The 113,355-nt window shown below is 34.7% G+C and overlaps 7 protein-coding genes and 1 long non-coding RNA gene across 12 annotated transcripts; 4 read left to right on the top strand and 4 right to left on the bottom strand.

Annotated features, from left to right (window-relative positions):
- Positions 1-41,626: 41,626 nt before the first annotated feature.
- LOC116175438 (influenza virus NS1A-binding protein homolog A-like) lies at positions 41,627-65,371 on the top strand. Of its 2 annotated transcripts, XM_031493568.1 has the most exons (10): positions 41,627-41,768; positions 59,378-59,413; positions 61,563-61,711; positions 62,375-62,578; positions 62,780-62,956; positions 63,007-63,515; positions 63,565-63,722; positions 63,787-63,984; positions 64,035-64,553; positions 64,603-65,371. In XM_031493568.1, the coding sequence occupies exons 2-10, from the start codon at positions 59,392-59,394 to the stop codon at positions 64,818-64,820; spliced, it is 2,154 nt and encodes a 717-aa protein (XP_031349428.1). In that variant the 5' UTR covers positions 41,627-41,768; positions 59,378-59,391; the 3' UTR covers positions 64,821-65,371. The 2 variants fall into 2 exon arrangements, with proteins under 2 accessions (XP_031349428.1, XP_031349434.1); XM_031493574.1 differs by lacking the exons at positions 41,627-41,768; positions 59,378-59,413 and adding an exon at positions 61,850-61,899 and having other exon boundaries at positions 61,580-61,711.
- Positions 65,372-67,660: 2,289 nt separating this feature from the next.
- On the bottom strand, positions 67,661-68,878 carry LOC116159853. 2 transcript variants are annotated; one of them, XM_031472936.1, is made up of 4 exons: positions 68,766-68,878; positions 68,374-68,601; positions 68,136-68,328; positions 67,661-67,940 (listed from the first exon to the last, which is right to left on the bottom strand). In XM_031472936.1, the coding sequence occupies exons 2-4, from the start codon at positions 68,578-68,580 to the stop codon at positions 67,804-67,806; spliced, it is 537 nt and encodes a 178-aa protein (XP_031328796.1). In that variant the 5' UTR covers positions 68,581-68,601; positions 68,766-68,878; the 3' UTR covers positions 67,661-67,803. The 2 variants fall into 2 exon arrangements, with proteins under 2 accessions (XP_031328796.1, XP_031328797.1); XM_031472937.1 differs by having other exon boundaries at positions 68,374-68,598.
- A 976-nt stretch (positions 68,879-69,854) lies between these two features.
- On the top strand, positions 69,855-71,281 carry LOC116160576 (nuclear inhibitor of protein phosphatase 1). Its single transcript, XM_031473803.1, has 4 exons — positions 69,855-69,987; positions 70,094-70,308; positions 70,354-70,571; positions 70,623-71,281. Exons 1-4 carry the CDS (start codon positions 69,959-69,961, stop codon positions 71,163-71,165), a joined length of 1,005 nt encoding a protein of 334 aa, XP_031329663.1. The 5' UTR covers positions 69,855-69,958; the 3' UTR covers positions 71,166-71,281.
- Positions 71,282-71,927: 646 nt separating this feature from the next.
- LOC116160577 (PSME3-interacting protein) lies at positions 71,928-73,103 on the bottom strand. The gene is made up of 4 exons (XM_031473804.1): positions 72,905-73,103; positions 72,757-72,855; positions 72,164-72,704; positions 71,928-72,085 (listed from the first exon to the last, which is right to left on the bottom strand). The coding sequence occupies exons 1-4, from the start codon at positions 72,999-73,001 to the stop codon at positions 72,046-72,048; spliced, it is 777 nt and encodes a 258-aa protein (XP_031329664.1). The 5' UTR covers positions 73,002-73,103; the 3' UTR covers positions 71,928-72,045.
- A 1,202-nt stretch (positions 73,104-74,305) lies between these two features.
- On the top strand, positions 74,306-77,287 carry LOC116160575 (vesicular inhibitory amino acid transporter). The gene is made up of 3 exons (XM_031473801.1): positions 74,306-75,070; positions 75,117-75,483; positions 75,533-77,287. The coding sequence occupies exons 1-3, from the start codon at positions 74,687-74,689 to the stop codon at positions 76,348-76,350; spliced, it is 1,569 nt and encodes a 522-aa protein (XP_031329661.1). The 5' UTR covers positions 74,306-74,686; the 3' UTR covers positions 76,351-77,287.
- Positions 77,288-79,674: 2,387 nt separating this feature from the next.
- Positions 79,675-84,074, bottom strand: LOC116160574 (O-acyltransferase like protein-like). 3 transcript variants are annotated; one of them, XM_031473798.1, is made up of 13 exons: positions 83,377-84,074; positions 83,191-83,329; positions 82,989-83,140; positions 82,676-82,914; positions 82,258-82,364; positions 81,966-82,159; positions 81,754-81,920; positions 81,538-81,706; positions 80,876-81,069; positions 80,685-80,829; positions 80,444-80,633; positions 80,143-80,285; positions 79,675-80,088 (listed from the first exon to the last, which is right to left on the bottom strand). In XM_031473798.1, exons 2-13 carry the CDS (start codon positions 83,246-83,248, stop codon positions 79,957-79,959), a joined length of 1,890 nt encoding a protein of 629 aa, XP_031329658.1. In that variant the 5' UTR covers positions 83,249-83,329; positions 83,377-84,074; the 3' UTR covers positions 79,675-79,956. The 3 variants fall into 3 exon arrangements, with proteins under 3 accessions (XP_031329658.1, XP_031329659.1, XP_031329660.1); XM_031473799.1 differs by having other exon boundaries at positions 83,210-83,329; XM_031473800.1 differs by having other exon boundaries at positions 83,281-83,329.
- A 317-nt stretch (positions 84,075-84,391) lies between these two features.
- On the top strand, positions 84,392-85,329 carry LOC116160578. Its single transcript, XR_004143253.1, has 2 exons — positions 84,392-84,638; positions 85,083-85,329. It is a non-coding gene; the product is annotated as an uncharacterized LOC116160578 (long non-coding RNA).
- A 708-nt stretch (positions 85,330-86,037) lies between these two features.
- On the bottom strand, positions 86,038-95,767 carry LOC116160572 (O-acyltransferase like protein-like). The gene is made up of 12 exons (XM_031473797.1): positions 95,619-95,767; positions 95,413-95,564; positions 95,074-95,312; positions 94,333-94,439; positions 94,027-94,220; positions 93,815-93,981; positions 93,599-93,767; positions 92,353-92,546; positions 86,935-87,079; positions 86,699-86,882; positions 86,403-86,545; positions 86,038-86,353 (listed from the first exon to the last, which is right to left on the bottom strand). Exons 1-12 carry the CDS (start codon positions 95,683-95,685, stop codon positions 86,222-86,224), a joined length of 1,893 nt encoding a protein of 630 aa, XP_031329657.1. The 5' UTR covers positions 95,686-95,767; the 3' UTR covers positions 86,038-86,221.
- Between the last annotated feature and the right edge of the window lie 17,588 nt (positions 95,768-113,355).

Below are 113,355 nucleotides of genomic sequence, written 5' to 3'. Positions count from 1 at the left end.
TCGGAAGATTTTTTATTATGCAAACCTTATTAACAAACCTGAAAACTCATTACTCCTTTGGAATACCTACTTTGCAAAAATCTAGGCGACTATATTGGAGTTTATGAAACATGGATAGGAATAAAGTGCCTATAACTGCCATAGTGTAAGAATAGAATCTTGTTTACTTATTTCAATCTTTTTCATACCGTTATTCCCATCCATCCAATGTTTCAATTTCTACATTTACTTATATTTCAGGTTAAATTTTAATGCAAGTGTTCGAACTTAAACTTGCTTACCAAACTGCTCTTGATATTTGATTTTTTTTGAGTTTTTTGTTGTGTTTCTTTTTTTTTCTTATTACACTAAATAATTGCGCGTTAACTATTATGTGTTGTCCTGTAATTGGAATGTCTGTTCTGTTGGGCAATAAATCTCTCTATTATTATTATTATTATTATTATTATTATTATTTCCATTGTACGTTAAGGCCCCAACATATATTAATCGAGAATGGTTTGCCACATTTTCATATTTGGTGAAGATATAGTTTCTCGACATTCTTAATAATACATTCTGTATCAGTTCCCAAAGATTATCTAAGGAGAATGCTGCTGACAAGTTTTGAAATGTGTATGTGTATCATGTGCCCCGTCGGTACCCTCTTCAGCTATATCCCCACACTTACAAATGTTGATAAAAACAAAAATAATGATCCTTCAGTGATTCTTCAAGGACTTTAACATCATATGTTTTAACAAATTCTTAATACATTCCCGACAATTTTTTTATATCGTTTGTAGACTATTCCGTTATGTTTTGAAGCGTCTCTATTAAGTTTCTCCGGGTAAGCTTCGGACGTTAAAGAAATACAAGGACAAGATTTAGATGTTTATAAAATGCATATGTAGAATCCTTCAGACAGTGAATTTTTTCCAGAGCCATTGCAGCGAGGGTTTTCAGAGGTTTCTGAGACTCTTCGAAAACCCTTCAGAAGTTCTTCCAAATTTCTTTAGACGGCTTTAAGCATTTCTTTAAAGATAATCAAGGTCTTCAGAAAATTATTTGGATATTTTTTATAAGAATTTTAGACAATTCGATTAGGATCCTTCAGGTTTCTGAATGGAATATTTTAAAGAATCTCTAATCATTCTCTAAGGGTTCTTTATAGATTCTTCTGATATTTCTTGTTAGATTGTTCAAATAACATATTTTAAGGTTTCCTCGGTGTTTTTTAGCGATTATTTTTGCGGATGTCTATATTCACAGATCTCTCAATATTTTTTTTAGAAAATTGAGGAATTCTACAGAGAAGTGTTTCAAAAATTGTTGAGATAATTTATGAAAGATTTATACAAATTATGGTGTAATTTTTTAGGGCCTATCAGAGAATTTTCATAGATCATCAATGATTCCACAGGATTCCCAAACAATCAGCATGAGAATAAACTTTTAACTCATTAGACCAAGTTCACCGATAAACCAAACTGCATTTTTTCTTAAGACAATCACTTATCGCGATCACTAAAAATCTTCCAGAGAACAACTCACAAAGATTAGTCCAGTGTGGTTTTTGGTATTTGCTTCAGCACCTGAAAAACTTTAAAGGGGATCTGTAAGAATCTCGGGAGGGTGTGTGGAAAAGTATCAGTAAGTAATCTCTGCAGGATTGCTCTAAAACACCTCTGACGAATCTGTGAAAAACCTCAGATCCAAAATGAAAGTTTTGTGAAAAAATATGTTTGACCATGGTTTGACCGAGATTTGGAAAAGCATTCGAAAATTCTCTGGGAAACTTAAACATTGATATCCGTCAAAGCTCCTCACTAACCTACAAAAAATCTAAGAATCTCAAAGGAGTCTTTCCTTGAATACTCTCTGAACTATTTTATTATTTACAAAAACCTTCATCAAAATCCGATCGCCACTAGAAAGCTATACGAAAAAAATCGAAATATCAATAATGCGAAACACCCCAAAACTGAAGATGATTTGGGAATCGTCTCTCTTTTGCGATGGCAGGCAGGCTGCACAATTAATTAAAGCAGTTTTAATTTTTATCCGAATACAATGGACTGGTTAGGAAACTCTCCATCGCATGCCCGAATTTTATGAAAGGTAAAGGGGATCTTTTTGGCGTTTTAACCAAATCGTAAGATCTTTTGACTTTGGTGTTTTGCTAGTTACAGTTGTACGTACCGTAATAATTTGGATAACTTTGGAGACTACATTAAGTGCACCTCGCCGTATTTACTTAGCTTTTGCTTTTTCTTGCACAGTTATTTCAACCGTTCAATTATTTATAAGGGAAAATCTGTTTCGCTTTCCTGCTTTTAGTTTCCCGTAGACACCAGTAATAAATTTGTTTTGTTGCTTTCATTCCCGCTAAGGAACTTGCCGTATGGGCCTTGCGCCATAATTTTGTTTTAGTTGACTGAGTTTACTCCGAGACCGTTCCGCAAACCGCTGCGGACCAGAGGCAAGGCCGTACACCCTCGGTGACGCTCGAATCCGTCAGTCCGTTCCACCGACATCACATCCAGGATGCCGCCTACAGCCGCTAATTTTGTCCGCTCACGTAATTTATTTACAATTTATACTGCTTTCATGGTATCTTCACGAATGATTCATGCGTACTTCGTAGTTTCTCCACGCATTCTTTCTCCTCATTTATTCCCATCATATCTTCCTTCACATTTGTTCCATTCACTCCTACTACACACTTTCTTTATGCATATTTCCTCTATTTAGCTTTTCAAAGCCTGTCTATGTCTTCTTCACTTTCTGTTTGTTCTCGCTTCTTTTCTTTACTGTTCCCTCACGGCTTCACAGTCCTCACCTCTCACCAATGTTCTACTACCCCGTCCTCCTCACCTTTTCCTGCATGTCTGTTCGTTTAAGACTCCTTTAAATCTCCTTCGTGTTTTCAATATACCTTCTTGACGCCTCTTTCTTACCTTCGTTTCGCTTTCACGTCTCTATATAAATCTATCACGCTTTTTGCCAGATTCATTTACACCTTTACACCTCCCTCGTCAACACACCTTATTTCATCTTTTCTATGCACCCACATCGTTCAATCCTGCTTCTTTCAAACGTTCCTTTACGCCTCCACCATGTCTCTTACATGCTTACTTCACTTTTCTGTTCATTTACCCTTTCTTCGCGACTTACTCGCGCATTCTTCTCAGTTTCTTCTGATCTTATCTACGTCTTACATCTCTCACGCCTTGCTTGCTTGATTTTGGCCCTCACCACCTTATGTCTCTTTTTTAACTCTTTCATTAGCCTTCCTATTATCCGTTCTTTACGACTCTTTCGCGTTTTGTTCTCCTTTTTTCACCTCTTCTCCAAGTTTAGTCACACATGATCTTGTCACGTCTTTTCCATGACAACTATCGTCTTCAAGCCTCCTATACGTTTTGAATCCGCTTTTTATACGCCTCCTTCATGACTCCTCGTCGACTCATTGAGCACGGGCTGTCTGACTGCGTGAACTGCCTTCTTAGCTTACGCGTCCTTTTTCGCACTTCGGTCACTTTCCTCTGTGATTACAAATTTTTCCGATACGGCACCTTTAATTCACGATTTGTTTACAACGTAGTAGATGGGGCTTGGTCCCATATGACCACCCCCTGGTAATTAAACATTTTATAAGAATATCTAAATTCCAGGAGGAATATTAAGAATAACTGAAAAGTCATTGCAGAATGAGTTTTTCTTTTGCGATTTGGCCCAGGTTGCTCTACTAAACTTCTTCTATCTAAACAATTGAGTAACTTAAAAAACACAACAGTCCAAAATCTGTGTCATAAAGACAAAAAACCCAAATCTGCGAAGTTCAATGATGGATAAAGTTTATGCATTAAATTGGAGTCTCATTATAAAAAACCTAATAACAGTAGCAACTTAAAAATCAAAAAAGGCCAAATTTGTACCAATCTGGCACAATTAAAAGAATTTGTTCCAATGTTCAGTTATTAAAACTGTGGCGAATAAGAAAAAGCAAATATAAATACATAAATAATAATTTCCCTATTTTTATTTCATTAATAGTTGTCTAATTAATTTCCCTCTTTTGCATCATAAAATGATATAATAATTACATCTAATGATTTATTCATAATGGACCATACTAATTAAAAAATGTAGTATATTTCCTGTTGATTTTGAAGCAATTATGATTGCCCTAAATTCTATACCGCAAGCATGTGGATGAGAATACCGCAATTTCAATCTTTTTATACGTTTCTTTTGATTAACTTACAGTAAGTTTACATTACAATCACATGCAAATAATTTTTGGCCGTGTTTTTAGCAATCTCACATGATTTACGGTCTGTGGCGTCAAACATATGTCCTATATACGTCAAGTACCATGCCATTATTTATGCGAACTGTTATTTTTTCAGTCCACTTAAATCTTTTTGTGGCAGAATAAGAATGTAACAAAGAACAAACATTCACTAATTTGAATTACAAGCACGCCAGACAAAAACAACAATGACCAAATGACATCACCAACTTTTACATATACAGTAAATGCATCTGTGGGAGATGCAGTGAATGCCGTTAAGTTAAAATAAACAATCGCAACCATATCAGAGAGGAAATCCAGAAATTTCAAAGTTGAAAATTACGTAATCCTTGGCATTGAATTAAACAATTTTTTTGATCGGCACACGCTATAGTAGGTATCGATTCATAAATATGTGGAACTAATAACAAAGTTTTAGGTCATAAATCTAAATTTAGTACAGGTATTCCATTTGGATTCACTTCACTTGCAATTTCGGAATTATGAAGACGAGTTATGCTACCAAACGCAAATATTTTCTTAAGAATTCGAAACGATTTCAGTCTCGCTTGATGGATATATGTTAAATAAATAAACTAGAAATCATTCCGAAAAAAACAATGCACATGGCATTCAAACTTCAAAAGTGTAGTTACATAAATCTCTGGTACAGCATCATAGTAGTTAATTACATAATTAATTTAAATGAGTGTAACAGTCATAGGTGGCCATAGGAAGGTCGAAGTCAATCCAAATTGGTGTTATAAAACGCAGTAAATATATTTGAAATTAATTTTAATAAGCAAAAAATAACCATTGTCCGTAAATAAGACTTTATTGCCCCGTTTAAAACCACCTTAAATTTATTAGCACTGTCAATGATTTAACTAAGTACGCTGTAAAAGCGATGGAAATTAGGTATGATGTGTTTGGGTGATTTCAATAGTTACTAATTGAGTCTGTGTTTACCACCCACAGTAACTCAAAAAGGCAACATGCAGGTCGTTAATGCAAATTAAGAGACCCATATATTGTTAAGTATGTTTTATATGTATCTCATTCTTTTGAATAGGATGCTGTTTACATTTAACCCACCCTAGCTTGGTATTTACATTGTAAAATTTATGTACTTAGTAAGATAATTTTAGGCATCCGCGAAATATTTTTAGGCGCACTCGCGAACGAGAATTTTGAAAGCAATCAAGATCGTGCATAAAACGTAACGGGTCGGATGTAATTACAAATAGTGGTTTTATTAGATTGCTCTAATGAAATAATTAAAAGATAAATTTAGTATCAGAGGCCGCCTATGAACTAGAAGCTAACAATGAAATGAAGCGATAAAACGACAGGACATGCCATAAGAATTTAAGTAATTACAAAGATTTCGATAGTGATAGGAGAGCAAAAGTTGTAAGCACATTGTGGCATGTGATTTTTATAGTAATACCATTTACACTGTAGACTAATATAACAATGGAATAATATTCTATTCTTATAACGGATGTTCAATAACTGTTCTGGACAGATCGCTTGTATTCGACAATTGTTACAAAAAACGTATGGCGTCGCAAAAATTATTACACGACAGCTGTCAATCTCCTACTTTTTACCTTGCTGCACACTGATAGAATTTCTCTGCTTTTTACAAATTAAAATCAGTTGACTTAGTGTTTGTGTTTGTTCGTATCTGCGTGTTTTTGTTTGTTTTTGGCATTGGCAGTTGACCTCAAACCATACGAATTGATCAACGGCCATACTTAAACCAAATACTACCGGACGCACGCAGTTTTATAACTAGGTACACACTGCTATAAGGAAGAAGCAACGGATTGTCTAAGTTATAGTGGTTTGTCATTGCAGAGATGGTTAGATACTTAATTAAAAATTCGATTTCCTCACTATCACAAGGAATTCTAATATATCATCGAGACAAAATGAGCACAAATGGGGTCCCACCCCTATCAATAACAGTTGTCAAGATTGAACGTGTGATATAAATCGAATATCCCCAATTTAACTGAAATAATTTATTGTAACTTGTAGCAGTATAGGGTTAGCTTGCTCTAAGGACTGGCGGATGTGGTTAAGGTTAAAGGAAGAGTGTGAGCTGTAAATATTCTCAGTTTTTCAATTGCATAACATGTTTTCCATGTCCACAAATCAGATAGCTTATTTTTATGTTAAATGTCACTATTCATCTTCTTAATTGAACTCGAAGTGACACTCATTGTAAATTTTATGCATTTTCTGACAGAACGCACCGGAAAATGCCTCAAATCCCTTACGATTGGCTGGAACATAGAATCACTGGCAGAACAATTCTATTCATGCTCGCCGACTGGGAAAGTAGGTTCCGAAACATTCGCAGTTCACCGACCATTAAAAGAGGAAAACTCTGGGATCACGATATAAGTTTTCAGAGCACAATACAGCTTCATGGGTAGGTGGTACTTTGAAATACCCCAGAAAATAAATTGTATACACGCTAAAAATCTAAATGAAACCTTCGAGTTCCCTAGAAATCTCTTAGACAGCTTTCCTGATAATTCCAGGTAATACTTCCTAGAGTTTCTTGTGAGAAGAGCCTCACATGCGTGCAACTTGCTCTTCAGAGAAAGCGAATAACGGTCAAAAACGCTAAAGAGCACCTAAAAGGTAGCAAGTTTAGCAGTGAAGCGGACCCTCACCTGCCCCCCTCACCTCACAAGCTACCGCTGGAGAACTTTAAGGAAGTTGTGAATAAGAACCACTTGAAAATAACTTGAAAATTGAGGAGAACTTGAGTCACACTCAAGAAAGAGATCTTGACGGGAGCGTGAAGAACATTTTAGTAGAATTTGAGAAAAAAATTAGGGGGAATTTAAGAAGCTTGAGATTAATAGGGCTTAAAAATGAGTTATTAAATTTAAACGCTTCCCTAATTTTAATAGCATAATGCTGCCATATGACTTTATCATATCTTTGGCAATATACTGTGGGAATTTTATTACTATCAATGCTATATATAATTTGAACAATTATTGCTATTGCAAAATCTGCATCAGACATATACAGGGTACCATCCCTTAACATTTTTATGTGTTTTCAAATTTATTGTCACTATAGTTCCTTGGAAGTTGTTTTTGCAAAACCCGAATTCGTGGTTTCTCCAAAAAAAAACCATCGAGTGTAATCTCCGTCTTATCATTAATGGAAAACAACTTCACGTGTTGATTGTTGAACTTACAATGTCGGTTCACTCTAATTAAAATTTTATGTGTTTTTCAAATTTGTTTGGGGTCATATGCATTTTGTAATACTATTGTAATCTTAAGCGGATTAGACGAGCGAATAGCGCACTTCTTTGAGTATATAACCTTGCAATGAAAGATATAAATCAAAAATTAAATTTAGGTTTAATTAATTATGTATTTCAATAACACTAAAAACTCTTGTCGGCAATTAGATGAAAAGCAACGCAGTTAAATGTAGAATAGTTACAATCAATTTGAATGCAGAAATTACATAACATAATTGTCAGAAATAAAAACTGGCCACGTTCTGCAAAAATTTAATTGCTAATTTGGCAATATATATGGCCTTGTTAACCTATTAAGTAGTGACATTTTGATAAATTCGACTGCATCAAAGTCAATTGAAAAAATTGGATCGCACGAAATATGCAAATAATTAATGATTCAATTGATTTATAAATGATTGCGCTTATTTGTAAGTTTAAGAGAAATTGGTTACATTGAAGTGTGACGGGAACACTGATGGATAAGTATAAATATTTTTTATATCCTGCCCACCAGGAGTTTATTTCTGCACTTGGTTTACAGGTAGTTCAGATTATGAATTTCGAAAATATAAAGGAGGTTATATTGGCTAAACAAATTGAATGGAACGTTTACTGTTAGTTACAGGAAAACATTTCAAACGAACGCGAGCAGTTATAAACCAGCTATTTTCTTCCTTATAACATGTTTTCCCAGTCCCACGTACGTAAAAATTGGCATGGATTTTGACGAAATTTCCGGTACTAAAGGTATTCTTAAATTAGACAGCTGGAAGGAGCTTTCTAAATTACTTAACAATGGAAAACGCATGAATGAGCTCGGGAAACGTAATCTTTCTAATGTCAAAGCAATAAACACTTTATGGCAGCGTGTATATTAAAATTGTGACGGCAAGAAATTGGTCCCTGCGACTATGCAAAAAATTAATGGGATAGACAACTTTGACATTGGCATGAAATAAATCAATGCGATTGTCACCGGTACGTTTCCTTAACAAGCACAAATTGCTTATTAGGATGCGAGGAAAGTGATCGGTTCATAAACGAAGAGCGTGTAACTAAATATAATTGGGCCCGTTTGCAACACAAATCTAACCGACAAACAACACATTATATGCACGCATTCCATAAAGGGAGTGTCATGGTACCCAAATGGAAACCGCCAAAAATTCTCTCACACACTTGACGAATTGTATATTAATTATTGTTACAACATTTTATTAAATAACAATTATGCACTTGCAGACAAAATTGTTATACAAATAGGACAGTAACACACGTGCTCAGCGCGCAGTATGAGCACAGATTTAATAAATCTGTGGTATGAGTTCACTTTGGCGTAGGTACTAATACAATCAGGAAGGTAAAAGGAAATCAACTTTAATATTTTAAAAGGCGTTTTGATTCCTCAAAGGTAGAAGTTTTTATTATTTTGAACCTTTTTGAGTTTTTCAACGGTCACAAACTTGATTTTAAAATCTATTAAAAACAAGTTGTACTTAAATCAGCATATATGATGAAAGCGCATTTTTGGAAATACCGTTGAGTGAAAAGGTAATACAGATCAGTATTTTATTACGAGTTTAAAATTATCGATCTGACGAGTAATCTAACTCAAAATAAACCGATACAACGAAATATTGAAGGATCCTCAGTATTACAATCACTTTTTTAACGACCAGTTATTTTAATCTTACAAAATACATTTTATAGTATGTTAACACGAATGCATACAATTCATGTCTTAAGACATTGAGATAGTGCTCTTAATCTTGTTCCCAATGATGTTGGTGCAGTTAATAGCGATTTTATCAAAATCCAGTGGCCTCAGAAAAAGAATGTTTGAATAACACCCACACAGTTATCAAATGTGCATGTGATGTACTCTTTCAATATCAAGATATTGCGATTGAAAGCTTTTACTCCAACTTCATGAATAAAGAAAAATTTTGGACATATTTTACTCTAAAACTTTTGATCTAGACCACTCAGAAGATTATATTGAATTGTTACACATCTCAGAGTGATGGGGAATAATCTAGCCAAAGTTCCAACTTCATACATGACCTAGGGAATGAAATATGTTGGTTTCTATTATATTGAGGCCGCAGTTTTTCCTGTTCCCGATTCACTTGAAGTCCTATAACTTTTGTTCCTGTTGAACCAGCTCCTGAAAATCAATAGCATCCGTCTTTAAGATCCAAAGTACCCATATACCAACACAATTGGGCACTTTTAAAAAGAGTTATAGCGCACACGGACGGACGGACAATACAAAACCATAAAGAATCTGATGATCCTTAATAACCCAGAACCTGCACATCTACACTATAGCAGAAAGCTTTTAGTGAAAATTTGAAGTCTCTAGCTATCGTATTGCCTGGTCCGAAGACACCCATCCAAGAGGTAATCGCTGAAGAATATACGCACGCCGAGTCACACTTCGTCGCTCAAGACTCTTCATTGCAATGGCTTCTCGAGGTCAACCCGGAAATTCACTCCGTCTTTTCTGGTGCACTCCCAAACCACCCAGTGACATCAACCATCTTCCCGCATTCTCCTAAGAAGAGAACACGCAGATCAATCTTCCTGTACATGATGGTCGGATGCGAAGATATCGTGTTACGACCCGCCAAAGGAGCCTCCTTATAATCAAAAAGTACCATTTCGTATGCCCGCGCACCAAGTACCTAGGTCACTTTATTACACCAAACGGTCTCAATACGGATTCCGCAAAGACCTCCGCCATCGCCGATCTACCAGCTCCCAGGAATCTGAAGCACCTAATGTCCTTCATCCATACCTGTTCCTAGTATAGGTATAGGTCGCGCAGGTCGCAAAACCCCTAACGACCGTAATGAAAAATGACACCCCATGGATATGGGCAACGGAACAAGACGTCGCATTCAATCGATTGAAAACCCTACTTAGCACCGCACCAATACTACGGCAAGCCGAGCCGACCTCGCCCTTGATCATCAGGACCGCTGCCAGCCAACCCGCCCTAGGCGCTGTACTCGGTCAGGGTGAAGGCTCAGACGAACGACCAGTGTAGTATGCCAGCCGCTTGGTCAGTTCCGCCGAGAGGAATTATTCCACCACGGAACGCGAAGCCCTCTCTGTGGTATGGGTACTCACCGAGGCTACGTGGAAGGGGAATCACCCTAGCCACCAACCACCAACCGCTAAAATGGTTCTTCGTCCTCAAGTCACTCACCTGAAAACTCACCAAATGGGCCTTAGCCATCCAGTCCTACAACATCTCGTATTAAAATATACCTATGTACTTGGAAAGCAAAACAGACCAAAATCCGACTCCAGGCATCACCGATTTTCTACACTGGACCAGGGCTACTTTATGTCCCAATAAATATAATAATCATAAAATAATTTTATGTCTTACTAACCTATCATAGCACATTTTATATCTGTGATACGCGGGCATAAAGTACCACTTTATGCCCTAGGGCATTAAGTATCACCATAGTAACTCATTAATACTTAATGACAAAACTAACAAATATTTGCAGGTCATTGAAAATTAGAAACGTCAATTATTAATTGTCAATACCTACTAAATCACAAGATTGGCCTTATTTCGTATAGTTTCTGGAACTTCTTGCTCATTCACGATGAATTGAATTATTTAAAATTACGTTTGACGTTTGGATGGTTTCAATCACATTAACAAATTCGAACCACGCATACTCGATCAAACATAATGAATTATTTTGTAAACGAATTTTGACGAAGAAAACTATTTGTAAAACATAAAATTGTGTATGTACCACGGGCATAAACTGATGTTTATACTCTCGGGCGACTAAAAAGCTCTCGGGCCATAGGCCCTCGAGCTTTTTAACTCGTCGCCCTCGAGAATATAAACATCACTATTATGCCCTTAATACATAAATAACTATTTTTTAAAACATAAAGGAATCATAAACAACATCGAAAAAAGAAGCTTATCATAAAGGTCAAGGTTTGAGGAAAAATACGGCGGAACATAGAAGGTTTGCGTTGGAGACTACCTTGGTTTCAATCCGGAGCCCATAATCTTCTGCTTCATTTTCTTTTTTGTAAACAATATACCAGTAGCCATTTCTAGGAGCGCCGACCCAGCAGCAGCTTAAAGTTGTAATACTTTATAAAACCTCAAACCAGAAACCCGCGTGATTATTATTATTATTATTACCATTACTCGAATCTGATAACCAGAAAAAATGGATTGTAATCGTTGAGGACATCGCTACGAGGGGAATCGAGCTGTTCGCACTCTTGCGGGCTACCTTGTAGTAAATTTCTTAATAACTGTTTCCTACGCGGCGAACTGAGACGCTGCACTTAAAATTACACCGAGAAGAAAATTATAGAGAAAATGAAAATTTGGGGATGCTTTGGTTCCCTCTACACCCAATTTTTTTGACATACTTATTTGTGACACTGACAATTATATATGTGTTATTTACGAACTCCTAGTGAGTTCATAATTTTTTGCGGTGTCTGTCCGTCTGTCAGTTAGCACGATATCTCAAAAACGGATGGGCCGATTACAATGAAATTTTGCCGTTGGATTCTTTATCAAATTTTTATATCGGAGTTCGTGAATGTAGGCCAAAGGAAGATCCTTTTGACATCTCCGTTAGTTATTAACCGAATTGCAATGAGCACAGCCTTAGCCATAAATACGCAATGCCAAGCTATACCGACACTCAAGAGCTCGTTTGCTACATTTGTGTACACATTTATTTATTATTGTATTTTATATTCCATTTCTATATAAGAAACACTCAAAGAAAATAAAATATATAAAGAGATTTAATTACTACATGAAAAAAGAATGCCATTGCAAACTATCAATTCATTAATTTTTTACAGAATAAGCACTAGTAAATAAAGTAGAATTGATGTATGACCGCGACAGTTAAAAAACTATTTATTTGGTGCCATGTTTTAGAATAGATTTGACAGTCTACAAATCATAAATGCTCTCAAAATTGTCACAGTGTTTAGAAATACCTACTATTAAAATAATTACGTAAAAAAATATGTACTGGTACTTTGTTAGGAATACATAAATGAATAAGCCATTGGTTTTTTCGCACCGTCTTTCCATATGCAAGGTTAATTAGCCACTTCACTTTTCCCTTAGAAAGAAAACTATTTTTTCTGACTAAATGACATACGAGGTTACGAAGTTATCTAGTAATGAGGTATTAAATCAGAGTATTGTGGGATAAAAATTGTAGACAATGTAATCAAGTATGACATAAATTTAAATTTGTTAGGAACTACCGATTGTTCTAAATGGACTTAGGATTAATAATCTTCATTCCCACATTTTTTTACTAACAGTGCAGAAGATCATAAATCACATCAGGGCTTGTTAATTAATTTAGAAATAATTAAAATAAACAATTATGTATATAGAAATGCCTTATTAGCGTTACCGATAACCTTCAATGTGTTAATTTTGTTATTATTTTAATGTGCCACCGAAATGGTATGTGACTTCAAAAGGATAATCAATCACTGTTCTTAGATCAGGGAACAAATTTAGAACAAAGTAGCCGACTTACTTAGTATCAATTATTACGTCCTTCAATTGAGCCTTTCGTAAATTAATTCTTTTGGAAAAAATCGCACCTCCTTAATTTGATGTTAGTTATGAAAGGAAATGATGATTTTTAGTCTCTAAAAGTGGTGACATTCACTTCACTTATCTTATCTCAGTGACATAAATAATTATTTATGTTAAAAGTATAATAATAATTTTCCCATATCAAATTGAGGCTAAGGAATGTGGGGAATTGCACCTGAATACTGAACATTCTTATGAAATCACACCTTAATAATAGAAATTGGCTGTAATTGTTGATGATTATTTACAGTCCAATTATATATTGATCAATCGCCAAAAATTACCTGTTGGTAAATATGAGCGCAAGTCACTCATCTTGTAACATTTCGCTTGGCAAATTCTGTGGTGAGTAGAGATATGTAAAGTCTTTTAGAAAATTTCGAAGGTTTGGTATATTTTTGTGCGCATTGTCTTCGGTCAAAATTACCAAAATATATGCGACTGTTGTTTACATTTATTAGCGCAATTATAATTACTCATCACCCTCAATAAAAACATGACATTATGTGATGCACACCGTTTACTGTAGAGGTAGCATCATTGACTATTAAGTAATAACCCCCATTATAGTCAATGGTAGCATTGATAATAATTATGCTACCGCTAAGCGAATCTACTCCAAAGCTCAAATTAGTTTAACCAGTCAAAAAGGAGGATGTAAAGGAAGATCTTTCATGTTTCAGCTAACGTTATCTGATAGATAACCTGTTATGTAAACCGTAAACGCATGTGCTTCCACGAAAATTAACTGCCAAATAAATGAAGCATGTAAGACCGGCCCGAAATATATAAAAACAATCAGCAGTCACCACGTTATTTATATAAAAGTGATATTTTTTGCATTTGGCGTTGATTCTGAGGAGACACAAACGAATTTGAAGGTGACATCAGTTAGAACACAATAAATGAACATATTTGGGTCAAAATTGCTAGGGGATAAACATTTGCTGTTCGATTACAATTTCAGGAAAAATTTCTGTCGTAAAAATAATTACTTCAAACAATTACCATTCCTAGTAAAAAAAATAATTGCTAGCATAACAAAGACGATAGCAATTACTATCGTCACTAAGCTATTTTAATACGAGTCTATCCATTTTCTCGCTAATCATCCCCCTGTCGTAAGCATCAAAGGTGCCGAGGTGAAAGTCAGAAGTGGAACATTCAACACCAACGTAGCGTCGAAAATATGCAGATTGCAGATGTTCCAATTTAAAGATAACAACACATGTGTGATTAACCTCCAAATGGCATTTCTGCAACATTCTAAATACGATCCACAAAACTAAAAATACCCGTTTTGCATTTTAATTTTCGTGAGCTGAAATGAATATGTAGGCGCCCGAGACATTTATTACTTCTTAAAAACGTGCTCTATAAACAAAATGTAAAATTAACCCCTTTAAATTGAAATTTCGAAATGTAATAGTCACAGTTTACTCAGCGAATAACTCAATAAGTTTTTTTTTGCGTCGGACCCGTAATTAGGTTTATGTGTCTTTACCATGTTGGTATGGTCGTGTTCTTTTTGCCAATTATGCATACATATAAACATTAATTAAACGCTGTATTTGTAACAAAAGACTATTAATTCAAATGAACGTTGACATGCTCACGTGCTCCCAATATTCATAAAACTAATTTTAACACATACTTAATTGATTTATAAAGGCGTTCCTGAAATTTTTCAATGAATCAATTTATATTTTAAAATTGCAAAAGAATGTAAGCTTGATTTATAAATAGTAGGTAGTGGCACATGCAGCAAAATTGTTCTTTATTTATGACTTTGTGATTTACTGCATTTGATCTGGGTCCTATTTTACGACTACCCAGAGCATGAATGAGAAAGATGCCCTCCAAAAATGAGCTGATAGTTGCGCTATCCCTATTGAGAGGTGGTGTAGTGATTAACCTTACACAAAAGAGGAGGATGATAAACGAAGATTAATCATTGTTTCGGATGATGTATTGTGTTATTTAATACTCATTAAATATTAAACGAAAATTACTTACATTCATACATGGCGAGGCCGTTAACAACGTAAAATGAGTAAAAGGATGTAGGTGTGTTATAAACACTATTCAAAATTGTTAAGTTATAAATTTGAAAAAAGTAGATAATGCAAAATAGATTGAAAATAGACTGGAACAAACTATTTCGAATTATAGTTCGTGAAGATGATACAGAAGGCCAACTTAGAAAGGAAAATAAGCCCTTGGGAAACCCAAATTAGTAATAAATCTTCAACCACTTTAGATATCGGAGTAAATAAAGCAAAAATTTAGAACAATAAAAAATCATTTCTGGAAGCACTGCTATCAACTTTTAGATATGTTAGTATGTCCAGCAACCAAATATTTGAAGAATTATTTGGTGATATCAAATCAGACTTTGGACTTATCGTTTCTTTCCTTACTTATAATACTTATAATCGTATAACTACATGGTTCAACAAAAAATATTAGAAATGGGAAAATGAGTTATAAACGTTAGGTTGGCACTTGGTTGGCCAACTAGAAGATTAAAAATCTTTCAAATTTTATTAGTTGGACCTTTTTGAGCTTAATGATATGAGATTGTTTGATATTTGTAGAGGATCTAGTGATGGATGTGTGGGGGTCTTGAAAACAACCAAATTTTGTTGGTTTATTAGATGTTATAAACTATAAAAGTTTAACATTTGAAAAAAATCCATGATTTAAAAACACTAAAAAATTCACGGAAAACACTCAATGGAAATTCATTGTCAGATAAAGTTTGAGACAAGAAAAATCGATCTTCGGTATTGCTCCCCATATTTTGAGTATTATAATATAATTAATTGGGAAACTTTATATCTATTAGGAAATAGTCAATATCATTGCTTCAATGAACGATAAACGAATGTCCTTGCTTACTTAAGCGTGCTTGCAGATAAATTTTGCGAATCTCATTTCCGAAGTTACTTTTGCAATCATTAAATTTTCATTCTTTATTAATGCACATTCTTGCAGATTTTTATTAGGATTCAAGAATCTTCTTAGTTAAAAATTTGAGATTACTTTTAATTTTGAAAGACATTTTCACTTTGACAGGTGCATGTATTACCTGGCCTGATTAATTAAAATGCTATTCAAACTACCTACATTAATATTCATTGGAAATTAACACATTCCAATAAAAAAATCACGGGAAAATACAAACAAAACAATTACAGTTTACATATTCTCAATCGGGACAAGTTATTTTCCTTTTCTTTCAAAATATACAAACAGGGAAATCCATTAAAAAATATTAACTAAGTAGCATAAGTAGGTATTTCGAGGAACTAGTTTATCAATCACGTCAAAGAATGAAGTCTGGTTGGACGTCTGTCCGTCCATCCGTTCGCTTTATAACGGAAAAAACAATAACATATAGTGTTCAAATTTAACACAGCCGATTTTTTAAGGAAGTAGGGATTACAATTTGGGCTTAGGTCAACTGTCTGAGACAGGACGGTGCAAAATGCATCCTCACGTCACGTCTCGATAACCAGATGTTCAATTGTTTTATTATTTGACTGGTATTTGCACTAAAAGTGTTGACCTCATCAATTGAAATATCTCGTCCTGACGTTCACTTGCCTTTTATGTGTACCCTCATTTTCAAGACATTCGCTTCGACTTCACCAATAGATATGTCTCGTCCATACGTTTCATTTTGCCTTTGAGAGTACTTTCCTCCGATAAACCGTTTTCGATATATTCGCTCTTAAAGTTCTGACATAAACAATGGATATATTTCTTCCAGGCATCCCAATCACTCTTTGTGAGTACCGTCCGATAAGCTGTTCGTGAGATATAAGAAATTATATCCCATCACGGTAAGGGGTCGAGGAGGAGGACTATGGGTGATAGAAATTAATTCCTTTCGTAGAAACCTTTTTAGCGTACCATGAAGAATAAAACCAGCCCCCAACCCCCTCTTTTCATAAGGGGTCGGAAAGAAGGGTGGTCGTTGATAGAAAACATTCTACTTTATGCAAATGAACATATGACAGTTTCGCAGCACGCCATTCATTCAGTTGATGTCGTAGCGTGGTCTCGTTCGAGAGAGCGGACTACAAAATTTGTCCCGAGTCCGGACCGAGTCCCGACACAGTTCAATTGCCACCATATACGTTGGAACAAGTGACGAGGCATACTTTTCGAGCGGATATTGTGGGTACGACACGTTTTCATTGTACCTAGTAATTTGTAGCTCATCATATAAATTCAATTACGACTAATGTTTTGGGAATTTTCGTAGTTTTATTATTATTTTATTTATTTATTTATTGTTCTGTCTTGTCCTGGACACTCAACAGGCTTTCGCCAATACAAACGGGACCCCGCGCAATGCTTTTTTAGAAGGTTTTTAAGTTTGTTTTTATACTACTCCGGAATTTACCTTACGATTGGGAAAACTGCAGGAAACCTAATTCGGAGTAGCCGAGGAATGCTCGAAACTGATCTCAGGAAATTCTCGTCTCTGCCATAGATGAAATATTCTTACCTCGGCCAGGTTGGAGCACCCGACTTCCCGGCTATGTGGCCAACGCTCTACCACTGAGCTACATAGTCGATTATGTGTTAGGGGAAACCGGGAAGGTTGCAGATTAGTACAGGCGTTAATACAAAGTTATAGCATATTATACTTGTCGATGCTTAGTAGTTAGGGTGGATCTTCCATAGGTATGAGTAGCTTTGATTTGAGATACAGGGTGCTTACTTAATTTAGATTATCGTGTGATTTCGTGGACATAGTTGAAACTTTCCACAAGTAGTTTATATTTTAACAATTTGTAGAAAGGTGATTTCAAAATTCATATGTGATGTGATCAGCTTTTACGATGGGTCAGGGGGTTTTGTAAACTCATTTCTTCACTATGCACCACGATGGCGCTGTTATTACAGGCTACAAAATATTAAAGAATCCAAATCCAAATATAATACCGAAAGTGTAAAAGAAGTTTGTGCCCAAAAGAGAAATTTGAAAGGAAATTTTGGTACAAAGAAGGAATTTCGAAGTATTTCACAAATGTTCCTGGTATTTTGAGTGTTCCGACATTTATGTTTAGAAAATCTACATATTTTGCGAATTTTAATAGAAGTTTCACCCTGGTTGAACAGAAGAAAAATAATAAATGCTTAATTTGTCTACTTGCAAATTGCACCAACTGAAAAAATAGTGCACACATCGCGTTCAACGACAAGCTGAGTCGAGTATTATATGGGAAACTAATGAGAATGCATTTATGAAAAGTTACTTATTATACAAGGCGATTCAATTTGTGGAAATAGTCGAATTTGTTTCCCACATGATAATCCACTCAACCGTAAAGACAGATTCTAAGATCCTCGCAAGTACGCGGTTTCAACAAAACCAAAGGTAAAGTTTTTAGAATAGAGGATCGGGCCCTTCAAACTCTTTTTGGTCGACCTAAATGCCCTCCCATATAACTTTGGGAGGTAACGTTCTTGGTTCTAGGGATTTTATTGTTTAAACCGCATTCATTTAAAAATCTAATCGCACTTTCCGCAAGGAATGTAGTCTCTGATTCCGACAAATTCGTTCTTCATTATAATAAAACCCTGGGACCTTATATAAGTGCAATTTATAAAACGTCATTTATAATAAGCGTAACAGTTGTTATATAACCTTCAGGTGTAACAACTACGACAATCCCAATCCAATATACACGGTCAAGAACGCAACAAATAACTTCGAAATTTTATCGCATCGAGCAAAAATTAGATCAAGGCGACAGTTTAGATAAAGCAAGTTTCGGACTTTTCCAGAGAATGTGCATTAAAATATCTTTCTATTTAAAGAGCGTTAATTAATAGATATTCTTTTGTAGACGACGTCAGATAAACAGAATTCCCGTGCCCTTGAACTAGAAAGAGGCCAATAAAAAACTCGTAAACATAAACAGTTCGAAACAATTGGCAACATCACCTCCACTTTTGAAAGAATTCTACTTAGTCGGACAGCCTCGATTTGATATGGCGCTAAATTATGTTATAAACATTACGACATGGTTGAAATTTGCACATACGGTAAATTCAGATTTCAGCTCTTAAGAGGTAGGTCATGGGTACTACTACAATTTACGTTTTTCGATGGATTACGTAAACAGTTCCTATTTCTCTAGGCGGCGGTTGTAAATAAACAAATATGTGCCAGCTGAATGTTTACTATATTTTAATTCATTAGACTCACGTTTAGGCGCCGCGCCAGGTGACATTTTTATTAGAATTCTTCTTTGGACAGATCACGAATGGATTAGACTTATTCTTGTATTTAGCCTTTTGTTATCTTGATACCTAGACCTGGCTGCAGAAAGTTCAAGGAGAAAATTGCGTCATTAAGTATGTAAATCAAAATCATTGTCATTCAAAGATTAATTAGAGCAATTTTCCGCTTTTAATGTCTTCATAAAGAATTTACAATTTATGGATACGTAATTATTACTAACAAATAACAATATGTCCCATAAAATGACAAAGCTAGGGTTTTTTGATTTCGTCTGAAAGATTCTATGAACTTTGAACGTGAATATGAAACGCGCTGCTGTGCGATTACTAAAAAAATTGCAAAATAAACGACTTCAGTTTTATGACCCACAATACTGAACTTGTGTAAGTTCTATAAATACATTTTTTATTTCTCAGGTACAGTTCGGAATGCGCCACCGAAAAGTCCAATTTTAGTTAAAGAGCTCCTTTTTCATACAGGCCCAACAGACACAACTCTTGTAATCGGCGTAATAAAAAATAGTTAATATCTAATTACCAATTATTTAACCTTCGCCTATTTTTAACGTTATTTTATACATAAATGTTGCAATCGCACTAGCTAAGGTCCAAATAGTAAATTGGGAAAAAATTCCTTCCTCACTTTCATAAATTAACGCAAGTCTCAAGAGGGGAGTTTAAATATATTTCGATTGTCGCCGGAATTGATTTTAAGTGGTTTTTTATATATTGACAATTAATGGAATTGAAACAAAATAATCACAAACAGATGACAATTAATGAAGGAGTTGACCTAAAATGTGCAAATTCCGATGGTAGTAGATTTAAAAGGCGATCACTTTTGGGTATTAATAGTCGCGATTTACTATTCTATAAAACATACAGAAAGAGCACTTACTTGTAAAGGTGTAAAACTAAAAAACAATAGGTACAGAGTCCTAATCACAAGTGGTCGTCGAACAGCACAACTACAATCGGCTTCTGCTGAACCGCATGTAGTAGCAACTCTTAACTGTTGAATAGTGTGACTCCGTATCCCTACTTATCTCTTGTGATAAAAATAAACAGGGAATTTATTCAGATTTCGAGATTCATTATCATTAAGAACTAATATACGTAATTTACAACAGTATTTACATAATATCGCTGATATTACACATCAAATCTAAGCTATGATTTCTGACGTAGACTGATTGAATGTACACTTTTAATACACGTTATGTAGATTATCTATATTTTCAATGCAAATAAGTGAATGTGAAGATTGACATTTTGAAATACATCGGAATATTTTATCCTGGGTCTTTCTTCCAATAACTGCATCAGCCCAAACGGTTTGTGTTTTACCAGTTTTAACGCTAAAACAGCGAAAGGAAAAAAATACATTTTTCCAACAATAAAGTATTCATTTAGTGTATTGAATTTCATCATTAATTAATATTTTAATCGGAAGGGCGAATAAAATGTTTATAGCACGGATTTATTCACACTGTTTTTGACAACACGAATAAAATACCTTTGAATTTTTGGTTGGTATGGTTTGTGTGCGTTTGAAATGGCAAACAACCAGAAGAAAGTCAGAAATCACAAGATGTAAACGACACTGGGGTTGCAGTATCATAGTTATAGCCAGAAAAACCTAAATTATTTTACAAAAAGGAGTACAAAACGTTTTGTAAATGGAAGGCAATAATAAGTGTGAGCTGAGAAGTGCTAGTGTATATATTGGAAAAATCGAAGAAAGTAAAGTTTTCCATCTTGTTGTCTTGTTACTGCATACTTACCGTATGCTCAGCCAACGCTTCTCATAAATAAAAAGATTGATGTAACCAAGTACGTAAAGCTAAAAAGTTAAATTAGCTATTGCAGGTTTTCAAGGCTTAAATAAAAGGAAAATCTTCAAATTCAAAAGAGCCGAGAACCTTCGAAAAACCGGCAGTTATGCATGAAGGTAAGAATTTTTACAATCATCCTTAAAATACTTGTCTTATTTTTCATACTCAATTCTGGCTGTAGCTGGAGGATGTAGAATTGACGAACTACACAAAATGTAAGTTCACGATATTGATGAGAAGGTATCTGCTCTAATAATTCGCTTCCCGACAGTAAAACAAATGAGAAACGCACATTTACAGTTATCAATAAAGATTGGAAAGTTGAGTTACAAAAATTTACGTCCACAACATCATGTGCCAGACAGCAATTTTTTTTTGTTATCGGAATCAAAAGTGCATAATACACCCTACTGGCATCAACACTTTTGCAAAATTTCACAAATGATTTATACATCTATAACTTTATCAATTATCAATTTTATTGTTACCTTTGGACAATGGATTAACATTGTGTAAGGGCTAGTCAAGATAGTAAAAGAACTAGATTACATAGTTACATAGTACAAGGTTAAATTAATTGGCTAATAAATTTATTTGCAGATGTTTACGAAATCATCGATTTTATAGATTGCATTTTGTACTAATAACTTTTTTAATTTCCACCTGAATTCCCTGAAAGTCTTTATATTTTTCATGGTGCTGGGTAGGTTCGTTCTGAGGCAGAAGGTCACCATGGACTTGGGTGGTTTGGGTTGATTTGCATTTTATATAAATCAAATCAAATTTTGCTTGTTTATGAATTTGTTAACAACGTCATAAACTCACAACTTAGATCGTCACAGTTTCCATAATCTGAGACCCCCTGGATAGGATGTTGATAATTTGTGCACATACCTTCTATTTACCCCGTTTGTTTAAATGGAGCCCATGTTGAGTGAAGTGCTTTCTTGTAAGGAAGGAAATGCCACTGCCACACAATACACTGCTTACGAAGCACCACTTCCAAGCACCTGCTGTTTAATAACTTACTGTTACGAAGTTGAAAGACGGGAAATTTCGTGTTATAGGTAAACACAATATCTTGCATTATAACGTAAAATTTTGCATTAAAGCACAATATTTTGTGATATAACGAGAATTTTTGTGTTATATCGCAAAATTTCGTCCTATAGCGCAAAATTTTGTATCGTAACGCAACATTTTGTGTTATAATACAAAATTTTGCGTTGGAATGTATAGGAAACAAAAAAAGAATACGGTGTCCCTTAGACGCCTTCGTAGATTTAGGCTCTGTTTGTCTTTTTTAGTTAGCTTAAATGAGTTCCTTTATTTAAATGCGTTTGATTGTAGTGTACTTTTTCCGGTCATTATTTTGTATAATCTTTTTCCATTGCCTACCTACCAAGTTCACAGTGTTTTAAGTTGAAACAGAAGAGAAAGTGATTGGGTAATACAAAAATATGTTTTGTTATAGTTTATAATGTTTAGTTTTAATCTCTTTTTTGTTTGAGTGTGAAAGGGATTACGTATCATTTATAACTGTCGATACGGTAAATATTTACATTATGCAATATGATTAAAATCCGTGAAGTCAATGTCATTGACTTCTTTCAACATGTCGAAGCATCTAAAGGTGTTTGTACTAAAATAGCCGATAAGATAAGTAGAACAAAAAATTTACCCAAAAGGTGGTTTATATTAGGTATGTATCTGTCGTGATAAAAAGATGATTCAACTCACTTCGTAAACAAGAGAGAATAGTAATTTCGCATAATAATGAGCAATGACTATTTATATTTGATCAAAATATTTTGACTGCAGTTTGTGAATCATCGCGAATGAGATAATATTTTTTACTTGTATGGCGAATATTTCTGAATCACTTCTCATTTTCGCTCAAACATTAGAAAAATGCGTCAGTTTGGTGATCTGTTCCTCCGAAAAGTTAATATATGGAGAATTGGGTAATTTTCCTTGAAAATATTAGCAATGTGATCGTATGGGTAACTCATTTTTTTTTATTAGGTATAGTATCGCGAATGACACATGTTAATTAATATGACTTCGTTAACTTTTTGTGAATATTAACAACGGAAAAACGATGGTATCAATATCAACTTTTATTACTTTTTGTTAGGCGCCACCGCCACCGTCAAAATAGATACTCGTCTGTTCATTTGCCTTGTTAATGGAATGTCGTTTTACCTTTTAATTATATGAAGATCGGTGTGACTGGTAAGAATAATTAACCATGAAATAAATATAGCCATTGAATAAAAACACTATGTCATTGAGTGAAAATAATGTATACCTGAGAGACATTCTTAAATATTTACAAATATCGTAGATGTGAAATGAAATGGTGTCGTTGTAGAGTGTATAGGTAGAGGCATTGAATTTATAACTATCAGAAGCGCAGGTTAAATGGCAGGATATGTGACTGTTTTCAATAGTTTAAATTACAAGACGTAGATGTCTCTACCATCGAGAAAGATGAATAATAATGTCAGTTTTTTTACCTTTGTTAATTATTATACAGGAATCTGTAATGAACCCACTATCTCGATTTGTAATTGTTGTATACAGAATTCTAGATACCCAAGAAACGTACTTATAAGGCATTTTATGTGGCACACAGGATGTTGAATGACGTAAGATAAACATTCTTCCTTTCATGAATCGTGACCTTACTTAACATTCCTTAAGGAAGATTGAATTACATTTGAACAGGAAAGCAAAAAATACGCAGGCATCCTTGATCACTGTAACAGAAATTAAATGTACCTACCTATCGCTATCTATTCTTAATTTTTGTGTGTGTCGGTTAAACCGTTGCCACCGGTTAAACTACCTAGGACAGGGGTCGGAAACCTATTGAAACGGAAGAGCTAAAAATTACAATTTACAAAATTTCCCAATTCTTAAAGAGCCACAAATAATTTTTGATTCAATATTATAGTTTTTGGCTATATACAGGGTCCTGCAACAGTCCGTCGGTTTTTCCTACATAGCTGATAGATACCTGGTAAAAATATTGGTGGTTGCGGATCTACAGAAATTATTTTTGAATGTACAGGGTGTTCCATTTTTACGATGTCAATTAATAACTGATCTTTTTAAATAGAACATCCTGAATATTTGGTTGTTTCAATGCCGTTTGTTCAAAGTGCTATAACTATTCTTTTTCAAATGGAACTACCACTATTTTATTTCGCTATTCGCTTTTGTCTTCTCTTAAATGTTTATAAGGGGTGCCCTGTGCTTAAACTCCGCAGTGTTTAGGTTATTCAATATTTTTCACAAAAGTACCTACTCATTAATTAATTACGTGTTTATACATCGGAGTAGGCTGGCTATAATAAAAAAAACAAAAGAATACCAGAAAGTAAACAAGTGTCAAAAATTAGATAATTATTTGCTGCAAGTATACTTTTGATACAAAATAAGATTAATTAAAAAGGCGAATTTCGAACAAATGAACTAATTTCTTTAGATAAATACGGAGAGCCGCAACTTTATAGGTATCAAAAGAGCCGCAGGTTGCCGACCCCTGATAGCCCAGGCATTTTAGGTTTTGACCCTACGAAAAATAACGTAAATCTGAAAGTTGGCACAGTTGTTCTATTTGATGCTCTGAACAACATATAAAAAGTCCCAAGAGTTCCCATGTCGGCTTCCTTGAAGTTCGGGCTTTCGAAAGTCCGAACTCTTGAAATCTGCACGACGCCACTATAATTATATCCTAGCGAACGAACGGAACAAGTCCCAGAGTCGCGGGAGGGCTTAAATTAAATTAAAGGTTAGTAACCAGGCTATCTTTTGATATTTTTTGCAAGTGCCAGTGACAACTTCCGGCCAGACAGGAAGTGGAAAAAGACCGCGAAACTTGACAAAAAAATCGGTTTTTGTTTTTTGTTTGGACATAGGTGCGATTTAGCGTCCGATATCGGAAAAATGACCAAAACAAATGTTGTAGAGCGTAGTTTTAACTTTAAAACCGTACCCTTTGCGTTGAAATCCGACCAATAGGAGGGGAGCTACAAACCGTTAAGTGCGATCCCACGCGCCGCTCGCCGTTGCGCGACTTGCCTGAGAGGTGCACCAGATCGACCAGATACGGTTGGCTTAATAGCGGCGCATCTCTGACTTATTCGTATTTTGACTGTGAGCGTTTTAGACTTTTGGGATGTGTTTAGTGCGTAAATTTTGAGGGAAACTGTACTGTATTTTTTTCTAAACAAAACAATCCAAATTAAAAATTTTTGAGTAAACTTCGTCGTAAAACAAAGGGGGTTCGGGAACATTATTATATATAACATTATAACATTATTACAGCTCCTGCCTCTACAATGCCCGGTTTGTTGAACGTGAACGCAATATTTTGTAGGTGTGGGTTTTCTAAAAGCTTCCATGACTTCTTTTTTCCTTGGTTGTACAGCGCCGATGTATTTTCGCAGCCCGTTATCGCACGAAGGAATAGGCGCGAAAAAAGACTGCCTACTATTCCTTCATGCGATAAAGGGTTGCGATACTACATCGGCGCTGTACAACCAAGGAAAAAAGAAGGCATGGAAGCTTTTAGAAAACCCACACCTACAAAATCTTGCATTCACGTTCAACAAACCGGCCACACCAAAAGAATCCATCGTATCAGCTGGTGAAAAATGTATTGTCCAATCTCTACGGCAGTAAAGAAGACAATCAAAGCCTGGACGATCTCCAAATTCACCTCTATGCTCGCGCAGTAGCAAAGCAAAGCAAAGCTACGTTTGATCTAGCTACATTGCCGCCAACAACCGCCGCTGCCGAGCAACACAGTTTGCGGACGTACTTGCAAGTGAGATATGGAATCTGATTGTACAGTAGTTTTTAGAAAGATTTAGTTAATTCTATTTCTTATTTTCCTTACTTTAGGTTCACGAATGGCCATCGAACAGTCTCTTGCCAACGGATTGGGGCTGGAAAAAAATGGGGCCCACACTTGTTCCAAATACGACAAGTCTGCCACCAGCACCAGACGAACATCTACATTTGATTTCTTGCGCTTGCCAGCAAGGTTGTTTTAACCGCTGTTCGTGCCGCTCTGCCAACCTACACTGCACTTTAATGTGCGCGCATTGTAGAGGCAGGAGCTGTAATAATGTTATATATAATAATGTTCCCGAACCCCCTTTGTTTTACGACGAAGTTTACTCAAAAATTTTTAATTTGGATTGTTTTGTTTAGAAAAAAATACAGTACAGTTTCCCTCAAAATTTACGCACTAAACACATTCCAAAAGTCTAAAACGCTCACAGTCAAAATACAAATAAGTCAGAGATGCGCCGCTATTAAGCCAACCGTATCTGGTCGATCTGGTGCACCTCTCAGGCAAGTCGCGCAACGGCGAGCGGCGCGTGGGATCGCACTTAACGGTTTGTAGCTCCCCTCCTATTGGTCGGATTTCAACGCAAAGGGTACGGTTTTAAAGTTAAAACTACGCTCTACAACATTTGTTTTGGTCATTTTTCCGATATCGGACGCTAAACCGCACCTATGTCCAAACAAAAAACAAAAACCGATTTTTTTGTCAAGTTTCGCGGTCTTTTTCCACTTCCTGTCTGGCCGGAAGTTGTCACTGGCACTTGCAAAAAATATCAAAAGATAGCCTGGTTACTAACCTTTAATTTAAGCCCTCCCGCGACTCTGGGACTTGTTCCGTTCGTTCGCTAGGATATAATTATAGTGGCGTCGTGCAGATTTCAAGAGTTCGGACTTTCGAAAGCCCGAACTTCAAGGAAGCCGACATGGGAACTCTTGGGACTTTTTATATGTTGTTCAGGGCATCAAATAGAACAACTGTGCCAACTTTCAGATTTACGTTATTTTTCGTAGGGTTGACCCCATTTCTGATCTAAAATGCCTGGGCTATGATCTAGGATCACACGTCACACCTGGCAATTTTGATACAAAATAAAAAGGTCGTTAACCTCTTTTCTTTTAAATTCTGACGTTTGAAATTTGTTCTCAATGGTTAATCGATAACTTATCGATAATTATCGATTAATAGATAGTCAATCGATAAATTTAAAAAAAATGGTCGACCGGTCAACAAAAAAAGAATTTTTTGCGCATGGGATTTACACAATATATATTCTGACTATAATAAGCAAAAATAAATAAAAAGTGCGATTAAGACATCGAAAATATTTGCTTTTACAAAAGTTACAGCGATTTGATTGAAAGCTTTCAGGGGCGAAAATTAAAGCTGGAATCTTTGTTTTCCCTAAAAAAAAAAAGAAAAATGGAGGGTGATATTTTTCCGCGGTTACTTAGCAAAGAGGAAAAAAAATCCTGGAACAGTTTTAAGGCAATAGTCCATGGTTTCCCGTTCAGTGTTTCCTGGGAAACCATAGAGCTGAAAATTATGACGAGCTGACAGGATTTGGTTTTGTATCATGGGGTATAGAATGTCTCTGAAGAATAAAGATGCACAGGTTACATTCTCATTTAGATCAATTTAAGGATAATATGGGAGCTTATTCGGAATAAGGACAACACTTTCTCGAGACAATGGAACTTAGGCACCTTCCCAAGGCCAGGAAGTTGGAAGCATGATGGAAGATCAGATTCAGTTGAACATGACAAAAACAGCAAAACTGTTCCATTTTTAAACATTTAGACTCTAAGATAAACAAATTATAAATGTAGAAACGTTACCATTTAATAAATCATGCCTATGTAAGTAGGATTCTATAGGTATTTTTTATTATTTTTTGGTTTTTTGCATTTTTTTCACACAAAAACAAATACATAACCATTTTTTGTTCTAATTCTTATTTGTGGCTATAGAAGCAATAAAAATAATGTATATATGTCCCATGCGCAAAAATGCTGTAGATCGGTGTAATTTATCGAAAATGTTAAAGGATTGGTCGATAAACCTATAATTACCGATAATCTATCGATTAATCTCACAACTAAACTATTAAGATAGATAATTATCGAGAGAATTTTTAACGACATAAACTTTTCAATGTTTAGGTATACCTACCAGTTTACTTCCAACAAAAGCGATGTAAGAGCATTGTTGAGTTGCCATATGATCACAATTCACAACCTACTGCTGTACTCATTTTTGAGGATTATCGTCCACTTGATCACCTTTGATTTCAGACAACTTGAGCATCAAAAGATCCTGTTTTATTTAAATTATCTCTCGCAATATCAATACCAAAAAAACAAAAATGTTAGCGAGTGTACGCATGGATGATGTAATATATCGATTGAGAATATATATCGATGAGATTTATGAAAAAGTATCGATAGTTTTCTCTTGATAATTTCCGCTACTTATTTATTAATCGATAAATATCAGAGATAGACAATTTTCGTGGCAATAATAATCGATTATTATCAGCAGCTAACAATCATTATTAATTATTTTCAAAAGTTATCGATAATTATAAAAAGTTATCGATAATTATCAAACGTTATCGATCATTATCGAAAATTAGCCTTACGATTTATCGATAATTGTCGATTATTATCGAAAGTTAACGATAAGTGATTAAAGTTATCGATAATTATCGATAGTTATCAATTAATGATTAATCGATAATTATCAGACTGAACAGACTTATCGATAAATCGATAACAATTTCATTTATCGCTCAGCTCTAGTAGGTATACGAATTCACGTAAACTGGGACCGATTTATTTGTGCACAATGCTGCATGGTTATAAAAAAAGCTGATTCGCGAAATTTAGTTATCAAATGTGAATGTGGAAATGATGTAGCTGCCTGCTTGCAACGGACAATATTTTGCCTTAAAATTTTTTTGATCGTTTTTTAATAACAAAATCTCCCGCTTTCAGTAAAAATGTGGAACCTGCCTATTTTACTGCCTGTGAATAGAATGTATGAAATTGCATTCCTTCAAGGACAAGGACTGCAAGCTTCGTTCGTCTAAATGTATTATTATTTACATTACAAATTTACGCAATGCTTCTTAAGGGATCTATTTTTAGAACATTCCAATCCTATTTATAAAACCATTCCAATGATAACACAAAAAACATCCGGAGTTCCTGACATCTGACGATTAAAAAGGAAAATATTCGAATGGTCAAAATAAATGGTTTGTAATGCTGCCATCTAATGTCAATGTAACGCTCCACTTTCGATCGCCCACGGACTTTCAAACGATCGAACTGCTCCTAGCGGCGGCCAGTTGGCACATGGTCACAAACTGTTATATGGGATCCGCGCTTCTGATAGTTATAAATTCAATGGTAGAGGATTATACGCAGGGGAGCAATCGACATAATTAGGACCTACCTTATTACCCTAATTCGAAATTTTTTGCTCTTTTATTAGACCAACACTCCTAAAAATGGTAGAACAAAAAATAATTACCTATTAAACATTTGATGACACTTGATTTTTAAAGTTACTAACGTAATGTTGTTTGTAGAACAAAGGGACAGCACACAGTGGCAATACAAAATAAATAAAGAGCATTTGAGTAATAATTAAGTGTTAATTTAGTAGTTCCCACAGTTGGAAACTTAGTAAAACTCTACAGCAGGTTCTCCTAGCTACATATATGCCCTCAGCCCTATATCCAAAAATTGAATGAGTCCTAAAGCTTGCGCTTCTTCATTAATTTTTTTCTCAGCAATCATAATACATAAGAGGATGGAATTAACTACTTTGTTTAGGTTTTTGGTATTCAGAATCAATGAGGAAATGAGGAACGGGAGTGTGTGGAAGGAAAGAATAGGATGACTTTGAAGGTACATACTACAATTGGGTGGTGGGAATAAACCGAAGGACACCAAGATTCATATTAGAGGAAGAAATAAAAATGGAGAAGATAAGCATAGAATCGGGACGCAGGGCAGTAAGATTCAAAGAAAGGAGATAAAGATAAAGTGAATGCGAGAAAGGGGGGTTAGCGGCGAGGATGAACACAAAAGAAATTTGTTGGGAACAAAGGAAAAACTAAACTGATACGGGGGGGGGGGGAAGGTGGAGAGAAATAGGGAAAAGGATGGAAGGAGAACTTGCAAAAAGGGACAAAGATGTACACTGTACAGGTTCACCTACGGAGAGAGAGGATGGAGAACTCGAGAGGAAACGAATGGTACAGTGAGCTGATAACGGAGGAGGTGCTGAAGTATCTGACAGAAGAAGGGAAGAAAATCATTAAAATAGTTACAAGGTTCAGATGGTTCAGAAAATACACGCGTCAATCTCAAATCTCTCTATAAATAAGAAAGTTGACATTGCGCAATCTAAACATCGTCAAGATTTGCCTTGGTTGAGGTGCCAAAGCAACCAGCTACCAATAATACAGTCCACTACTTCAAAGTGCGACATTAATAAATTAAACAATATAACGTGTATGAATTTTATATAATGCCATAATCAAACCATGAAACCACCATACACAATACTGGCTATTCGAGCCGGATAATTAAAAATACTCATCATAGAAATTTACGTGCAGGAGCTCAATCTATAAGGTGCTTATACTCGTAAACGGCCGCCAGGTAATTCGTAGCGTATTTCGAAGGTGTATCACCTGTTTTAAAGCAAAGCCTTTACTATCTCAACAAATGGATGAGCCATCTAATTCCATGGCAAAGGCATTGTTAAAAGTTCGCACGATCATTACGAAACACTGTAACTGAAATCATTATACGGGCTAAAAGAAAGCATGTTTAAAACTCACGTTAAATCTATTTTGAAGATAAATGCAATTAGGAGATGCAGATTCAGATATACTGTATATACAGTATCATTAAAGCGAACGTGCGAACTTTACTACATCCTTCTTTCAAATTTTTGTGTTCTAAATAGCTTTTAAGCTGATTCCAAAACCTTAAATTGGCGTGCTCAAGGTCTTTTTTTGTAATTTAAAAGTTATCTGTTTCATTTTTAATGCTCCACCCTATTTAAACTGCCAAAGTATTGGGGTTATCGGTTAAGATTACAGTGTTTATAAAATATATCATATATAACATAATTATTATTTGAATTTAACAAAAACCTGCACTTCATTCTTCAATCATATTATAAGGATACAATACAACAATGAAATCCGAGATGAAATCATAAATTTTATCCTAGTCATTATGAAATCCACAGATTTGTATACAAACACTTAAATGATGTCGCATGTGTTGGATGTTGTTCGCAAACCTTTGATCTGCGCTTGGGTATGGATAGTCTCGTATCAAACCTTATAATTTATTTTATTTTAAATAGTTGTTAAAGTGCACTTATTAACCCATTTCTTTAATAATATAGCTAAATGTTTACATACACCCTGAAGGAGTATTCAATAATTCTAATCATATCTATTTGATTGTTTATTCTGCTTTCCTGTACCTGTGTAGCTGTGCTCTTTAATTATTTACCTTTACTTTATCTATATGATTTTCCTGTTCGTCATTATGCATTATTCTTTGTTATGTATGTTTTGTATTAATTTATTTATCTATAGTACTTACTGACGTGTCAAAACCTACTTATGGTATACCGGCAAATGAAGATTGATTGTGATTGTGAATTGTTAGGTATTCACAGTATTTGAAAAAGTTTCATTATTCAACGGAAAAGGAAAGAATATGGACCTCTCTACCAGAGTCGTGGTCCTCTTGTTATAAGTGGGAGGTGAAAGTCCGTTAAAATCATCTTGTAGATTGGACCTCAGGCTTTTAAGTGTACCGATCGCGCAATATGGGCTCTTTCTGTGGAGAATTCCCAATAAATGTGTTTTAATATATCCAACTTTTCAGAAATGCTTCTTTTCGCTCCATAGGGGTATATGGTCGTACCTCCAGTTTTAAAACAGATAAAACTGTAAAAGTCAAATTACAAAGTATAGAAAATATTCAAAAGTTTCCCTTTTATTACTTACTTCGCATGTTCTTTGGTCATTTGTTTAGTACACCGTAGCCTAAATAGAGTGTTTACGTCTGTCGATCTACGTGTTTGTCTTCGAATCTTCGATCCCGTTATTTAAATTACTCCATAAATTTTTTTACATTAGATTCTGTATTGCGTGAATGTTTGAAACTAAAAGACTTTCTGAGTATTCTGTTTTTATGAAAGGTAGATAATATAAAAGGCTTATCTCGTAATAAAGCATCAACAATGAAAACCTTGGCCGTTCTTTTGAGCTAGTTTGCTCCGAGAATGTAGGTAATGTTAAAGGTGTTTACATGTAGTTCAAGTACAATATTTATTCTGTTACCGTATCACACTCGCGCCTCATTTGAATAGCAATCGTGACATAAGAAGCGAAATTATTTATGAAAAATTTGATTTTATATTCTACGAATGCCACCAGTAAGTCTTGACCTCAAAAATTCAGATTAGTCATAGGAAAAGTCACTGCACTAATGATTATAATAAATAAATACGTACCTATACATTGTACAATATAAGCAGGCGCTTGTGAAAGTGGCGTACGTTATATTAATTAACGGGAGAATGTGACTAAAATTACTGTTCTGATCTTTGAAACAGTAATGAAGCATAGTGGTATGAGGAAATGTGCAATGCTCCGGGTTATCATGATCCACGAGCACACGACGTTAAACAGAGTGGAATCCAAACGGTAAGTTAAAAGCTGTAATTGTTCCATTAGTTTCTATCTTCTATTTAATCACTTTGGTTTTGGTGTTATCATTCTTACCATGTAAATATTGTAAATCTTTAAAAGCAGGTACTCAGTTTGCTTCTCATCCCTACATGATTCATCAACATTTTTGGACAAACGCCCGAACAGTACCGGCACAAATAATGAAAACAAATTTCTTTTACTATTTTAAAGAAAGTGAATACCTTATTTATTAAAGTGTTCCCATTTCCAAACGATTTTTTCTGATATTAGGCGCTTGAGAGTCCAAAGCTGATGAGAAAAGTTACGACAATGCGATTATATAAAAGGTTAAAAACGTGGTCATTCGCGACCCGCGAAAGCGCATTTTCCCCGCACAGAATCGGTAATAACTCGCGAAGGAAGTGACCAATCCAAAAAAAAACAAAGAAACCACAACGAAAAAGCTTAAAATGGAGGACTAGTAGTGGTACAGGTGGACAAAGTGCGAACAATAGCGTTCATTTTCCTTTTGGAAAATGCGGAAAAAAATACAGACGAAAAACTGACTGACAAACGAGCAAGGACTATAGTTTTGTCCCTAAAATTGATCGAAAAACGATTTGTCACAGATCGATTAGAAAACGAACGTTTTTGATAGATAAGGCATTGGCGAGTTCCAATTGGTCCGAGGCAAGTCATTTTTCGATCGAACACTGCGATTTTCCTATTTTAATAAATTAAGGATGTGACTTCATCTTACACGTTTAACTTTTTACCTTAAACGTTTGACTTAATTTAAACAGTAGGTTGACCTTCCAGCGCTTCCGTAATAAACTGAATAATACAATAAAAAAATAATATTGATATCAAACACCTTCTCGCTAAAAATGTATACTTTTGCGTTGTATATACTGAGTGGTCCAAGTCCAACATGTGAATTAAATTTATGTAAACCAGTTCACCATGCGTAACACATAGTATAGTACAATAATCATAAAAAGTACCATGCATTTCCATTTATATTAAGGTGGTTATTGAATTCACCGATATATTTAAAAAATGGATTACATTACACAGTTAAAAATTAGATTTGATGGCCGCGCAAATCAACATTAGGCTATTATTATTTTTCACGAAGACTTTTGCCTTTGTGGAGCCAGTTGCTTGACAATTAAAAACTGTATTAATGACAAAGATTGTAGATAAGTAGATGGCACTAAAATTGACCTTCAAAAACGGAAAAATACATGCAAGCTAAAGAAAGAGGATGTTAAAAATTATACAAAAGGAATTAAACAGACAAATTTTTGAACATATTCGAAATTAAGAAAAAGCCATACGCAATTTGGGATTTAAATAAACGTGATACACTGACACGAGAGATAATCTAAAACAAACGTATAAAATAAACGATTTGGCATTAGTTGTAACGATTTATTTCTCTATTTCTCTAATGGCGCATAAAAAGAACAAACATATAGGGAGGAATAAAGAGAAATATTACATTCTGGATGTTAAAGAACGCCTCACATGGAAGAATCGGAAGACAAATTTTAACAAATCAGCGCATATTGTTTTAAAATTGGTAATACAGATGACCTAACGTGCGATTGCGTAGGGGACATAGAAGATGGAGCACATTTGATGTACAATTTTGGGAAATTCAAAACTGTAAGAAAACATTTCAAAAACTTTTGCGGAAATATTCACTTACTCAAATTTAAAAAAATTCTTGGGAACCTATAAACATGCAAATACCTCTGGGCGGTTTAAAAAAAAAGAAAAAAAACGAAAAATCGGCGAAGTCTGTCGAACAATTAACAAAAAAAGACTTATGCAACTTCTAAACACGGATATTTAAAAAATTGTACTTTACAAACTATAGAAATAAATTCAAAGTCCCTAAATATTGCACTCGAACTACAAAATGGTTGCAACATGACATCCACATTTTGAAATACTTTTTAGCATTTTTAGATCACATTTGGTCCTAACGAGGCCAGAAAAGTTGCAAAGTTGTTTTAATATTCTAATATACCAAGTAAAAAATTTAATTGCTTTTGCAACGAATTCCAGAAAAACAAATTGAAATATTACTTCTAAAAAACCGGATGGCATCATTAATCGATTAAATTGTAACATTTCCTACAAATAACATTTTAAAAAATCTGTTAAATCACCATTTTATAAGATTGGGTGTGTAGATTTTATATTTCTGTCTGAATATATCAACTTTGAAGGTAAATCGCAATACACATGCGACATACATACTTATAATATGTATAAAAATGTCACGTTAAGATTTTTGTAAAAATAAATATACGCAGTACTCAGTAGTTGTTACCTGCATATCGAAATTTGTTCAAAGAAGTGGTCTGAACGGCATCCTTAAGCAAGTGGTAAAAATACCTAGACCCTCCGAAACACGGAGAAAATCCCTTTGACTTTATCACTCTTCTATTTTTTTTAAGAATCTATAGCGGGATAGGTACTTGAGGAGAAATTTTAATACGCTGGACAGTTACACCATTTTTGAAAGGCCAGGATCTTGTATACAACTTTCTCATGACAGAATATCGCTTCTTTGTGCTCAACTCTGTAACCCTTTGAACCTGTTCTCGAAGATCTTCAGATGTTGATCACAACTCTGTGGATCGCTTTTATAAGGTATTCGGTATTAGGTTCTTAAATGTGCATTTTTCCATCATCTCTTCATTAATTAATACAAGGTGTCCAAACAAAGTTTGCAGCCTCTACTAAATCATTTCTGTACAAGATTAAAGGAAAACCGGGTGGGGTCAAACCGTGTAAGTGACTTCATAGGTCATCAGTTACATAATTTGGAAGTTTAAGTTAAATACGATTTCCCAAAATCCCAAAAATTCCAAAGGTGACTCGACGGTTACTCATTTTTTATCGCTATGTACTCGCGTACTGTCATAATTTATGGTCGTCAGTTTTTCTAGTACATCTAACAAATTTAATTTCAATGAAAGAAATTGTATTCACAAAAAGAGTTACCTGCCAGTTATATTTAGCATATGTTGAGAAACTGGGTCTTATTGAAAGAAATGGATTTATACCATGCTACGTGATAATCAAATCAATAAAAATCAATCTGCCAGCTTACATAATAAATCTAATTGAAAAATAGGAGCTGACCTGTTTTCTATTAAAGTATTCGGAGCTATTAGATCGAAATGTGCAATGTAAGTCTTATGTTGGAGTGTTGGACCTCAGTTGGAACTTTAGATAACAATCAGAAAAATGAAACAACTAAAGTTATTTTCTTTTGGACTGTTGTAACCGAATATAGAAAACTCTTTCGAGTTCAATACCCAAAAAAGGTAAATGTATGTATTTTATAAAATTGGTGGAAGGTGGAAAGATATGTTAGAAATGTACTTCCCTCCCAACCCCGCTCCCTATAAGAAGCAAATTAAAATAAGATCTGATTAGTGAACGGAAAGAACTTTCAATTGATATATCCACGACCAATCATGCCATTACAACTTTTTAAGGGAGTAGTTGCTCCTCCTTTTCGAATAAGTTTTTTTTTTAATTTTGCGGAGAAAGTTTCAGTAGGGTTCCCTCTCCGCGCTTTCCATCTTTTCAATCGATTATAATAGCAACAAATATCTCGGAAAGTGCATGTTACGAAGTGTTCATTTGGCAACATATTAAAATTTGATGACATTTGACTGGGCAGTTTTCTTGTTACGGAACTCTAAAGTTACTTATAGCGCGGAAAACCCAAAAAACATTTCCATATATAAGTGTTTACATTTTTCGGATTTTATTGTCGGAAATACCAAATGTTACTTTGACATATCAATAATGTACAAATTTAAACATAAAAAAAGAAAATAGAGAATACAAAATACAAATACAAATTATTAGTACATATAAATAGCTTAAAATCATAGGCAAAATAGTTTCATACAGCATATTAGACTAGATATATTATCACAGTTGAATTTCAATAGAGGAATATGGTTTTTTAAATAATAATTCTTTTATTTAATTTTTAGATGTAATCTAGTCAACTCTTTTATTTGTGTTGGAAGATGATTGACAATGTTTTGGGAAACATGTACTAGTCTTGGCTAATCAGTAATAATTTTTCCTTATGTTAGTTCGGGATCTTGTGAGAAATATTGATGTACCATCTTATTTGCAAATAATAATAACTTTATTTACGCCATAGGCATTTTACAAAATAAAAAGTAAGAAACAAACTTATAAAACACATTAAAATATCAAATACATGGTTATTTAATATTAACCTCGATAGTAACACTACGTTTAAACGAGAAAATAGTGGGACTGAAAAAGTCAATACTCGCACTAAACTCATTGATTAGGCCAACCGTCCGATCCAATGGACTGTTCCGGAAATACAGCGTTCGATTGTGCCTAGTTTGCAGTAAATGAAATAAGATGCAGATTATCTTTTGCATAGGTACATAATAGTAGAACAAATATTGTGACGGTAAGATTAAGATTTTTATATCAACAAAAGTCGTCCTGTAATCATCTCTTTATCCTAGAACCTAGACCGTCATAGCTATTATCAAGTACATAAACTGGGTCTTTATGGACGAGCCGTTTATTTAGCCGAGCGGGCTTGCGAGCGAAACACAAATAAACAAGGCGAGTCCCCATAAAGCCTATTTATGTACGCGATATATACAAAGCTTTATGTACGACTGCAACAACCCTTAAAAATGAAAATTTCATGGAATTCAATAAACGATAAAATCTATATATCATTGACAACAGATGTCAAGCATATGTCAAGTATTTCTAAAATACTTGAATTGACACCAAAGTACGACTGTCACATTGACAGGCGGTCGTTTTACTTTATCATTATGGACTAGGCCATAATATTGCAAATTATGGCCACTAATTGCGACTGTAATCACCGCATTATCAAGCAGTCGTACATAATAGTACATTATATATCAAGGTAGAGAAGTCCAGTATTATTGCCTGAGCACCAAGATTACATCTCGAGGCGCTTGCGCCGAGGGGTGTAAGGTGCGAAGGCAATAATAGACGTCTCTACCGTGGTATATATACTATTTTTTTCACTCCTAGCACTTGAAGTCCTCTAAATTAACATATTATATTGATAAGAAAGTGAACGGTTGGACAGAATTGTTTGTTTATTAATTTAACATGTCAATCAAGTGTGTGGAAGTACAAGTCAAACAGGCCGTATTTTGTTCTGTAATTTCGTTCGAATTTTTTCAAAATGTGATAATTTTAGGTATGTAATTTCTCTGGAAATGGCGGATGGTGGCAATTATTCATTTTAGAGAACTTGTCTAAACGTTTATTGAGCGAAATTTCGGGTTGTTTTTTCTAAAAGTGACAGCGTGACAGTTCTCATTATTCAGATTTTAGGATATTGGGAGTAACGTTAGATCCACATCTGACTTGGAACAGACATGTAGCTATTCAAAGTGCTAAATTATCTAAAGCTATATTTGTTATCAGGAATCTTAAAAGAGTTGCTTCAATGGAAACTGTAATTACAGCCTATTATGGCATTTTTCATTCAATTTTATCATATGCAATTCTTGCATGGGGCCATTCGAAACATGCAAATACTTTATTTGCCTTACAACGGAAGTGTATCCGAATAATAAAAAATATCAAGTACAGAGAGTGCTGTAGGAGTGGATTTTGTTGAGCTAGGTATCTTGACACTCCCTTGTACATATATACTTCAATGCCTACTCTATATTAAAGAGAACATAGTTTCACAAACTGTAAAACAGGATTTGCATAGTTATAACACAAGGAACAAAGAACACATTTACATAACTTTTCATAGGCTCAATAAAACAAAGGATGGCGTATCATATTATGGGATGAAGTTTTATAATGCATTACCCACGAAAACTAAAAACTTAGATTCACTATCATTCAAAGCTAGTGTAAAGGAATATTTAAAACGTCGAGCATTCTACTCACTAAACGAATTTTTGAACAACAGTTTCAATGACTTAGATTGCTAGCTCTGTTTGTGAAGATGTTGCGATTTTGTTGTCTAAATGTATATTTATTTTGTCCTTTGTCATTTTACCTAATTGTCATCTTGTCTAAGAAAATAGGTTTTAAATTTATATTGTATTGGTAGATAATTTGTGGTCAATTATGTCTGTGAAAAAATGACGTGTGAAAATACTTGTAAGTATAAATCACCAATAAAGCATACATACATACATACATACATACATATTGACTACTAGTTAATAATGTCCACATTATTAACCACTTTGTACAAATGCCGAGAAAGCCTACTTTACAAGTGGAAAAAAGGTTAATAATCATGTCATCAGACGCTAGTAGTGAAAAAAATTAATTATTCTTATACTGCACCTCGATGTAGAACAAAAACTCTTCGTACCTAAAGAAAGATGCCATATCTTAATATGGAATGTATAAACGAATATGAGTACCTACTCATTAAAACATTCCTTGAGACATTCTCAGATAAACGATGCCAAATTTTTTTACATTAATTACAAATTCAAAAAAAGCATCTAAAGTACATTTCCCTTGCGAAAACCAAATTAGCATTCAAAGAAGTTGGACTGTTGGAGATTTGCATACATATTGCTTTTTTAAATACTTACCTTCGAATGGGGATTATATAGAAATTGGCCCATAATTTGCCACATTATTAACTTCTTCTAACTTATACAAAGACACATCGATGCGTTTCAATTCTTCAGATGATACAGATTATTTCGATTCTACAACTGCTCCAGGTTCTTCCGTTTCTTCGAGCTTCCGAAACTCTTTAAATACTTGACATCGTTCATATTCTTTAGATTTTCTTTGGAGGCCACGTTTCTAAAGATTTTCCGTCTTGTTTGGATTTTTCGAATTCTTAGATTTCTCAAATTTTCCACACTTTTGGGGCTTACTTAGAATCACCAAAAGATTCTATCCTCGGATTTAATCTTAGGATCGAATTTGATGTCCAATAAAACTGAGGTGTTTATATACAATAAAATATGTATTATATAAATACAAGACCAAAACGTATAAGATATGTTTAGGCACTAAATAAAAATAAACTCGATAACATAATGTTCTCTTAAGAAGACATAAACATTAGGGTGGTTGTTAGTTTATGAAGAAGGCAACGGCTAAACAATGGCAAAGGCAACTTAAATAAACAGCAAATGGTTTGGTGTAAAATACAGTCAATAAATAACCTTGTCTGCGATAGATTTGTTTCTATGGAAATTGACGGTTTGAAAGATTTAACGGTCTTTTCAGGTTTGGCAAACCGTAATTAATTATTAGTTACGAGGGTCGTTTGAAGTCCCATTGTTCAAATGATCAAAGCGGTATTTAGTGGCGACCGGTTAAAATTAAAACTATGCAAAATATAAAGCATTCGGATCATTTGCTTTGCTTTAGTGGTCGTTTGAATGGGCTCTAGTTAGTAATGGATAAAATCTTTTGCAAAAAGGTATCCTCGTACGAAGCACCTCGCAAGAAAAGACAGAACGAGCGTTACCGTTGCCAACGCGCCACTTCCTAGCGCGCCGATTTTCGCTGTTACTTCAAAAATCATCGACACATTCCACGATTTTCTGAGATGCTACGCGTATTCTGCTAGAGCTAGACGACTACCTGGAAAAGTGTAAAACAATCAACGTAGAGTACTATTCGCCATGGAGAAACGGTTTGGACCTTGTTGCAGTATGGCAACTGGCAAATGCACTGGTGCATCGTGGCGCCCGAGGAAAGGCATGTTCGAGTGGGGATCGTGGGGTTGAAGAAACGATAGTTGAAGTACAAGAGGGGACTACATCAAAAACCAAATATATTTTGTGACTTTTTAATATTGTTACCTATTTATTTCATAACAGGAACCGTATCACACGACCCTCATATCAATGATTAAAAATATTAAAATGTTAGGCTTTTTAATCATTAACCGTATCATCGTAAGTGAAAACCTCGAACTTTGCCTGAAAAGGTTCGGTAATGCTGGAATTACTAGGTAAACCTAAGTTTAGCGACGTAACGGGCTTTGCCGCTAACATATACAGGCTGTTTCACGCAAACCGTTACCGTATTTCAGGCTCTCAATGATAATTTAAATCTAAACATTTGCATACAAACATAATTTTTCATAATCTATCGAAAGAAAATGTTATCATAATCGTTTCACTTCCGGTTTCATCGGATGTGGATAACAACTTTCTTATTTTAAACAGAACACTCTGTATTTTATTGCATTTTCGAAATCTATATGAAAATCTACGTCATATGAAACATAGGCTTAACGTAATGGCAATGGCAACGTTGTACGCACAATCTGTGGGAAATGACGGAGCCTTCGCCCTTTGCCTGAATGTAGGGGCATTCGCGAATTCCTTAAAGAGGACCAGAGAAAGCGCGAACTCGAACTCCATTGCTCAAAATGTCTAGAGAATTTGCAAATTGTCGGATTTCGCAGTTTGCCGGTAACATAATTATAGTACCAATACCAAAGAGTATTTACGTTATATACTCTTTGCATATACCTACCCCATATGTGAAAAATCCCTGTATTAAATTTCTGTTACTGTAGCATAGGCAACTTATCACGCTTAAGGTGTTACTTTGGAAAGCTCGTGCAGATGTCGTTTCCAACAGCTTTTTGACCGTTTTATTTAAAATCATTGCGCGCATACTCGATTTTCAATAGGAAAAGCTTTTGTTCTCCTTCCCCAAGTATCCATCAATATGGCAGTGCAAGCACGTGTGATGTAGATCATTTTGGCAAAATAACTTACTAAAACGATAAGCGCATTTTATCATCATTTACAATACTGCGATTGCTGTTTTATACAGGGTGAGTTTCTTTAAATTACCTCCTCTCGGCGGATTTCATTCAATATTTTCCCGTTTTCATTCGATTCGGCGTGTAAACAAATCACCCCCGACCCTTGCGTATTTTCTTTTACTACGCACTATCGCTTACAAGGTTGTTTTATGTTGTTAGTGCATATTAAGGATTTACCCCTAGATAGCCAAATGTGAGGGTGCTAGATAAACGAACCGGGAGAAAGGTTGATGACCCAGGTTGTCGCCGTTCGCTATGAAAGCTACGCAAAGTCGACCATAATTGTGAACGCCTTTTACAATCAGCCCCTATTTTAATCTACTGATGCGATTAAAATAAAAACCACCTTCTGGCAATTGAATAATTGGGTTTACCGGGTATGCGTAACTTTTGTTTCATTAATTGAGGAAGGTCAGGTTGTTGCGCAGTGCTTTGAAAATATTTATTTAAACGTCGTCGGTGGCGTCGTAAAATTTTATATGATCGTTATATCTATAGTTCGTCTCATTCTACGGTGCCCATTCAAAGCTGTACCAAAAATTTAAAGGGCCAGATACCTTTATAACACCCTTCCGTTAAAATTCTGTGTTGACAGAATTTCACTTTCTTTTTATTGTGTATCTCATAAGAATTTCGGTTTTGAGTTATAACCCGACGAATGCCCGCCTTTATTTAACTGCTCAAGGGCTTCTCTAATTGGATCATTTTTTAATCTCCATACAATGGGGTTAGTATTGAATCATTATTTGAAAATTATCTGTAATTGTGCTATTAAACGTTATCCTTGTACCTTGGTTTCATTAAATATTAAACAGGGTGGTCTTTTTTTGACGATCGATACAAGCGATTTTAAATAAAAAAAAGAATTGCACAACGTGCGTTTTTCTGCCAGCTAAAATAACTAAATTAATCACCATGTGAAAAGAACGAATCAGAGTTTCAGTTCATCGTTTTTTTCAAAACTTACAGGAGTTTTCGTTGTGTTTTGTTCGCATGTGCCTGATGGTATTTGGCATTTACATGAATCCATATTCAACTTATCAACGGCCCTCGGCCCTAGATTCATGTTCGTAAGTCCTACTACTACCAGAACCATTATAGAACGCCCTTTATTTTCCCTTCTTTACTACCTTTACACATTGAGTTAAAAACACTTATTCAATGCGTAATTCGACAAACTAATCTTGAAGCTTATCACACGATCGAAAATTATCGGAGAATGTTCAGAACCTCATTTAGACCTTCGAAACTTATTCATTGCCTCCATCCCAATCAAATTTTCGAATTCCTTGTTAAGTAACTGATTTTGCGACGCTTGTAATAAAAACTATTGCAGTTACCATTTAGATAACTTTTAGTTTGAGGTCAATATCCAATACCGTTCATATTCGTCTAAAAAAAGCTTAATTTGCTCATTGAGTTAATGGCGTCAGCGTGGGGAGAGATTAATATATAATATGTTTGTCATATTACATCCTGGAGCACTTTTTAGGGATTGACTAATGAACCAATAAGTTCTTATTGCATTGGAACAATATAAGCACATTAGTGTTAACATAAAGTTAACGGAATGGGATAATCTCCTTGATGGATTAGTAGAATAGAATTCCAACCTACTACACATAATTGGATCAACACAGTCTGATGCTTTTTCATTGTAATGAAAATCGGCACACAATATTAGTTTATACGCGAAAAAGTGTTTACCTGCAAAATGAAAGTAACCTTGGTTTTTTTGTACACTTCGGGTTATCTGGAAAAGAACAGTTCAGAGATTATCGCCGAAAAAAAGGTCACGTACTGGCCAAAACTGCCGCACACGAAAATAATGCTAATCTTGGACTTAAAACAAGGACGGCGATGCCGCATGTGAATTATCGGGCTTTTGTGCAATAAGCTCGTGATTATTAACAATGTTTATTAATGGAAATTAATTCCGGATTCACAGGCTTAACTTAAAATCGAACTTATCGTATCGCTATCACTGGCGAACTCACTGCGTTAATAAAATGGAGAATTTCCCCGCCAAGAAAGTCACCCCGTAGTAGAGCTATTTTTGGCATGGAGATAAATTTATTTGAATCATACACGCAAAATGGAGACGACGGAGACGACGTCAAATGTTAAAAGATAGCTAATTTTATCACGCTGACCTTGGAAATTCATTCTACAGGGTGAGTCAAGCGGTAAGTGGCGGATAGTGCCCAAATATCTGAAATTAGAAAAAAATGTTTATGACACGAAGCCTTTAAATAAACCGGGTGGTGACTTGAACATCGCACCATAGGAATTTCAATAGTAATTTTTTGTTCATTTCTGATTATTGGCTTCCCTAATTATTTTAGAGATAAATTCTATTTAGGTTTTTTCTAGAAAAAAAATTACGAATCCATGATTAGTATAGCTCTTAATTTTTTGAAGTTTGAAACCAAGAAATTTGATAACTAAAAACTGGCGCTTTTAAGAAAATCAGTGGTGCCACTGCCATGACAGTTTGAGATCAAACAAAAGCTAACTAATGGCAAATGCAGGCGATTTTGTTTAATTTCATAATTCCATGTTCACAGTTTTAAATTTTTTCAATTTTACTGTTTCTGAATTTATAAAAAAGGAAACGATAGTACGGATTCGTAATTTTTTTCTCTATATAAAAAACCTAAATAGACTTTATTTCTAAAATAATTAGGGAAGCCAATAATAGGAAATTAAAAAATTCATCCATCGTATATTTTCCTCTCATAAATGTCGTGTGTATGTCGACATGGTTTTTTGGAACAGTATTTTTTAACATCCCCATTTTTTCGTAATGGTAAATGTTTCAATTATAAATGTCGTTAGCGTAAGCATATTACGCTATTGAAGAATTCAACTATGATAATATCTAGTCTAGTATGAAACCTGTCAATTTTCTGTCTTGCAACACAAAATTCAGTTTTATTTTATAGCAACAAATTCCTGAATAGGAAATCTTATCCTCTTCTCGTACTTGTCGTAGTTTCTTTTGTGCTTCCATCTTAATTTTAATGGAAAGTTAACTCCACCCATGTCATTTTTAATTTACTACTGTTCCTAATGTGACTAAAAACAAAAAGTAGGATAACAAAGTGGCACTAATTTTCTGAATATGTAATATTTTTCCCTCTTGCTGGGTAGGCCAACTGGGACAACGAGATGTCGAAGGCAAATGATGAAGGTGCGATATTGCAGGCAACCTATAGTAAAATAAAGGATAAAATCCACTTTTTACCAGATCTTTCCAACCAGTTGCTGGAATTCGTATTGAACTTTCCATAAAAAAAGAACGTAAATTTGCAATGTACGATAGAATTTGGTACATATTAATGTATGTATATGCGTAAGTTTGCTAATTATATTATCAAACGGTATACCTTGTGTAATATTTAGGTAGACTGTAATTGAATTACCTACATATATCGCAAATGTTCACCCATGGAAACATTACTGTTCCTGTCTAAATAGGAAAGTTAAGAGTTTTGTTTCAAACGAGATACCTCAACGTAATAAATTTCAGCGATAAATGTTGACAATGGGAATTAACGAAAACTTCGCCTTTCAACTTTCAATTACTAATGTTCATTTGACCCTCAAAAAACTAAAAATATGATTTTATTTGTGATGCATTTTCCTACGTAGTCTCCAAAATAATTTCAACGTAAACAAGGTATTGTGACGTAATTATTATTTGTTATGTTTGAGTTTTAAGGTGGAGTTCATTAACAATTTGCCTCTTGAGGTATAAGATTGTAACTGCACAAACAACGAGTTGCGTCTGCGAAAGTTCTTGTAAAGAAACTACGCCATGAATAGCAATCATGGGTAGGTATGATTGACCCTGTAAATTCTGATCCCAAATTGGCGCACCCCTAAACGGGGCGGAATTGGTAATAATAATTATTATAAACCCGCGTTAGGCCATTAACTCGAGGAAGGTTGTGTGTGGCAAGCACACTATCGCTTATTATTACTCCAGGGAACTCCATGTACTCCTTTTTAATGAGGTTGAGTCGATAATTTCCCTGGAATCGAACCTTGTCCCATGTACGTCGAGACTAATCGTCCTTGTCACTAGCGTATTACCTCTTGCTCTTTTCGTTCAACATTGGCACGATCCTATTCCGGATGTTGCTCGCATCTTTAAAAAAACATGTAAATTGACACAATGCGTGCTGTGACCGGCAATCTTTCCTGGCGAGAGTTATATATAAAAAATCACTGAAAATTATTTGATTTTGATTCCTTCATCCTTTATGCTACTGAAGCGTTTACCGTTATTCCAAATTCTGTTTTTTTTTGTCAAAGGTTATAGTTTCCAATATCGTCTTACGTCTATAGCATGTAACAAGCGAAGAAATTTGCACAGGTCGAAAGAAATACATAACCCAACCGAATAATAGGGGTTGACATTGACGTGTGGGTTGCCCCAAAACAGTGTGCTCCGCCACCCGTTGAGAATAGAAACCCTTCAAGGGACCATTTTGCATAACTTGAAAGAAAATACAAAACAATATACATTAAGCTGTGATCTTCATAGACATCCTAATTGAGGGAGCGGTTAAAATGGCATTATGTTTGGGAACACAACAAACTTGCTGGTCATTTTCATTTTAAATATCAAGGATAATACGAAATTGTGTATAAAATGCATTAAACAAGTGCAGTGTATATCGTCGTCTCGTTCATTTCGATTTGACTTTTTTTTCTCCCTCATATCTTCCTAATTCGGTCTCCCTTCAACCAGCAAGTTCATAATTATTCTCCCAGAGTGAAGTTCATACCAATTGTCTCCTCGACTAGGACTTCCTTCGACGCTTATACCAGTCCAGGCCTCTGCCTGATTTTCTCATTCCTGACCCAATCCTTACTTGCCTTCGCCTTGGACTCCCTTTCCAGACTTTCCGCTTCCTTTGACGAAAGCGCTCTCTAACGAGTTCTAATTCTCCCTTTTTTTATTGCCAGTGCTAATGATAATTACGTTAAACTATGTATTGGGTCAATACGCAGGATTAAGATAATTTGTTTTAAAACAAGCACAATTTCATAAGAATTTATTTTCGGAAATGCTTATTGAGGAATAAAATAATCGTTGTTGGATTGAATAGGTGCAATTGACTCCACGAGAAATTCACATCGCTACGAATAATTAGAAGTGGTAATTTAAGGTCAAGTATTCTGTCACCCACAAAATTTGTATTTGTCGCCCATGGCTATTCGACTAATTACATTTTAGCTTTGGCGTGCTTAAATGTCGACATTCTTTATTCCATATTTCCCAGAAGCATGTCATGCCAAAAACAATAAGGACAGTAATAGCATGCTTACTAATTACTTTTAATAGTAAGTGGCACGTTATTTCTTTAGTGGTATTTATAGTAGTTGATGTGTCCTTTATAATGGATCTGTTGATACAGATTGTCAATAATTATTAAGACAACGAATTGAACAAAAAAACAACCAAAGTTATGCGAATACAAGACTTTACATGTTTCAGTAGGTATATTTAAATGCGGGAAACCGCGCTTTATTTCAATACTACATGCATCTTGTTAACACTAAAAATTTCGTTAACATCAATAAAAACAAATTGCTTCTTCTAGTGCTTTGTTGCTCGTTATAAATTTAGACATTTTTTGTCAGAATATTGAAATTACAACCCGTACAAAGGAAAGTACCTGCAACCCACATACACTGACAATCTTGTGTAGTACCGTCATCAACTGTCAATAAGCCGAGATCTCGATGATCGGTTAATACTTTGGCTTGTTTTAGGGTTATTGCTATTATTGTTTACACTTAGAGACGGTATGCAGTTTGATCCCTGTACCGCGTAATTCTCACCCCCTTAACCGAGGCACGTGGCGCAGTGGATGCGCTCACCGATGCTATTCGGAAGGTTGTGGGTTCGAATCCCGCTGCCGACTGCTCTGTCTGGGGTTTTGTCAGGGGGTTTTCCTCAGACATACGTAGCTTCGCATAATGCTAGCATTATGTTGAAATCTACGAGGCGAATGCTGGAGCAGTACTCTCCCCCTCAGCACCCTAACTCCGTTCCTTCCGTTCCCATCCCTAACTTTACCCATCCTTACAATCCCGTTCTCTGGCTGAAGAGGGCCAGGAAGCCCTGAGCAGCCCGCCTCCGGTATCCCTGTAGTCAGGGGTGCCGGAGGAATGAAACACGTTGGCCTTTTTTCCTTTTTTTCCACCCCCTTAACGTGCATCTTTCTTTTCCCAAAGAACCTGTGTTGTGAAGTTTTATACGGTGTATATGAAGAATAGTATTGGTCCCAAGTTTTACTGCTAACTGTGTTTGATTTGCGATAGTGTTGATCAACACTTTTGAAACTGTCAGTATAGTAAAAAGTATACTGTTTGAAAAATCTGGAGACATCAATTTATACCGTCACTGCACATAATTCATTTATTGCTTTTTTATTATTCATCACGCAATTGCAGTGTATTACAGTACGTAACCTACTAATACCAAATTATTAAATAATCCCTACTTTATTTGTATGGAATATTAAAAAAAAAAAAGAGAAATTTCGGCTGAATTGGTCTACTCATATCTTTAAGTAAACTGTAAGTTTAGACAAACCAGATAACCCAAAAAGGAGTATATCTTTCTCAAATTGTTGACACGCTTTCATTACATTGACGTAAGCGCAAAAAATATATCTAGGTGTGAGAAGTTATAATAAATGTATGGAAACCTGGTTAAAATGTGTGCTATCATTAACGCAACATCATGGAAGGCCTTTTTTTAAAAATCCAATAAATCTGAAAGATGAACTTTTCAATGTTCCATTGAGTTTTGTTCATGATTCTGCTATAGCTAGCCAATAATACATTGTGTGTATCTACTTTTAGTATTTTTCAATACGAAGTTGTAATAAATGTACCATGATGTGGTGACGCGGCTGTTATCAACAAACATTTGTTTGTTAAATAAGAAACTGTTTATTCAGTATATTGTAGTTACTTTATGTTTTATGGTGAAATAAAATTGTCCCAAGTTTATGGTTGATTAGCATTCGGTATAAGAAATGAATTCATTAGAAAAATTGTAAGCAATAAGTATAGTCGCCCACAGGACCATCGGTCCGTAAAATCGACCATTGATAACGATAACATTTTAAATGCCTATTTTTGAGAAAATACCATGACCTTCTTAGGTAGGTATAGCAAACAATAAAAAGTTTTTCTGGTTAAAATTATAAAAAATCGGCATGATATGTAATTTTTGCTCGCTTTTTTAATTACTTATAAAACTTATCTCTTGTTTATTACTTAAAAGCTGTTTACCAAGTTTCGATTTCCGTTTTTCGTCATTATGAAAACTGATTATGAAACCTTTGCAAGATACGAACATATACCGCATTCACTTCGGAGGGAAACTTTCAATTGGACCTTGATCGATAAAAGACGATTTAAAAAAAGGATCCAATGCGGAAAAAAGTGAATGGTTCATACAATTTCCGTATTTATAGAGGGTGCTCCAAAATATGATGTACATACCGATCAACGGGGTGTTACATATGCAATCACAAGATACAAGCGAACTCCGGGATAGGACCGTGTCAATGTTGAACGAAAACTCAACATTTCGCCCACTTTCGTAAGGGACAGGACAAGAAACAAAAATATCAATCAAAAACAAAATAAAATATAAAAACCCTTACCAATTAGATGTCTCAGTTTGGACGCAAGATACAATTTCAAATGCGCACTGTCAAAACTAATAAAAACAAAAGATTATCCAAATAAAACCAGGGCCTACTGGACTATTTAGGAACACCCTGTATAATGGGGCAGACATTTTCTTTCCTCGTTCTTTTATAATAATTATATTAACGTATATTGCGAGGTATATTGTATAATCCAAATTTTTAACACTTTTTTCATGTCTGTTCTATTTTCTAGTGTTGGAACTGCATATATTATTATTATTTATTTTATAGCATACGCATTTTTATCCGTTTTAAATGAGTGATCTAGGTTTTATTGTAAAAGCAAGAATAGATAAACTGATGTACACAGATTTCTATCATAGTCACTAATACATGTAGATTGCCTCTTCTGGATATTTAATATTAAACCTTCAACGTCAAATGCTAATAAAAATAAGAACAAATGAGAAAACAATTGATACTTTTGTCCTGGTACTTATAGGAAAACTCTCCTATCCTTTGACGTTACTTAAATCGGATTATGAAGTCTGCTGTAATAGTGATTTACATAAGTCAGAAAAATGACACATTTCCTGGCCAGGAAACAATAAAGTACGCGGCCCCTTTGTGGCCGAGTACTTTAATTTCTTTATATAAAACTTCAAATCACATAAATCTTTTTATTAATATTAATGTGTCAGTTTTGACAGGTGTTTAGTACAGTGAGAGGAGGCTGGAAAGGTAGTCAGGTCTATTGTCATGAAAACTAAAATTTCCTGGAAAAACGTGGGCATGAAAATGAAGGTTTCATTTTGGCTGAATTCACGTTATCGCGTAATTGATGGACTTTCTCAAACGTCGCGATTTGTAATCTTTTCAATGACAGTCAACTATTCTAGGGCACGTAAATTGATAAAATTAAGATGCACGACATGCTGATGCAATTATTCCGTATATTTTAAACGGTTAGCGATGAACATGGTTGAAATGAATAGAAATGGCATTGTGAAAGTGAAGATCTTGAGAGACTTTCATTACCATTTCTACTACTAAACCTACTACGGAAGGCAACTATACATATACAATACTAGATTATCGCATATTTATACAGTTAAGATGGGAGTTTCATATTAGCACGCGGATTAACATCTTTTGCTGTGATGATGGGGGGAGGGGGGGGGGCAATTCATGTCGGCGTCTTGTATCTTTTTTGTATATTTTACAGGGTGTTCCTAGATATGATGTAAATACGGAAGGAGCTAATTCTTTGGCTCATTTTAGGATTAAAAAAATTAAAAGTTCGTATAAACATACCGATCTACAGGGTATTATAGTTTCACCCTGCTCTTTACAATTAGACCTTTAATATGCAAACACAAAACACAATTTCAAAGGTTAAGGGTAATAAAAGCAAGCGTTATCCAAATAAAGCCAGGGCTGGACCATTTTGACATTAATCCAATGTAGATTTGGACGGACCACCACACAATTTTAAAAAGAGTCTGTCGGGCCCTTAATAAAAATAAAAACGTAGCTAATGAAGATTTATTAATTTGCTACTCATGTGTACCGTAAGCGACAAATGTACCAATCTACAATTACCTTACGTGGTCACGACCATTGTTTAAAAAACCGCAACTTCCTATGTAATCTCCGGCCTTAGATTCCAAACGGTCAGATAGACGAAGTGAATTCACGCAAGAAGCTGGTATTAGATGTAGGTGTTATGATAAAAAGAGTCTTTTTAGAACTTGAAAACGGTTTCAAATAAAACTGAATATGGCCTTCGATTAAAAAAGAGCTGCTGTCGAGTCACCTTCGGAATTTTTGTTTGCCTGGGAAATCATTTAACTGGAACTCTCAAAGGCGATTCGACGTCAGTTCTTGATCGCACGTTATTCTTTCAAATCAAATACTAACAAGTTAAAAAGTAATCGTAAACGATTTACATAAAGCGCATTTCCACTTGCATTCATTTCCCATGCAACTTCTGTTAAAATCGTAAAAATCCGGCCACAAATATGAAAGATAGCGTTGCACATGGGCAATCCATTGTTGGCGTGCTACTTCAATTTCAGTTTATGAGAAGAATTTCATTTCAATGCTTTTCTAAATAAGAAAGTTGGAACTGCGCATGCGCAAACCTAAATTTTAAAACTAATTTACTATAACTAACTAATAAACTAAGATTTTCCTTTGTTCCAAGCGCCTAAGTATCAAATTTCACTTAAATAGTTCCATAGATAAAAAAGTTGGCACGGCGCATGCGCAAAATAAAATTTTGAAACTGGCGCTTGATTTTCCTTTATCCCAAGTGCCTATGTATCAAATTTCGTTTAAATTCTTCCATAAATAAAAAAGTTGGCACTGCGCATGCGCAAAACCAAATTTTGAAATTGGCGTTTGATTTTCCTTTATCCCAAGTGCCTATGTATCAAATTTCGTTTAAATTCTTCCATAAATAAAAAAGTTGGCACTGCGCATGCGCAAAACCAAATTTTGAAATTGGCGTTTGATTTTCCTTTATCCCAAGTGCCTATGTATCAAATTTCGTTTAAATTCTTCCATAAATAAAAAAGTTGGCACTGCGCATGCGCAAAACCAAATTTTGAAATTGGCGTTTGATTTTCCTTTATTCGAAGTGCTTATGTATCAAATTTCGTTTAAATTCTTCCATAAATAAAAAAGTTGGCACTGCGCATGCGCAAAACCAAATTTTGAAATTGGCGTTTGATTTTCCTTTATTCCAAGTGCCTATGTATCAAATTTCGTTTAAATTCTTCCATAAATAAAAAAGTTGGCACTGCGCATGCGCAAAACCAAATTTTGAAATTGGCGTTTGATTTTCCTTTATTCCAAGTGCCTATGTATCAAATTTCGTTTAAATTCTTCCATAAATAAAAAAGTTGGCACTGCGCATGCGCAAAACCAAATTTTGAAATTGGCGTTTGATTTTCCTTTATTCCAAGTGCCTATGAATCAAATTTCATTCAAATACTTTTATAAGTAAAAAANTTATAAGTAAAAAAGTTTGCAATTCGGTTTATAAATGGTCGAGATGCGAAAAGGGCACTGTGAATTTTGAATCGATTCTATCCAACTTTTGGCATTGCGTATTATATGGCTAAATCTATGCCCATATTGAATTTCAAGCAATTCAGTTCATAACTAACGGAGATGTAAAAGCGATCGAACATTTCTAAACAAAGTTATCGTTCACACGGACAGATAGATGGACAGACAGACAAAGGAACAGACGGCAGGCGACAGATAGCAATGCAAAATTATAAACGATCTCTAGGATCGTTAATAAACGGCAAAAGTGTAAAATTATGGAACATGTAAAAAACGGTTTTTTGTTTTTTTTACAATAAATTTTTTTGTAAGCGGTACAGAAAAAATTCCTTCCTTGGTACAAGACTCGACACCATAACGAACCAAATAGCGAAAAAAGTAGAACAATAGCTCTTAAGATAAAAAACTAGTAGCATCGCAAAGTTAGCGGACGGACGGACGGACGGACGGACGGACGGACAAAGTGGCCACAATAGCGCATTTTTTTTTTATTTTTGTGGAAATGCGCTAAAAAGTTGGCACTGCGCATGCGCAAAATAAAATTTTGAAACTGGCGCTAGATTTTCCTTTATTCCAAGTGCCTATGTATCACATTTCATTTACATTCTTCCATAAATAAAAAAGTTTGCACTGCGCATGCGCAAAGCCAAATTTTGAAATTGGCGTTTGATTTTCCTTTATTCGAAGTGCCTATGTATCAAATTTCGTTTAAATTCTTCCATAAATAAAAAAGTTGGCACTGCGCAAGCGCAAAACCAAATTTTGAAATTGGCGTTTGATTTTCCTTTATCCCAAGTGCCTATGTATCAAATTTCGTTTAAATTCTTCCATAAATAAAAAAGTTGGCACTGCCCATGCGCAAAACCAAATTTTGAAATTGGCGTTTGATTTTCCTTTATTCCAAGTGCCTAAGTATCAAATTTCGTTTAAATTCTTCCATAAATAAAAACGTTGGCACTGCGCATGCGCAAAACCAAATTTTGAAATTGGCGTTTGATTTTCCTTTATTCCAAGTGCCTATGTATCAAATTTCATTCAAATACTTCCTTCCTTGGTACAAGACTCGACACCATAACGAACCAAATAGCGAAAAAAGTAGAACAATAGCTCTTAAGATAAAAAACTAGTAGCGCCGCAAAGTTAGCGGACGGACGGACGGACGGACGGACAAAGTGGCCACAATAGCGCATTTTTTTTTATTTTTGTGGAAATGCGCTAAAAATTGAAGAAACAATTGACACGTAATTTAAGCTTTACAATGTTGTTCTCCGTATAATTTTTCAAATCTTTACAATCTTTCTGCTATTATAAGAGCATTGTTCAAGTATTTTTAGAGAATAAGTAAAATCATTGAATAAAAACACTACGTTTTTATTCAATGGTAAAATGTACAAATTTCCTTAGGATCTTCTTAGAATTTATTAGAATCCTTTTTGAATTATTTTTAGATCTGTATAAAATGTTTGCAAACTCTACGATTTACAGAACTCTGCAAAATCTTTAATTTCTTCTTTGGATTTTCTAAAAATTTTTTTTCAAATTTCTAACATTCAATGCATTATTTTTGTTATACTATTTTTATGGTTATAATGATGGAAGTATTTTTAGAAGCTCCGGAATCCTTAGAATCTTTGTAGAACGATCTAGTTACAAGATTCTTTGAATGTTCTTGTAGTCTATTCGAAAATTTAAAAAATGTGGCAAAAACCTTATGACAAGGCACTGTATGAAAAAAGTTTCGAGAAATTTTGCGGACTACTCATCAAAATTTCACATTTTTAATACAACAAAGCATAGATAATCCGAACGCGTTTCGACAGGAATAACTTATCAGTACCATACAGTATTGTTGATAGACGTGCACTGATGATGACTCCTTTGCTATGGAAATACGTGGTAAATTTTTTTTATGAGTTTGATGAGAACTGATTTTCCACACTTCCAAAGTCACGCGTGAATATAATCTCAGCACTAGTCACTCATGAGTCATGAAAGCGGCACACGGGTAGCAAAAAATTTGTGCGGTCTCTGAAAATAAGCACAAAATGAATACAATCGTTTTAGGAGGGGCGCAGATTAAATTATTGTAGTGAATTTTGAGTTTTAATTCTGTCGCTATGGATTTCAACACTTATAATAAACGTTATCCCTTTTGATGAAAAATGGAGAAACTACACTAGTTAAGCAATTATTTCGTCTTGAATATACAATGAAAAAATATATAAAGGAGCTATATTCTAAAAGTATACCAGAAAAAAATTAATCTCTAACGCCGTTGGAAATGAAACTTGTGCTGGAGTTTTAAGATATCCTTGATTAATGTTCGTGGAGACACAGGCGAACGAAGGACGATTTCCGTTCCAAACGAACTGAAAAAATCGCTGGGTATCAGTTTAGATGACGCGATGAAAAATCGTATTGTAATATGTTTTAATTCCTTCCTTTTTTACGTATTTAGAAAGTCAATTAGTGACACAGTTACGTGTAGTTTCGTCGTAAACTTTTGGTATCATGCAATACCTACGTCAAAGTGAACGGTAACGATTAAGTATGGCAAGGGATAAGGGAAATGGACGAGGAAATGGAGCTAAAAGATTGACTCATGCAAAATTTGGTGATCAGTCAAGTATTTATTTACATTGTCTTAAATTTATATTCAAAAACATCCCATTTTTATCATTTAAGTTATAAAAATTTCGACATACCAGTTTAGCACAATTCATATGTGGCCTCTTTTCAAGGATTTATGTGCAATTTTTCGTACGTTTATGCTAATGATGGGATGAAGGTGCTCAGTTCACACGCTGTAATATAAACTTCCTAATTAATAAGGCGTAAACATCCTATAGGTATACAAAAATCAACAAATGAGGAAGTCAAATTACGTTCGCTGCAATACTCGTATTATGTTCAAGGCGAAATTACTTACATATAATGATAGTCATAGAAAATATCATTTCAAATAATATGGATTTTTCTTTTAACAATAAATTTCATATATTTTTTTTTTTTTTTATTGAGATTAATGTGTCTCAGCATATCAGAGGCCATTGACACAGATACAGTTGTGTATAAGTTTATAGGCTAATGGTATATTACATTATATTTGTGAAGCAAGGGTTCATATTTTGGAGCTGTAATTGGTGTTATTTAGATATCTGAGAACTTTGTTTATCTGGTTCGGTGAGTTGAGGGCTTCATCCAGGTTGTTTGAGAGACCAAGCTGACTTCTCGTGTGTGAGTGAAGCTGACAGTAATGATGGAAATCATCAAAACAGTTAAAGGACTTTGATTTTTGATAATGGAACTAAATGTCGTCACAACCTGTACTTACATTCTAATAATACATAAATATTTGTATGAACCTCTACATTTTTAAAAACCTGTTTGCCAAAATTTCTCATTATTCAGGCTTTAACGTGGCGAGCAAGGGCGTAAATTTTAGTGCTTGCTTCACCATTCACTGTACACACTGTGTATAATCAATATGCTTTACTTTTGCCCGAAGCCGGCCCTGGATAGGGTCGTATGTAATTTTGGTGACATACCACGCGATGTAGAAGATATACTGGATATACACCATCAGTGGCATGTGTGCAATCAATGTGATTTATCCAAGGCCAAACTATTGCCGTTTAACCAAGACGCAAAATGGACTAGTGTACGTCTCCCAAAAACTCTTCAATCATCTTCCAACGCAAATAAAAGAGTTGACTAGACTACAACTAAAAAAGAAATTAAAAGAAATACTATTAAAAAAAGCATATTACGCTATTGAAGAATTCAACTGTGATAATCTATCTAGTCTTATATGAAACCTGTCAATTTATTTTATTTTTCGATTTTATTTTATATACTCTTTATTTATTCCACTAAATGGTAACTCGTGCCTTGATGCGTATCAGTTTTGTATGTTCGTCCCATCATATGTCCTTTGTTTTTATATTACACCCTTGTGTCACATATATGATAAGTGTAAGCGTAAGCTACATTATTATTATTATTTTATGTAAATCAAAATTTTAATGTGTAGTGTACGTCCATATTTATATTTATTGAAAATGTGTAGTTATATCTCGAATGTTGCTGTTTTATATTTAGGTTATTTACATTGTGCATTATTGACATGTCAAAGCCACATTTGGTACTCTGACAATAAATGATTTGATTTGATTTGATTTGATTTGATTTTCGCGTGATTCTTCGAAAATTCCGTACAAAGCAGATTTTTTGAATTTTCGCATACTCGCCTCATCAAAAAGAGCAAGAGAAAATGGAGCCAGTTCGTACTCTAGGTATTGAATAAGTTCAGCTTCATCTTTTTTGCTCAAAATTAGAATATTGTGCAATTGTATGGTCCCCCTTTTATGCTTATCAAAAAATCCACCCGGTATTTCGGAAACTAACAATACCAGATTTTTTTTTATTCCTCGTGGTAATAATATCCTCCCCGTATTCCTCATCCAGTTTTTCTTTAATTGTACGTTCGCCAGCAACGTAGCCTTCGAGTAAGCTCAACAATTCAGGCAGTAAAAATTGGCGCTCATTGCTATTTTCAATAAAATCATATATTACCTCCATTGCAGACTGTACCTACCTGGTAGGGGTGGACATCAACTTTTTCGATTTCTTAAAGAAGCTAATGGAACATCTTTAGAAATCATGGCTTGACCAACATTCGTCGACACCCCGTAGAGGCAAGATAAATTGGAAAAGAAAGAAAGAATATTTGTTTCAATGGATATACTTTTGTTACTTCTCATAAAAAAACTATTTCAAAAATACAGTGTAATTGAATTTTGCGCGTCAGTTATATTTGAGTTGCCACAAACTTTTGTTATTAAAATGGAAACCATAGTACGCATAATATTATTAAAAGGGCTTCTTTTCAACGAATCTAACGATGTATTAATTATTTCATTTAGTATAGGTGGACAAATTATGATTCTTTTAATTTCTTTAAACGGTTCCCAGTAGTAGACCATGAAAACAATACTGAAGTACAGTTTAAATAATATTTGTTATATGCAGGATAAACACACGTTATTTAGGCCCACCATAGGTTACTTGATTTGGAAACTGCAAAATTCATTTTTTTACCACATGCAACTAGATTTACTGTAAATCGTTTGGAAGCGATTATCTTTTCAACTCGTTGCATGTTGGATCAAGCACTTCTTTATTCGGATCACTCTGAGGTTACTGTAATGAATTAGGTAGAAAACTTAAATTTACGAATTCGTATCTTAGTCATACATTTACCCACATTGACTCTGAAATTGATTACGAAATGTGCCTTTGCCATTGATAACCTTTGTACGAAAATTACCACATAATTACCACATAAAAACCATATATCATAGAAGCATTATGGGAGTTTATCTTGGAGATTTTATTATGCAAATTTGAAAAAATCAGAGTTAATGTGTATGTCTACGTTAAAGAGTAGGAAATATCATTTCAATTCGTGAAACCTTATCTCCTGGACGACCAGTTCGACGAAACTTATTTCGTATAGGTCATTATTCCAGCATTGTGGTTTTTCTGTATGATATAAATATAATAAATATGTTCGTCATTCTGTAAGAGAAGGGCAACGAATTGGCTTGGTTGAGAGAAAAGAATTGGTTTATTCCTTACGTTTGCCACAAAAAATAGAATCAAGTAACAATCCTGTGCACATGAATGTGTGATATTAGGCCTTGCATATTACAAATATGTAATCTCAAATAGACAGCTTAGAAAGAAACAACTGCTGCTAAGGGCCAAGGGCTCATCTGGAACAAAAGGTGCGAGAATATAGACACTTCTGTCGAAAGTTGAAGCACCGGTACTTTCCTAGACAGAATAAACAGTGTTAATTGCCTTTCTTGAGAAATTAATTTTAAGTATAGTCGTGCCATGGTTTTTTTTTGGGGTGAATGTCAGTGTCAAACAAGACAGAAATACGACGTAGGTAATTATGAAATGAATTCGTTTCGTGGAGTCGCCTGGGAGTGATTCGAGCAAGCACAATTATTGAAACCTTTCATTGACTGTCCAATAACTTAATGAAATAGTCACAATTGGAACAGCGCGCTCCAAACGTTTTGAAAAACGAGAGTCAAGACAGGTGTGGTTGATGCGGTAGCTAGCGGGACATTAAGGCACCAAGGGTAACAATTAGACGAATTAGAGCCCAATGATAATGTTCACCATGGGTTTAATATTGATCAAAAACGTTAAAAGCAGCTAGAGTTTCTACAATTTTATCAATATCGGTATAGTTTGTATAGCTGACAGAGCATTCATTTCTAAAGTGTATGTAGAGAATGTTCTCTTACCGACGCTGTTGGTACCTGCATTATTAAAGACAACCATAAATCGAAATATGTAAAAATTTGTGTTTAATAATAAGCAAATAACTCCCCCTCCCCCTTTTGTTGCAAGCCCTCCCTCTTTTTTTAAGTTGGTACCTAGCGCTGATTGTAGATTTATCATTTTGTATTTTAATGGGAAAATTACTTTTAACAAGCTCATCAGCCCATGAGGAAATGGTACTCTATTTAAGAATTAAATGGCAACGAATTAATAGACGCCCGTAAAATAAAAATCAAATTGGGTAAGAAAAATTCCAGACGAATTTCAAGTTTCTGCTTCTGACTTTATTTTCAAAGATCTCGGACTTGATCACTTTTCGCAAAATTAATTGTCAATTAGTTTGGCTATTCTTATACCTACTGCTATTTTTTGCATTAACTGGTAAATAATGGCGGGGGTGATGTGAGCGCCTAACGATGTCTGTTTCTCTATAAATAATATGTTTAAAATAAAATACAGAGTTTAAATTTAAATAATTGATTTTAATTTCTCTTTCAGTGAATTACGCCACAATGGGTTCATCGTATGAAGACGGTAAGTTATTTTATTTTTATTAATTCAACCCCAGTAGTTTTGTTATACCTATCTATATCCGAAAATTATTTACAATAGCCGTTTGAGGACGATTCAACGTCTAATACAAAGTAATGCTGGTCGATCAGAGTAGACGAGAAGTAATTAATGTTTAAGTCACAAAATAAATCCTGCTATGTCAAGGGAGTGTGTGATATATTTCCTCAACTGATTTCTAATGGGTGTTGGAATTGTTGCAACCCTTGCCGTTGCATACAGATCCGCTCTTTGGTTAGAGTAATAATTGTATTATTTGTAATTGCTACACAGCTTCTAATTAGTTTCATGGGAGTTTTAAATTAAAACCATAATTGACGACTAGACTTTGTTCTTTTAAAAAAAATTCAATCAATATTCTGTTTGGTGTTTTTCCAAGGTAAATACATTTAAAAATAAAAAGTTGTTTTTTTTAGTATGCCCCATATGCGTCTTTAACAAAATACAACAAATATTTGAAAATTTACAAAATTAATTTTATCGTAAACCTGCACATTAAACAGCTGAATTGTAGGTATAAAGTAAAATTGTATGAACAGATCAATTACATTACCCACTGACCTTGAATTCCGTGCTCTATATTGTTTGAGTATAATTGAATGATCAATGCTTGACGAAAATTATCGGCTATATACGTGACCTTATTAATGCCTATTTTTATGGGGGATCCTTTATCATTGGCCATTATGAATACATCAGACATCTCAATTTGCTAGACCAAGTTGAAACGTGATTTTTTGCACGTATCACGACACTTGGCAGTAATTATTGTCTAAATCGCTAATGTTTATTATAAATAGGGTCTCGAATTACTCCTATTTAAGAGAAAATGTATTTCCCCTTGTTTTAAATAACCTTGAGATTAAATAATTGTGATAGTGCGAAGAGTGTGTCATTTATTACATTCAATAAACATGGGATTAGTATCGCCCGTGATGTACAGGTAATTGTTTTAGATTCCAACTGTCCTTGAATTTTGGCACGAGTTTCAATCATTAATTGAGTTTGTATTTCTAATTGTTAGGGACATCGACTCGATCAGGTATAGCGTTTGGGCATAATGAGAAATTACTATAACTCGCTCTTACATCCTCGTTACCTATGCAAATTATTCACCCATTTTCCAGTCCAAATTCAACAAGTCTTTGAACAGTACATGCACTTTTTGGATGAATGCAATAGTGTAATTCTCTTCCAATTTGCATATATGCAACTGAGAAGCATTAAGGCGACCTATGCATAGGTACCTTATACAGTAATGAAACGACCTACTTCCATAGAATTCTTTTAAATCAAAGTCAATAGTGGTTCCCCAAAATCTTAGTGGTAAGTTTTCAACTCTGGCTCTGTATATGATCAGTATAATGAAAACCTTAAAACCGTTGTAGCACTGTGTACGGAGTAGAGGAACCAAACTGGTCGAACGCTACCTCGGACCCTGCAACGCCCAAATTTCGAAAAATCTTGAAAAATTCATAAGGAGCGACGCACTATTAATTTACTATGCACGCATTTTTATTAAATACCTACCAATTAATCCTTACTTTAGGGTAAAAGCCTCACATAAACAAGTTTGGGTATAATTAGTTTAAGGTGTATTCTTATTCTGCATTTGGTTTTAAAATTATCATGTTTTATAGCGTATTTGCTTAGAAAATTATCTACTTAACATAATCCAATTGCCACTCACGTGTTAGTCACCGATGGGTGCTGACGTACAAATGAGAGTACTAAAGTACCTGCAAAGCATTAAAAAATGCTGCAATCAATAGCTAGGCAATAATTTATGATAATTCATTTATTTATGTATAGACATTAATTTTTGCTTGGTTTAACTAGTCCTATATTTAATCTTTTTTGGGTTAATAATATAAATAAGTACATATTAATTAAACAAGAAGAATGCAATTTAACAGATGTCTACACGCCTCAAACTTCAATCCTTGGTTGATTTATGTAATATTATTCAGAGAGGTTATTGTACCGCCACAACCTAATAAATCTTGGTAATTTTCCATACATTCTTTCAAGTTTTTATAAATCACCTTCTATAATGTTCTAGTATAACTTATAAGACATCAATGAACCTTATGCATAACAATTTTCGTTGCAGATAATCCAGGAGAACCTGTTGAATTGCCCGAGGAAGAAGAAGTCATCCACTTTCATTTAGTCTACACGGATGATCTCCATCAGGCTAACACCCTCGCATCCCTTAACAAGATGAGAAAAAATCGTCACTTTTGTGATGTTATTCTTCATGTATGTGTACTGACTATAAAACGTACATTTTACAGATTTCAGTCATTCATTTTCACAAAACACGTACACTAATAGTTGGTATCTTAGACACACAAAACACAACTTCCAATGAATGATTGAAATCTTAAATGTTTATAGTCAGACATTTCTGGATTCCACTTCGTCATAAATACTATTTTTAATATGTAGTGAGTAGTTTTGGATTATTTATAAAAGCAAGACTTTTAAGTTAGACAAGTAGACAAAATTATTTCAGAGCAAAACTTCAGTTTTTCGTTTTAGTTTCTTACACTTCAATCGAAATATACGAACAAGAAATAATATTTTCTGTGTTTTCAGAGATATTCTCTTGAAAATTAGGTAAATAAGGTTTGCTACTCTATTTTCCAAGTAGGGATTTATATATTTATTGTCAATGACTTCGTTGCTTATTTGCACTATATAGTTTATACCAAATATGTAAATCATACTTGGATGGTTCAGAACAAATTTTAGTATTAAGGAGCCCTTTTAATTTTTTCTGTTTACAGAGCGTTATCAAAAATGTAAATGGTAACACTTTTATTTATTTACCAATCTTGTCATTTATTTCTTTTTTTTGATAGAATTTATTTTTTTTACCGCCTTTGCGCTTTATAATATGATGTATTGTTTGATTTATAGATTGGCAATTGGGAAATTCACGCCCATCGTGCAGTCTTGGCCAGCGTTTCTCCTTACCTTTTTGAACTTTTCACAACTGATCAAGATAAGAAACGCAACGAGAATATCGTCACTTACAAGCTTAACGGCGGATTTGACAAGAGAGCATTTGAGTTACTGGTTGACTATGCATACACTTCGAAACTTAAAGTTTTATCAGATCAGGTAGGGATTGTATAGTTTACATCCATTTTTGCGGCGCCAGTGCCACTCACTAATAGTTCTTCCCCTTAAAATGAATTGCATTGTTGGATAAATTTAATAACAGGTATCGGGGATTTCAGGATTCTTATGTAAAGTTACTTTCCCAAGATCTTTTTTTTAAGTTTTCAAACTTATCTCATTACTAATGTATATTTCCCTTAGGTCAAGGCTGTTTATCTGGCCGCATGTCACTTGAAAATGGACCGAGTCGCACGCAAATGTGCCCAGCATTTAATTAAGCATTTATCAGTCGACAACTGCATTGAAATTCGTTCCCTACCTGGTATTGCTAGAAATAAAGATTTCGTTCAGGAAGTTGATGCTTTTATTGCTGCTGAAGTATGTTTACAAAATAAATTGAGCCTTCAGTATCTAATTACACATTACAGTTTGAAAAAATCAGTAAATCATCTAACCTCCTGAATCTATTATGCGCGAAAATTGAAGTACTAAATCAATCACGGGAAGAAATGTCCTTGGTCAACCATAAATCTCTTTGCGTGTTAGTACTTGAATGGATCAAACGTCAACTGACCGAAGAATCTCTCCGCATGGAATCATTATCAGAAAAAACCTTTATGTTGTACCTTGCTATCGATAATTCTCTACAAGATTGTTCCGGTCTACCTTCTGGCGATATTAGCGACACAGAGATTGTACAGGACTACAAAAAGATGTCATCGAAAGCCGTTCAACCAAATTCTAAAAACAAAAGGAAATTCTTAAGTCAACCGGTGAAACCTCGAGTGCTTTTTTACTCGAGGGATATTGACGAAGAAATCGAGCTTGAATGTGAACCAGATTGGAACCTGATAGCCACATCTCAAGTCGCAGAACATTGCACTTTAGCGCTAGTGACTCTAGGAGGAAAACTCACTACACTATCAGTACAATTAAGGTACGTTTCAAGCTAGTCTAGGTGGCATTTTCCCAAAATTATTTTTCAGACTTAATCCACCTAGCACACCTTCTCCTGTTTCAACTCCTGATTCAAGCAGATGCGCTAGCGAGGAGAAACCTGATCTTTATTGTACAATCAAAAATATGTCCTCTGCGCGTTGCGCTGTAGGATGTGGCAATTTACAGAATACTCTTTTAGTTTGTGGTAAGTTTGACAAACAAATTGAAGAAAACATTCTTCCATTACAAGACAATTTGATTTTGTTTAGGTGGGTATGATCGGGTTGAATGCCTACGAAGTGTTGAACAATACATACCGGAATCAAATACGTGGAAATCTGCACCTTCAATGCGTGAAGCACGAGGAAGACACCAAATTGCAATAATTGAGGACAAGGTATTTGCTGTTGGTGGCAGTAACGGCACCACTGAGTTAGATACTGTTGAAATGCTGGATGTTACTGTTGGTATGTCTATCTCTCTCGTTTTTTATGTATATACAATGGATACTTGATAGGACGGTGGGTCAACCTGCCCAAATTGCCGTTGGCACGAAGCAATCTCGGAGTTTGTGAGCTTGGAGGTGTGATTTATTGTGTGGGAGGTTGGAATGGGCAGGTTGGTATTAAGCAATGCGATATTTTCAATCCGACTACCTCGACTTGGTCCACCGTTGCTTCCCTGAATACAGGTCGATACCAAGCAGGTGTTGCAGCTTTTAAAAATTTGGTTTACGCCATTGGAGGTTGCGACGCTTGGAATTGCTTAAATACAGTTGAAGTTTTCAATCCGGTTGAAAACGCATGGACCGTGGCCAAACCCATCATTTCGGCTAGACGAGGTTGTGGGGTGGCAATGTTTAATAATAAACTGTACGTGGTTGGAGGTTCTGATGGTACACATTCATTGAATACAACAGAAGTGTTGGACGAAGAAAGCGGGAATTGGGTCGTTGGTCCAAGCATGACTACTCCTCGGGCCAATGTTGAAGTTGCCGTAGTTGGAGACAGACTCTACGCTGTTGGCGGATTTTCCGGTAATCTATTCCTTTTCCCCTTTTAAATGTAACCCACGTTTATTACCAGGCAAAACCTTCTTAAATACAATCGAGTATCTAGACCAAAACTCAAACGAATGGACCACATTTATACCCAAAGGATCCATCGATGCCGGTTATCGAAGAAAGCCGCGCTACCGAAGAAATTCTGCACGTAAAAGCATATCAGAAGACTCCAACAAAACAATCAGAAGTGAAACCCAATCACCTATCAGCAATCATACTCAAAACGGGACCAGCAGTTAAATTTATTTTCTATTCTACTAATAAGTTTTAAAACCAAATTTCAGTTGGTTTTTATAAACATGTTTCATTTCAAATTTTACATTGTTCCAAGCCTCCAAATATAAAAAGTATTTTGCATACCGTTTTTATACTCAATATGTCATGAAATTAGCAGACGATATCTATTTGTAAGTGTAACTAAACTCTGAAAGTATTAGTAGGATAGAATATAGCATTTATAGAAAATCGGGAGTATTCCAGTAAATGCATTAAACAATATTATATATAATATATGTCGTTGCATTTCTTAATTTTATCAAAGGAAATTGAGAGTATATCGATGTAAAAAAAAGGACAGCTTGCTGTTAAAATACATATTAAAATATCTGTATATTTGATTCCAGAAATCTGGCCTGTGATTGGATCAGACTGATCTTTGCTCATTGAATGGACATTGCTAGAGTTTAATTTAACAATGTTTTTATTGTTTCCTAATTTTAATGCCGTCGGTACGTTACTTGTAAAATTTATCTTTATTTCAATAAAAAAAAGACAATTCGTGTATTATTAAATGTATATAATTTCTAATCTGCAGTTTTTAGTGTAGCGGGTCTTAGGTTGTTAATTTATTTGTGAAAGTCTCCATAGACGAGACGCGTTTAAATCGAGTGCAAAAGTAGGTGGAGTGTAGATGTTAAATAAAATCGTATTAAAGAGATCAGCTATGTATTCCAAAGGATTTTTTAAAAATCAATATAATAGTTGGAAATAATCAAGTGGATAATAAATGATCATGTGAGGGATGCGGATTTTACCGTTTTTTTCCAATGCCGACACGTTTTTATTGAATTTAATCCCTAATTTTTGTGCATTAATAGGTAATTTTAATCCCTAGGGATTAAAAAAAATTTTAATCCCTCATTTTTGATTTCTTGTAAAACATTCAGAAAGTACCTATTCATTTTCTTTATTTTCAGAACAGGTAATATGAAAAGCACAATTTATAAAGGGCCTTGGTGTACATTCAGCTCTTCCTATATAATGCCAAATAGCTGAGTTCTTCTCCGCCTCAACAATGGTAAAAACTCTTGACTTTTAGTTTTTGTATCTGGAATTCTAACGACCAGCATCGATTCTCCATCTTCTATGTACCTAGTCTACGTTAATTTTTAAAAATTCCTCTGATCTGCAAGCTGCAACTTCCTCCAATATCCATAATTGTCACAATCTACAACCACAAACTTTGGAAGCATGAGCATGCAATGTTTTACACAAACTAACCTTGATCAGCAAGTGACATCTTAGGAGATGAAAGAAGCGCCTTCATATGCTTCGTCACTTTCGTCTTCAATATTTTTAGAAGGGTTCACAGGCATGATTTTACCAAAATAAAAAATTCTTAATTTTTGTTGACAGTTACAAACAATCAAGCGTAACTATGACATCCTAAAAAACCTACCTTACTGTTTCATAGTTTTTATAGCATATTAATTTTCAAATGGATTCAGATCGGTCGGTATTGGAAAAAATAGTATAAGTAACACTGGATTAAACTAGTTTTTGTTCCCTCAAGAATTTTAAAGCCCACGGCAAGCCTCGGGCTTTAGTAAGTAAGTAAGTAATTTATTGTGTTAATACATTTAAAAAATGCTTACACTCGTCCGTCAAAATCGTATAACACCTAAACATAAAATACATGAGACACATAGAACAATATTAAATAACATGAAAAATCATTTAGAAATATAACAATTAAACCAAAAAAAAAAAATACAAACAACAAAAAAAAACTTAAGGCGTTAAAGTCTTGAGGTCGTTATCTAAAAACTCTTGGATGTTATATATTGGATTTTCGCGTAAAAAAGTTTTAAGTTTCTTGGAAAAAAGTTGTTCATTTAGAGATTGGAAACAAGAAGGTAAACGGTTATACAACACAGGGCCCCAATAATTATGTGCCGCTTGTGACGTTTTTAATCGTAATCTATCATTATATATTTGATTTTTGTTCCGAGTATTGTAAGAATGAACATTTTTATGCGTTATATAATTTGATTTATTTCTATGAACGAACAAAACTGAGTCAAAAATGTATTGTGATGGAGCTGTTAGAATTTGCAACGATTTAAAGATATTGCGACAGTCCTCCCTATAGCCAGCATTTACAATATTCCGCACACAGCGCCTTTGCATGGCAAACGTTCTTTTCCAACGTTCTTAAACCATTCTTTCAGGAAAAAAAAACTCTTTAATCCCTTGTTACTTAATATACTATTTTTTTTTTGGTAGGTATTAAAATTCTTACAATAGAATATATGAAAAGTGAATAAAAAATAACATTAGTAATGGGTTCTAGTCTAAAGGGAAGTACAGCCAACTAAGAAATGTTTGTTCAATGGAAAATTAGTCTTAGTTTAACATGCAAGTTAAAAATTATTTTGAACGGTTTTCGAAAGTTACACAATTATTTAAATTTTACTGTAACTACTCTACTGCAGGACAAGCCTTCGACAACACACAAATTTATGGAATGTCATAATTACTGTATATGCGATAGTAATTTTTTACACTAATTTAAAATTCCATTTCTGTACTTTCTTTTCGATTTGACTAGCATAGTTTCTTATTTACCACATAATTCCTATTGTATTTTGCTTATCAAATTTTTTACTCCTGAATGTTATCATCATAATGAAGCATTTCAATTGTATTATTTTTTCTATATTTCCTTGAATCATTATTGAACAATATTTCAGTTTGTTCAATCGTTAAGACTGGAAAGTATTTCGAGGTCTGTTTGGACAATAAATTATTATTTCCCCAATGAATACAACAGAGATGAAACGAAAATTATATTTATTACATAAAACCGAATAACTTTAATTGAACGACCAAGTATGTTTACAGCTCTTATATTATCTACCATTATAAGGCAGTCAATGTCGATCATTAACGACCTTATTTTTACATTTTATAACTTACAACAAATCTTATAAATTTAAAATGCTTATTTTTTCCAGTCATCCTTTTCATAATCCCATTTGGATGACAGGCCTGTAATTGGGTTGACTTTCAAATCTAGCATTCTTCTAAGTTGGGCTCTTCTATTTTCTTCACTAAAGCTATCGGGTAGTGGACCATACACTATTGAAAATTGAAATCAGTAACAAGCGAAGTTATAATAAAAGAATGTACAGGACATTATTTCACAATGTACAATATATAATAAACATCGTGTCGTAGGTGTCCCAGATAATTTTACAGCTCATGTACGATTAAAAGAAAACTGTTCTTAAAACTAGTACAGAGCTGTATCCAAATTTGTCGCGAGCAACTTACCAAAGAACTTCATGAAAATGTACATCCAAACTCCGCAGCCTACAATTATAAATGTGTACCCTAAAACACTTTTCCACTCCCCGGTCGGATGAGTAAACTCGGAAAAGGTTTGGCAAAAAGATGCCCTGTAGAGTGCTTTCTTTTCTTCTATGGATAATTTTCGCCAGTCACCTTTCTCCCTTTCTCTCAAGGCCTACGTCAATTGTACAGTCGCAGATAATCACACGAACAAACATACCAAAACATCAGGGGTCTCCTCCTTCCATCGAAGAGAGGGCATTGGAAAATCTACACGATCCATATAAACTGGCTGCCCGTTAATACCATACCCAACCATTTCACGAGTACCCTCAACCGGTGCCGCTTCGTGGTGCATTCCGGCTGAGCCCAATGGAATCAGGCGACCTTTAAGTCTCGACCCAAGAGTTAAAAGTCTCAGTGCCATGGTAGTACAATCCCTAGCCTACTAATAAATAATGTTATCAGTGTTATATAATGGGTGGTTGAGGGGTTTTAATTGTTTAGTAAATATTTTATTATGTTAATTAATTAGTAATTATTGAAGTTCGTGTGCGCGTTATAAGGGTAACATATTGCAGAATTATATCACAATTTGCTAATATAAAATACCTTTTAACGAATAGAAGATGGCGTAGACACGTTCTCAATGTCGCCAACACAATCGATTAAAAATAAGGAAAAGGAAAGGACATGTCAGCCATAGATTTCAAACGACCAAAGAACAAAAAACCAGAGGCGCAGGGCGCAGGAGATAATAATAAATAATAAATAAATAATATAAAATAAAATAATAATAAAAGGGACGGATTAATGAACATACGTATTAGGATTTTAAATAGAAGTTTTTAATAACATTTAACGACCCTCAATAGAAATTGATGGTTTTCCAAAATGCTGTACGCCTTTTCCAGAGACATATCGATTTCCCACGGCTATCCGGGAAGTTTGGAGTCAGAGCCTTCTAGATACTTTCCAGAGCTTTCTGGACTTCCGTAACCCTGGGAATAATTTAGAAAGGTGTGAGAAGTTCTAGAATAGGTAAGTACTCCTATCGGCCACTTGATAAAGAACTTAAGTATTCCCTGGAAAGCACTTCAGGGCTTACCAGAGCTCGCAATCTAAACGGGTTCTAGAATTTTACAATCAGGTAAATTTTAAAGTTCTCAAGAACACTTACAGGACCTTCCCGAACAATTTTTCAGCCCCCCACAGTCCTTGCCTATAACATTATAACAGTTTTCCAGCGCTTTCCAAAACTCTACGCCTTTTTAAAAGGTGCTTTTTTCGAAAGATAGAGGGTACCTATGGCGTACCGCTACTTTTTGTAAATAATTAAAACTTAGCCCCACATATACACTGTCCAAGATAACGATGTCTTATCATGGGGATCTCCGAACTATAGAAGATACGATGATGGTTTAAATTTTAAATTAAAGAAAAGATGCGCAATTAAGGAGTTGATCATGCTTTAAAAAAACCAGAATATATATATAGGGATGTGAATGCTCTCCAGAATAATTGAAGCTTTACAGGCCTTTTCTGGCGCCCTCAAAAGCATTCTGAGCTTGTTATAGAGCTATTTAAGATTTCAGAAAGCATTGCAAGTCTCTCCCAAGCATATTTATAACCTCTATAGACTATGGACACTATCTCACCCCACCCTGTGTTCATATCGTGAAGCACCCTGTATAAAGTATATCTCCACCGATTTATTTATTATCTGTGTTTATTATTTTTAATTATCCCTGGTATGAGAGAGAATATTAAAATTATGATAAATTCGAAAACCAAAATTAGGATAAATGGCAAACCATTATGAAGTTCCAACTTGGTAAAGTCAAACTACTCTTGTTTTGTCTTATAAATTAGTTAATACCAAATTTTTCCTGCATGTAATTTAAGGTTAGTTTAAGTTCGTTAAATTTTCTTTCTTAAAGGGCAGGGAAACCACCCGTGGGTTTACATTTGGACGTTTTAAAAGGAGAGAAACTTATACAAAAGCTAATGATTGATGAAAAGAAATGTTATCATTTTGGACGTAATGCTCAAATGAACGACTTTTGTATTGATCACGCTTCATGTTCGAGAGTTCATGCAGCACTAGTCTATCACAAAATTTTAAACAGGCCATTTTTAGTTGATCTAGGGAGCAGTAAGTATCCATTTGTGATAGAATTACTTTATCTTGCATGTTTAGCTCATGGAACTTTTGTTGGATCGTTGAGACTTGAAAGTTACAAACCGACTCAGCTACCAATTGGTTCCAATTTTCATTTTGGTGCGTCCACAAGGATGTACATTATCCGAGAAAGACCTCAAGCGGGTATACGTCCCATAATTGACGAAATAGAAAAGGTTGGAGAAGACAGTGATGGTGGATTACTTGGCCTGCCGGAAACTGAAACTGAACTTGATGTACTTCAATTTCCTCCCTTTGTAATTGCATACCTAATGTCTCTTTTTTAGAATTTAACCGAGTTTAATACTGCACATAATCGTCGAATATCCATGCTGGGAATATCGGACGATACAGAAAAACGTAGCAGTAACCGGAAGAGAAAACGACGCGGTGTCTCCTTTAATGAAGACGAAGAAATAATTAACCCAGAGGACATCGATCCAAGTGTTGGTAAATTTAGAAACTTAATTCAATCAACAGTTGTCCCGAGTACACAAAAGAAACAAAAAATGAATGACAGTATCAGCATGCCCGAGTACAAGATGTTAAGAAACATCCATTCGGTTGTACCACAGCTCTACCAAGATTTACCGCCCGAATCAAATAATAGTGCATTTGGAAATGTCGGAATGTATAGCTCTTTAAGTTCCAAGCTGGGAATGGTCTTGCCCAATCCTGCACCAGATGTCGATATGGAACAGAGTTATTCGCAGGTAACTAATATGGCACCACCACAAGTTCCAGTTAGTGATACCTTGGAGCCAAAGAAAAAGAAATACGCTAAAGAAGCATGGCCTGGAAAGAAGCTGACCCAATCACTGTTGGTGTAATTGAAATATTCAAGTCTGCATATTTATTGTTAGTGTACGAAGGTTTTAATTTCAATTGTATATAGATCATAAATGCATAATTTGATTTGGACAGAAAATACAAATTTTATATTTTTGTTGTTGTTGAAAATGATGCACTAATCTTGTGGCATAAGCTGTGGTTTATTAAATTAGCAAAGGCACAGTTTTCACACACTTTATGGCTATTTTGGGGGCATCCACTAGCACTACAATCTTTCTGTCCTTCCCATTTTCGGAACACTGTTTTTGAAGTATTCTCTTGTCAAGAAAACTATGACCTGTTTGCATATAAAAAAATGTTTCCGTGTGAATTCATGCTCATACATTCCATATATTTTCAATCAATATTTTCATTTGAACAGAAAGCGTCCAAAATTATCTTCAAAACAATCTGGTAGAGATTGAAGAGAATTGCAAAATGATTTTGAGCACCATTTAAAGGCATAGATGAAGACTGTTGATATTTATTCAATCTAAATGTTAAGGGATCCTATAAAGGAAAACGATGTAGAATTCGAAGTAATTTATGAATACTTCCAGATAAATTTACTGGGTACACCACACCTATACTTTGGAAGTGTAACACATTTTGATGTTGCTCTTCTCTTATTTTTCGATATCTTATAGGACTGATCCATAGTAGTCTTTGTTTTGCTATTTTTTGGGCATCCTTCTTTGGAACGCTCCTTTTCTAAAGAAAAAAAATGTAATGACACAAAGTAATAAAACGCTTTAAGGCAATAAATGAAACAATATTCATTTATTTCCAAACTGCTATAGGAAAATAGATACAGTAAATAAGGTTATACTTCTACTTAGAATTTTTGATAGTTTCACGTGCAAAGAAAAATGTGCACTTTCATGTGGCTGTTCTCTGCTTGGCATGATCCAGTGAAATACTAAAAATTAAGAATGTAATTAAAAAAGTAGGGTTTATTCGTGGGGTTATTAATTAACAAATAAGGTTTATTACTTACATGTCTTTATCCTTTTCAACAATTTTTCTTCCAATTAGGTCGTACTTTATTTGTTTTTTATCATCTATGTCTTCATCAGAATTCGAACTGCACTCATCAGAGCTTGAATCTGCATAACAACCCAAGCCTGGTAAAATTCCGATGCATGTTAATCCACTGTTTGTTTTAGTTTGCGCATTTGTCTCGGTCCTTTTCTTAGCAGATTCCTTGTCTGCATCTGGAGATTCTTCTACTTTGCGTTTTTTAACTATCTCACTATTTTCCATGTTGTCTCGTTTATTATTGCTTGTAACAATAACGCCTTTCAAAAGTTTTGTTTGCGATGGACGATTACCTGTGGGGATCTTTGGTTTGTTTACCACACTTTCAGCTTGTAACTTTTGATCGAGCGATTTCTCCTGCAGGTTAGCAACCCGATTACGATAATCGCTTAACTCGCGTTCTTCCTCGAAGTTTTTGCGACGATCTGCTGCAATTTTGGTCCTATCCACAAGATCTAAGAACTCTATTTCGTCGTCATCGAGGCCTTTTATCATATTCTCTAAAATACAGCGGAATGAATTGACAATGTTTCTTAAAGCAAATTAATATACTTAATTTGTGTGCTTCCTCGTATTCTAGTTCTTTACGTTGTTTCTGTTCCTGAAGACGTTCATAGAGGCTTCTGGAGTCGTAGGGCTGCTCAGGTGCCTCTGAAAAACAAATATTTTGACAAGAAAAGGTAACTAGAAAAGAACTAACCTACAGGATCGTCAGCCTTGCGTACTTTGTCCCATTCTTCCTGTCTCTTCTTTCGAGCTTCAGCTAATTCGTTTTCTGTGATAAAACCTGAGCTCATTACGAGTTTTGATAACAAAAAATTCTTCTTTTTAACAGAATAAAAGTGGTTTTAAAATTGCAAAAGGGGATTTTGATCGGTATATTGGCACTATGTATCGATCCTGTCAATTATATGGCGGCAATTTTCAAATTTGTTGGAAATTATTCCAGATTTTCCAATGAGAACCACGTACCTATAGGTGGAAAATCGTATTACAGCCAATATTTAGTTTTAAAAAGTTCTTTTTTAAGCACATTTAACACTTTGTTACTTCATACACTATACCGTTTGTTTTCTGGTCATCCAGAGGCGTAGCGGAGGGCTTTGGAATAATAAGGGATGCAAATCATAAAGCTACATAGGTACCTCTCAACGTCTTTATTGTACAGAGAACGCTTTCCAAAAACAGACAATAAGTAATTTGAACAGGACATAATGGAAATTTATGGAATGTCTAAAAATGGAACAAGAAACAACAATTGAACATTTACTTCAGGGTCGAGTAATTTCCAATGGAAAAAGAAAGCCCAAACATATTACTGTACGGCTTCAAAATTGTATAAGCACTTATGGTGAAATGAATTATACATAATTTTACATTGCAACTTTGTAATAAAATAATAAAACATATTTTTTGAACAATTTTGAACCAATTTATTTTATGTACCAGGATTCGACTTATTTTTGTATTTGTAATTATCCAGATTTCAGCTTTTCAAAATGTTTGGTCGGTTGAGTGGTAGACGTACCGTAGAAAGCTTTTTCGGAATAAATATATTTACAAATGAAGTTTATTTATTGGCCTCAACCACGATATTAGAGCCTTAAAGGGCCCTAAGTCAATAATGTCTTAAGACAATATTGCCTATACTCTGTAACTAATCTTATAATTATAGACTTAATAATTTTTGCAACTAACTCTATTTCGTCAAGCACAGCGCCCTCCAGCACCCCTTTCACTACGCTCCTGTAGTCATCCCATAACGTATTTAGGCGCAACTAGCATATTGATCTTAAATTCCGTACAGTCTAAGACGAAAATGTACAAAAAAAATTATAAGAACTAACAGGGCCGTATCCATCTTAAAACAGTTTACCAATGATAGCTATAGACTTTCTTTAGCAAAACGTGCCAGAGACCTTTAAAACTGTTCCACTAACTCATTTTTATATAACTACGTAAAATAGCAATTTATTACGTTTATATATGCCAGTTCCTTACAGAGCTATCAATTTCCACGCACGATTTTTAACAATAAGCGCCGTTGATAATTCTGCGTTTGCTAAATATTTAAAGAGTATAGGTAGATACGATTCGATACGCGCAAGTCTACTAGTACATCCCTGTTGCAGTCAATGAATGTACAGGGATGCTGTAAATGTACCAATTTTCCGAACGTTAGTACGGCCGCCGAGATGGAAATCCTCACGAATTCTCCTTTTAATTGATATCAAATCAAGTGATAGTGATGTGTACATATCCTAATCGTGTACTGTGATCTTTCAAATTAACAATAATTAGCGCAAACGGATACTTAAAGTATATATATTCCACTATCGATTTTTACGATTCTTATTTTCACAAATATTTTCGACTCCATCTCGGCGGTGTAATCCATATCAGAAGTCTTCCAAATTTTTTAAATAGTCCACAGTCTTCCCAATGAATAAATTTTGTGAATAAGCTAACTTAGAGTTCCAAAATGTCTTCGCGCTTCGGTAGTATGCGTATACCACCAGTTAGTGCAGCCATAAATGTGGCATGGCAGACTTTAAGGCAACAAATGCCGGAAAAATCGCCAACTCCTGCCCAACCGAACGAGAGAGTGCGTTTTGCACAAGTTAATCACACCAGCACGTCGGAACATCACGAGCTTAGCAATATATCAACAAATCAGTGGTCGCCGAGCGAAAAATCACCAACGGAGAACACGTTCAATCAGGGTTATCAGTCGGGGGGTGATGAGCCCAAGAAGCGGCAGTCTTTCTCATCTTTAGATATTTCCGAAGACGACTTCGTGGAAGGTAAAAGTGACGTTAAGATTAATGAGTACCAAGCGGCCTGGAACGTCACCAATGCGATTCAGGTACTTACGATTTAGGTACCATTATACCAATTACATATTCTTCTAGGGTATGTTCATCGTGTCGCTTCCCTTTGCCGTATTGAGGGGAGGTTATTGGGCCATTGCAGCAATGATTGGAGTGGCCTACATATGCTGTTATACTGGAAAAATATTGGTGGAGTGTTTGTACGAGTTTGACGTACAAACTGGTAAACAAATTAGAGTTCGAGACTCATATGTATCAATTGCAAAGGAGTGCTTTGGGAAGAAGTACGGTGCAAAAGTGGTAAACGCGGCTCAAATTATAGAACTCCTGATGACGTGCATTCTTTACGTTGTGGTATGCGGTGATCTTATGATCGGCAGTTTTCCAAATGGTGCGATTGACACAAGATCCTGGATGATGCTTATTGGCATTGTCTTGCTTCCTTTAGGTATAAAAAGATAAATGTTGCAACAATTACTAACACTATAATCATGCAGGGTTTCTAAAGTCACTCAAAAGCGTGAGTCTTTTGTCATTCTGGTGTACAATGTCGCACATCCTCATAAACGCGATCATAATTGGCTATTGCATATTGGAAATAAGCGATTGGGGCTGGAGTATGGTGAGATGGTCAGTCGACATGGAAAATTTTCCCATTTGCCTTGGAGTAATCGTATTTTCCTACACCTCACAAATATTTTTACCTACTCTGGAGGGTAACATGGAGGATCCGTCGAAATTTCAGTGGATGCTGGATTGGTCGCATATTTGGGCAGCTATATTTAAGTCGCTGTTTGGCTACATTTGCTTTCTTACATTTCAAAATGACACCCAACAGGTGATCACGAATAATTTGCATTCGGCAGGATTTAAAGGTTTTGTTAATTTATGTCTGGTAGTTAAAGCGCTTTTAAGCTACCCTCTTCCGTATTACGCGGCTTGCGAACTTTTAGAACGCATTTTATTTAAAGGCCGCCCTAAAACCCCATTCCCGACTATCTGGGCGCTTGATGGCGAGTTAAAGGTATGGGGCTTGGCTTGGCGCGTTGGTGTTATAGTTTTTACTATACTAATGGCTTGTTTCATTCCGCATTTTTCTATTTTAATGGGATTTATTGGTAGCTTTACGGGTACGATGCTGAGTTTCATTTGGCCCTGCTACTTTCATTTGAAATTAAAAAGAAACGGAATGGATTCACAAACTGTTATATTCGATTATTTCATTATATGCCTCGGTGTACTTTTTGGTGTCATTGGTATGTACGATTCGGGAAGCGCCTTGATAAAGGCGTTCGAAATTGGGCTGCCATTTTAAATGCTTCAAATTAAACAGTTCCTTGTGAGTAATTACAAATATATGTGGTTCAAATTTTAATCGACCTTATATCAGTCGACAGTTATATGACTATAATGCTAAAGCAGTTGATAAGTGGAAGATGGGTCTCCAATTATGTCATGAATGTGCGTAACTCAATTTAAATTTTAAAGTAAACGAACGCAAATGCGACATTAAAAGAATCTTCCCTGAAGATAGCATATTTTTATCTCATTTATCTATTTAATTAATGTACAACTTTAAGGCTACAATATGTACAAAAAGTGATTCAAAAATATTGTCTAAGTAGACGATTTTACTAGGTAAATGTTATAACGAAGTCTTCCATTAACATTAATGCCTTTGAACAATTTTCCAAAACGTGTGGTCGTAAAAATTATGTCAATAGCGGTGTCTTCCTTTAAAAGAATCCTGTAAGTTTGTAAATATTAATTTACTTAGAATCGTAGACATATTAGGGACTAATAACAATAAATTAAGTGGAGTTAAAAAGTCAATATCGATTATTAAGATAAAAAAATTGATGTCTTCCAATCTGCATTGGCAGTATGTGTATAGATTATACGTGTAACCTTTTGTCTTCCATAAAAAATGTACCCAAAGCAGTGTAATATTAAATGTAGTTGTGGATATTTAAATGTAAATGCTGTATTGTTGTATATTACCTACACTGATTAAGTATATCGTCAAGGTGCTTCAATTAAGCAATGTATTGTTAGTCCTTGTTAATCACTGTTAACAAAGATTGGATGCAGAGATGCTTTCACTAGCCAGTAACACTTACCTAGCGGTAGGTACACATAAGTCATATCACGTGGAACATGCGTAGGGACACGAATTGTAGAAATCTCTGCCTCCAATTGCGTCATAACTTTATTTATTGCTGATCAATAGTAAAAATAAAAGAGTTAATGAATGGCGTTGCAGTTAATGTCTGTTATTTTATAGAGCATACTAAATTGACTTCAATAGGTAGACCGTTTCATTTTAAGTAAGTACTCGTAGATAAAATGGTTCTTTAACAACGACAGCCGATAAAGGCGAAATAACGGAAGCACAATCTAATGACAGTTGTACTAGCTCATAACTCATAACTTTTATTGTTTCCTGTTGACAATATAATATTGTATTAGGGCATGTCACAAAATGAAGATAAAAGAAAGAAAAAGGGAAAGAAAACATTGACATAATTTAACATAAAGATAACATAACATAACTTAAAACCTTGAGCGCTTACTTACTTCTAAAAACTCGTCGACAGTGTAAAAAGCATTTTCGCTTAGAATATTTTTTATTGACCTTTTAAAATCTTTGAACGTATGCTGGTTTTTAATTGAGGTTGGGAGGTGGTTGAATAATTTGATTCCTACAGAGTTTGGAGATTGTTTTGAGATTTTTAACCTTGCCATGGGTATACTAAGGTCTCCTTTATTTCGGGTATTTCATTGTTGCGCCTAAGTTGGTGTTTATTTTTGTAGATATGTGTTAATACTTCCAATATATATAGCGATGGAAGGGTGAGGATGTTATATTTAATGAAGTATGGTCGGCATGACTCCCGCTGCTTTATGCCCAATAAACATCGTATTATACGTTTTTGTACAATAAAAACTTTAGCGGCCAGTGTAGATGATCCCCAGAAAAGAACACCGTAACATAACCTCGACTGAACCTCCGCATAATAGAAGGACAATGTGAAATATACACCAATCAACTGTCTGATACTACGGATTTGAAAGCAACAAACATTAAGCTTTTTTATCAAGCATAAGCAGTGGCACTTCCAGTTTAATTTTGAATCCAAGCACATTCCCAGGTATTTCCCTGATTGTTGCACTGGAACATTAGCAAGAAGGGATACATCGGTGGTGGGAGAAATAGAAGAAAATAAAATGCAGTACGTTTTGCTATTGTTTAAATGAAGTTTGTTAAAATTAAACCACCCTTGAAGCGTCGATAGAATTCCACTTGCCCGTTGTTGTAGGTCAAGAATAGTTTTACCGGAAACTATTGCAGTAGTGTCATCCGCATACATGATTACAAAATGTGATAATTTTAGGTATGTAATTTCTCTGGAAATGGCGGATGGTGGCAATTATTCATTTTAGAGAACTTGTCTAACCGTTTATTGAGCGAAATTTCGGGTTGTGTTTTCTAAAAGTGACAGCGTGACAGTTCTCATTATTGACTACTAGTTAATAATGTCCACATTATTAACCACTTTGAACAAATGCCGAGAAAGCCTACTTTACAAGTGGAAAAAAGGTTAATAATCATGTTATCAGACGCTAGTAGTGAAAAAAATAATTTTTTCTCCAACCACCTGAATAAGACGCTATTTTGTGACAGTGTTCGGTACGTAAAATTGACGTTTTGCGGATTAATCGCTTTCACCATGGCAACTGTACAAAAAGTGGATACTTTTGGTCCTAGTACCAAAAAGAAATTGACCTTGAAAGTTGACCAATTAAAAAATTACAATCACGGAGATATGTCACATTGACATCGGTTTACATTGCAGGTTGTAAGATATTTCTATACATACAAATCAAATATTTTTGCATATTCAATGCAAATAATGCTGTTACCTATACGTATGTACATGTATTGAAAATGATTTACGCTCGCTATTTTTATTTAAACCATGTGTAACGTAATTTACATATTCGGTGAACGTAATTTTAATACGTATACAACCCGCCGTCGCGCGTAACGCCATCTACTTAAGACACATTGCACTATTATCTGTCATTTTGAATTCAAAATTTGAAAAAGTTAATTGCAATTAATTTTAATTAAAAAACTGTATGGTAAGTTTTTTATTTCAATACAAAATATAACAATATTAATTGTGTATGCATTAGAAATGACTGAAACTGATAGCGACATGGATTGCACTCCGCCAGAGATTATAGAAACGGCAGAACATGCTACCTCAAGATTTGCTCCCTACAAAGTCGCGAGAGGTGAGAAGTAAGAAGTAAGAACGAATAGGTTATAAGTTAACCTAAAAACTAGAGTGGCATGACACGTGAGAACAAGAAAGCAGATGTTCTTATACTAGTAGTGAAACTGTGACTGAATCTAAATTCGAATATAATTTGAAGTAAAGGAGGTTGGAGAAAAAATTTTATGTTTTATTCGTACAAAAAATGCGTTTTCGGGACTCGGAAGGTTGCTGGACTCCGCTGACGCGTCGTCCAGCAACTATCTTCCTCGTCCCGAAAACTGACATTTTTTGTACTAATGAAACAAATAACTATTATTTACGTAGATGGTATTGACCAGCAATTTACAATCATACTATCCGAGTATTTATCATTTATTAGTAATACGTTTATCTACAATAAATTATTTCCCTATGAGATGTTACCCAGCGCGTTTTTACTTGCGTTAATTTGTCATGCAGTGGCCGAGATTTTTTAGTACAACCCTCTTTGGTTTAGAGTTAGAGTACCATGATGACACAAGATCAAGAATACTTCGACCCTATTTTCATAACTAACGTATATATCACCAATAAACATTATTATTATTATTATTATTATTATTATTAACTGTTTAGACATCAAATAAAATTGTTTTCTATCCGACTTTAGATTTTCGCTCCTTTGACATGATTAGTTTTTCTAAGGCAGAAGTTGGCATTTCCACGAATAAACATAGCACTACACCGAATACCGTCGATATGACTACATCTCCTATTGCTCGATGAATCTAGTAACAAAATACTGACTAACACATTCATAATTAGTTACTCATTAGCATTACCATTTCAGGGTCCGATATATAGATCGTCGATCTGGTATGGCCACTTCGTATAAGTATTATTGTGAAATGTACCAAGTACACGCAGTACGAAAATTTTCCTAAGAATTGCAAATCCGGTATCATTACGATGTCTTTGACCAACCCTATAAAAATACAATGAAAAATTCTGCAGTAGATTTCATTTAAAGATACAGCTGAAAGCAAATTTTGATCCGATTATATGTCTCGTAAGGTGTTTGCAGACACTAATACAGACAGAAGGTAACTTTCAGCTACGTAAGAATCTTTAATTCACACCTACATCCTATATTTTGGGTAAACCCAAAAATCATGAGGCACATTCCAAATGCATACAGGTTTCTAGAGAGGCCCACGTATACAGCAGTTTCTAAGCTCGAAGGTGTATAATTGTCATCATGTAAAAGTAGACCCAACAATATTACAGTGAGTGGGAATGAGAACACCACCACAAACCATAATATATGCTGATACTGTGTAAAATATTTGGTTTTATTTATATCTACTTGATTTTCCGTCGTTACCGTCTTTGCAAAAAGTTTCTTGTTTCGATTCTTATAGTACAGGTAACCGCCAATTAGGCCTATTGTGTAACCACCGATAGAAGTGTGCCCAGGTACCATGAAGTATGACCACTCAGGAAGATTTACAAGGCGAGTTTGAAGATTCCTTCAACAAACAATACTATTACGTTATTTCAGATGTGCAGACTTACTCTGGATACGCACGCAGCACTATGTGAATATCATGTATATAAGCAAGGATGCCTGGTACCAACACTCCCATTATTAACGAAGCGGCAAACACTTTGGAAGCAATCCTTCTGTTTTTCCATATAATTGAAAGTAGAAGTAGGGAGTACAAGAAGAGTTGAGTGTCGGCTGCTAGATACCAGCTATGCGGTAGACACTACACAGAAAAATTAGAAATGTGACGTAGAGGGTGAGTCAACGATTGCGCGGAGTAACTTAATGCCTTGAAGATAAGACTTTTCGATAGAATTTTTTTGTATTAAAATATGGTTGAACATTCTCCACATTTTAAAAATATTTGGAATTATACAGGGTGCGCTCACAAAGTAGAGCGCCAAAATGGTGCATTTTTTTTAATGGAACCCCCTGTATTTGAATGCATTTTTTAAGCGACAAACACTTTGTAAGTAATACTTCTGTTTTTCCATATAATTGAAAGTAGATGTAAGGAGTACAAGAAGAGTTGGATGTCGGCCGCTAAATACCACCTTTGCTGTAGACACTAACACGGAAATTATTATAAATGTCTAACAATTAGAGGTGAATTTTGTAACTTAATGTCAGGCACAAGAATAAAAGGAGGAGAAGAATTGAAGAAAAATAATAGCGTATCAAAAAAATTTACCATGTTTCTCTCCTCGTAATAGTTGTTGACGTAAAGCAAATTGGCCCACCAGTTTTTTCTGCAACTGCGATACTCGTTTCCAACAGCTTGGTCCCACACCGGACCCCTAGCCAAATGCGGCAACCACGTGGCGTTGATTGCTACAACCACAGCTAACGGTATCGTCAATCTAATATGATACTATGTAGTTAACTGTTTGAGTAAGTCCTCTCTTACCTTACGTATCTATGAACAAACGCGTATAAAATGTAAGTAAACTGAAAGTGGACCTTTTCGAAAGTCAAGAAGAAGTGGTAAGATAATAACCACCCAGACATTACGAAAAAAGTTTGCGTAGCGGTATGGCCATTTAAAAATAACATAGCTTTTGGATCAAAAGTCATCTAAAAGCATAAAAAGATAATGCCAAATTAAAACAGTTAACATACTTTTTCCATGTATTGCGGATTTGATACAAAACCACATGAAGAAGCCATAAAACTATGACAAACAACTACTGCTATCATACTGAAGAAACGCATTCCGTTCATACACTTTAATTGATTAGCGTCCGGATCCGTGTGTACCATGGAGAGTCTATCCCAATTCTTTGGTATTGAGAAACATTGCATTATCTTCCCATCTTCATTATTCAAACGAAAAAATATTTTTCATGAATACATATGTTTTGCACACATAAAATGTAAGAAATGAGTAAATAAACAGTTGACCTATACTTGCATTTAGTTGAAGTGATTCGATCGTAATCTTCTTTTGATTTATACCGTGCAACTCCTTCGTATAATGACGAGTAGGTTACTATTACTAATAGCGATAGCAGGACTATTCTGGAAGAGTGGTACGGCAATGTAAGAAATAATATGCACTTGAGTTTTAAAGAAACCGGACTAAACGCAATTCAAAAATGGAAATTAACAGGTTTTAGTCCCTCAATTACAGGAAATGAAATAGCTCCAAAATAATTTTTCAAAATCAATGTTGAAAATAAGGGGACATACTTTAGTTAGACTCCCCTTCCCCTATTATGCTAAAAATTTTAACGTTCCATTTTTCATTGGTTGATTTTCCCTCTCATGACTAAATTTGATGAAAACTATTCAGTTTTTGTTCAAACTAGCAATAACCAATGACAACTTACGCTACAATTGTGTCAAGATAGTCGACACGATATAATGATTTCTCAGTTTCACAATGAATTTTCGTAACGTGCCCTTTCAGTCCATATCCTTTCAACTTTGCGGAGTAACAGTCGCTAATTCCTTTTTGCCTAATTTTGTTCGTTGATCCATTTTGAACGACATTCGGACATGTGAATGGTACACAAATTCCATGCCGCAACCAATCATGTCGAAAATTCTTTCGCGATGAATTCAATTCCTACAAATATGTTAATCAATTAAGAACTTTCGCATATCCCAGCTAGTGCATAAATGAAACCAAATCGTATTGACCTGCATCGTTTCCCAGACTTTTAAATCGGCTGCTCCATCAAGTGGCGCTAGTTGCATTTTAAATGTACAATACAACGCATTTTCGCCTAACATGAGACATCGATCAAAGTCATCTAAGTGAAATAACTCTGGCATTAATGCATAGTTCCCTTCTGAAAACAATAATAATAAATGAGGGTGTGGGACATATAAGTACACCGACTAGAAACTTCTGCAAATACCTCAACAATTAAAGTGCTTAGTAAAACTAATGCATCCATTTTCTTGTTTAGGTGTATGCAGGTTTATTTACTTGTTATATTTAAGGAAATAAACGGCAATCAGATCTGAGTGGTGTAAACCTAAAAATTAAAAGTAATGGAGTGTGTTAATAGAATAAAACACTTACCGTTCAATTACAATTTGTAGATGTAATGAAGTGGGTATTGTATCATATACTTAGATGTGTTTACCCATAAATCGGGGCACGATGTCGCGATAGCATTCGAGGCATATACTTTATCTTTAAAATGATAACTGATCTAATTTGTGTATCAGTCACTATTTTATATTTAGTAGATAATTTAATTTCCGAACCGAACCGAAAGTTCCAGTTAGAAAACCTATTTATAAATAGCCTGCATTGATTCCTAATCTGTTCCAAAGTTCGTACTCATATGAAAGTCTTGATACAGTTGTCATAAAAAGCATGCTAGCTGCAATTTTATTTTATTTGTATTGATCACATCGGGGAATGAATTTTATAATTTTTGTAAAACCATCTTTAAAGTTCTGGTTCGGAACCAGAATGTATAATAGGGAAAAGAAATAAGTACGTCTTGTTGTTGTTACAAAGATCAAATAACGACATGAAAGGTTTCGCATCGTGTGCAATGCATTGTAACGAAGCACCCGGAATTTATGCATTTCCTTTGCCGTTTACAAAGACCACCCTGTATAGTAATGATTGGTTTGGGCTTCGTTACGCAAGAAGACCGTGATATGGAGCATTTTCCGCAATGCCATGGAGATACCGTAATTAATTAGTCCGCCTACGACCTCTCCTGTTGGAATTATTTTTGTAACCACCGAAGGATGTTGTCCTGGCGAAGATGAGGGACAATTAATATTTTTTGGTTTCAGGGCCGTTAATTATTTATAAGATGTTTTAGATTCCCATAATAAGTAAAATCAAGGATAGAACGAGTTTGAACCGGACTAGAACTAGATTCAAATCGTTTACAAGTTTTGAGTCCCGTCCGTATGCCTGCATGTTGCGATAAGAGTGTTAAAGCGATAGCGCCGTTTGGAAAGAAAAAGTCCAAGGGAGCTAGTTGCAGATTGGATTGATGAGTACTTAGGTTTGATTACGCTTAAGTAAGCGCTGTTAATTAATGCCATGTTAGTGGGCAGTAGTAAACCTTATCAGAAACCGTCGAGAGAGGTGTCCACAGAGGCGCTGTAATTTTTCTAGTTGTTTGCAAGTTGTCCCAGATTTTTAAGATAACCACAGGAGCCGCAATTAATTAAAAACCGAATTATTTTCTACACCGCTCCGTGCGAGTGCAGCGAGGCTTTGGGGTTCCATGTTCTACTTCTACCAAAATGGGTTTCCTTTAAAAGGAAAACGCTCAGTTTGGGAAGTATCTTTCTGCTTCATACTTTCGAGTTGTAAGTACGCCTTTTGATTTCTTTAATTTGCGAAACCGTATCATTCCGAATTCACCGAAACCCTTTTAATTTACCGTTTTCCCTTTTGAACGACCGTAAATCAGTCCGTTGCCTTTCCTTTTCACTACCGTTTTGAGTTTACCTGTTTTTGCACTACCGTAACTTTTGCTACCGTTCCGCTAAGCTTCATTACCGCCTTAAGCTTAAACTACCGTATTTTCTATCGATAGTGTTATCACCGTTTGGCTGAATTTAATACCACCGTTACTTAACAAAGGCAAGCGCTTAATTTTCAATTACGTTGATTAAAGGGGGGGAAGTATATTCTGTTCTCCTTGCTTTCCGCTTTTCTTTCCCCTAGACACCGCTAATTGATTTGTGCTTCATTGCTTTATTCCCTTTAGGAAATTTACCGTCAGGGCCGTCGGCCATATTTTGTTTTAGATAATCCGGAAGTGACCGCTGCCATTTTGTGGTGAACTTTGACCGATCCCTGGTATATTCCGTTCTCCACTAGAGGATACCCGGAGGCTTTCCACCCCGTCCGAGAGAAGACCGCCCCTTTTCCCAAGACTTCGAGGGTGCAGAGTTAAGTCTTGGTGGCGCCCGAGAGACCGATCGACCGTCTACTGTGTGATAATTGAATTGTACAATTATATTATTGTTCGACAATTAAAGGAACTTGAAATAATTGTGCTTTCCTCATTTAGAATACCGTTCGTGCACGAGCTAAGGGGGAAGTTCGTCGCAGCATGCAAGTGCATAGGAGGTTTTCTTTATATGTAGTTATTATAGGTTCCGTCGATAGGCCCTTCAGGTTGTGTCGCTTCTAGATAATCTGTTTTAACATTCTGCAAGTTGCTGTCTTTGGATTCAAGGTCGGCACTTTGTAACATTCTGTCAAGCATCTTATGTTTTAAAGTGTCTTACGCCTTCTAATCTTTATCAAATCTTTTCAACCCTCTTCTCTCCTAAACTTTTTAAAGTTTGTAAATTTGCGTTGTATCAGTAAATGAGGTCGGCAATTAAAAAACCGATCTAAACGCAAATACAATCAAAGTGTCGATTTTTATTAGTATAGCTATTTATGTATTAAAAGCGCGAAATACATTTATTTACAATAAATTGTTTGTCTATGGGACACTCTCTTGACATTAATTTTAATTAAAATAAAAACATTCCAACGTGTTTTTACTTGTGAATTTGTTACGTAGTGACCCAGAAATTTGTTTCCTATAACCCCCTTTAATTCAATTCAATTCAATCTTTGTCTTTATACCATAAGTAGCTTACAACACGTTAGTAATGGGTAAATCATATAACACAAAATAGAATTAAACATAGTTTAAAATTTTAAATAAATAAAAGCGAGACAAACCATGTAGCTAAAATAGAGTACTACAAATTACAAACGGTTTATTAGATTTTAGAAAAAATAAGACAAAACATAGGTAAAATAAGATAATACAAAATTACAACAGTTTCAAAAATAGTTGTAAAAAAACAAGCACCATGATGACACAAGATCAAGAATCCTTCGACACTAATTGCATAATTCTTTAGATATCCATTAATATTATTTTCTATCCGACTTTAGATTTTCGCTCCTTTGACATGATTAGTTTTTCTAAGGCAGAAGTTGGCATTTCCACGAATAAACATAGCACTACACCAAATACCGTCGATATCACTACATCTCCTATTGCTCCATGAATCTAACAACAAAATACAGATTGAACATGTTCATAATTAGTTACTCATTACCGTTTCAGGGTCCGATATATAGATCGGCGATCTGGTACGACCACTTCGTATATGTATTATTGTGACATGTACCAAGTACACGCAGTACGAAAATTTTCCGAAGAATTGCATACTCGGTATCATTACGATGTCTTTTATCAACCCTATAAGATTACAATGAAGCATTTTGCAGTAGAGCTCATTTAATTGTGTAGCTGAAAGCAAATTTTGGCCCTATTGTTTGTAAAACAGACAACAGGCGGTATAAAATCAGCTTTTAGCCACGCAAGAATCTCTAATTGCTATTTCACACTCACATCCTCCATTTTGCGTAAACCCGAATATCATTAGGCACATTCCAAAGGCATACAGGTTTCTAGCAAGACCCACGTATATAGCAGTTTCTAAGCTCGAAGGTGTATAATCATGTAAACGTAGATCCAAAAATATTACAGTGAGTGGGAATGCCATCGCTATCACAAACCATACTATATGCTGATACTGTGCAAGATTTACTTATTTTTATTTATACCACTTGATTTTCTATTATTACCATCTTTGTAAATAGTTTCTTGTGTCGATTTTGATAGAAAAGGTAACCGCCAATTAGGCCTATTGTATAACCACCGATAGAATTATGCCCAGGTACCATGAAGTATGACCACTCGGGAAGATTTACTCGGCCAGTTTGTAGATACCTTCAACAAACAATACTAAGTATAACCACAGATATACGTAAAGAACAGATTGCTAACCATAATCAAAGATCATACTTTTGCCATAATGCATAAATTGCTTAACAGATTTATCCACTTAATTTAACACCTATCTCCTTAAAAGAGCCCTCTATTTAGGAATGTTATTACCACAAACAGTTTAGTATTTGGTTCTTGAAGAAGGTTGAAACATTTTCTATGCATTTAACGGTAGGTGTCACTGTAAAAGTCGATCAAGTCGACTCGGTTGCGCTTATCTTATCTACGCCAATATTAGATGATATTTAACTATTTATAAATTCTTATTTACTACAACTCACTTTTGCTATAGCATTTCGAGTGTTAGACGGAGAGCTGGCTACGGAAAAAAGTGACTTATCCCTACATGGCTGATTTGTTGTCAAGTATGCTGATACATAATGAAGTAGAAAAAGTCATGTCTGCCAGCGAAATCCCGTGCCTTAAGGTTGGGAGGGGTGGTCAAATAAGTCAAAAAATCAATGAAATGTACAGCTTATCAAGGTACATCTTTTTTGTATTTAACATTTTTCGCTATGATGCTTACTTTTCGAGAAAAGTGCAAATTAAAAAAAATTATAAAATAAATAGTTAAACTTATCAATTTAAAATTTCTCAAAAACTAAGAAACTCACAAAAAGATGTAATTGATTTTTATGTGGAGTTTTGTATGCCACATTTGTCAGTGTGTGAAAAATGATTACAAAAGAGTTTTTGTTATGGCCCTTTTAAACTGTATGCATGTGGTTCGTTTCTTGTGAACACGATAACTCAAAAACGCCTGAACCGATTTTTATGAAATTTGGAATGTTTAAGGATTGTATAGGGAATGGCACACGACCTATTTTGGTTTCGGTCCGTTACCATCTTCAGGGTTTTTGAGGGTGTTAAAAGTTTAAAAGGGCCATAACGGCGTAAAGACAATTTTTGTAATTTTTTCGCATACACTGGCTAAGGTGGTACAAAAAACTCTACAAGAGAGTTCATAACAATTTATTTGTGAGTTTCTAAGATTTTGAGCAATTTTAAATTGAACTGTTAAACTCTTTCATTTCATAATTTCTCTAAATTTGCACTTTTCTCAAAAAGTAAGCTGCATAGCAAAAAATGTTACATATAAAAAAAAGAAGTGCATTGATGAGTTGTACAAAAAAGTCTCATTCATTTTTTGCGTCAGATTCAAAATAAATGCGACAGAGGTAAATATAGTCGGAAGATCGGCAGTTTTATTAAAATTTGACATACTTGAGCGCCCCTCCCAACATTAAGCCACGGGGTCTCACTGGCAGACATGACTTCTTCTACTTCACTATGTATCAGGATACTTTACACAAAAAATCAGCCATGTAGCGATAAGCCAGCTCTTAAGACTATAAAGGCTTATTTTCCGATTTGTTATTTATTTTACCCAAAAATTGTTTAAATACGTTAAACAATGCCATTGACTAATACCCCCCCCCCCCACCCCCCAATATTAGTCAATGACAATACCCAAAACGAGCTTATAAAGTTTGCGTTTTTTAGAGAACGTTTGAACGAAATGATATAGAAATCAAAGAAATCAGTATAAAAACCATGTTGGTTGAAAGTACGAGGGTTTTTACAAAAGTTTTAAATTTTAATAAAACACATTAGATATTTGTGAATGCTTTTTTGATAACAAATCTTAGGAGTCCTACAGGAACTAAGTTTTGATTATTCAAAAATATAGGTACTATATGTTCGTTGAAACTGTAAAAATTAGCAATAAGTTATTCAGTCCCACAGATGTAACACCCCGAAAAGTAGTTTTATTTAGGGCCTGATTAATCTCGGATTGTCTGAACCGTTTCAATAATAAATTCCTGGAGGAATTTCTACAGGCTCTGGTGTGTTTCGAGGATCCACAATTTCTGGCAAATAAACCGCTAAAGCAGATCTAAACAAGTAGAAACGTTTTCGCCCTAAGGCGAGTAACTTCAGTGCATTTTCCATAAATTGATCAATACTACCCCAAAGGCCATACCTATGTGCGCTATGTTTACTAGAGGCATATATGGTTAAAATTTTAAAGAAATATCTGCATAAATAAGGAAGTTGACACTTACTGCGCAGTTGATATTGCGCGTCCTGCGCATGCGCCTATTAATCTGATATTTACAATATGCAATACGTTCGCTTTTACTATAAGCATCTTTGGTTAAAATTTCAAAGAAATATCTCCATAAATAAGAAAGTTGGCATTGCGCAGTCTGCGCATGCGCACATCTGATTTTTACTATATGCGATATGCGATATATGCCTTTACTACAAGTATCTGTGATTAAAATTTCAACAAAATGTTATTATTATGTTATAATGTATTAATAAATAAAAAAATTAACAGAAAAAGCGGCTGCAATAGCGCACCCAACTTCGTTCGAAAATGCGCTAAAAAGCGGCAGAGCATCTCGGGTGACCCTACGGCGTCATTGAATTTGACCCATTTCTTATAAGCTTTTTACAACCTAATTGTTCCGCAAAAGATATTTTAACCACAGGTTCATGGGTAATTCCATAATCGGTATATTTTGAAGATGTAAATCAGGCATGTCAAACACGCGGCCCCCATGTCGCTTGTGGCCCACCGTTCTACAATCTGCGACCCGTCAGGATGTTCGCAGATTATAAAATTGAAATATGTAATTGAATTGTACCGCATGTTCTATTTTGGTTGAGAATCAGCTGTTTTTAAAGATAGTTAAGTTTGCGATTTTTCGCGACCCTGTGTCACTTTTTTGTGAAACTACAAACAAAATCAATCTAGCTACGTTTGTTTCTGGGATACAAAGTTGAAAACGAAAGGTTTGACTTTTTGGGATGATATCGTATCTTACTATCCATGTAGGATAGAAAATAGGTAAACACTGTTTATTTTAGACACTGTTACGTAGAATCCAGTGGCTTAGGCAAAAAAACTTTTGGACCACCGTTTCTGAGGGTCTGAGGCCCAAAGTTGGCATTTTTTTATATGTGACACCCTGTATATCTTAACGTCAATTGTTTGCAGTCCTTTTCCTGATTACATTTATGCATCACACAACTGTATATATTTTTTTTAGCAATGAAAATCAATTAAAACCTTATTTTTACTGTAATCAAATAGTATGCCATGAATTCATGGAGATTTTGTTTTGTTTATTGTATCCACGGTAACTAAGGCATTCGATACCAATCAATAAAAATGGCTGAAGGTAGAAATATGCCATTTCAAAATTTTGAGAAATATGATAGAATATATAATTAAATAAAAAATATAGAATGATACATCAATGTAATCACGAAAAAGAATGCAAAAAATGGACGTTAAAATATACAGGGTGTTACATTAAACAAATTCCAAGTTTGGGTCGAATCACAGAAATTGTTTTTGCCTACGCCACTGGATTCTACGTAAAAATATCTAAAATACGCAGTTTTTATCTTTTTAGCGCATTTCCACAAAAATAAAAAAAAATGCGCTATTGTGGCCACTTTGTCCGTCCGTCCGCTCGTTTTGAGACGCTACTAGTTTTTTATCTTAAGAGCTATTAATTGTTCTACTTTTTTCGCTATTTGGTTCGTTATGGTGTCGAGTCTTGCACCAAGGAAGGATTTTTTTCTGTACCGCTTACAAAAAAAGTTATTGTAAAAAAAACAAAAAAAAACCGTTTTTTACATGTTCCATAATTTTACACTTTTGCCGTTTATTAACGATCCTAGAGATCGTTTATAATTTTGCATTGCTGTCTGTCGTCTGCCTGTTGGTTTGTCCGTCTGTTCCTTTGTCTGTCTGTCGCTCTATCTGTCCGTGTGAACAATAACTTTGTTTAGAACTGTCCGATCGCTTTTACATTTCCGTTAGTTATGAACTGAATTGCATGAAATTCAATATGGGCATAGCTTTAGCCATATAATACGCAATGCCAAAAGTTGAGTCGAATCGATTCAAAATTCACAGTGCCCTTTTCGCATCTTCACCATTTATAAACCGAATTGCAAACTTTTTTAATTATAAAAGTATTTAAATGAAATTTGATACATAGCCACTTGGAATAAAAGCAAATTTAACGCCAATTTCAAAATTTGGTTTTGCGCATGCGCAGTGTCGACTTTCTTATTTATTTACAATTTTAACAAAAGTTGCATCTTACAAATAGGAAATGAATGCCAGTGGAAATGCGCTTTATGTAAATCGTTTACGATTACTTTTTAACTTGTTTGTATCTTACACTGTAAGTACGTGTACATTTTCTTGAGCTGGTACTAATGATTTTATGATTATTTCTACTTTTTCGTTTTATTGTATTATTATTTTGTATACTTTTTATGTTAATAATAAGAAATTAAAATTTTCTTAATGTAAACTTTTTTGTGATGTGGCCTGCAGCTATCTGTGGAAACCTTAAAATGGCCCTTGATGATAAAATTTTTTATTTCCGCATTTATCTTTTCTAACTTTTGGACGAATAAGGCTTTTTGAGATTGATATATTTCTGGGTTTGCTATTTCAGCAGCTAATGGACCATATTCTTCAATATCAAATCAATAAGAATTATACACCACAAATAATCTTCATGTGTAAATAAATTAAGCCTTTTCATAGAAAGTTTTTATTATTAGGGAAATAATATTACAAAGACAGTTATCAGTACCGTAGTTTGAATATCGAAGGTGCAGTTCAAATAAAAAATGCCTTATTATACCTGAAAAAATTTAGGAACCTTATTTTTTACACAATCCTAGTACATACAACTACGTCAACTGTTTATCTACCTATTAAATAGCAAAGGAATAAATCTGTAAGTATTTGCACTTGATTCGCGTACTCAACACCAAATAAATAGTTAAAAAATTACTTAGTTCAGAGAAATACTGCGTATCTGCCCCACTGACCTAAATAAAAATAGGGGTCAGTGATCTGCACTTGTTGATGTACTCATAATCCACCAACATAAAGAGGAGAAATCTGTAGATTATTGAAGAATGAAGATACCTACGGTGGGTTCGTTCATTCGTTGTACCCTGTCCTCTAACAGAGAAAATGAATACTTTCGAAATTTGCATTAGGGATTGCGTCTTTAATAAAGCAAATTTAATTTCCTCAAATTTTTCCTACTTGTAGGCAACCCGTTATACTTATTTGCATTACAGCTGCGTTTACTAAATTTCCATTTAGTTAGCAATCTGTTCTTTACGTATATCTGTGGTATAACATTATTTCAGAAGTCCATACTTACTCTGGATACACACGCACCACTATGTGTAAATCATGTATATAAGCGAGTATGCCTGGCACCAACACTCCCATTATTAACGAAGCGGCAAACACTTTGGAAGCAATCCTTCTGTTTTTCCATATAATTGAAAGTAGAAGTAAGGAGTACAAGAAGAGTTGAATGTCGGCTGCTAGATACCAGCTATGCGGTAGACACTACACAGAAAAATTAGAAATGTGACGTAGAGGGTGAGTCAACGATTGCGCGGAGTAACTTAATGCCTTGAATAAGATTTTTCGATAGAATTTTTTTGTATTAAAATATGGTTGAACATTCTCCACATTTTAAAAATATTTGGAATTATACAGGGTGCGCTCACAAAGTAGGGCGCCAAAATGGTGCATTTTTTTTAATGGAACCCCCTGTATTTGAATGCATTTTTTAATTATACATGCAGTTGTACGACATTTATATGGTTAATATCCGAAAAACTAGTAGCTTTAAAGATAATTCGAAAAATGAATTAATTGATATGATGTTCGATTAGGACGAAGCAGATAAAAATTGCCTTTTTTGCATGGCCACCTCTTTATTCTGTAAATTACATATAACTTAAGATTAGAATATAAAAACAAACATTTCGAAAACTATGAGAGATAGGTATAGGACATTATTATCAAAAGTTGAATGTTTTTGGAGGAGTTAAAAAATAAAATAACAAAAAAACATACAGGGTGTTCCATATAATAAAAGTGAAATTATGTAACTTTGGGCCCACAAAAAAACCCTGTAAGCTATTTTTTAATGTTTCATAGCATTTATTTGACTTTTACTTTACGCAGGATACACAGAGACTGGAATCAAAATTTAAGTAATAATTTTGCCAATAAACTGACGCTTACAAATGCCAAATCGAATTATCTTTAAAACTACTAGTTTTTCGGATCTTAACCATATAATAAAAAAAAGTCGTACAATTACACGTAGAATAAAAAAAATTGAATGCAGGGGGTCTCATTTGAAAAAATTTACCATTTTGGCGCCCTACTTTGTGAGCGCCACCTGTATAATTCCAAATATTTTTAGAATGTGGAAAATATTCAACGATATCATAATACAAAACCCGTCTATCGAACAATCTTATCTTCAAGACGTTAAGTTACTCCGCGTAATCGTTGACTCACCCTGCACAGAAAATAATTTCTAGAGACAAAGCCCTAGAAAATGGAAGCAAAATACTATACCTATACGGTACGATGAAATTTACCATGTTTTTCTCCTCGTAATAATTGTTAATGTAAAGCAGATTTGCCCACCAGTTCTTTCTACAACTGCGATACTCCCTTCCAACAACTTGGTCCCACAACGGACCTCTAGCAAAATGTGGCAGCCACGTGGCGGTAATTGCAACAACAACAGCTAACGGTATCGTCAATCTAACATGATACTATGTAGTTAGCTGTTTGACTAAGTCTTCTCTTACCTTACGTATCTATGAATAAACGCATATAAAATGTGAGTAAACTGAAAGTTGGCCTTTTCGAAAGACAAGAAGAAGTGGTAAGATAATAGCCATCCGGACATTACGAAAAAAGTTTGGGTAATGGGATGACAATTTATATATGACATGGATTTTGGATCAGAGGTCATCTAAAAGCGTAATAAGATTATGTCAAATTAAGACAGCTTATGTACTTTTTCAATGTATTGCGGATTTGATACGAAACCACTTGCAGAAACCATAACACTATGACAAACAACTACTGCTATCATACTGAAGAAACGCATTCCAGTCATACACTTTAATTGATTAGTATCCGGATCCGTGTGTACCATGGTGAGTCTATCCCAGTTCTTCGGTATTGAGAAACACTGTATTATCTTCCCATCTTCATTATGCAACCATTTGGGTGAAAAAGAAATAAATAGTTTTAATCAAAACTAAGTTTTGTGCACTTAAAGATTAGGAGATGAGTAAATAAGCAATTGACCTATACTTGCATTTAGTTGAAGTGATTCGATCGTAATCTTCTTTTGATTTATACCGTGCGAATCCCTCATACAATGATGAGTACATTACTACTACTAGCAGCGACAATAAAACTATTCTGAAAAAAAAGATTGTGAAAATAAGAGGACATAGGTGTTTTACTACCCCCCACCCCCACTCCCCGGCCCTCGCGCCGTTATGCTAAATGTGAACGGTTCATCTTCTTCATCTAATTATTTGAAGAATGATTCTTCCCTCTCTATGGAAACTGAATGAGGTATTTGTTCAACTAGCAATAACTACTAACAGTAGCTGTATTAGGACAGTTGCGACAACTCATCATAATAATAGCCATTTTGGGGCTAAAAAATTATTTGATTGTCATGTCAAATTGTGACCGTATAATAAATAATAAATGTCAGTTTCATTTAAAGATTCTCATTCAAAACTATGGCGCAGAAAATTTTAATGTTTAGTATCACTTTTTGTCCGGCGCCGCGTTCGGAAATAAATGAGGCACTTTAGTCCCTTAAATGGAAGACAAAACACATTGATTTTGTCCAGGGAGTGCAAAAAAGCAATATTCGTTGTGCTTGAGCAATAAATGTTAAAATTTAAACCAATTCATGCATATTTATTATCACAATGGAGCCTTTTCGGTAATTATTCCTATTGACATTAATCACACCAAAGTAACCGATCAAAAACGAGATACCCGGTTGTCGTCACTGTTCTAAATTGTAATAACTTACGCTACAATTATGTCAAGATAGTCGACACGATATAATGATTTTTCAGTTTCACAATGAATTTCCGTAACGTGCCCTTTCAGTCCATATCCTTTCAACTTTGTAGAATAACAGTCACTAATTTCATTTTGCCTAATTTTGTTCGTTGATCTATTTTGAACGACATTTGGACAGGTGAATGGTACACAAATTCCATGCCGTAACCAATCATGTCGAAAATTCTTTTCCGATGAATTCAGTTCCTATAACACTGATATGGTAATCACAGAAAAATTCAAATAATCACATTTTCCATCCAATAATCTGACAACCAAGTTCGTAAATAAAACCAAAAGTATTCACCTGCATCGTTTCCCAGACTTTTAAATCGGCTGCTTCATCAAGCGGCGCTAGTTGCATTTTAAATGTACAATACAATGCATTTTCGCCTAACATGAGACATCGATCAAAGTCATCCAAGTGAAACAACTCTGGCATTAATGCATAGTTCCCTTCTAAAAACAACAATAATAATGGAGGGTGCGGAACATATACATAAGTACACCGACCAGAAACTTCTGCAAATACCCCGATAATTAAAGTGCTTAGTAAAACTAATCCATCCATTAACATCATTTTCTTGTCCGGGTGTATACCGGTGACTGAGGTTTGTCAAGTCGATTAATGGAATAAACCACTTACTTTCAATTACAATTGATCGTAGTTGTAATGAAGTAATGTGTTTACTCATAAATCAGGGCATAAAGTCGCGATAACATTAGAGACCTATAGTTTATCTTTATCATGAAAACTAAAATAAATTTTAAACTTTAAAAGTTTATTTCACAATTAGTAATTTACGAATTTCTGCACCGAACTTTCAAAGTTTCAGTTAGAATTAAATACGTATTTATAAATAGTAAGACTGCATTGATTCCTAATCGGTTCCAAAGTTACTACAGGAAATCTTGATACAATTGTCATAAATAGATTTTATTTTTTATTTGCCTATTATATCTGACATATGAGATACATAAAGCATTCTATGACGTCCGAGGGCATAATGAGATGACAATCTATTATGCCGTCAGACGTTCTGTCAAATATATATAAAATATTTTAAATTGCGCATGGATAAAACAAATTGTTTGATTCGGCAAATGACTGAACAATACTACATATCACTTTAGAAACTGCCTGCGTCGTGGAGTGGTTCTGACGAAAGCCAAATTGAGAACAGTTCAATATCCAACTAGTTATAAAGCCGACGGTTTAGAATTATTTCAAAAGAATTCAATTCAATTCAATTATTTGAGAAGACAAGAACAATACTTGTTGGTCTGTTTTGTTCATATCCTGAGAATTTCCTTTCTTAAATAATGGCATGACGACACTGACTTTGAACATATCGGGAAAACTGCCTTCTGAAATACATGAGTTAAATATAAAGACAAATAACGTATAATTTTGACGATTTCAGTTTAAAGTTAATTTCTTCCTATCTATCTAATAGATTTCAGCACGTCTTCCACAATGGAGTAACTAGAAGAATTATATCACGTGACGTTGCATCCCAAACGGATTCCAAAGTAAAGAAACAAAATAAACATAAGGCGTCTCCAGCTGAAATAATAAACGTAAATGTCTTAAACCAGTAATGTCACTTGCTGATGAACTCCGCGACGCTGCAGAAAACTCCAAGGTAGCTATGGAACTTGTTGAAACTCCTCAAAGTTTGAAATATCGCCCTTCTGTGACTTCTTCAAAGCGTAAACGCCAAGTGTTAATTTTATCAGATAGCCAGGGCAGAAATACCGCGTTAAAATTTCGCGACTCATTGCCACCTAACAAGTTTTCAATTTTATGTGTTTTTAAACCGAATGCAAGATTTGAAGATGTAGTTTTTAACTCGCAGGGTCTATTTACCGATTACGATAAAAATGACTTCGTGATACTGTTTGCCGGTTCAAACAACGCTGCCAAGCATACTCTGATCAGTAAGTCTGTTATTGAGAACGCATTTACTTCCTTGTCAAACACAAACTGTATCTGTGTTAATGTCCCATACGATAAAGACAATTATTCTTTCAATTATTACGCACACCGGATTAATTACCAACTGCACTCATAGAGTAACAGTTTTGAACACGTTAGTTACATAGATGTGAATGCTATCCTAGGTTCGCGCAGGATTTTTCACAAAGGTATCTAAGCAGTAAATGTAAATCATTTATAATTCACTACATTACTAAATATTTTATATTTTATATTAATGACTCTACGCCTATAGGACATAATTCTAACTTAATTGTACTAACCTCTAATGACGAAAATGTTTCTTTTTTAGGAAAAAACATAAAGTCAACATTGATCAAATGAATATCGCTCATACAAGTTTCTCGCACTACGGTTTAATTCCTAACAGTCCAGTTGGTCATAATGTCCTTTTCCATATTAACATTCAATCTCTACGGAACAAAATTGATCAACTATCACTTTTTTTAATCGACTCTAATATTCAATTCCTATGCTTAACTGAACATTGGTTGAACGTTGATAATATAGGAACTGTTAATTTACCTGGTTTTTTATTAACAGCAAAATTTTGCAGATCTTCACGTTCGCATGGTGGAGTTTGTATTTACAGAAAAGACACAATTGAATGTGAATCAATTTGTTTAGATCAGTTCTGTTCTGAAATTAATGCAGAATTCTGTGGGGTATTGCTTCCTAGTAGTATGCTTGCTATTATTACTTTATACAGATCACCTAATGGTGTACCAAGTGTATTTTTAGAGCATTTAGAGGAAGTATTAGCTTTTTGTTACACTAAGGCAAAGTCGATTATTGTAACAGGCGATTTTAATATAAATTTTATGGTAAAGTCAGATTTTTTAGCGAATCTTAAGTCCGTGGCTTATTCTTTTGGCATGGAAATTTTAATTGACGATTATACTAGAGTTACCGCAAGTTCAGCTACATGTCTTGATAAATTTTTGTGAATTTACCGAAACACTCATATCGATCAGGTGTGATCGATCCATGTTTATCAGATCACAAAGGCCAGTACTTAATATTTAAAACGCAAAACTCAATTAATAAAATCCACCGCACAGTCAGATTATACTCATCTTACAGCATTGAAAATTTCAAACGCGATTTGTCAAAGGTGGATTGGCGCATTCGTGAGAATAGTCAAAAAGATTCTAATTTTTTAGCAAATCATTTAGTAACCACATTCCAGTCTTTAATTCATGTTCATTTTCCCTTTCGCTTGCTAAAATGTAGAGGAAAGAAAAATCCGGTTAACTGGTTTACTAAAAAATTAAAAGATATGCGTAACACTCTCCGATGCATCAAAACTATTTGTGATGTCAATAAAGACTACCATGCATACAATATCTATAAGAAGCGATATCGTAGTGCAATTTCTGTTCAAAAAAAGAAAGCATACGATGATTTCTTAAATAACTCAAATAATAAAATTAAGGATATGTGGAATTTAGTTAACTTTGAAAGAAACAAAGCCCATTCTAAAACAATACAGCCCCCATTCGCTGCTGAGAATTTTAATCATTACTTTGTGAATATTGCTAATGACATAATTCAAAACTTGTCTGGCAACATTAACAATTTAACTGTTACTGCTCAATTAAACTCTAAAAACGGCTCCTTTTTCTTGCATCCAATTTCTGAAATAGATGTTCTTCAAGCAGTTAGTAAGCTTAGAAATTCCCTCTGTGTCGATTATTACGGAATTAATGCGAGAATCATTAAAGCAACAGTTGACATATATCTAGTTTATTTGGTCAACCTGTTTAACTTTTGCATACGTGAAGGTAACTTCCCAGAGTCATTTAAGGTCAGCGTGGTACTGCCATTATTTAAAAAAGGAGATTGTGGAGATCTGGGAAATTACAGACCCATTACGATAATACCAATGTTTGCTAAGATCTTTGAAATCATTTTAAACAAGAGGCTATATAGTTATTTGCATAATTACAATACAGGGTGTTTTTTTGGGAGCTTTAGTTAAAAGTTTCTGGGAAAGTAAAATAGGTAGGTTTTTGAAAATTTGTACTTAGGAGTTACTCTGAAGGCCGAATCGATGTAAAATATTTTCAAAATGGCCGCACTTCCGGAAACACCGGAAGTAGATAGTAACTTCGTTATTTTAAATGGCAACCCCTATTTTTTATTGCTTTTTTGGATTCTACGTGAAATTTCACTTCTTTTGATACCCATATGTCGATATCTACCATTTATGGTTTTTAAGTTATTTTGACTTTAAGAAAAAAAATGGCGGATGCAGATGGTACCTTGATAATTGATTACTTGAAAACGGTTGTAGTCATGGCAACCTATTTTTATCAGTGCATAGAGAATGAATAGGGCTTTCTTTTAGTGCACTTAAAAAAAAGTTAAGTTGCGTACGACCGCCCCTATGGATATCCAAATTTATGAAACTTCAAAGACTAAAAACTCAGTTTTTTTAAATGGAATGACCATGTTCTTACTATTCCATGAGATAGAGAATCGAAATGGGCATATTTTGACAATACATGTTCCTATAGCTATCTTTAACAGTTTCTGACTTATTCCCATTTTATTGATTGACACTATTTTTTTAGGATTTTCTTTTTAGTAGTCGGCCATGATTCTATAACAATTGAATTTTAAACAAATCTAGTGACACTAATCCATCACCCACTGTTATAGGTTAACATAAGTTTTTCAAAAATCGAAAAATGACTCGCAGTGGTTTCACTCATTTTGGAATTTAATTGTTATTTATGGTGAAATGGGCAGAATCGCGGCGCGTGCTTTCCGTACATTCATTCGAAAACTAGAACGAAATTGTATGAATTTTTGGAATTTTGTACCCCTAATGCACTACAAACCGTTGAAGCACAAGTTATACAAAGCTCTACAAGAGAATATTTAAGAAAATGAATTGAATTGCAAATGCAAGATTAACAAAATAAATTCAATGCAAAATATAAAAAACTTTGTTGAAACATTTTTGGTATGGAATTGTTGCTAGAACAGATATCGCATTACCTCTCTTAATTTCCAGACTTATACGTTGTTTAAGAAATTCAGTTGAACGACTCTGTTTAGATTTTTCAAAAATTTTCTGTCCTATATCCTTATTAAATGAGTTATTTATTAATGAATTATTTAGACTAGAACTAGAATCAGTGGTATTAAAGAATCCATTCCTTGATTTGTTTAAAATTCGATTGTTATAAAATCATGGCCAACTACTAAAAAGAAAATGCGAAAAAAAATGGCATCAATTCCGAGATCAATTCAATGAAATGGGAATAAATCAGAAACTGTTAAAGATAGCTATAGGAACATGTAATATCAAAATATGCCAATTTCGAGTCTCTATCTCATGCAATATTAAGAACATGGTCATTCCATTAAAAAAAACTGAGTTTATAGACTTTGAAGTTTCTTAAATTTGGATCTCCATAGGTGCGGTTGTACGCAACTTAACTTTGTTTTAAGTACAGTAAAAGAAAGCCCTATTCATTCTCTATGCACTGATAAAAATGGGTTGCCATGACTATAACCTTTTTCAAGTATTCAATTATCAAGGTACCATCTGCATCCGCCATTTTTTTTTCTTAAAGTCAAAATAACTTAAAAACCATAAATGGCAGATATGACATATGGGTATCAAAAGAACTGAAATTTCACGTAGAATCCAAAAATGCAATAAAAAATAGGGGTTGCCATTTAAAATAACGAAGTTACTATCTACTTCCGGTGTTTCCGGAAGTGCGGCCATTTTGAAAATATTTTACATCGATTCGGCCTTCAGAGTAACACCTAAGTACAAATTTTCAAAATCCTACCTATTTTACTTTCCCAGAAACTTTTAACTAAAGCTCCCAAAAAAACACCCTGTATATTAAGCTGTTTTCAGTATGGTTTCCGGAAAAAACACTCCACTATTCAAGCTGTTACTAACTACAATCATCAATGCTCTTGAGGAGGGTGAACTAGCTGCATTGATATTATGCAACCTTTCAAAAGCATTTGACTGCGTTTCTTTTGAAATTTTATTAAATAAAATGATTCAATGTGGCATCAGAGGCTTAGCGGCTACATTCTTCTCGGCTTATCTCTACAATCGTAAGCAATGCGTTGTTGTTAATGGAGAGTATTCAAGGCTACTTCCTACGAAACATGGTGTTCCACAAGGCTCTATTTTAGGGCCTCTATTTTTTATTATTTATGTAAACGATTTTTTTCAATTTGTATACCCCAGTACTTGTATAGCATTTGCTGACGATACTTCCATAATTGTTAAAGATAAAACTTTTAAATCATTATGCAATAAAGCCAAAATCACGTTGCAAGAAGCGACTAATTGGTTTGCAAATAATAACTTAATGCTTAATAAGGATAAGACGCATATACTGACATTCTCTGCCAGCAACAAGATTTCGTCAGGCCTTTGCGCTAAAGTGTTAGGTATTTGTGTCGACGATAGGTTGACGTGGATCAATCACATTGACTATGTTGTATCGAAGCTATCTAAGTCTTTGTTTGTTTTGAGAACTCTAAAACGGGCAATATCTATTAAAACCCTTATATCCTGCTACTTCTCACTTTTTCATTCTCATCTCCTGTATGGAGTAACTTTGTGGGGAAATGCTCCCAAATCAAACAAAGCCTTTATTATGCAAAAGAAAGCGATAAGGGTTATTGTAGGTGCCCAGTTTAGAGCACACTGCCAGCGATATTTCCGTCAACTTCGAATTATGCCGCTGCCATCAATATTCATGTATGCTGCTCTTTTAGAAATTCACAAAAAGTTATCTACATTCCCAACTAATGACACTACACACAGCTACAACACTAAGAACGCAAAAAATCTGCGGATTCCATACTTTAGACTTTCCAAATCCAAAAATAATAGCCCCCGCATAGATTTGTATAATGTACTACCACTGGGTGTGAAGCAGTTACCTTTCGTTAAGTTTAAAAATTTTATAAAAAATCATTTTTTAGCTTATTGTTTCTACTCCATAGAGGAATACCTCAGTACACCTATTGTTTTTAATTTGTATTTTTATTTTTAATATTGTTAGTTTTTTTCTTTGTCCGTTTGTACTTTTATTGTATACTACTTATTTATGCTGTAATTTGACCTGTCGCAAGCACTGAATGTGATATTACGACAAAATATACAAAATATATATTGTCAAGTCAACTATCTGTAATTAGGGGAGTTCCCCAGGGGTCCATTCTCGGACCACTTTTGTTTTTGATTTATTTTAATGACTTCCCTAATTACATAAACATCTATGCGGATTGTATTTTATTTGCGGACGACACAACGCTGGCTATAAAACGCAAAGAGTTAAATGACATTTTGTCTGTTCACAAAGAAGTTGAAACTCTGGCGTTAGAATGGTTTATACCAAACCAATTAAAGCTTAACGAAACCAAATTGGAAAACCTGATGCTAACTCTAAGACATCATGCATTTCAAAACAATGCTTCTGTAAAATTTTTAGGTGTACATATTGATCCTGTCTTAAACTTTGGAGTACATGTCGATTTTATTTGTAAAAAAATTAGCAAAAACATATTTGTTTTACGTCGTTTATCCGATAATGTCTCAAGGAACGTGTTAGTGAGTGCTTATTATTCGCTAATACATTGCATATTAAGCTATGGTATCTTAGTCTGGGGAAATTGTCCTGCAGCGCGAAGAGTTTTTGGTCTCCAACGACGTGCAGTACGAAGAATAAATGGTCTTGGATATAGGGATGATTGCCGAATGACTTTTATTGACCTAAAAATATTAACCTTACCATCACAATATTTGTTAGATAGTATTATGTATGCGAAAGATAATCTTCATGAATTTAAATTACAAAGTGATATACATCATCATTTCACAAGATCCCGAACTAACATAAGGCCAAACTATTGCCGTTTAGCCAAGACACAAAATGGACTAGTGTACGTCTCCCAAAAACTCTTCAATCATCTTCCAACGCAAATAAAAGAGTTGACTAGACTACAACTAAAAAAGGAATTAAAAGAAATACTATTAAAAAAAGCATATTACGCTATTGAAGAATTCAACTGTGATAATCTATCTAGTCTTATATGAAACCTGTCAATTTATTTTATTTTTCGATTTTATTTTATATACTCTTTATTTATTCCACTAAATGGTAACTCGTGCCTTGGTGCTTATCAGTTTTGTATGTTCGTCCCATCATATGTCGTTTGTTTTTATATTACACCCTTGTGTCACATATATAATAAGTGTAAGCGTAAGCTAAATTATTATTATTTATTATCTAAATCAAAATTTTAATGTGTAGTGTACGTCCATATTTATATTTATTGAAAATTTGTACTTATATCTCAAATGTTGCTGTTCTATATTTACGTTATTTACATTGTGCATTATTGACATGTCAAAGCCACATTTGCTACTCTGACAATAAATGATTTGATTTGAAATGATTTGATTTGATTTAAAGTAACTAAATCTAAATATGTAGCTTCCGGCTCAAAGGCTTACACAAAGTAAATTCGGATTCGAATTTGAGGGAAGCTAGCGGAGGAATCGTGAAAATGAACTATTCGGAAAGAAGAAGTTAAAAGGAATAATGATTTTGGGAATTTTGGGAAACTTAATTATCACAGCCTAGGGCTTAATGTTCAACTAATCCGCCTTTGTACATGTTACAACAGGCGTTCATTTTCTGGTAGCCCTCTTAAAATTCTCGCAGGAAAGTTACACCGCCACTGTAACACTGGATCATTTGATTGAGAAACAGTAGGTAAAAAATGAAAACGTGAGACAAGGATTTTATTACTAATACAAAGTTTTATACAGAGTTGTCTATTGTACCAAGCAAGGTAGTTCGTAAATAATATGTACAAATTTCTACTTCCTCCTTTTTGGTAAACATATTTTATTGTTCAAGCGTTTTTTGCTTTGTTTGTTGAACAAGATAATGTACAACGATGCATCCACAGTTTACTCATCTGTAATTAGGGAACAACTTCTACAACTTTGTCGCGGTAGTGTTGCTAATTGGTCTTCGATCATACATTAAACAGAGAGTTTCCAAGTAAAGTTTTTCAGACGTACGGGTAAAGCAAACAGAAAAGTTTTCTAGATTGCGACGGGTCTAAATCTCGAATGATGACAAACAGAGATGTTAACTTACATTATTGGAACATGAAGTTTATGTGAACATTACACAAAATTAATTTTGATCCAGTGTACAACACGATTAACTGTTACGTCGGTTGACATCAATGAATAATATCTCCTTAAAGAATGGGTGCACACGTAGTAAGAAAATGTTCCACCTCATAGTCAGACTCATTAACATATTTAAATAATAAACATGTAACAGATTGCACGGCTCGCATCCATTGAGAAACATACAACACTTTCTTCAATGCAATATAACTTCAGTTGCACGCTATCGATAGAACAAAATGCCATAGCATAGCAAAATATTTAGGGACTTTTAATAGCTATGTGTTCGGAAACTGAATGTAAGTAACGGTAAGGTTTTACTAGCACAGTACGTTTTCCTTTCAATTATTGAATATTGCTCGATTTTTTGTAGAAATAAACCATCAATTATGGTCACTCAGTTTTACGATTGCCTACCTACCGATATATATTTAATCCTATCCAATATGGAGCATTGCAAAAATATACTACACCTATTGGGAGAGATGAACAGCAATTTAAAGCTGCATGTGGAATGAAGAGTTAAACAATAACTCCAGAAATGTGAGGGACTGATTCTTCATAAACTATTTTAAAAAATGCGTATTTGATAATGGTGTGCAATAATGGCGTCATGTAGGTACACTAGTGGCGTGCAACGGAATAGTTGATATCACGACGAGTAGTAAATTGATAAGTGAGCTGTGGATGCAGTCATTACAGTTAGGGAAAAAATAAAATAATATCAATATGGCATCACATGTACGCGTATCAGTTTCTACACATTTGATATTGATTCTTTCAACATTCATGGTCAAATTAGCAGAAGGTCGAAAATGGCTTCTACACAGCGCACGTTCTAGTAGTTTTCTGACTGGACTGCAACCGACTTAAGCGCTTGTTGGTCATGGCAGCTGGTAATATTTTCAGTCTATGGTGATTACCGCGTAGTGTGCTTCCCGTGCTATCCACCCACTGAAACAAAATGGCTAAATTAGCGAGAATTCAACTGCACGATACGTTGTATGAACATAAACAAATAGGGAATATGCATGTAATTTTTTTAATTTTTTAATCGCTTTTTTAAGTCGTTCTATCATAGTAAAAAGTGGTACCACTGGTAGAACAATTCAATTTAACTTGTAAAATAATATTTAAAACGTTGACTTTATTCGGTGTGTTTAAACGCCGCCACATTTTCAGCGGGCCTTGAATGACGTCACAAGCCACGACCAGTATTTGTTTACTTTTACTGTTGATTTATTTAAACAGATTTTCAATTGTAATAGCTGTTCAGACCATGCAAAAATCTAAAAAACCATTTCATAGGTATTGCCTTGTACATAAGTGCAAAAACACTATTAGAAATATTCCCGATAAAGTGTATTTTGCAGTTCCAAAAGGACGACTCCCAGAGCGTTCTCATTTTCTCAATTTTTTTACAGTTAGTGAATCCTAAAACAACCTTTTTCAACAATTGTGCCGTTGATTTCCAAAATACAAGACATGTAAATCTATAATAGGGGACTGGAAAGCTCTCGGAAAGACCTACATTTAAAAAAATACGTCCAAATCCGAGTTCACGAGAAATCAGCTTTTGACTTCGGATTCTTAAAGGTGCCGTTTTCCTCGAAGCGGCTGGCATTAGCGGCCCAATATCTGCCCAAACTGTAATTTGACTGCACTAAGTACTTATGAATATTGACACAACAAATGCGATCGCGTGGCATTTGACGTCACTTTCATTCGTCCAATAGTGAAGCGTTTCGCAAATTTGAATTTCGTTCGCTTATTTTGCACTTTTGAATTAACATTTTTAGCAATTAAAAACCAACTAAATAAGAAACTAATGGTTTAAGTATAATGTCAGGACAATAAATATTCGCTGGAGAAAGAATCAAGTAAATTTAAACCATATGCATATTCCCTATTGTCGTGTATCGATGTCAACAGTTTTTTTATTCTCAAGGAATTGGACCTTTTTTATCCAAAGAACATCTAATCATTCTCTTTCCTAAACTGCAAGACTGTTTCAATTTCACAGAATTGGTTAGCCAATTGACGTTTTGATTCCGGTATAAATCCGGGTTTCATCACCTCACTAAAGACCGATTCAGAGGTCCGTAACGATAAGCGGTAAGAGGTAACGATAAGAAATACGAAAAATAAACATTTAAATTATAATGGTGACATTCATAGTTTTTTCCGTAAGACGCAAGACGTAAGTAGTAAGAGGTAAGAAATGGATTATTTCATTTCATACCTTATCTCTTACGGAATCATGTTTTGCTTATTAAGATGAGAATGTATTCGACCGTTAAACATTTGTGTTGAAGGTGTATTAACACTAGAAGCGCTATGATTACGATGTCACTATCCATATTCGTTTACCTACGCCTATGAAAAGCAAAATAACCTTTGGTAATACAATTTCAAACGTCAATTTCTTACGGATTTACGTTACCGCTTATTTCTTATTTCGTACCTCATACCGTTACGGAACTCTGAATCGGCCTTAATAATAGTATTATAGACACTTCCATACTAAACTTTCTAGTGACGAGGTAACTGATCATGTGCTTCCATCCATATCTCCACCCCAGACATGCATAAACTAAAAGTAACAATAATTCTGCAATGGGTACCAAGAGTGCTGAATCACTCCGGCGGCCACGGTTTCAGGCATCACCTGAAGTTGCAGATTGTAGATATAGATAAGTGCGTTCGCACAATTTGAACAGTACGGGATTCAGGTGCAGAGCACTAAAGATCCAGACGTGCTGTTCAGAGGAGTGATTTACTTTCGGAAGAAGAGACGCTGAAGGCCAAGTGGTTTTCAACTGAACCAATTGAGATTCTGTACAGCATAAAGGAACCGTCTGCACGTGGAGGACAGTCAGCGTTTTTAATAATCCTAACGTAATTAATATTATTAATCCTTACGCACTACAGGTGACAAATTTCGGATGAACATCTACAGGCAGGTGCGACAGAAAACCTGGTCACAGCCACAGCCTATATAAATGCCACAAATTGCAACACTAGAGTACCTCGAGTGTTGTTGAAGCAGCTCCTGATGAAAAATATGGTCACTACAACCAGGTCCGCACCCAGGAAATTAATTCGGTAGGGGTTGGATTTCCGATTGATCACATATTTGCATTTGATAATGATGTTATTAAAAAAGATTATTACAAAAAAATGAGGTGGACTCAATGGCGGAAGTTGCCCATGTTTTTGCGGTGATCTCTTCTCAGCTGACGACGCGTGATGGAAGTAGTTCCACAAACGATATTATGCTCTCTGGAGGAGTCTGGTTTTCCTACTTTCTGATGTTTCACCGGCATCAGTTCCGATTCCTGTTGGGTCGATTTAAACTTCTTCGACAAGTTTACTGGTTCATGTTTATAAGGTATCACTCATACTGCAGATCATATAGGCCCGCACCGACAAGGCGCGGCCCGCGGAAAGTGAATGAATTGCGCGGGAAGCCCCCTCAGTCCCCCTCTGGCTACGTGCCTGACCATAACAGCTAAAATGTCACAAACCTCAGTATGTAGAATTTTGAAAGGAATCAATACACCTACAATTACTTCAAGAATGGAAGAAAATAAATTCCTACGAAGACGCAAATTCAGTTCGTTTTTAAAGCGAGAAAAAGAAGATCCTATAATATGCAGTGACTGATGAGGCTACTTTCCATAAGAACAGGCATGTCAACCGACGTAATTTTCACTACTAGGAAATATCACCATTTGTTCGTCCCGTCAACACCGTTGGTCCCTAGATAAACGGGGTACAATCACTGGACGCTATGCTTTAGGGCGTTATTTTTTAATGGAATTTGTACGCTCGTAAAATGTTCACACGCCCTACAAAACAAGATGTGATTTCTTTCCCTAGTTCCTCGAAGTTCAAACTACTCATTCAATGTTGTACATACCAGATACCACTTGTTTGCCCTTTACTGTGCATTTTATGAATATTTGCAGCTATCAAAGACTTTTCGGATCAGAGAAAAGGGGAGGCAAGGGTGGTGAATTACAGAAAGAAAATTGCAGACAGAGCATATTGAGAGTTTTAGCAATGAAAGATAAATTATTCACTTTCTAGCATGAACATAAGCCAATGATGGAATTTGATGTTAACTGTAAATACAACGAAAACACTTGTCCATTTCGAAAACAACTGATTGTAATTTGTAAAGCTCATATAAATTCGAAGAGTAAAGTTATAAAGAAAACTGACATATGTTAATAATAATTTTGGAAATATTAAACAAGTCGCACACTTTTTTGGTGAAAACATGGATAAGATTAAACAAATTCCAATAGGCAGTAGAATAGCATTATTTGTAGTTCCTCTTATACGAAGGAATGGAAATGGGAGATATTTTACGCTTACGATCCGAAACGCATATATCACCCGCACATAATAATTAAACCAGTAGTCTACTATTGTTATACGACTTTTCACATTTGAGACAATCTTATAAGACTGTAGCTGATTCTTATAAGGACTGAATTCGCGTTTTTTAGATACTTGCAGCTTCCCACAGGCCTACGATTGAAAACAGATATGTAATCAGAAATTTTAAAAATAATTCTTGTCATAAACAAGAATGGTTTCGGGGTTAAAGCAGCGTACAAAAGCTAAATCCACTTTAGTCTTAACTTGGAATTTCGCAATAAAATATGTAAATTGAAATCCCTAAAGGAGATTTTCAAACTTCGAGAACGTATCGAAAAGAATGTTTTGTGGCAGTGATTTATTTTAAGAGGATTATACTGTGTCTGGTATCCGCAAGTAACGTCAGTAAGGAATAGGAAGCATACAACTGAAGGAATTCATTTTCCTTTCAACTTTCAAAGTTACGCATAGAGAATCGATTTTTTTGCGGTTTAGGTCTTCGGTTTGGTCAAGTTTTATTCAATTTTAAAAAAACGCATTTCTTATTTACCCGGAATGCCGATTAGGAATAATAATTAATACCTGCTAACAATATACAGAGTGATTAAAAAACATGGAACATCTCCATAATAAAAGATATCCCACAGAAATAAAGGTACTACATTATGCTTATTTACTTCACCCAGGTTTTTATATAATCAAGATCGAACATCACTTGGGTAAGTTCGTTCGATGATTTTCTTTATGGCAAAATGGCCCACTTATTAGAGCATTATGCTATTGCGACGACCTTGGGTTGCTCGTGCATAGCCGGTGAGCTTGAGGAAATAAAAAACAATTAGTGGAATTATTATTTGAGTCTATTTTAATTAAGTATATTAATACACAAGGTATGGTCATTTATTAAGCGGGAGTTGGTAGTAGAAAACGGCGAAACGGCGGTACAGGGAACGGGCGGACGGATTCAAGCGCCACCAGACGAAAATCTCGCGCCTGGACGATGTCGACGGTAATCACAGACGGACGGGTCGGTTTCGGAAGTAGTCTCAATCGAAGATGTTCATTCCAGGAATTCGGCGGTCAGGTCCAGCAAATGGCGGCGGTACTGTCTGGAACCGGCAAGTATAACGCAAAAAGATCCTTCCAAAATTGCGCGTTTTCCTTATAAAGAAAACCCAATGTGGTAGAAGTAGCAAATCGTCGCTCATTCAATACAAAATCGAAACCAATCAATTCGATTTTTAATTAATTAAGGTTGATTCTCACTATACATTACGTTTCCATACCATATCCTTTCCATAACCATTCCGTACCAATGAAATTGACCTTTAAGTGATATGTGCGTAACACATTCAGCCGCGCGCTAATACACATTCTTCTTTCCGTTCTCATATGGAAGGCGGCTTCATGGAAACGTAATGTTCCTGTTTCGTGCTAAAATTCCCGAGCATCTGGCAATCGATTCGTTAATTAGCCCGCAAAATTTGACACCAAAATTTTCTCGGTAGGTGCTTCTTTACTGTAACTCATTTAATTAGCGTATGGTAATTATACATACTCAAAAGGCCAAACGAAAGCTCATGAACTCTTTATATTAATTAACTATTAATTTTCTGTCCTCGTAAACGGTGAACTCAATGCAGAAATTCCGGGTGCTTCGTTTTCAATAATATGTTACACTTATACGTAGACATATTCTTCCACATATGTACACAAGACCCGAAAAGAAAGATGAACATAAACGCCAAATAACTTTTTTTCACAAACTGACACGCTGTTTTTAAAATTACGAAATTGGTTCAAAAGGTTGTAGCAGTAATAATGCAAACCTTTACAGCTTTCAAGCAATTCGTGATTAGGTGCAAAAATTGAACTTATATCGCACGTAATGCATATCTAAACAAATTTGAATACTTCAATTTAGAACGAAATTACTGATGAAAGGCGCTATAAAATATTTAAATTACTCTGAGTGTGTCTAGTACCTACTCAATATAAATACGTTCTCGAGCTCATACATATAGACGAATGACGAAACGGAGTAGAACGTACTGATTTCACAATTAAGTTAGGCATTTTGAATATGCATCGTAATTTACCTTTCATGCAGGGTTCTTACATTAATGCAGCTACTCCTGAAGTTTATTTTCGTAGATACAAAGGAGAAATACTGTGCACTGTGCAACACAGAAATCGATCATGCGTTGGTTGGCAAAACACCGGAACAATTATGAAAGACGAAAAACTCACCTTTTACCGATTCCAATTGTAGCATCTGAGGAAAAAGACAATTTCAAAAAGTATGGAGATTAAAACTTAAAATTATAATAAGGGAGAGAGAGCGCGTGCTTTAAAATTACGTCTTTGTAGAGCAATTCGCGTATCTGCCATAAATTCTGGATTTCTCTTGTTATTATAATGGAATAAGATTGGCGGACTTGCAATTGGAACGGCTTTAGAAATGATATCAAGGAAAGAGAACATAATTGCAAAAGGCACCAGGTGAAAAAGAAAATAAATGCACTTTTGTTATTAAATTGAAATGCTCGCACATACAAATGTGAATTTTCCTCCCTTATTTCTAATTAACGTCTTTTAAATACATGTTCGTTTATTCCGATTCTACAGGACGGTTTGAATTCTGAAGCGACTGTTCCACTGCCAGCGTAGTGACATTCTAATTTTGTCGTTTTTGAACGGTCAACTTATCGGCGTAAAATAAGCACGTGTAGCCAATCTGCATCAGGACGTGTGGAATTCGTTGTATAGCGAAAAAAATGTGGATAATTTTGTATCAACGTTTTTTAATTTCATTCAACCATTTTCCCACTTAGAAAGAGTTACAATACCGAGAATAAAAACAGCTGGGTGACTAAGGGAATTTGTACATCGACCAAAATAAAACGTAGATTATATTAATGTGAGGAAAACTCATCAGGAGCCGAATTTAATTGCACACTATAGACCGTACACCAATGTTTAAAAAAATAATTATTAACGCCAAGACGCTGCACTCTAACAGAATAATAATAAATCTAAAAATAAAATAAATAAATCAAAAAATTAAATAGGCGAGCCTCGACACCAAACATTATTTTATTGTCACTACGCCTGTAGAAATCTCTAATGTCTTCAATTATTACTTTGTTTCTATAGCTGAGAAAATATAAATAAAATTGAAACATCTTATGAAGCCCCAAAAGTGATAGCAGCACCACAACATTCTTGTTTTCTATTCCCCGCTGCAATAAATGAATTATATATCGTAGTACATAATTTGAACAATACTAATGCATGCGGTGAAGACAATATACCAATTAGCTTTTATAAAGAAGCGCTACATTACATGCAGAAACCCCTGATTTACTTAATAAATTTAATTTTTACAACAGGTGAGTTTTCAACGCTTTCTCAGTCCTATCTAAAAAGCGATAGAGCGATGTAATCCTACGGGGTCATTGGATTTACGCTTATTACAACCGAATCGGTTCAAGCGTTTGGCAGCTATCGTGTTCACGGACGAACAGACGAACAAGCGGACACCAGTGACTCCCCTATAAATCTTCCAGCACTTTGCTCTGCCGCTTAACAATTCTTGGTGGATGATGTTTGTACCGATGATTCACCCGGGTTGATGGAAGGTAAAGGTTGAATTCCCATATACATCTGTACTAAACTTAGTTTTACCAAATAAATGAAGAAAAACGATTTGTCAGAATAAGACGGTCCGCCAATTCCCCAGGGCTGGAAAGCTGACATTGGGGTAAGACATCAATATAGCGTAAGAGTCCGAAACCTGCCGTTCCCATTTTGTAGAAATGAAGAGATTTCCAAGCCACACTGTGCATATTCTCCTAAAATTCTTAGATTGTCCTCCTCTTTATACGTCAACTAAAAAAAAGCGCTGACTGGTTGCGATGATATAATTGATAAAATTAGCTTTTGATGTAACTTCAGGCAGTTCGAAAAGGATACTAATTTATTCTCAAAGAAAAGTTAACATGCCATTCAGATGAGTTTGCAAAGAAAATTAGTTAACCGAGGTTCCACATAAAATTACCTACCGCGCAGATTTTTGTGCAATTGACAAGTAACAGTCAGTTGCTGTAATAAATAAACAGATCGACCGGTCGGATTTTTGGGATATAAAAGATAGATGTCCGTGTGGTTTCAGTAATGATTTATAATGGACGAAATGGAATATTGTTTTTTTGTGACAAAACATTTTTTAATAAAAATCGCATTAGGAAAATGATTCGCGACATTCAAAGGCCTGGACCATTGTCCTGCGCTTTGTTTTTTACAGTTCAATGCAAAATAATGCTTTCGATTCTCGAATGTAAATCACAAAACGTTTCGTCATCAATAAATTGGCACTCGAAGGAAATTGAATTATTGCCACTAAAGTGCTCTCTTTTTGACAGAGAATTTGATTGCCCCGATGTTTCTTATAAAAATATAGATCAATGAATTTACTATTATTCACTGTTTTGAATTTGTAATTAGCGCGTTAAATTGAACGGATGTACTTTCTATACAATTCAATGGTTTTTCAAAAATATTTATTTCTTAAGAGACCACGTACATTTCCTGCATCATTGTTATTGCTTTAATGATTTCCGGTTAATTGAAAAACGCTTTTCTCACTCTTCGCAAATTCC

Source organism: Photinus pyralis, unplaced genomic scaffold (genome assembly GCF_008802855.1).
Source record: "Photinus pyralis isolate 1611_PpyrPB1 unplaced genomic scaffold, Ppyr1.3 Ppyr1.4_LG1, whole genome shotgun sequence".
NCBI classification, from domain to species: Eukaryota; Metazoa; Arthropoda; class Insecta; order Coleoptera; family Lampyridae; genus Photinus; species Photinus pyralis.
Note: the sequence above shows the minus strand (reverse complement) of the source record. Positions and strands in the feature narration are given on the sequence as shown.

What these genes read in the sequence shown, in the direction of transcription:
- LOC116160576 (XM_031473803.1), top strand. Translation starts at nt 69,959, where the DNA reads ATGGCAAACCATTATGAAGTTCCAACTTG. An exon ending in CATTATGAAGTTCCAACTTG is followed by an intron (nt 69,988 to 70,093) that starts GTAAAGTCAAAC and finishes TCTTTCTTAAAG; the next exon opens with GGCAGGGAAACCACCCGTGG. An exon ending in TTTAGTTGATCTAGGGAGCA is followed by an intron (nt 70,309 to 70,353) that starts GTAAGTATCCAT and finishes TTGCATGTTTAG; the next exon opens with CTCATGGAACTTTTGTTGGA.
- LOC116159853 (XM_031472936.1), bottom strand. Translation starts at nt 68,580, where the DNA reads ATGGCACTGAGACTTTTAACTCTTGGGTCGAGACTTAAAGGTCGCCTG. An exon ending in AGGAGACCCCTGATGTTTTG is followed by an intron (nt 68,329 to 68,373) that starts GTATGTTTGTTC and finishes CAATTGACGTAG; the next exon opens with GCCTTGAGAGAAAGGGAGAA. An exon ending in CATTTTCATGAAGTTCTTTG is followed by an intron (nt 67,941 to 68,135) that starts GTAAGTTGCTCG and finishes AATTTTCAATAG; the next exon opens with TGTATGGTCCACTACCCGAT.
- LOC116160572 (XM_031473797.1), bottom strand. Translation starts at nt 95,685, where the DNA reads ATGATGTTAATGGATGGATTAGTTTTACTAAGCACTTTAATTATCGGG. An exon ending in GTTTACGCAAAATGGAGGAT is followed by an intron (nt 86,546 to 86,698) that starts GTGAGTGTGAAA and finishes GTAATCTTATAG; the next exon opens with GGTTGATAAAAGACATCGTA. An exon ending in ATATATCGGACCCTGAAACG is followed by an intron (nt 86,354 to 86,402) that starts GTAATGAGTAAC and finishes TTTTGTTGTTAG; the next exon opens with ATTCATGGAGCAATAGGAGA.
- LOC116160575 (XM_031473801.1), top strand. Translation starts at nt 74,687, where the DNA reads ATGTCTTCGCGCTTCGGTAGTATGCGTATACCACCAGTTAGTGCAGCC. An exon ending in ACGTCACCAATGCGATTCAG is followed by an intron (nt 75,071 to 75,116) that starts GTACTTACGATT and finishes ATATTCTTCTAG; the next exon opens with GGTATGTTCATCGTGTCGCT. An exon ending in CATTGTCTTGCTTCCTTTAG is followed by an intron (nt 75,484 to 75,532) that starts GTATAAAAAGAT and finishes ATAATCATGCAG; the next exon opens with GGTTTCTAAAGTCACTCAAA.
- LOC116175438 (XM_031493568.1), top strand. Translation starts at nt 59,392, where the DNA reads ATGGGTTCATCGTATGAAGACG. An exon ending in GGGTTCATCGTATGAAGACG is followed by an intron (nt 59,414 to 61,562) that starts GTAAGTTATTTT and finishes TTTTCGTTGCAG; the next exon opens with ATAATCCAGGAGAACCTGTT. An exon ending in AATGCTGGATGTTACTGTTG is followed by an intron (nt 63,985 to 64,034) that starts GTATGTCTATCT and finishes GATACTTGATAG; the next exon opens with GACGGTGGGTCAACCTGCCC.
- LOC116160577 (XM_031473804.1), bottom strand. Translation starts at nt 73,001, where the DNA reads ATGAGCTCAGGTTTTATCACAGAAAACGAATTAGCTGAAGCTCGAAAG. An exon ending in CAAGGCTGACGATCCTGTAG is followed by an intron (nt 72,856 to 72,904) that starts GTTAGTTCTTTT and finishes TTTGTTTTTCAG; the next exon opens with AGGCACCTGAGCAGCCCTAC. An exon ending in CGAGGAAGCACACAAATTAA is followed by an intron (nt 72,705 to 72,756) that starts GTATATTAATTT and finishes GCTGTATTTTAG; the next exon opens with AGAATATGATAAAAGGCCTC.
- LOC116160574 (XM_031473798.1), bottom strand. Translation starts at nt 83,248, where the DNA reads ATGGATGCATTAGTTTTACTAAGCACTTTAATTGTTGAGGTATTTGCA. An exon ending in GGTATTTGCAGAAGTTTCTA is followed by an intron (nt 83,141 to 83,190) that starts GTCGGTGTACTT and finishes TATTGTTTTCAG; the next exon opens with AAGGGAACTATGCATTAATG. An exon ending in AGAAACTTTTTGCAAAGACG is followed by an intron (nt 80,634 to 80,684) that starts GTAACGACGGAA and finishes TATTTTACACAG; the next exon opens with TATCAGCATATATTATGGTT.